Below are 108983 nucleotides of genomic sequence, written 5' to 3' on the forward strand. Positions count from 1 at the left end.
TTCCTCAAGCAAAAAGAGGAAGATTGGCAATAGATGTTAGCTCAAGGCAAGTCTTCCTCACCAAAAAAAAAAAAAAGGTAACATGCAGAAAATGAAATAGACGTCTTGAGAAATAAAAATATAAGAGCATAAATAAAATGCTCACTAGAAGAGTTGGAAGATAAAAGTTAAGAAAATCAGAGAACCAGTCCAGAAAGGCCAATATCTAAATAATGAGTTCGAGAAAAAGAACAGAAAAAACAGAGGAGAGGAATAATCACAGAAAACTTCCCAGAACTGAAGTACAAGGGTTTTCAGATTGAAAGGGCACACCAACTGCTCAGCATAATGGATAAAAATGGGTTCACAGCATCATGAAATTTCAGAACACTGGGGAGACAGAGGAAATTCTACAACTCTCAAAGAAAAGAACAGATCTCTCAAAATAGGTCAGGACAGAATGGCTTCAAACCTTGTAAGAGACACACTGGAAGGTGGATGACAACGGGGCAAAGGCTTCAAAAATCTGAAGGAAAAATATTTCCAGCCTAGACTTCAGCAACGAGCCAAACTCTCAGTCAAGTGAGAGGGTGAAATGAAGATGTTTTCAGACATGTAAGGTCTCAAAAAATTTCTGTTCTGAGTACCTTTTCTCAGGAAGCTACTAGAGGATGTGCTCCATCAAAAAAAGGGAATAAACCATGAAAGAGAAACACCTGGGATTTAGAAAACCCAGGAGAGGGGTGAACGGAACCCCCAGGATGGATGCAGGGGAAGGGAGATTCCAGGAGGACAGCTGGGCCCCAGATGTAGAAGGCCACCAGTTAGTCTGGATCTGCACCGAAGGCTTTGGGAGTGATGTTACCAAGAACCTGAAATTGATAGTATATCCGATGTGTGTAAATATTTTGAGAAGAGATTGAAATGGTGGAGAACTTGTGGCTGAATTAGTGAATAAGAACCTAGAAAACTAAACAAACTAAAAACAAAAAGCGTTAACAACTTAGAGAAAGCAAAATGTTATGCATAAAAGGAAAAGAAATCATGGCTCAGATGTGACTGATATGTGGATATTAATACAACAGAAATTACAATGTAATTCTATTGGGATGATGGGAATTTGGGGAACAGTAAGTCTGTGAGGCTCAGTTGGCCAGAGGAAAGAGTGAAATGTATTCCATAGGTTTCCATCAATAGATAATGCCTAAAACTAAATAAGTCAAGAAGTAGCAGAAAAGCATGTTGCTTAGAGATGTGGCGGTCAATCACTAGAAATTAGTTAACATAGTTTGAATGTTGAAATGTTGTCTCTGGAGCAGGAATAGAGAGAATTGGGAACTGGGACCACTGTTTTTCATTAAAACTTCGTAGAATTCTGCTTCTTTAAACCATGTGCATATGTGACTTAAACAACAAAACTCAGATGCACAGAGTTACCATAATCCTTGGTTCTTAATTTACTTTCATCATTGGTCCACACATGACCCTCTTTAATTTACATTTATAAGTATGTAATCAACACCCACATAGCTACCACCCCAACCATTCCCATCAATTTATGCTTTCCTATGTTCCCCTCCCCGTCAGGTCCCCCATCTCCCCCCAACCTAGGTATCCACTGTCCTGAACCTGTCTCTCTCTATATATATTTTTTCCCACACCCATAGGGACTCCTGAAAATATATTGTTCAATTTTACCTGTTTCTAACTTTATCAAAAGGGCATCAAGCGGTAACGACTTACTTTTTCCACTCAATATTTTATTCCTTAGATTCATCCACATTGAACATGTCTGTTCTTTTTTTCTGTTTTAATAATATTCCTTTGTACGAATATACAACAATTTATCCATCCACTCTCCTGCCTATGGGCATTATGAGTTGTGTCTAGGTGTCCACTGTTAGGAACAAACCCCTGATGCTCTTTCTTCTCCATGTCCCCTGGTGCACACATACCATGGCTTCTCTTGTGTACACACTTAGGAGTGGAAATAATGGGTCATAGGGTACATCCAAGTTAGACCTTAAAACTTGCTGCCAAACTGGTTTCTAAAGCAATGTAGGAGTGACTCTGTCCACAACCTTCCAACATCTGGACTGTTGGACTTGTTAATTTTTCCCATCGAATGAGTATTCATGGTTTCTTACTGTGGTCTTGATCTGAGTTTTATTGATCACTAATGAGATTGACTGTCCCCTCACATGCGTATTGGCCATATGTATTTTTTTTTATATGAAACTCTTGTTCACATATTTTGCCCATTTTTCTATTGGGTTGTTTGTCTTTTCTTTATTGATTTATAAGTGTTCTTTATATAGGTGGTCTTGACATAATCTTATATTGGTTTGCATGTATACTTTGGGAAAAAAAAAAAAAACCCAAAAGATAAACAAGAAAGGGCAGAGAAAGGTAAATTTGGAGTGAGAAAACTAGAAACTTCCAAGCTGGAACACTGACGTCAGAGCAAGACCAGGGTGTGTCAGGGTGAGTGACAAGACTCAGGGCTAGAGACCAGACTAGTCATGGGCAGCCACCTGTCTTCTTCACCTTCAGACCTACTCCCCCCTCCGCAAGTTTGCCCAGGGCCTAGCACAGCGCGTAACCATGACTGAGGAATATATGTGGGGGTGAATGAATGAAGCCCCAAGTCCATAGGCAATGTGGTGATAGAAATGGCCTTTTAGTACCCCCGCTGCCATCTGTCCCCACAGAAGCCACCACAATCGGCCTCCTCCAGCAGGGCCAAACCTGCTGCCCAACTTTGCGGGGGAGGCTCTCTCTCCCCTGAAAGGGAGGGGCAGAGAGCCGGCAAGGGCGCAATCTTATCAGTCCAGAAAAGGGCTTTGACGCCTTCTCAGGGTGCGCCTCCCAGGCTCCTCTCCTCCCCAGAGCTCTGTCCCTGCTGCAACACCCTCAGTGGGAGACGGCTGGAGAGTGTGGTCAGACATGATCAGAGGCGCCGCAATTCTGTCAGCCCGACCCTGGCCGCAGACCTTACTCCCTTAAGTCCCAGGGATCAAGGGGAAGGCAGACAGACCTGGAGTTTGGAGCTGAAAAGAAAGGCGGGCTTCTGGTCCACCCTCAGTCGCCCCTGTCTGTAGGCAGAAAGGTTTCTTCCAGTGCTACTTGCCAGCAAACTCCTGCAAACAGTGTTGCTGTGAATGGCCCGTACCTTTTTCATTTTGCAAACTGGAGAGAAAAATGATGCAAGATCCTCAGCCCTGAATGAGATGAAATTGTGCAGTATTATTCACTACAGCATTGTTGATATTATCAAAAGAAAGGAAACAACTAAAATGCCCATCAACAGGGGACTGGTTAAATAATTGATGACGCAGACATACTGTGAACTCTGATGCAAGCATTAAAATGAATGGGGTGGATCTTCGTGGACTGATATGGAAAGAGTCCCAAGATATACTGTTAAGTAAAAGAAAGTGAAGTGCAGAACAGGCTATAGGGGATGCTATGATTTGTGTAAAGGAAATAGAGAGCTCTGCGTCTGCTTGAAAATTGTAGAGAGAATATCACTGGAAGAATACATACAAAATTGGTAATATTTTTGCCTCTAAGAAGAAGATTGGGGTGGCTGAGAGAGAGGGCTAACACAGGGACGACTTTTCACTAAATTATCTTCTTTACCTCCTAAATTTTGTAGCATATACATGTATTGATTACTTATACAAAAAAAATAAGCTGAATTTTTCTTTTTTGGTAGGGGAGGATTTGCCCTAAGCTAACATTGTTGTCAATCTTCTTCCTTTTTCTTCCTTTCCCTGCCCCCAAAGTCCCAGTACACAGTTATATATAGTTTTAAATTCTTCTGGTTCTTCTATGTGAGCCACCACCACAGCCTGGCTACTGACAGCTGAGTGGTATGGTTCCACGCCTGTGAACTGGGCCCTGGCTGCCAAAGCAGAGCTCGCTGAACTTTAACCACTAGGCCATCAGGGCTGACTCTAAGCTGAATTTTTTAAACAGCAATCTGGAACTCATGGGGATCTCGAAGTGCTCTGACCCGTTCCTGCTCTAGAGGGCTGACGGTCTCTCTCCTGAGGGCTAAGGAGCCGTTGCCATCACAGTTCTTGGAAGAGCGGAAAACAGACCCCAGGAACACAGCCACCTGGGAGCTGATGCAGCCCCTTCCACGTGCAGGGGCACATGTCCCTCAGCAGGGACCACTGCTATACCCTCTCCCTGACCTGGCAATTCCAGGCCCCTCCACTTCTGTGCTGCCACCAGATGAAGCTTCTAGAAGTTCACCTCTGCTCATGTTTCTCTCCTGCCCAAACCCTTTAATGGCTCCCACTGTCAACCAATTAAATGTAAACTCTGGGGAGTCTGGCCCAGGCATTAGTATTTTTTTTATTCTTCAAGTGACTCTATACAGCTCAAGAAGAAAGCCATTGTCTTGGAGCAGCGCTGTCCAACAGAACTTTCTGTGATAATGGAAATGTTCTATATCTGCACTGTCTGATACAGTAGCCACCAGCCACATGAGACTACCAAGCACTTGAAATGTGGATACTATGACTGAGGGACTGAATACTTAATTTTAATCAGTTTAAATTTAAATAGTCACATCCGTTGGACACTATAGCTTTAGAGAGTGGATCTAATGATTTTCACTTTTTTAAAATGGAACCCTCCTTTTTTTTTTTTTTTTTGGTGAGGAAGATTGACCTTGAGCTAACATCTGTTGCCAATCTTCCTCTTTTGCTTGAGAAAGATTGTCACTGAGCTAACATTGGTGCCCCTCTTCCTCTATTTTGTATGTAGGACGCCACCACAGCATGGCTGATGAGTGGTGTGTAGGTCCACGCCTGAGATCCAAACCTATGAACCCCAGGCTGCCAAAGCGGAGCACACAAACTTAACCACTAGATCACCAGTGTGGCCCAAAACCCTCTTTTTAAAAAATAATTTCTTTTATTATGAAAGATATTATACATACAGAAGAGTTGTAAACATAAACATTTTTAAGAAAAATAGCTAATATTATACTAACAGCTGACAGCTAACACATAGTAGCCAATAGTCCTACTATGTGCCAGGCAGTGTTCTAAGCACTTACATATATCATATATATTAACTGATTTATCAACATCCCCTTTTACTGATGAGAAAATTGAGGAACAGAAAGGTTGAGTAACTTGCGGCAGGTCACACGGTTGGTAAGTGGTGGAGCTGGGACTCCCAGGGAAGCTGGCTCCCAAGCCTGTGCTAACCACCCTCACCTACGGTACTAGTGCCAGCCTTCTCAGAGCAGAGGGCTGGAACCTTAGAAGCTCCCTGCAAAGGAATCCATTTTCTCAGACTAAATATTCCTCAAAATCTAATATAACAATACATACCGTGATAACCAATTTTATCAACCACTTACCATGATCCCAGCTCTGTTCAAGGCACTTTAAATACATTAATTCATTCAACCCTCATCCCAACCCCTTTTTACAGACATGGAAACTGAGACTCAGGGCAGGTAAGTAGCCTTCCTAAAGTGACACAGTGCATCAGTCGTGGAACAGGTACTCAGACCCTGTTTTCTCTGACTCTTAACCATTCTGACTCCTCCTTGTAAAATGCATAAAAACACAAGCATGGCTACTCTTTCATTTTGGGTAGGGGAGGGGGCATGGAGATGCAGTTTTGAAAACCACTTGTCTAAACTACCCATCCTCCTCTCCTCCATTTCCCAGAAAGGGTAACTGGGGCCAAGAGGTGGCGACGGGAGTAGGTCACACAGTGCTGACAGCTGGAGCCACAGCCAAACCCCTCACTCTTGGGAGTTAAAGGGAAGGAAGCTGACATTTCCTTAGAACCTAATGAGCAGGTGAGCTTTTCACACAGATGATTTCCTTTTCACTTCACAACAACCCCAGAAGGTAGCTGTTTGTATCTCATTTTTATAGTGGAAGAAATTTTTGTTTAGAAATTCTAGTGAAGTCATTTGCCAAAAGCCAGTAAGTAGCTAGCAAGTCTCAAACCTAGGTCCATTTGACACCCAAACCCAGTGGTTTTCCCTAAATTGCTCCTTCCTCCAGTGGTCTGAACTCCGTCCCTCCTGCTGCTGTGTCAACTGCTCCTTCCAGGTAGGGACAGAGTAAGGCCACCGCTATCTCTCCTGACCTGGCTCCTCCAGACACTCGCTTCAGAACCCTGGAGCCAGATCGTCATCCACACGTCTCCGCTCGGGGGCCCCAAGTCCCCCAAACTTCTGTCCTGATCTCCTTCCCCACACAAATGTGGACTCAAGCACCGGCATCAACGGAATCATGTCACTGAGACATCTGTGAATTGGCTCCAAGTGGGACTGGCAGTCTGGGGGCCTGTGACTCGTATATTTCAGACCCTCCCTACACAAATGGTGGTCTAAAGCAGCGGCAGCACCTTGGGGCTTGTTAGAAATGTGGATACACCAAACCCACTGAATTAGAATCTGCTTTTGAAGGGGATTCCCAGGTGATTCATTTGCACATTAAAGTCTGCAGAGCACTAAGTTAGACCTGAACCCCAGGGGAAGCAGGCTTATGTTGCCCGCCCGTGTAACTGACCCTCTGTGGCTCTTGGCTTGGTTGTTAGGGGCAGCTGTGATGGTTGATGATGTTATTGTAAGGAGAACTTGGATATTAAATTGCAACCAAGGCCTGGGAGATTATTGCAACAAAGGGAACCCTGGTTGTTTTATTGCAACCAGCATCTGCATGGTGGACTGAATGACAGGCCCAAGAGATTTGTCACAAAAAGAATTTAGAAGCCTTACTGCCACCTCCAAACAGGCTATTATGATGCAACAAAGTGGAGAAATGGATAGGACTCTTGGTTTTAACTAAATTGGGATGTGCTAAATTGGAAAATAGTTTAAAAACATTTGTTGCTCTGAAACTGTGCCTATTTATAATACCAGCCTGGACACTTAAAGGAAACTTATTGTGACACTGGACTTACTGAAACATCCTTAAAAATCTGTGACAAGATTCTTTCCCAACAACAATAAGAACAACAAAGAAAAGCATTAGCCTGACAGAATCGGGACTATAACACTGACTGCATTTCAAACTGGAATGCATCATAGAGTAAACACCAACTGGAATCTAGCTGCTCTGTTGCAACAAGTTTGGATTTGCTATTGAAACAAATCGACAAGTCTGGGGCTGAGGGTGTGTGTGGCTCTTTTATTGCAACAGGACCTTGCAGAGCGCCCCACTGTGCCAGCAGCCTTGGGCCTGGAGCACCCGTGCACAGGACCAGAGAGACTCTGATCGCAAGGGGAAATTATGCTGAGAGAACACACTGTTATAAAGGCAGAACTTGTGGTATGCATTGCCAGGGCCTTAAGGACAACGAACTGATATGCAGGAGTGTAGGGAACGACTACAGGCCCCAGCCAAGGATAAGCAGCCGTTCTACGCCTCTTACGTTGGCAGGACAGTAATGGTGTCCCATGTTACCGTTCAGGAAACTGAGGCTCAGAGAAGTTCAGAGGTTGGTCCAAGTTCTCATGACAGCAGGCGAACAGCAGGGTAGGATGTGGATGGGCCTTTGGGCCACTTCCTGCACTTCCTCCCAGGGAGACTTTGCATATGCTTTGAAGTGCGATCAGAAAACTTGTGGGAAGAAAAACATGCATATTTTACCTATTCAAACCCAGAATATTTTGTTCCAAAGTTTCAAGGATCTAGACGTGCTGTGAGGTAAGATCCAAATATCTAATTTCTAAGAGACCATAGGTGTCTGGAATTTGGGCAAATCCAAGACCAATACAGTGACAGCCGATCAAAGATGTCATTACAATAAAGTCTTGTTTGGCTCAATAGGAAGAGACCTGAGTTAAAGTTTTGGCTCGATCACTTTTTTTTTTTTTTTGAGGAAGATTAGCCCTGAGCATTAGCCAACCCTCCTCTTTTTGCTGAGGAAGACTGGCCCTGAGCTAACATCCGTGCCCATCTTCCTCTACTTTCTATGTGGGACGCCCACCACAGCACTGGCGACCCCCGGGCCTGCGAAGCGCTGCGCCACCAGCCGGCCCCCTGTATCACTTTTTAACATAGAACTGAGGCTAAAATAGAGTCCGTGGAATCCAACACAATCACCCATTTTTTAAGGCCCAGCTCAAAGGCACCAGCTTTGTGAAGCCTTCCCAGGTTCCTCCCCCCTCCCCAACCCCTCAAGAGAGATAGTGCCTGGCTCCTCGGTCTTCACGGTTCATTAAAGAGCAGAACTACCATACATCCAGCCATTCCACTTCTGGGTATTTATCCAACGAACACGAAAACACGAATGCCTAATAATGGTTTGGGATTTATTGATATTCTACGGTTTTTTCCCCACTAGAACGAAACTCATCTTTGCGGGCCTGTCGAGTCATACAGCCCAGATCTCTTTTGCCAGGAAATAGCATGAGAACCGAGATCGGGCTAAAGCACCCAGAAGGTGGCCACTTTGTGCCACAATCCCTCAGGCACCGCCTAGCTACCAAACTCGAGCCTTTCCTCAACAAAGGCCTTCGTAGGGCGCAAATCCCCGACGTTTCGGGGGCCACCCCACAGGCCGTAAGCAAGTCAAGGTCCAGGGTAGACGTCTACGCGCGCAGCGGTGCGGTGCCGTGCCCAGCCCTTGCCCCGGCGGCCAGCACGCCGCCGAGCACACATTCGTGGGTTGGGATGGAGCAGAGGGCAGGGAGACACTGCGCGTAGACGTCGACACTTGACTGCGCTGAGGCCGCAGTGTGAGCGCCCCACGGGGCCGGGGGAGGGGCGCCAGGCCGCTCCGTCCAGCCGGGCGCCAGCTCCTCCCGGGCGGGCGGGCACCCACCGACAGCGGGCACACAAAGCCTGCTCGGCGTGCTCGGCGATCGCCTCTTCACGCCTGTGTCGCCGCGCGCCGCCAGGCGGCTCCGGGTTGGGCGTCGGGCTGTGCCAGGCACGGGGCGTCAAGAAGCCGCACGCATCAAACCGCGGCGGGAGGGAGCGCCGAGGGGGGAGGAGGAGGAGGAGTGGGAAAGGGAGGAGGGAGGAGGAGGAGTAGGGACCGGGCGGGGGGTGGAGGAAGAGGCCTCGCGCAGAGGAGGGAGCAATTGAATTTCAAACACAAACAACTGCACGAGCGCGTACCCACCGCGCCGGAGCGTTGCCCCCGATCCGCGCCCGCCCCGTCCGTGCGGCGCGCGGGCGGAGACGCCGTGGCCGCGCCGGAGCTCGGGCCGGGGGCCACCATCGAGGCGGGGGCCGCGCGAGGGCCGGAGCGGAGCGGCGCCGCCACCGCCGCACGCGCAAACTTGGGCTCGCGCTTCCCGGCCCGGCGCGGAGCCCGGGGCGCCCGGAGCCCCGCCATGTCGCGATCCAACCGGCAGAAGGAGTACAAATGCGGGGACCTGGTGTTCGCCAAGATGAAGGGCTACCCACACTGGCCGGCCCGGGTGAGCAGCGCGGCCCGCCGCCCCCTATCCCCCTCCGGGCTTAGGTTGCATAACACCGGGGAGGGCACCAGCGCTTGGCGCGGAGGGGGTGGGGCGGGGGGCGTCTGAGTCCCAGACTCTCTCCCGAGTGCCTCCAAGCCCACCCGGCGGTTATATAATGGTGGAGGCGGGGGTGGGGGTGGCGGCGAACACCTGGCGAGTACGGCGTCCGCGCGTAGAGGCGTGTGCGCGGCGCGGGGATCCGAGGGCACCGGTCACTTCCCGGCCCCCGGCTCCGCGTGCTCAGTTCCGCCCCCAGCCCCCCATACTCCCAGCGGTTTCGGGCACGCTGCCTGGGTTTGGGCTAGCCGTCTAACTCCTCCCACCCACCCCCAAGTTGCCGCCGCCACCCCCTTCTGGGACCCCCTTGGAGACCCCCATTTTCTCCATTGATTGTTGCCCCCGGTTCAAACTCCTCTTCCTAGATTAAATGATTAAAGAAGGATCCTAGCCCAGAAAGGGGTAGATGGAGGCGGAGTTCGCTCTAGAAAACTTTGGTTTCGGGCGTCCGTAAGAGGTCTGAAGTTGGGAAGGTCGAGGAATGGTTGGGGGCGGCGTAAGGGGGGATCTCCCTGGCTCGGAAATTATCTGCCAGAACCCTTCACTGCTCAGCCGCACAAAAACATTCCTCCGTATGCTGCCAACTCAAGGGGCCTCGGGTGGCAGGGCCCTGTGAGGTTCGGAAGTCCAGTCCAGACTATCTCTTAGAGGAGGTGGGGGGAGCGCGAGTTGCTTTTCCTCCTCAGATGTGAGCCTCTCCCGCCAGAACGACCCAGTCAGTCGGCCATGTGGTTGATTCAGCCCGCCAATATGAGGGCCTGCCCCCTCCCCCTTCCAGCACCTGGCCAGGTGGGAGGGTGGGGCCCACAAGCCAAGCCTGGCGTGTTCATCACCTTTCCCCTAAGGACTGAGACAGGTGAAGTCAGGAGGGAGGGAGGTTGCCAGAGGGTGCTGGAGGAGGTTGGGGTCTGGTAACTTACTCCAAAGTTGGTGTGGAGAAGCCTTTGGTATTGGGTGAGGGCATGACTCAGTTCCCTAGAGTGTGGGACTCCAGTAGAGTGAAATAGAAGGGCAGAGAGGAGTGGAGGGAGGGAGTCTACTGGGGGAGGGGGCAAGAGCAGAACTGCATTATGACTTTGGATGGCTGTTCTCCACGTGAGTCTGGATCTCTTCTTCTGGCCCAGAGTCTGCTCTGAGCTTAGAAAGTTGCCCCAGCTTCCCCTGGGTGCTGTTCAGGGGGTCAGGCCAACTTTGGGGCCACTCTGAGAAAGCCCAGGAGACCCTTCCTCACCCTGTACCCTCTCCTGAGGAGTGTGCCTAATCCCATATGTCTTGAGCTCCTTGTTCCCCGAAACTTCTAGATGCCTGGCCTCTGGAATAGCAGTGAAGTACAAAGAGAAGTGGGACTCTTCTAGCTTCTAGGGCCTCCCAGGGGACTGGGGTAGAGGGAGGCAGTGTGAGGAAGCAGCCACAGGCAGCCTTGTGTGTGCATATATGTGTGTGGCGTGTGAACACTCATGTACTTTACCCTGCACCTTTGATCCATCTGCCTTCTTGGCCCAGACGCCAAGGCCCTGGTGGGCAGGGCAAGAACTGAACCCAGGTTTCTGCTGCTCCTACCTCCTGGGGGTGGGACAAAGTCCAGGGGCTGAGCTAAGCCCTGGGGAGGGGGCACAGCTGGAATGTGGGTTACAGGGAACCTCTCTGGATCAGGGGAGAGAGAAAAAGGAGGGGGGACACAGATGGGCCCACATTGGCCCCTGTGTGGAAGACCTTCGGGTTTCTGGGACCTTTGGACTGGGAATGCCATCCATTTCTCCTCTTCACCCTGGGCCTCCAGGACAGAAGGGTGGGATGGGGAGGCAGAGTCTCTTCCTCTGTGGAGGCCTGGACCTTTTAGATAAAGTTAGGGCTGAGGAAGGGAGATCAGACTGGATCCCAAAGAGATAGGGCCCCACCCTTTGCCTGTGCTCTGGCTCTTGCTTGTGACAGTTAGGGGGAGCAGTGACCCAAGCCTGTTATCTCCCAGACACATTCCCCTTGGATGCCAAAAGAACAGACACATCTGAGTCTCCATCCTTTGATGTTGTTTTAGTCCCTAGAGTGGCAGAGCCTGCAGGGGCCCAGCCCCTCCTGAGATGGAGGAGGAGTAGGGGGCCTTGCTTGCGCTGCATCTGATAGGCAGCCAGAATCCTCAGCCATGGTGAAAGCCACTGTGTGGACTTTCCTTCCTCAGCCCCTGCTTCTGGGGAGGATGGCTGACTGGGTGAGACTGGAACAGCCCAGTGCTTGGAGAGCCCAGCCACAGGGGCCCACGTGGTAGGCAAGACCTGCCTAGAAGGATGATATGACTCCATCTTAACCTTCTCTTTTCCTCTTCCTCCTGCCTGACTTCCTGGGGGATCTCCAAGCACTTAACAATTAATCTCCAAGACTCAGGGATTTTTTCCCCCCAGGTTCCTTCCTCCTCTCTCGGCTTCCTGTTTCACAATCCCAGCAAACCTAAGCAGGCGGAGGGCCTCACCCATCTTTCTCCCCTCAGCCCCTCCCCCACATCCAGGCACCACCTTCTCTTTTCTGCCTCTTGGGCTTGCCACACTTTCCTGGCCCCAACTGTCTCCTGCCCCAGATTTTCTGGTTCCTGGGTCCGGTTGGGCCTGGGCCCTGGGTGTGGTGGTCAGAACCCTGGCTGGCAGGCAGTGTGGCCTTAGCCTTCCCTGCTGCCTCCCTACGTGCTGGGCAGACGGCCCTGGGCCTGGATTTGGTCTGAGCCTTGGGCAGAGGTATTCAGTCCTCTCCCCCCACTCCTCACCTGGGAACTTCAGATTCCTCTTCAGACCTCAGAGGGTGTCCATGGGCTCTGGGAGGAAGGGATTTCATGTGCTCAGGCCTGTGTGTGGGAGCCAGGCAAATGCAGAGGAGAAGGGGGTGGGAGTGGATGGGTCTGGCCTGGGAGAAGTAACTTGCCTGGATTCCTGGAGTGGCTGAGGAGTAGCAGAGCCCCCTCCTCCGGTGACCAGAGGAAGGGGGTGCAGTGGGGTCCTCAGCATTCATCTGGCCCCACCCTGACCCACTTAGCCTTGACTCACTTGTTCTGAGTCATAGCCTGGATATAAAGGCACCGCCTGGGAGACATGTGTCTGTATTGGGGGTACAGGCCTCCCCTGAGACCTCACATCCTCTACGTCAAGGAAGAACCGCCCTTCACTTCCAAATGCAAGAAAAGACATTTCCTCTGCAGCTTGAAGGATGGAGGGTCTCTTACAGAAGGGATTTCTTCCCTGTTTGGGGGTGAAGGGTTGAGAATTTGATTAAGTGCAAAAAGCACACCTTTCCTGGCCCTTCCCCTACAGGTGCCTACACTCAAGGTGAGGCACGGGTGTGGGATGACCCTTTTTGGGTAGATGCCCATCCACCCAGGCCCCTGGCCTCCCTCTTTCCTCTAGATCCACCCTTTATTTGGCTAGAAGTCAGCAGGGCTGGTATATCTGGTGTGTCTCATTCTGTCTATTTTTAATTCCCATCCATTCTTTTGTTTCTCCCCCACCCCTGAGGCTGGGCAGCTGGTGGCCTCCTGGGTCCCCTGTCACAATGTTCGGCTGCCTCTCTCTGAGTTTGCTTTCTATGGGAAAGAGACTGATGGTCAGGGAGCTGCTCTGCCATGGCCGTGTTCCTTGAGAGAACTTCGTGTCTCATTTCTGACCCTTCACCCCGCCCACCCCCTTTCCTGAGCTTGGGTTTCTCCCCTTTCATCACACATTTCCTAGAGCATGTTAATGCCCTGGCTCAGGTGTGGGCACTAAAAATTCAGAGCTTGAAGTAGTTCCCTGCTGCGCTCCTAGCAGGAGACCCGTAGATCCCCACCCTGCCCGGCTTCCTGGTGCACAGAAATCCACCAGAAGAGGCCTAGGGAAGGGCTTTAGCTATTATTGTCCTGTGCCTGTCTCCTGGGATCTCTAAGCCCTGGAGGCTCTCATTTTGTTTTTTGCTTCCCCCTCTGAGAGGAGGGTGGGGAGCTAGCTAGTAACAGGACCCAGGTGTCCTGGCTCAGGACTGGCTCCTCCTCCACCCCCACCCCAGGTCTGGCTTCCTGAGAAGGGAACCGGCCCTCAGCCCTAGCTGTGGTTTCAAGCCACGCCGGGGACCCAGGTGGCAGACTCCAGGCTTGGGGGTGGGGTGTGTGTGTTGGTGTCCCCTCCTCCCCAATCCAGAGCGAGGGCCTGGGGGGAGGGGTGGTCACATTCCTGGTTGCTGAGTGGCCCCGGGGGCGGGGTCAGGTTGTCATAGTGATGGGGATCCTGTTTGGGGGGGTCACGGCAGCATGCCTTTCCACCCCCTGCTCACACATCCCAGAGTCTCCTAGTCCTGGGGAGGGCCCAGTTTGTGCTGGGCCTTCCTAGGGGGAGGGGCTGGACCTCTGTCCCCACAGGCCACAGGACAAGGGGGGAGGTGCCCAGGAGCCTGAAGACTCCATGTCGAACAAGATGCCCCTCACTTTCATGCCCAGGGCTCCACCCCCTCTCCTGGGTGTGTCTCAGCTTATTTCCATCCACCCACCCTCCCTGTCTCCCCAGGCCCCCAGACAGGCACTCTGCCCTAGTCTGTGTGTGTTAATCACTGCCTTGGCCTGTCTGTCTCTTCCCTATCTGCGCCTGGGGCCCCAGTCAACATGGCTACCTGGCCTCTGTCCGGCGGGAAGCCAGGCCGCTGGGGCTGCTGCAAGGGTTGCTGGGAGTTGTAGTCCTCCCCCCACCAGCTCAGCTTGGCCTGGGCTTTCAGGGCCTGATCTGGGAGAGGCTGTCTGGGCCACTGCGTCTTTCCTTTCCGCGACCTCAGACCTCTGCACAGTCTCCACCACAGCACCCTCATGCCCCCAGGACACTTCAGGCAGGGGATCAAGTTGGAGATCCAGCTCTGAGACCTAACCCTCACCAACTTGCTCTGTCATTTTGGGCAAGTCACTTTACTTTTCTGAGCCTCAGTTTCCTCATCTGTAAAATGAGAGAATTTGCGTACATCAGGTGGCTTTCAAAGTGTTCCCCAGAAACCTCTTAGGCAACTACTAAAGGGGGTGTTGAATATACAGCCCCTTGGCCTCACTCCTCTACTTGAACCAGAGCAGTCTGCTTTTATCTGTTTTGTAGAGTCATTCACCAAATTTTATTGTGCACCTACTGCGTGCTAGGCATTGTGCTGAGGGTAAAAACAGACTTGTTCTCTGATCTTGGAGCAGGTATAGAAGTCCACATAGACATTAATTAAAGGATAATATGAATAACTGGAAATTGTGAATTGTAAAATTGGAATTGTGAAAAGCACTGTGAAGGAGAAGTGCTAAGAATTTTATCTGAGAAGCTGCCTGGGTAGGGAGAGATGGGGAAACTTTCTGGAGGAAGTGATGATGGGGCTGAGGTTGGAAGGCTGATCAGGAATTAGTGAGTATAGGAGAGTGAAAAATCAGTGTGCTGGAGCAGAGAGCAGAGGTCAGCGCGCTGGGAGAGGATGCTGGTAGCAGGCACATATGTGGGATGTACTACGTGCCAGGTTGCAGTCATTTAATTCTTACAACCCTATGGCTTAAGAGCTATGACTACCTTCATTTTACAGATGAGGAAACTGAAGCAGAGAGAGGTTCCCTAAGTTGCCCAAGGTATACAAATATTGGTGGCAGTGTTGGGGTGCAGATCTTGATGTTATGGAGAAGAGGTGAATGGGTAGGCTCTAGAGGCACAAAAAGCCATTGAAAGGTTTCGAGCAGGGGGATGAAATACTCAGATCAACGCTTTGAAAGGCCCACTCTGGCTGCAGTGTGGAGAATGGGTTGTCGGGGGACAAGAATGGAGACAGAGAAGAGACAGAGGCTGTGGTTTTAGTCCAGGCAAGAGGTGACAGTGGTTGGACCAGGATGATGGCAACAACAGGGAGCTTTAACAGAATCCGAACGTGTTGGGAGGCAGAACAGATGCTGGTGGGTTTGTGAAGTGGGGGGTGACTCCAGGGTTTCCATTGGGCTTTTCGTGTCTTGCTTCTTTTGAACGAAGTTCACTCCTAAAATGGTTCAGAAGCCCCCTTGGTGATCTCCTGAGTCCCTCTCAGTCTGATTTTACACAAATGCGTCTTAGAGGTCAGCCCCCCACCCCCACCCCTGGCCTCAAATTCGAGAACTCAGGACTCCAGCTCATGCTCACTTCCCTCATCCTGCTCTTAGATTGACGAGATGCCTGAGGCTGCAGTGAAATCAACAGCCAACAAATACCAAGTGTTTTTTTTCGGGACCCACGAGACGTGAGTAAGGGGGCCCATGGGGAGGGCCGTGGGCAGTCTGCCTGGGGAGGGAAAGAGCGGTGGTGATGGTGCCCCTTCCCTATCGGGCTGCGCAGCTCAGAGGCAGTGAGGGGCTTGAGAGCACAGTCTCGCATCTCTCACCAGGGCATTCCTGGGCCCCAAAGACCTCTTCCCTTACGAGGAGTCCAAGGAGAAGTTTGGCAAGCCCAACAAGAGGAAAGGGTTCAGCGAGGGGCTGTGGGAGATCGAGAACAACCCTACTGTCAAGGCTTCTGGCTACCAGGTGAGCTGTCATCTGTCCCAGAGACCCCCTGGAAAGCAGGTGTGGCCACAGGCTTCCTCCAGGGCCCACACATGATACTTGGCCTTCAAGAATGGGGCTCAGAAAGCCAGGGCTTTCAGAGTAGGAGCTCATGGGGTGGGGGGCGGGGGAGGCTTCCTGCAGGAGGTGCTGGGGTTGTGGGTGTGTGGTGTAGTTGTGGTGAGGGGCAACTGTTAGACAGCGGCCTGGGGGGGCAAGAACAGGATGGAGGCGGTAAGTGGGGACAGGCCCGTGTTGGGCCCAGCCAGAGTATAGGACATGGCCTCAACTCTTTCTGCAAAGGCTTCCAGGAGGAGGTGCTTGTGAGCCGGGCAGGATGAGGCGGGAGGGTGGGGGGCGGGGGTTGGCGGGGAAAGGGTCCCAGCTCCCTTTGGGAGAAGTTGACCCGAGGTTTTGCCTCCTGCTCCAGCCCTCCCCCCTCCTGCACAGAGCCCTGCCTGCCCGGCCAGTGGGTTTACCCCGGGGCTAATCCGACAGAGGTGGGTCTCAAATCACTCGTGAGACTGGGCACCTGGGTGGGGGCGGGGGAGAGGTGGGAGAAGGAAGGAGTGAGTGGCCGAGGGAGGGGTCTGGGAAGGGGGTCCAGCATGGCAGCCGCTGGTGCCACTCAGCCTCTGCTGTCTCTGCCACAGTCCTCCCAGAAAAAGAGCTCTGTGGAAGAGCCCGAACCCGAGCCGGAAGCCACAGAGGGTGACGGTGACAAGAAGGGGAATGCCGAGGGTAGCAGTGATGAGGAAGGGAAGCTGGTCATTGATGAGCCAACCAAGGAGAAGAATGAGAAGGGGGCGCTGAAGAGGAGAGCAGGGGACCTGCTGGAGGTAAGGGCCCAGGCGCAGGCCTCCCAGTCTGAAAGATAGCTGCTGCTTCTTCAGGGAGTCCCCAGTCTGAGGTTCTGGGGAGTCCCTCGCTCAGAAGATGAGACACAGAAGACTTTTCAGCTAGCAGAGGGCTGGAGAGGGGTTGTGTGTATCCCCAGGAAGGAGCCTCTGAGGAAAGGAGGGGGAGGCAGGTGGCTGGCGTCCTCCCTCTCCAGCCTCAGCCCACTGTGTCTCTGCCAATCCTGCCTAGGACTCCCCTAAACGTCCCAAGGAGGCAGAAGACCCCGAAGGGGAGGAGAAAGAGGCGGCCACCTTGGAGAGTGAGAGGCCCCTCCCTGTGGAGGTGGAGAAGAACAGCACCCGCTCTGAGCCTGGCTCTGGCCGGGGGCCTCCTCAGGAGGAAGAAGAGGAGGAAGAGGAGGAAGAGGCTGCCAAGGAAGATGCTGAAGCCCCAGGCATCAGAGATCATGAGAGGTGAGTGAGCCCCCTGCCCCAGAGCAGCTGGGCTGGGAGGGCCCAGTCACTGCGGAGAGGAGGAGGGCCCGCAGCAGTCAGCCTCTCGGGAGGCAGGGTGGGCTTTCCCAGGAGACCGGCACTGACTGGGGCAAGGCCAGGCCAAGGCCACACCATTAACCCTTCTCCCCTCCAACCCTCCCCCGCAGCCTGTAGCCACCAATGTTTCAAGAGGAGCCCCCGCCCCGTTCCTGCTGCTGTCTGGGTGCTACTGGGGAAACTGGCCATGGCCTGCAAACTGGGAACCCCTTCCTCACCCCAGCCCGCTCTCCTCTTCCACTCACTCACTCCTCTCCAAGCCCAGCCCCTGGAGATTGACCTGGATGGGGCAGGCCACCTGGCCCTCACCGCCATGTCCCCACACCCCTGTGATCTGAATCAGGGCCATGTCTTCTGCTTTGTGGGATGAGATGAGGCAGCTGTTTTTCCACCTCCTGACACACCTCTCCCTCGCCCCAGGCTTTCTGGACCTCTGGGTTGGTTGGGAAGAGGGTAGGAGTGGAGGGATGGAGGATAAACAGCAGGAGGGGTTTCTAGGGTCTGGGAGAGGCAATCCTCAGATTGGGGTCGGGGGGCTGGCAGGAGGATGGTATCTTCTTGAGCTCCTGTCCCTTCCTCCCACACCTATTATCCCAGCTGTCTAGATTCAGGGAAAGTGGGACAGCTTGTGGGGGAGGGGCTCCCTTCCATAAGTCCTTGATGGTTGGCAACACCCATTCTTCCTTTTCTGACCCCAGGAGTTCTGGGAGTTGTAGTTTATCATCAAAAGATTTTGGGGCTTCCAGGTTGTTTGGGCCAAGGACCTGGGATCTGAAGGGTTGATTTCACCCAGCTTGGGTGGGAGTGTTGAGGAGTTCTGTCACCCTTTAGATCTTGGGCCAGAGATGGGATGCCCTGGGGAGATCCCTAGTTGCCCCTTTCCCTCTCCCCACAATGCTCAAGGCCAGCCTGCAGTCACATGTCACCCAGACATAAAGGAAAAGACACATTTTTTAGGAAATGTTTTTAATAAAAGAAAATTACAAAAAAAATTTTAAAGATCCCTATCCCTTTGTGTGCCCCCCACTCTGCTCCTTTCTTCCCCACTGTTGCCCCCCTTTCTGAGGTGCACTGGGAGGCTCCCCTTCTGTTTGGGGCTTGATGACTTTTCTTTTTGTAGCTGGGGCTTTGGTGTTCCTTCTGGTGTCATTTCCCATCCGCATACTCCCACCTGGTCCCCTCAGTGTTGACACCAGATCCGATTTGTTAACCCACTGAGAGGACAGAGGGAAATGAGTGCCCTCTCCCAACCTCTTTCTACTGGTCTCTGCCTCTCTTCCGTCTCTTGTCTCTTTTCACCCTTGCCCCTCTCTTTGGGCTCTGATGAAAAATTGCTGACTGTAGCTTTGGAAGTTTAGCTCTGAGAACCGTAGACAATTTCAGTTCTAGGAAAATAAAACCCATTGATTACTACATTGGATTCTGACTGATTCTTTGGCGTGTATTGGTTAACTAAAGAAGGGGAGTGGGGAAAGGGAATGCAAATGATTCCCAAATCACCTTCTTAGATTGAGATTAGGGGTGCCAGCTTCTCCCCCATTCTCAGGCTGTTAGAAATATCCAAGACTTCTACATGAGGGCAAAGTCACAGAATAAACTACACTATTCATTCTGCTTCTGCCCAGGCACTGTTTAACACAGAGGCCCCCATAAGCACCTGGGAAGGTTAAAAAAAAAAAAAAAGCTTGCACAAGAAGTAGGATGTGAGAAGGTGCCAATGTCAGCTGCAGCCCCCGATCGCCATGGAAGCAGGGATATTTGGGTTGGTTGTAGAAACAACTTTGACCCCGCAAAGGTCAAAGCTGGGGGTGCCTGCCACCCTTAACTGGTGATGAGGGGCGAGGAGGTTGACAGGGTGGAATCCTCCCAGTACTCCCTGAGTTAAGTAGAATGGCTGGATTAGGTCATCTCCAAGGTTCTTTGCAGATCTGACATTTTGTGACTAGATCATCATCCACTGGCGGCACTGGGTGGGCCCACGATTCATCCTTTCCTTTAAAAGGCCTATGACAGTTTTGTAATTTGCCCTAAGGGCAAGCGGGGAGAGTATTGGCTGTAGGCTTACCTAGAAAGGATGGCCCTCTGCTTTGAAGAGAAAGCCCCAATCACCTAGAAAATGGAGCCATCGTCTCTAGAAACTACAATTCCCAGGGGCCTCCACTCGGAGCATGTGCAAGAATGTGCCAGGCACGGCAGCCTATCCTGCTTTGCCTTCAGCACCCGACGTGCTTCACGGTGTGCTTACGCTTTCTTGATTTCCTACCCGACCAAATTTCCTGTTTCCAGCCTGCTTGGTAGCGGCGGACTCCAACTCCCAGCATGCAGAGAGGCTAGATTCGTTGTTGAGCTTCTGCTCTACAATTAGACTACATTTCCCAGAGAGCCGAGGGACGGGGACGGGAGGGGCTTAGGGCCCATGTGCAGAGGTAACTGACTGAGGCTCCGTGGCGCAGCGGCAAGTGGCGGTGAGGGTCGAGCCGTCCGAGCTCTTGGTGGTTCTGGGCTGGTCCGGGAGGCGGATGCGGGAAGGCCCTTTTTTTTCCCCCTCTGTGGCTCAGTCTTCTCGCCCTGGGTTTCCCTGCACCGGAAGCTTGGAGCGGGTGGTTGCTGAAGAGTGCTGGGTACTGGGCGTCTGCGCTTGGGATGGGGCTGGCCGGGGAAGTCTTTGGAGCCGGGGCCTGCGCGGCAGACACGCCGCCTCGCTATCTCGCTCGGCGCCTCCATAGCACGCTGTGAAAGCCCCACTGCGGAAGAGGCACCAGCCTTTCCAGAGTTTGGAGGGAAAGAAGGAAAAGATCTAGGGAGCTGGCTTCTGGGATTTCCTCCCAGAGCTTCAGATCTAGAATGGTTGAGGTTGAGGGACTTCTTGCGGCCATCACGCAGGAGTCTTTCATAAGGTTGGCTCTGCTCCTATGAAGCTGTATGAATTAGGGCAAGTCCCTTCAGCTCTCAGGGCCTTGGTTTCCTTGTCTCCTGTCAGCCTTCCTCACAGGTCATGTGAAGATCAAACACCAGAAATAGTGAAGTTCCCAGCATTAGATTTGTCACATGGTCGTGCTCCCTAAGCATTTGTTGAATCTGAATGAGAACACTGAGGCCCTTACGTTCAACCAGCATTAACTAAAAACGTTAGGCCTTTTCTTTTTCATATTGAGAAGTATAAAGAAAAATGACACAATATCCCCCTGTTCAGATAAACTGGTTGATATATTTTTTTAATGCACATGGGTTAAAAAATACAAACGTTATGGAAAAGAATGAGACAGAAAGGAACAGCCCTCCCAAACATTTCCTCACCCCCAAAACAAGTACTTTAGTTGTTCCCTGTTTCCTGCCCATAAATATATGTGCCCAAATATGTATTTTTTAATTTTTCCAAAAGGGATGATTAACTATTCACATTACTCTGTACCTTTTAAAAATTTGTATTAAAATTTTGTTAAAATTATTTATTAAGTAAAATAAAAGTTAAATAAAAATATTTATCAAAAATTTATTTAAAATAGGGGCTGGCCCCGTGGCAAAGTGGTTAAGTTTGCACGCTCTGCTGCAGGCGGCCCAGTGTTTCACTGGTTCGAATCCTGGGCGCGGACATGGCACTGCTCATCAAACCACGCTGAGGCAGTGTCCCACATGCCACAACTAGAAGGACCCACAACAAAGAATATACAATTGTGTACCGGGGGGCTTTGGGGAGAAAAAGGAAAAAAATAAAATCTTAAAAAAAGAAAATTTATTTAAAATAATGACACCAACAACCCTGTAAAGGTTTTATTTATTTATTTATTTATTTATTTATTTATTTATTTGCTGAGGAAGATTCACTCTGAGCTAACATCTGTGCCAATCTTCCTCTATTTTGTATACTGGGCAGGACCGGCTTACATACATACAAAACTGGTTTTGTATACTGGTTGTTTGTAAACTCCCCCCCGCTCAACTTAACCACTGGGCCAGCCCCTAACCCTCTAAAGATTTATGGATGATGAAACTGAAGCTCAGAAGTCTAGTTGCCTCTGGTTACACAATAAGATGATGGTGGAGCAGGGACTAAACCCAGGTGGTCTGACTCCAGTCTAGAGCTCTTTATGCCATTATAGTGCACTTTATTTGTACTTTGAAGTTAGGCTTTATTCTTAGCTATAAAACAAGATTAATGGTACCTCCATCATTTAAGCCTCCTTGGGCTTAAATGAAATGATCCAGGAAAACACTTAGCATGGCACTTGGCAGGTAAAGTGCTCAATAAATTGACACACGTATTATTTTTTCCTTCGGTTCTCTCACCACCATGTTTATTTAGTCCATCATCCCAAATTGGGAGGCTTAGAGTCCATACTTAGTTGGGAAATTTAGGACCCAGTAATCCTAGAGTCTGGCTCTGGGTCCTGTAGGAAAGAAGCTGTCTTAGGAGGAGTGGTTAGTGGTTATTTCCTGACTGCGGATAGGATTGTGAGTGGTGTAGGAACATTTCAGTCCCAGTTTTCCTCTCTACTACCTGTCTGTTTTACTTTATAACTGCCTGTCTTTTGGCCTTATGCCACTGTTTTCTTCCTATCCTACTGTTTGTGCACTTATTTAGTAACTATTTATTGAGTACCTACTCTGTGCCAAGCCCTACTGGGATCTGCTGGATTCAGGGGTGAGCTAGATAACAAGGTCTCTAGCCTCAATGAGACTTTGAAGACTTTGAGACTTTGAAGTCAGATACAGGTGGGTTTGAATGCCGATTCTCCTGCATAGTAGCTTTATGACCATGGGCAAGTCACTTAACCTCTCTGAGTCTATTTCCTCATCTGTAAAGTGAAGATAATATCTTGTGAGGATTTAATGAGATGAGGTCCACTAAGCAATGGACCAAGTGCCTAAAAAAATGTTCCTTCTCTTGCTTCTTGGCCCCCTTTCTATCTGTCTACTCCAGAGTTGACTAGGAAGGTTTCTGGGTCTTTCGCTGGCCAGAGGACTTCTCACAGCCTCCAGCCATGCGTCTCTCTGCCCTGCTGGCCTTGGCATCCAAGGTCACTCTACCTCCCAACTACCGCTACGGGATGAGCCGCCCAGGCTCCCTGTCAGACAAGAGGAAGAATCCTCCAGGGACCAGGCGGCGCCGGGTGGCTGTGGAACCCATCTCTGATGAAGACTGGCATCTGTTCTGTGGGGACAGGGTGAGAACCTCAGACAGGGTAAGTGGTGGGAGGGGCTCCTGGACAAGGATCTCCCTCTCATCCCTCATGTCTTCCCACAGGTGGAGGTCCTAGAAGGCAAGGATGCTGGGAAGCAAGGCAAAGTGGTTCAAGTTATCCGGCAGCGAAACTGGGTGGTCCTGGAGGGGCTGAATACAGTAAGTGAAGAGTGAGGATGGGGATACTCAGAAAGCCTGTCTCATCTGTCCCTCCCCATTAAGCAGCACAGGGAGGCAGGAGACTGGCTGAGGGAGTGGTGAGACGACTGAACCTTCTACTTTTCAACTTGGGCTGAATGCTCTGAGCTGCGGTAGGCAAGCCCCCTTTACACCCCTCTTTTGATTACCCCCCCTCTTTTGGACAGCATTACCGCTATATTGGCAAGACCAAGGATTACCGGGGAACCATGATCCCTAGCGAAGCACCCTTGCTCCACCACCAGGTTAAACTTGTGGATCCTGTGGACAGGCAAGCACATGGGGGCTCTGGTCAGAGGGTTTCCCACCCTCTGAGTCCACGTAGCTGTTGACCACATTTATCCAATGGGAATGGTGGGTTGGATGCTCTGGAAATTGAGGGGGGCCATCTCATGAACATGACCCCCTGTTCATGTTCATGGACAACCCCAATACAGAGGTAGCAGAGGAACAAGATGGTGACCTTAGTGTTTTCAGCCATTGACTTTTGGGTTGGAGGGTGGCAGGGAGACCTGACTCCCAGGCCAGGCTCACCTCTTCTATCCACTAGGAAACCCACTGAGGTGGAGTGGAGATTCACTGAAGCAGGAGAGCGGGTACGAGTCTCTACAAGATCAGGAAGAATTATCCCCAAACCTGAATTTCCCAGAGCTGATGGCATCGTCCCTGAAACATGGACTGGTGAGGCTGGGTGAGGGGCAGGAAGATGGGGGTAGGTGTGGTAGGAATGGGAACAAGAAATGTTAAGAGGGGCCAGCCTGGTGGTACAGTGGTTAAGTGCACATGTTCCACTTTGGTGGCCTGGGGTTCGCCGGTTCGAATCCCGGGTGCAGACATGGTACCACTTGGCAAGCCATGCTGTGGTAGGCATCCCACATATAAAGAAGAGGAAGACGGGCACGGATGTTAGCTCAGGGCCAGTCTTCCTCAGCAAAAAGAGGAGGGTTGGTAGCAGATGTTAACTCAGGGCTAATCTTCCTCAAAATAAATAAATTAATTAATTAAATAAAAATAAATAAAATTAAAGTCTATCAAATTTTAAAAAAAAACTACCTGTTAAAAAAAAAAAAGAAAAAAGAAATGTTAAGAAGCCCTCCCATCCATCTTCTTTCCTTTGGTTCAATAGATGGCCCCAAAGACACATCAGTGGAAGATGCTCTAGAAAGAACCTATGTGCCCCGTCTAAAGACACTGGAGGAGGAGGTGATGGAGGCGATGGGGATCCAGGAGACTCGGAGACACAAGAAAGTCTATTGGTATTGAACCTGGGGAGAGCAGCTTCTCCTCTCCTTGTCTTAGCCTTGAAGGTTGTGGCCACCTCTTCTTCAGACACCAATAAAGAGCCATGAGTCGTCCTCTGTGTGCAGCTGCTTATCTTCTGCAGACCAGCACTCCAACTCCAATGCACCTGGTTCAGGGACTGAAGGGAGGAAGCATCTGTTCTGATGTTACCACCGAACCTGGATGGAGGTCAGCTAGCCATAAGGCGGCCCTCCGAAGGGGCAGGGCCTGCAGAATCTGGAATGGAGACCAGAGGGGGAGAGAGGTTCCCTCCAATGGAGACCTCTGAGTAACAGAAGACGCTGCCTGTTATGGAGGACAGTGGGGATTGGGGGTGTGGGTCTGAATTGTAGCTCCTCTGCAGGATCTCAGTAGGGAGGGTGTACATCTGTCCTTTTCTATATTTAATAAAAATAGGTGGGAAATAAAGACTTCAACTTTTTAATAAATTAAAAATAAATTTTTACATAATATTACATAACACATGGAGGGAGAGAAAGGATACGAAGCTGAAGGTTTGTGGGGAATCAGGATTCCAGGGAAGATGCAGGATGCTGGTTCTCTGGGTGAGGAGGTGCAGACCGCCACCCACTGTGGCACCTGGGTGGTTTCAGATGGGGTCCAAGATGTGCTGTGTCAGCTGTCTTCAGTCTCCAGCACAGAGAAGGCCTGACCCAGCGGCCTCTTGGTGGCCACCAGAACCAGGTTTCTGGGAGAGAGTTCAGGGCTGAAGATGGGCAGCAGCTCAGCATGGAAGCCTGGGAGAAAGACAGCGCTACTCAGAAGGGGAGGAGTGAAGCAAACCCTCAGCCCCACTTCCTGCCCAGTCTGTAGGCACGGCTCCTTTTCCCCCTTAGGGAAGCTCCAGGGGGGTTAAGGAGCCCCAGTTCTCTACCAGGAAGATGACTAGGAGGAGGCAGTCCTTTGCACACTGTAGGTTCTCAGTGCCTGAGATGCTGGCTTAAAATGCACTCAAGGATGCACTGCCAGAGGCTGACTCAGTAGGAATTTGCATTAACAAGTACCCCACCCCCACTCCACTGGTGACTCTGAAGCAGGTGGTCCAAGAATCACCACAGTGAGGAACCTAGTCCCAGCAGATATCAGGCTGGGACCTGAAGGAGGAGCCCCAGAACTCCAGCCCCTCTGGCCCTGGGGTCCCTGCTGTAGGCCACCCTCACCCTGCTCCTGAAGGTAGAGCAGCCGGTCCAGCAGAATCAGTGTCTCCACCAGTGGGGCCAGCAGCAGGGCCAGGCTGAAGAAAGTCACCACACGGTTCTCCTGGGCCTGGTGGGCCCGAAGGGCAGCCAGATTCAGCGGCAGCTGGGGGTCCAACCCTACCCGCTGTAGCCCCCGCTGCACATACCTGTGGGATCAGCCACAGACAACACTCAGTTTGGTTTTAGGAATCTCCATCTCCCACTTACACTGTCCATTCCTAATTCAATTCCAACTTTGCTTGATTTGCTACTCTAATATGCATTTTGAAACATTTTTCTGGCTGTAAGCTGTCTGTCCAATAGCAAATTGATCCAAAAATTGATTTTCAGCCACATCTGTCCCAATTATTTAGCTATATTTTTAGCATTAAAAAAACATGACTGTCTCCTGATAAAACAGTGACAACTCCCTTTTTAAGAAATTCTGAGAAGCTGCCCCAGCGAGAGAACTCAAAATCACCCCCCTGGGCACATGTAGGTTTTCTTTAGGATGCGCTAACAAGTGAGGGTGGGAGGGTTATTAGACCTCCAGCTGGCCATGCCCCCTCCCCACACACCCACCTCCCCCAGCCTCACTCTTCAATCTTGAGCTCGTGGACCCTGGGGATCCCCTGCACGCCTGGCCGACGGAGCGTGGGCTGGGCACAACGGATAACTGTCTCCAGTGCTGCCCGATAGCAGTGGGTTCGGAGGCCAGGGCCTGCTTTCTGTAGCCGCTCAGCATATTCCTCCAGGGCATGGCAGGCTCCCTCCCGAAGCCTGTACGGCAGTTCGTAGCCAGGCAGCCCAGCCACCCACTGACTCAGTGGGTAGCCACCAGGATCACTCAGCTTCATGTAGCAACAGCCCACTGAGGCCAGGGCCACCACCTCAGGGCAGCAGGAGAAGTGCCTCAGCAAGGCGACGCTCAGATCCCCACAGGCATGGAGGCCTGTGAGCAGCAAGCGGGCCCCACCCTGAGGTGAGTTCTCCAGTGGAAGCAGAAGCTCCTCACACAGGGCCGTAGGGTCTACCCATCTAACCACGTGGTGTGGGGAGTGGCGAGGGCCAGTTTGGACCACCTGTGGAGGCAGGAAGGGATGAAGGCAGATGGGAAGTCTGTTTGCTGTCCCCATGATGCCACCTCAGACCGCAGGAAGGGATCTGTCCTCTATGTTCCTTCCCAAGGAGGAAGATGGGAGAGAAGCTGGGCTGTAGGAGAGAGCTGGACCTTGAATCAGGAGGTGGGATGAATTCTGGGTCTATCATATCACTATTAATTGCAAATCTTTTCAGCTCTGAGTCCCAGTTTCCTCACCTGTAATGAATCTAATACCTGACTGGCCACTTCACAAGTTGTTGTGAGAAGAACACATCAGTACGGAAAGCACTTTGTAACTAGAAAGTGCCTTTTAGATGTGAGGCGGCTTTGGCGAAGAGGGGACCCGGGGAAAGGGGGAGTGGAATGTAGGGCCCATACCATCTCATGCTGAGCAATCTAAAAGAGGGAATTGAGCCTTGGTGCCCAGTTCCAGCCAAGGAGAGCCTGCTCCTGCAGTCCTGGCTGCAGGAAGGGTTGGCCTACCTGTGCGTTCCTCTTCTCTTCTTTCTCCAGAGCCTGCAGGAGCTCCTGGTCCAGGCGCTGGGCCCTCTCCACCAGTCTCTGATCTCCTTCAATGCTCTTCACCATCAGCCCCAGCCCCAGGGACATGAAGCGGGAGAGATGGCCCTGGAGTCATGAAAGGGAGGGTGGAGACACTCCTGATCAGTGTCCTATCTCCTGTCACCCTCCCTATCACAGGCCTGGACACCTGGGTCCCAGGCCCTCAGAAGGCTTAAATTCTGCCCTGCCTGCTTCTACCACTCCTTGACACCTGCCTCCCTGGTACTGTGACCTGATAGCCTGTGTTCCAACTGTTCTATCCTAGGTCAAAAAAACCAGAATGTTAGGTGTCTGGCTCACCTGGCCTGAGCCTACATCCACAACCTGGGTGCAGCCTGTGAGGTCACTCAGCTTCTTCACCAACTGAAAGAGAAAGGAAAAAGGTCTCCTGGCCATCGGTTCTTGACCCCTGGGGCAAACACCCATAATGAGGGTGGAGGAGCTGAAGATGGCTGAGGAAGATGGGTAGAGGGTGCCAAGGAAGAGACAAGATATGGAAATCAAAATGGAGGGTGCTGACCCCAGGTTCAGGCCACTCTCCTTGCTCCTTTTAGGTCAGTGATTCAACCTCCCCCAAAGAACAAGGAGGAGAGGCCCATGGGAAGCCATGAGCAGATTGTGGAGGTGTGAGAACAGGAATAAGACAGTGATTCAGACATAACCACCAACCAACCCAGCAAAAGGATGAAAAACCCACAAAACTCCAGCATCAAGATATGGTTATAGTATGCCTGCTGAGGTAGAGCTCTTCTAGGGCCTCCAGTCCTGCAGGTGATATAAGGTGCCCACATCTTTGTAACCCACCAGCTTAAGAAGTTCTCAGACTTCCAAACACCACCTATACCCCAGCCCTCTCCTCACCTCTCCCAGCCTCCGGATCTCATGCTGCTTCTTGGGCCTGACATGTTTCCGGAATGGAGCTGTCAGTCGGGAGCTCTGGCTGGGGTTCTCCAGGAACTCTGAGGGGCTCTGAAACCCAGGCGTCCGGGTAAAGGCCAGGGCATAAGCTGTGGACTTCAGGGCCAGCAGGGTGAGTGGCCACACCGACCTGTACCTGAGATAGCCCGGCCCAGGCCCCCAGTGAATAGTCCCATCGCGTCCTGAGTGCACCAGTTTGCAACCCAGGGAGCCCTTGTGAGACTGAGCAATGGCTTGCTGCAGGGCTCAGCGCCGGGTCCTCCAGCACAGTGCCCCCTTGCCCATACCTGACCACTTCCCCTTCCCTAGGCATCCCCAGCAGCAGTGTGGCCAGCTGCGGCGGGCTCAGTCCATCCAATGCTTCCTGCCATGAGCAAGGGAGAGTGCCCCACAGGTTGTCTGTGAAAAATTCCTGCAGGAGAAGGGGAGAAGCAATCAACAGGCTACTACCCTCCCCTTTCTTCCCTACCCAACTCTCATCGCAGGGCCACTGGCTACAACCAGCAGGCACTTCCTACTCATCCAAGTCACCTCTTCTCTGAAGCCTGCTCCAGCCTCCCCTTTCTCTCCTCAGATCCCAGACTGCATTCTGTACATACTCTCTTTTTAGCAGTTTCCCCACTTATGTGTGTTTTCTCTACTTAGCTGAATTTAAAGGCAGGGATGGTGTATTCTTCACATCTCCATCCCCAACACCACAGTGACTGACACGCAGTGTGTTACCATTTAGTAACCTACCATTATATATGCCAGACATTATGTACGCCAGAATGTAGTTTTATTCATTCATTTGTTCAACACAAATTCTGAAGCCTTGGTTAGGCACCAAGCTCTATTCTAGGCTAGGGATACAACAATGAACCAGACAGACAAGATTCTTGCTCTTGCAGAGTTTACATTAAAAAAATAATTTCAGATAACATTAAATGTCACACAAACAATAAAACACAAACGAAACAGTAACATAATGGAGAGTTTGAGAGAGTATTGCTTCAGATAGAGAAATGAGAGAAGACTTGTCTGAGGAGATGACACCATAGCTGAGACTTGAATGAACAGGAAATAGACATGTAAAAAAAAATTCAGGTGACAGCAAACACTTATAAAATACTTTAATATGCCAGGCACTGTTCTAAACATTTTACATGTGTTAATGCATTTAATCCTCAAAACAACCCTAGAAGTAGGTACTATTCTTATCCCCCATTTTACAGAAAAGGAAATTGGTGCACAGCGATTAAGTAACTTGCCCAAGTCATAAAGCTAGCAAGAAGCAGAGCTGGGATTTGAAACCAATTTGACTCTAGAGCTATTGCTCTTAACCATTCTACTCTATTGCCTTTCTGTGGAGGAAAAACATTCCAGGCAGCTCAGTAAGCGCAACGGCCCAGATGCCTGCAATATTTGTGGAACAGAAGTCAGCCCAGTATAGGTGCAGTACAGTCAATGTGGGAGAAAACAAAATGTGGTGGGGTTCAGGAGGCAGCAGGGGACAGATCCTGTAGGGCATTATGGGTAACGGTAAGGAATGAGGACTTCATCAAAACACCTAGGAAGCAGGAAGTGTCATGATCAGATTTACATTTTAAAGAGATCAATCTGGCTGCTTTGTGAAGAAGTGGTTACGGAGGAACAGAAGCAAACACAGAGGTCAGTTAGGAAGTGGTCCAGGAGAGAGAGGATGGTGGCTAGGCCCAGGATGGTAGCAATGGAGATGGAAACAAATGGATGAATTTGGTATTTATTCTGGTGGCAGAGCCAACAGAACTTGTTGAAGGATTGGACTGTGGATCAGTGAAGGAAAGGGTGAATCAAGAATGGCTTCCTGGTTTGGGGGCTGACCAATTCAGTGGATGGTTGTGCCATTCACACATTATCTCATTTATTCTCTACAATGATCCTCCAGACAGATCCATTTTACAGCTGAGAAACCAAGACTAGGAGAAATTTTTTTTCTTTAATACTTAAGGTTAACACAGTAGGGGAGGCAGGATTCTAGTGCAAGCCTGTCTGACTCCAAAGTTGGAACTGTCCATTACAGTGCAAAACCAGGAATTTATTCAAATTCCGACAGATGTGTGTTCTTGGAACATCTCACATGTTCCTAGGAGAGTTCAACGTAGGTGTAGCATGGCTCAAATGTCCCTGCGTCTTATTACTTCGGATTTGGGAAGGTTAGAAAAACAACCTAGATATTAGAAATATTAATATTTATGGCAACTGAAAAAAAGGATCGCCCTAGTTTCAACCCCTTCTTGTACAGACAACAAACTGAAATTCATAGAATAAAAGAGATCAGAAGCTAACTCCCCAGATTCTCTCCCTGTCGTGGGCACCTAGCCAACCACACTCCGGGAGCACCCCGCCCACATCCCTGTGGCCTCACGATGATGTAGGCGTCCAGGATGGAACGGTAGAGCGCCAGGACACGGGTGAGGTTCACAGCTAGCTGCCTCCTCTCCTCGTAAGAGAGGCCCCGGGCGGAGACGCCCGGCATCCCCGGGTCCAGCCGGTGGCGAGAACGCGGTGAGGAAGGAACCAGGGTCAGTCCCACGCGGGTCCAGGACCCGGGCCGGGCTCAGCTCTGCAGGCGGCACGGGAAAAAAGCGCTCTGAATCCGGTCCCCGACGCTGTCTTTCCGGGACTCCAGGCTGCGATTGAAGACCTGAGGCGCCCTCCTGACGTCACAGGTAGCGACGTCCCACAGCGCGAAGGTGTCAGCGTCAGAGACAAGAGCGACGGTGCCACGGGCAGTGACGCCACAGAGCGGTGCGCGGGCCCCAGCTTCACAGGAGAGGCGGGCCAAGTACCAGGTCCCGCCCCTTCCGGCACGCTTTCCCCCTCTCACGGAAGTAAGGCCCGGGGTTCCCGGCGCGCTGCAGTTGGCGTGTGTCGCGGCCTCCGCACACCTTCGAGTTGTACCTCCACGGGGCTAGAGGGGCCGGGGAGCGTATCCCGCCCCCGCCCCCGCCCCCCCCGACACCGCCCCCGCCGCCGCCGCCGCTGCCGCTGCTCACGCACTCCGAGTCCCTGGCCTCGCTCCCCGAGGCCGGGGCGCTGCGGGCGCGCGCCCGCCGGCCGCCGGCGCGCTCCAACCCGCGCGCCTGCCGTCCCGGGCCTCGTCGGCGGGCGCCAGTTTCCGTCTCCGGCTCCGGGCGCTTCCGGTCCTAGACCTGCAGGTCTATGCGGTAAGTGTGTGGGGATCGGTTTCCCTGGTGGGGACAGCCAAAGTGTGCTCGCCGAGGTAGGTTGGCCCCAGCCTCGGTTTCCCCTCTGCTGATATGTGCCGTCAAAGGTTCTTTCTTGGGAGAAGGGCTTGGATGAGATGCATGTGGTCATTCCCTCCACCTGGAGGCGAGGGAAAGGGGTGCCTGGAGTTAGTGACTCTGTTCGTGGGACCCGCGTGGGGGATGCTTGGGTAATCTAGAGCTCATCTATCCCATACCCGTCACACCCTTGAGCATGCTTAGACGTTCCCTCCCTGGGCAGATGGTAGAGCTCACTTCTTCTGGCTTTCCAGACTCACAGAGTTCGAGCTGGTTGGCCCTCCAGTCCCCTCAGTTTACAAATGAGACTGAGATCTAGAGAGGGGAAATGACCTTCGTAAGACCATACAGCTGGTGAATTGTGGGACTTCGGTAGAATCCAGGCGTCCTGGCACAGACAGTGTTCCTTCCATCATGGCGCATTACAGATTTCATTCTCCCTCTGTCTGGGAGGGGGCTCTGATGTATTTCCTCCCTTAAGTCCTACGGTGATGGACCTGATCTTAGTGTTCTCCCAGGCCTATGGGCTCCGTTATCAGGATCACTTTCTTCCCCAGGGTATACTACAAACCTCCAGATGTTTATCTGTGGGATTCCGCAGAGAATGAGTCTTCCATCCTCTTTTCATTGGTAAGCCACTCTTCCCAACTGCTCTCCCACCATCTACTGTCGTCATGTCTACCTTACTCCTCAATCTGGATTTTGGCGAACCTCCCCCAAAAAAGGCATTAGAGGGGAATGCCAAGCACCGACAATTTGTTAAGAAGCGGCGGCTCTTGGAACGGAAAGGTTTTCTGAATAAGAAGAAGCAGCCCCCTAGCAAGGTGCCTAAGTTGCACTCAGAACCTCCAAAGAAAGGGGAAACTCCTAGGGTGGAGGACGCTTGGAAGGCCCCTCCCCTTCCAAAAAAGAAGAGGACAGTGGCCTCCAGCAGTGGGTCAGAGCAGTCCCTGGACAAGAAGGCTGCAGTGCCTTGGCTGACCCCTGCTCCTTCACAGAAGGCTGGTTCTGTTGTAGCTAAAGTAGATTTGCTGGGGGAGTTCCAGAGTGCCCTTCCAAAGATTAAGAGCCACCCACCTCGCCCCCAGAAGAAGGGCCCCCAGAAGAATCCTCCCCAGAAGAAGGCCCCCCAGAACTCCACCCAAGCTCATTTAGAGAATAAATGCTCTAGAGCATCCCAGAAGATGCCAAAAAAGATGGTGGCAATTGACTGTGAGATGGTGGGCACAGGACCCAAGGGGCATGTCAGTTCCTTGGCTCGATGTAGCATTGTCAACTACAACGGAGATGTGCTTTATGATGAGTACATCCTTCCTCCCTGCCACATTGTGGACTACCGGACTAGATGGAGTGGTATCCGGAAGCAGCATATGGTGAATGCTACACCCTTCAAGATTGCTCGGAGCCAGGTGAGAGGCATGGGGCGTGATGGTAGCAAAGAAATGGGTGAGGAGAGGTCTCAGTCGTTTTTCAGCAAAGGATATCATCCAGAGAAGGCGCCCAAGAATTGTGGAGGGAGAGTGGGAGGGAGTGGAATATCAGATGAAGAAGGCTTCCTCTGGGGGTAAGAAGTGGTGAAATGAAAGTCCAGAAAGTTACAATTAGCTGGTGTAACAAACTTCATTGGCAAAGACCTATTTTAGATTTCAAGTGGAATCCTGATCTGGTGAACTGGGAACCTCCATAGAGAAATAACAGCCAGTGATAGAGCAGCAGGCATGAGTGCCAGGGGAAAAGGGCTCAACTGGGGGATGCCGCGTAGTGTTGGAGCCTAGGGTTGAGAACAGAGAGGTGGAAAGCGCTTCCCAAGCGAGAAGTAGCCTGTGGAAAGTGTTAGTGGGAGGAGAGGGCAGGATGTTGACAGAAGGAACTGGGGCATGTTTGTGTAACTAGGATAGGTAGCCTGCAGTGAAGGGGCTAGAAGACACAGGCCTGGGATGTTGGGGTTCTCATCTCAGGGAACAAACCTATTCATTGTAGCCCTATGCTGAATACTGGGAGCACAAGTGAACCGGAAGGAGAGTGAGCAGTAGAGGGGAGGGGAGGAAGTGAAGGAGAGGGAGAGGGACCTGCTTGTCTTGAGAGGCCTCCAGAGGGCGCCCTTGGTTTACATCTTTGTAATTTTAGCTCCACATTCTTTGCCTTCTCCCAATACACTCTATTCCAGTAATTCCTTATATTCCAGAACAGTCAGCTGGAAGAGATGAAGTGGCTGGTTTTTAGAAAGAACTTGAAGAGTTGAAGAACATCCTGTGCACCATGGGCACAGTGAGCAAAGGCTTGGGAGAGGCAGAAGATGGAGTGGGTCTTAGACGGCTATGTATTGAGGTTAATGCAGAGTAAAGGGGTGATTGGCCAGTAAACCACAGGTGAAGTCAGGAGCAGCTAAATACCCAGTTGATTGGCCTTCGTCTGGTTTTCATCTTGAATCACTTCCCCAGCACCCGAGCTGGGGTATGAGACTAAGGTACATCCAGAAGAGCCTGCCCCTTCTGAGGGGTCCTGTTGAGAGGCCATGCACTCATTCCAGGACTATTGCTCTTGTTCCCAACCTTTTTGGAACCTGATTTTAGGAATGGCCTTCAGAGCCCCTGGCAGATTCTTTGGTTGTCTTCAGTGGTAGTATGTCCTCATGCTTTAAGATCCTGAAATGGTGAGAGGTTATTTGGTGCTAAGCCTAGTGTGAATAAGGTTGCTGCTTAGTTGGTAAATACCCTCTGGTTATGAGCAGGAGGAGCTATAAAGCAGCAGGACTGACTTTGTATTAAGGCAGCACAAGCGTGGCTCACCTGATCACTTCCCTCTGCAGCCTTAGTCTGTAAGCGATTCTTACCTTTTATGGCTTGTAGGCCTTTTGAGAATCTGATGAAAGCTATAGACTCCCCCCCCCCCCCAAAAAAGCTCATATACATATCTACTTGCATATAATTTTGGGCAGCTTACATTACCTCCCTGGAGCCCATCTTTGACTCGGGTGTCCTAGCCTTGTGTCTAAGTCCAGCAAAATGATAATGGTTAAAGGACTTCAAGTAGCAAGCTAGAACTGAACTAGATAGTTACATGAACATCTCAAATGCCGTGTGATTTGGGACTGAAGGCAAATTAATGTGTCTTTGGGGTGGAACTTAATGAGAAGGTAAAGAACCCCTGGTGTGTAAGTCTGAACAGGGTTATACCATGGGAAATACCTACTTTGAGCTCAGGGAGAGGAGTTGGATTTCAAATCAAAGAAAACTTGTGGGAAAAGGCGTTTCAAGGATGAGGCGGGTGGGCAGTTAGTGAGAAGAACCTAGAAGGATGTGTGGCCATGTCAGGCTTTTAGGATGCAGGGCGCCACCTGTGAGTCCTCCTCACCACCTCCTCTCCCACGCCTATTTCAGATCCTGAAGATACTCACAGGGAAGATAGTGGTGGGGCATGCCATCCACAATGACTTCAAAGCCCTTCAGTACTTTCATCCCAAGTCCCTCACCCGTGACACCTCCCATATCCCTCCCCTCAACCGGAAGGCTGACTGCCCGGAGAATGCCACCATGTCTCTGAAGCGTCTCACCAAGAAGTTGCTGAACCGGGACATCCAGGTAGCGTCTCCCCAAATGCTGCCGGGCTCTGGCATGTCCACTGTGGAGGCTCTCCTTGCTGCCTCTCTTCAGGCTCTGCCCCCAGAATGCCTCTGGTTGTGGAGAGATCCACGTGGGCTTCTCTGAGGGGAAGAGCTTTAGGCTAAAGGGCACAACAGTCTCTGTATGTAGGGATAACAATTCCTTTTCTCTACTGCACGGTGTTCCAGAAAAAAGCCTTGAAGTGCCTGTAAACCCTAAGAATAGAAGAAAGCAGGTAGTGATGGTAGTGTAAAAGACCACATAGTGGATGCCAGGACCTCTGATGTATTTCGCATGTTTGGCACTCAAAGAAGGGATGGCCTGCCTGGCAGGAGGCTGTGGACACATGTCATATGGAGAGCAGTTAAGGAACTGGGCAAGATGAAGCACTCAGAAGGCCTGTCTATGATCTGGTATGTCCTGTCTCTACAGAATATAGAGCAATATGACGTACGTATGTTGCCACAGAAAGGATTGAGGCAGACAGTAGCATAGGAGTTGAACCCCTGAAATTAGTTAAGGAGTAGGGCCCCACCAGAGTTCCACCTTTGCAGCCCACTAACTACAGAAGCAACAGCGTGTATGGGGTTTGGGGGCAGCCAGTTGGGAAGGGAAGAAACAGTCTCTTGTATCTTCATGTTCCTCTCTTCCTCCCTCATTCAGGTTGGGAAAAGCGGACATTCCTCTGTGGAAGATGCTCAGGCCACCATGGAGCTGTACAAGTTGGTTGAAGTTGAGTGGGAACAGCACCTGGCCCAGAATCCCCCAAACGACTAGCGGCAGTGGGGACACTGGTGATGTGGGGAGGCAGAGGCAGCATGGCACCTAGGAGAAACAGCAGTGGACCAATGGACAGCTCTAACAGTTCCACACCTTTGGAAGCTAGAGTTGTTGGGGAGAGGGAGGCCCCACCCCAGACATAATAGCCATTGAAATTTCACCTCAGCTGCTGTGTTCTGTGTCTGGTTAAGTGTCCCATGGAAGGAGGAAGCCTCCATGTCAGAACCCAGCCCTATACTGTTTACCTCTTAAATGGTGCTAACCGCTAGTCCCAGGGTGCTTTGACCCAGTTGAGCCTTTTGACTTTCGAGGGGCAGGGCATACTGGGAAATGTAGTTTCCCAAACTGCCTTATCACCAGGGTGGCCATGTGTCCCATTTTATGCCTTTTGTTCTCAAGAAATTAACAGCATCTTCTTTCACACTCACAAGTATTCTGGTTGGATGATAAACATGGTGATGTTATGTATCACACACTCTGCTGTTGGCTTAGTGTCTACATCTAGTTGTGTCAGGATGTCACCTGTTCTTCCCACCTTGACTTGCAGAGGAGCCATCCCTGGTGAGGTTTAGTTCTCCTTAGGGTTATAAGGTGGTAGAGGTGAGAGAGTGTGGCTTGGAAATCAACTTTTCTGATTAGGAAAGCAGTCTCTTTCCTAAAGTAATAGAAGATTTATTTAATTTAGAGCCCACTTGGTAGGATAAAAAAGGATTTAAAGTGTTTTAATGGTTTTTAATCTACTTTGCTAAACCAAGCCTCTGAAAACTCAAATTATTCCCTTGATAAATTTTTATAATGAAAGAACAATTGTGTGGTGTTTTCTTTTTAACTTCATGTTGAATAGCTTTGTCACAAGGTCTTGTAGGGCAGCGATTCTGTAAAGGGGGTCCCACGGTCCCTGTGGATGGCGCTAACTGGGCCCTTGTTTGCTGGAAGTCATCAAGAAGCGCTGACCAAGCCTTTGTGAGTAGCCTCTGTGCTCTGGTGCCCTGTCCTCGTCCCCACTACGAATCACCTAAAATGACACCCAAGACATGTGAATACCCTCACACAGAGGGTATGTGCCCAGGAGAGTGAGGCAGAGAGTGGGCATGCAGGAGAGACAGAGCTGGAGAGAAGGAGTGCTTGGTGATGCCAGCCTGGTCGCTCCTGCCAGCTCTTCCTTGGGAAGGTGAGTCACACAGGTCTGACCTTGTGCTGGGGTCACTGCAGTCTGTCTTGAGAGAATGCAGACTCTGTGTATATACCAGGACGTGTGCCCTCTTGAGTGGTTGGTTTGGGTCCAGGGGCCAGAGTCATAGTCATGAGTGCCTATAGAAGGGAATTTCCTGCAGCCAAACCAGACGTGGTCTTGCTATTGTGTCCTGCGCTGCAGGATCTGCTTGCACAGGCAGCTGTCGAGCTCTAAGCAAGTTGGGACCTGTTGAGCCCAGCATATGTAATGTCCGTGACACTTCACAAAGAGTTGCCAGACACCTTTTCACAACCCTAGGTGGGAATAATCTGGGAAGGCCACACCAAAAACTGGGAATACACATGAAAGCCAATCTTAATTACACTGTGATCAGTAATCTAGAAGATAACTGGAAAATTCTCATTTGAGTTCAGTTTTTAGGGTAGCTGTTGGCTGAAACAAACCTGGCTTTGTGTGTGTCTTGGTAAAGTAGCAGGTTGCTTTTATGTTCCCATACCCTCAACCCCCACTCCCCGTCCAAAAGCACCTAGTCTCAGTCCAGTGTTGGAAAGAGCTCAGTCTTACTTTCGCTCACCAGGAAGAACCTGGGGACCAGAGGACCTTGCAGCCATTTCCTTACTGTTTCCTCTCATCACACTTCTGGTCAGAGCCCAGCTTGCCCTGCAAGGGTGCCTGGGAATCCCCTGTACTTCAATCCCCTTCCTACTCTGCCCCTCTTCCCCTCTGTCCCCAGGGTCCTGGCTTCATCCAAATGATGGCTGACGAGTCCCATTGCAGATTGCTGCCCGAATCCCAATCAGCAAGTCCTGTTTTGCCTTAAATCTAAGGTCCTTCAGAGTGGAGCATATGCGTGACAAAACAAGCTCTTCTAATAATATTCATTCTTTTCATAGCATAATGCTGTTTTCTAATGCTAAGAGACCCCCTGCTGCAGGTGAGAATGGGAAAGGGCAAGGAGTGTGAGAACTGTATCCTGCCAAACAGACTCTTGATGGTCTAAAACTTCGTTTAACAAAGTGCTTCTTGAAAGGGGAAGAGGGAGTGTGTTTTGAGATTTCAGGTGATAACGCTGCTTCTCTCTCCACCCTTAAGAACCACATGTCTAGTGAAAGCTCCAAGGAGGAATCATTTGACTCCTAGTTTAACAGATAATTACAGCTGACAATAGGAAAGATCAACAGTACTGTAATTATGAACATGCCCCAAGGCACATTAGCCCAAGTCTAAGTTTAGAGAGACAAATGCCCATGTCTGCGATACGCCAGGTGCATCTATGAATATCCTACGTCTACAGTCTGTGTATTGTTCACAAAGCGCCTCCACTTAACCCTGTATAGAGCAAGTCCGCCAAACAGCTGACAGCATAACAGCAACTTACTGGGTTTCAAGTCTGATGTTTCCACTTAACTAAATTTGTGACAGTAAATTATTTTGCTGCTTGGAGCCTGGATGGTTCTAGTATCAAAATCCTGAAATTCATTTCTTTTTGGTGAGAAAGGCCCTAAGCTAACATCTGTTGCCAATCTTCCTCTTTTTACTTCAGGAAGATTGTTCCTGAGCTAACATCTGTGCCAATCTTTCTCTACTTTTTTGTATTTGGGATGCCACCACAGCTTGGCTTGATGAGCAGTGTGTAGGTCCGCCCCAGGATCCGAACCTGCGAACCCCTGGCTGCCAAAGCAGAGTGTGCGAACTTAACCACTACACCACCAGGCCTGCCCCCTGAGATTCTTTTCTAACCTTGATGTTTAATTGATGGTTGCTGTCATTAATAATAACAATGACGACCATTCATTGAGCACTTTTCTGTGCCAGGCATTGTGCTAAGCTCTTTCTGTTCATTGTCCCATTCTCTGTAAGGTAGGTAGTGGTATTCTAACTTAACAGTTGAGGAAACAGAGGCTCACCAAGGGTAAGAAATCTTCCCCAGGCCATGTAGCTGGAGGTTGGCAGTGCTGGCACTCAGACCTCCCAAGTCTGCCTGTCTGAAGCCTCTGCTCTTAACCGCTACCCTACTCTGCTGTTAATACAGCCAAGTGGCATCTGGTGAGACTTGGAATTCTTCCACTCAAATATGTATTAAGCACCTGTCATGTGCCAGGCATTGTGCTAGGCATTGGGGAAATGACACTGCCTCTGCTTCCCGCTTGCTTACAGTAACCTGAAGAAGAAAAACCAGTAAACTAATTTCACTGCGCTGTGGCAAGTGCTGTCCAGAGTCACTGAAGGATTTAAAGCACCGGAGTGATGTGATCAGATTGGTGTTTTAGGAAGACAGTGCTGGCAGCCAAATGGGAGCTGGATTGGAGAAGGGCCAGAAGATGAGTTCTTCTGTTTGAATAATTTGGATGAGCAACGATGGAGGCTGAATCAATGAAGTAGGAAGATGTGTATGAGCATCACTGAGGAGGTAGAATCAGTAAGACTCTGAGATGAGAGCAAGAGGATTAAAGCTCATCTTAACATTTCTGAATTACAGTGAATAGACAGCAGGGGCGCCATTTACCAAGATAGAGAATATGGTTGGCAGAAGAGCAGGTTTTTGAGGAAGATGACTTAGGTATTGATTGGGTGGACTTTGAGCTGCCTGAAGATACCCAAATGGAGATGTCCAGCTGGCGGCTAGATATAGGAGACTGGAACTTAGCAGAGTACAAGAAATCTGGGGCTGGGAGCTAAGGCTTAGAGACAACAGTGCAGCAGTGGGAATGGAAGCCTTGGTCTGGGATGAGGCCTTTATATAAAAGTATATAAAGAAGAGCGGAAGGTCAAGATCAGAGTCTCGGGAAATACCCATACTTACAAGCTGCTGGAGGAAGAGAGGCCTAAGAAAGGGCTATCAGACAGGTAAGAGGACAACCAAGGAGACTTCCCAGGAGGGAGGAGATAGTATCAAACACCAGGGAGATGGCCAGTAAGATGAGAGCAAAGAAAAGGATCTGTTTGTGGCAGCAATTTGGTGCCCTTCTTCCAAGCAATGCCTGTGGTGGGGGTGGGGAGGGTGGCAGAAGCTCCACTGAGATGGGTTGGAGAATAAATTGGAGGTGAGGAAGGAGAGAAGTGGTTGTGGATGGCTCTTCCTTGGCTCTGAAGAGAAGCAGATAAGGGTCAAGTGAGAGGTCTGAAGATGCTGATGGACAAAGCCGGTAGAGCATAAGGTGGCTGAGGAGCGGGCAGGTGAATGCTACAGTGGATCCTGAAAGAGAAGGGGATGGGAGCCTGAGCTTAGCTTAGCCAGCAATGGGGACACCTTGTCTTCTGGAAGAGAAAGAGGAAAGGGTAGGGCAGATGGATATGTTCCTGGCTGGCGGTGGAATAAAGTTAACATCTGGTGACCTTGATTGCTCATTAAATCGGAGGCAGAATGCTCTGCTGAGTATGAGGGGGAAGCCACGGAGACAGAAACTTGGAAAAAATAGGGACAGTTTGGAGCAGCCACTGTCTCTCACTGGAGAAAATGGGAGAGTGACCTGACTAAGAACACAAGGAAGGGCCTCTGAGGTCAGAACCTGAATTTGCAGGGGCACTGCAAGCTGGTTGTCATGTTTTTTTCTAGCATGATTGTCAGCCCAAATATAGAAGCAGAGAGTTTAATGGTTGGGATTGCATGGGCTGCAATGGGAGGACGGTGTGATCCTGGAGGCGAGGGTCTGAAATGAGATGAAGACGAAGTTGTTGGACCCCTTGGAGTCAAGGACCTGAGAGGCTAAGCTGTTGAGTAGGCGTTGGAGGCCTAGGGTGGCAGGCTGCAGGATTAGAAACAGGAAGATTGGGAGCCTGAGAGATAGATGCAGCAAATAAGAAGGAGAAGATGCAATAAGCACATGGCATGAGCAGTAAAGAGCTGAAGGCAGGGGATTTCTAAGAGCATGGCTGAGGCATCACTGAGGTACGTGAATAGCTCTGAGAAATCCTAACCAGCGGTCATGACCTCAGCCCCAGCTGTGTTAGTCTTTTTCAGACCTGATTTTTGTCAAAGTCCCTCTTTCATGCACTTATCAAGGACAGTTAAATAAATGATTAAATCAAGAACAAGAGCACTAATGAAAGACACAATCTAGTATTTCTTTCAGCCTTAGTAGGCATTGATTTTGGTTGAAGTCATTCACGCTTCATTCATTTGTTCGAGAAATATTTATTGAGCCCCAACCAAGTGCCTGACACTTGGGTGCCACCCAGCAAAGTCGACATGGACTTCCCTTACAGTGTGCGGGGGGTGATAGTGATATGAAGGAAAATGAGGGGATAAGGCAGGTGTACATGTACATGAGATTTTAGATGGGCTCTTCAGGGAAGATTTCTGAGGAGGTGACATGTGAGCAGAGACCTGAAAGAAAAGAGGAAGCAAGTCATGTAAATATCTAGGGGAAGAACATTCCAGAGAAAGTGATAGGTGCAAAGACCCTGAGGCAGAAGTTTGCTTGATGTATTCAAGGAGCAGCAAGGAGGCTGGCATGGCTAGAACAGAGTAAGCCAAGGGGAAAGTGGTAGGAGATAGGTCCAGTGAACAGGGGGAGATGTAGGCAGATACTATAGAGTCTTATGGGCCATTGTAAGGACTTGGCCTTATATCTGCACAAAACAGGGAGCCATTGCAGGGTTCTGAGCAGAGGAGTGGTGTGAACTGACTTATGTTTAAAGGACTCCCCCTGCTGCTGTGAGAGGGAGAGAATGGGCACACAGAGAACCAAAGTGGAGGCTTTGGCTGTAACCTAGGCAAGAGATGACAGGAGCTGAGGCAGTGGAGGTGGTAAGTGGCCTAATTTGGGACAGATTAACTTTACACACACGGATGATCTTTGATGTGGTTGATCCTGAATAAATGATTAAATCAAGGCCCACACCTTCGGTCTTTCAACTCTCCTCGGAGCTTCTGTACACAGCGGCCCACCAAAGAGTGCTCAGGGAGTGCATGTGCCCTCTGAAGTGGGGGGCCCACGTGTGGACAGCATGGAGGTTTCTGCAGACTCTGGGCAGACAGTCGGCATCGTGATCTCTTTCAGGCAGTGACTAAACGGGTGACATCTAGTGGCACTACTGAGGGGGGGTCACGGTGAGCTGGGCCTCTCCCCCCACCAGCCCCCACTGCCCCAGCCCCTGGCCTTTGTGCACTGCCGCACAGGTCTTTGTTCCACTCTCCTCTCTGCCCTCCCCTCGCTGAGCTGGGCTGACTTACTGGTTTTGTTTCCTTCTTTAGTAGGTATGCTTCTAACTTTATTTAGGGACACTATCAACCCTATGCTTTCTTTGAAAGGATGTATATAATGCATAGGATTTTGAGAGAGGCGGGGGTGGGGGGACAGGCAGAGAGAGAGTGTATTTTTAAAAATTTGGCATGGAAAGACAAGCACACCTTACTCCTCTTCCAGGCTCAACCAAATTCCATTCTGAAGAGTTTAAGAGCAAAGCTTTGGAATCAGACAGACCCAAGACAGCACATGGAAAGCTCTTGCACATGGCGGGTGCTGTCATGCCACTCCTCTCCCAGGCCTGGGCACTGAGGGCGGGGCCCTGTGTCTGTGACCCTGACCCCTGTGTCACAGTGCAGAGTGACACCAGGAACCTACGTTGTCTGGCATCCTAGGCCAGAGGCGGCTTCCGTAAGGCTGGGCCCTTTACTCCCTTCCACCCTGTGGAATCCTGCCCGGTCGCTTCTTTGGAAAGATTCCATGAGAGGAATCCAAACCATAAGCGAAGGAGGAAGGAGGCACACTGCCCCTGCCCTGAGAGCTGGGGAGGCAGAGGGAGCCCACGCCCAGGACTGACAAGGAGGCAGAGGCAGATAATCCAGCCTGGCAGCTCGAGACCTGAGGTTGGGGCTGGGTGTCCCGGCTGGGCTGGCGGAGTGGGTAGATCTGGGAAGCTTTCCCGAAGGGTGGGAGGCTGGAGCTGGGGTCTGAGCAAAAGGGCCCAGGCTGAGGAAAGGGCAGAGTGTTCTGGGGGCTTTCTTCTAGGCTATAAACCCCCTCACCCCCTCCATACACACTCTCCACTCCAAGGCAGGGACTACCTCCTCCCAGCTTTGGAATCATTTCTCTGGGGTTCCTGGGAGCAGAGCACCAGGGGGTCAGGGAGCTTATAAGAGGAGACTTGGCCTACAGAGACTGCAATGCCCACAAGCAGCGAGAAAGTTCCCATGAGTGTTCTGGACTTGGGATGGCTCCCACTCTAGGCCAGTTACTGTGAGCTCAATGGGAAGACTGACTAACCAGAAACCCAGATCATCGGGAAACCTGGAAACCCGCCACTAACAGTCACAGAGCTCTGGGATTTAGGAAGGCATGAGACTGTGGTGAGGAGGATGGCAGCTGCGAAATCCAGGAGCTACCGGCTTCTTTGATCCCCAGGGACAGGTCCCTGTGGACCCCCAAGTGCCAAAGCTCCTCTTGGATGTCTTTGCCAGGTTGGTGGAGGAGACACAGGCAGGGGAGGAGGGGGCTTTGTCAGGGCAGTGCGCCCTCAGCCTGGCCAACTGTCATTCACAGGCGCTAGCCCAGTGCCCTCTGGGAACCCGGGCAGGCTGGGGGGCCCTGGTGGGTGGAATGGGGTAGGGGTCCAGGGCAGGGGGAGGCGGGGAGACTGTTCTGTCTCTTTTTTTGACAGCTAACATTTTCCAGAGCTGGCGCCTGTGGGGGAAGGAAATCAGAGCTTCCCACCTCACACATCTTTTTCCCATTTTGTTTGCTCTGCCCAGGGAAAGCCATTAGGGCTAGGTCAGTCTGGGCCTCCCCCACCCGCCCATCTCTCCAGCCCTGCTATAAGGAGGGATGGGGGTGGGGGTGGGGGTCATTGGAAGGACAAGGCCCTAGCCTGGCTAAGGGGCCAGACTCTGAACTCTTGTACCCCTTCTTAATTCCCTGCCCGCTCTAGATGGGAGAGTGGGGGCAGGGACCAGGAATCTGGGCTCCCAGGGCCCTCCCTTACTCTGCTCAAATCCCCCTGCACCTCTGATTCTGTCTCCAGGAAGTCTGTTCCACTGGCCCCAAGGAAAGCTGAGCCTGGTCTGGTCTGCAGCCGGAAGGGCCCTGGGGTTGGGAAGCTGGTCCTTATTACCCAACTCCTAGGGCTCCAGCCTGCTCCCTGGAGTCACTAGCACAGCAGGTTTCCATAGGCCCCTAGGAGCCAGGCTGGGGCCAAACTACTGGGTCCCACTGTCTAGAGACAGTAGCTGCATTTGGGGGCTGGAGAGAGGAGGGAAATGAGAACACTAAGGAGCCTCGAGGAGGCACTGTCCCCAGGGTGGCTGACCTCCTTCCTGAGGTTGACCCATCAGTCCTTACCCTGCCCCCTCAGGGACAGCAAGTCCAATATACTCTTTCTGTCCCCATCCAGGACCTCAAAGCCCAGACCTGGGCCCCCTCAGTCTCTTCTCTGGGACCTCGCCTTCTCCCCTCCTTTCTGCCTCTTTCTTCTTCAATCCCAGAGTCTGGTTGTCTGGCCCAGTGCCCACCTTCTGCAGTTCAGGCCAGAGGAGGAACATAGCACCACCCAGTCTGCAGCCTTGCTGATTTCTTTCTTCTTCCAGAAACTCCAGATCATCTCAATGGGCAGAGGGATTCTCCAGGCCCCTAGCTCTGCTTCTATTTCCCATCCTCAATAGGTGGGAGAGGAGGCATCTGGGAGATGACTTGGGCTCCCCAGAACCTGTCTTGGGCTAGACTGCAGGCTGTTCATCTTTTCCAGGGCTAGCCACTGTCCCCAGGCACCATGCAAACCCAGCTATTCAGCCTGCCAAACTTGTCACAGCTACAGCCTTCCTTTCCTGCTGTGGGCTGCCAGGGGTTAAGGGGCCAGAGCAGGGCAGGGGTCAGGAATGGCAGAGGGGTCTGGCCCTAGTCACTGGATCATAAAAGCCAAGAGGAGTTTAACTGTGGGTCATGGTGCTGACTGACTTCTCCATCCATAATGCTGCCCTGGGGGCTTCCTTTGGGAGGGGGAAAAGGGGGCCACAGCAGGCCAGGGTCAGGCCCAGGCCCGTCCTGCTTCACATGTTGGCTGCTGCCCCCAACAGTCCTGGTCACACGGGATCCTCCCCTCAACCTGGAGGTTCTCCGAGAAGCAGGGCAGTTCCAGAGGAAGACGAGCTGAACTTTGGTGCCTTTCAAAGAGAGAAAACCGAGCAGCATCCTGAGTGGGGAAAGAGATGACCTGCCATGCCAAGAAGCACCAGTCTGGGAGGTGGAGCCAGAGCAGAGGGTCAGAGGAGCAAAGACCCAAGGCTCAGAGAACAAGATCAGTGTGCTGGCTGCCAGCCCCTGTGTGGGGTCTCCAGGCTCTTCGATGGCTGCCCACCCTCTGTGTGGCTCCCCTGAAGAGGCAAGCAGAACCAGGGGCCTCTCTCGGGTGACAGAGATTCAGTTCCGACACGTCCTCAGCCAGTGCATCCCCACCTCCTTCCTTTCCCCTCCCTTGGCTCAGCACAGCCGCCCGCCCGGCCCAGCCCCGAGGAGAGCGTCGGCAGTGGGAGCTGGGAACCAGGTAGCAGAGCCAAAAATAACACAGGAGCCGCCTGGCTGCCTGGGTGCTGCGCACATCCTCTCCCGGTCTAACTGTAATCCCTCCTTTACAGTCAGCCCCCTCCTCCCACCCTACGGTTCTGACCCTCCTGGGCCACACCTGCCTCCTTTTGCCAGGGCCGAGGTAGCCCTGGAGGTCACGGTCACCCCTCCCTTTGAGTCCAGCTGCCCTTTTCCCCAGGTCACTCAGGATTCTCTGCCCACACCTTCCCTAGTTCTCAGGGTCTCTCCCCTGCGCCTAACTATTCCTGGGAAGTGAGTCACCCCCTTTCTAGATCTCTAACCCTGTCTCCCAGCTTGCACTTCAACTTGCTGGAAGCTCTTTTTTTGGTCTAACTCCCATCCATCCTGCTGCAATGGCAATTTTAGTTGTGGAGAATCAGAGTGGGGCCTTAAGGGATTTGAAAAGGGCTGGGTCCCTGAACCCAGGGTGACAGACGACAATGGAACATTCTCCTCTGTACTGAGGATCAGGACAGACTAGGAGGCAGGATCCTTGAGTTTACACTCCGTGTTGAGTAGAATACTGAGGGCTCAGGGAGGCAGGGGACACAACTGTCTGGCCCCAGCCGCTCTCAACTCCTTTCTTCTACTCTCAGACCTCTTCACCCTCTGTAGAAGTCCTGCCTTCTTTGCTGCCCCTACACTGAGTGGCAGAGACCCAGGTGTCCAGCCCCACCTGGGTTTAATTTCTACATGACTCCCAGCCAACAAACTCTCTGACCCAGCAGATGCAATAACACTGCTCAGGGTGAGGCTCTCCTGCAAGTGCTGGATTTGGCCAGAGAATCTCCTTGGTCCCGGCTGGGGGTGAGGGCCGGGGGTTCACGATTCTCCCACTCTACCCATCCCCATTGGCTGGGGTGGGTGGTCCCTCCTCCCCCACTCAGCCTCGAGAGTGATGGAAAGGGAGTGATGGAGAGGGCTGAAGGCATCTTCTTTCCCAAGCCCCCAGACCCCTGAACCGTGCACACATCCACCCCACTTACACTCCTCCAACCGTCCAGAAGCCTACCCATCTCCATTCCTTCTGCTGCAAAACCAGCCACTTTCCTCTTAGCCACACTGCAATGGGAACAAAGCCCCAGAATGTTCTTTTCCTAACTCTCTCAAGCCTGTTTCCTCCCCACCCCACCCCACCCCCATCTTGCCACTGCTCCCCCAGCTTTTCTCACCAGCTTTGCACCCTCCCCCCACTAGAGTCTCCAAATTCCTGGGGGAGCCCCAGGAGGGGCGTGACCAAGGTTCTTAGAGAGAACAGTTGCCCCCGGCAGATCTGCAGCAGATTTGGTCATAATTAAAAGGCAAGGGACACTGGGAAATTCCTTCTTATTGATCCCGGCGGGAAATTAAAGCCAGTTGTTTGTGAGTGAGTGACTGATGCTGGCTAAGCTCCTCCCTGTTGGTTGCCTGGTTCCAGGACCCTAGCCCCTTGCCCCTAGACTCCCCCATCCTCCTCTGTTAGCCCCCATTCCCCATCCCCCCAGACCTCCATCCCATACTCCCCCCCATCCCCGCCGTGTCCCCCAATCCCCTTCCCCAGCATCTTCCCTAAGCACCTCCCACATGCCTGTATGCTCTAATGGGGTAACAGGGCTGCTGGAGGCTGAGACCTCCAGCCGAGCAGCTCAGCTGCCTGCTCCGGACCCTCTACCCACCTCCCTCAGCGAGGGTTGGGGTGCAGGGGCTGGAGCTCAGGCCCAGAGCTGCCAAACCACAAACACTCACATCTGGAAAAAATTCCCCTCCCAGCCCGACTTCCCTTTGTCTTACTTCTGTCTCTTTGGAAATTCTGGCCGCCAGGCCAACGGGGGGAGTGAGGAAGTGAAGGGAGGGGAGTGGGCCCAGGCCTCCCTACCCCCACCCCAGGGAGCCCCCCTCCAGCCTCCTCAGTATCCTCTGCCAGACCACATCCCTCCTCCATGCTCCTGTAGGTCTAGGCTCCTGGTGACCATCTTTTGGGGAGGTTTTAACATCCTCTGTCATCAGGCTTGTGGGGCAGAGGGCCTGCAGTGGCCCTTCTCTCCTGCCATGGGGGGGTGCCCATGGAGCAGGAGACTGGCCTCTTCTGGCTCGGGGTTCAAGAGGGCTGGAGTGGAGTGGGGTGGAGATGCACATGGCGACCTGAGAGGAAGAGGTAGGGGGCAGTGAGGGGGAAGGAGCAGCAGCAGGAGTCTGGTTTCCACCATGTTCCCCCCTCCAGCCTCTCCTCATCCCTTTGGCTGGGAGCCTGATTTCACTGTCAGAACCTAATCCCCCTCCCTTTACCTACAGCACTGCTGGAGCCGCCGGGTGGGGGAGGAGCACAGGCAGCGCCAGCAACCCTAGGTCTTAAGCACCCCCCAGGGACCAGCCCCTCCTCTCCACCACCTCTGCTTTTGTCTGTGCTTCCTCAGAGAGCTCCTCGACCTGCTGCCCTCTTACTTCCAGAAACCCAGGCCACCTCTACCACCAAATCAGCTCTCCCACACAAAGCCTGGACCCTTAAAACCGGGCTGAAGCATCTAGCTCCCTTCTTCAAATCTGACAGTTTACTGGTTACTGCTTGATGGGGCCCCATCAACAAGTCCTTTCTAGGGCTGGCCCTGAGGTCGAGCGGTTAAGTTGGCGCCTTCTGCTTTGCGGCCCAGGGTTTCACTGGTTGGGATCCTGGGCGCCATCTAGCACCGTTCATCAGGCCATGCTGAGGCGGCGTCCCACATAGAACTAAAAGGACCTACAACTATGTACTGGGGGGCTTTGGGGAGAAGAAGAAAAAAAAAAAAAGGATTGGCAACAGATGTTCGCTCAGGGCCAATCTCAAAAAGAAAAGCCCGTTTTACAGTCTAGTCTCCATGCCTCCTGCTCCAGAGTCATCCAAGCTGCTTCATTTTTTCTACACATCCATTATTCACAGATTTCCCTCTTTACAGCACAGAGGCTCGACCCCCAGTACAGTCTCCAGCCTTCTGTTCTCCACACGGCAGGAAATCCTCCAGCCCCTCTCTTTGGCTCTATTCCTGCGGACCACTCGCCAGCTAAGGCCCCCAACTCCCTAGACCGTTCGTGGGCCCTAAGGCAAAGGGCTCAGAATCTCAAAGAGTCTGTCCTCTGTTCCACCCACGGCCATGCTGGCAGGGAGGGGCCAGGGCAGGGACGCAGGGTTGGGACCAGATGTGGGGATTTTCCTCCCTGCCTAGGAAGGAGCTGGGAGGGGAGTCCTGAGAGGGTGGCGGGATGGGGGTGGGGTACAGGCAGCGGGGCCACGTGCGCCCATTAGCCGAGGGCAGCTGGGCCGCCGCGTCCCTCAGAGCTGGCCAGGCCCGGACGGTTCGGCCCGTGCAGGGCACCGCACCCCGCCGGGCTCTGCTCCTCTGCGGCTTGCGGCCTCGGGTCTCCCGGCCTGTCTCCGAGGCTCCCCGCCCGACGTCCATTTCTGTTTCTCTGTCTCCTGCCCTCTCCACTGGGGTCTCTGCGGGGAGCCGTTCCCTATTCCCGCCCCCCCCCCGCCCCCGCCACCCCCACGCCCCCGCCTTTGATCTACATCAAAGCCGCTCGCAGAGGGCTCGCCGCTCCTTCCGCCCGTTTTACTGCTCAGAATGGTGACACCTGAGACCCTGCTCCGCCCCTTCCCCGGGCACCTAGCCTCCCTCCAACCCAGGTGGCAGCGCGGCGCGCCGAGGCTCCGCGCCTCTGTCTCCCCCTCCCCTCCCTGCCGCCTACAGCGATCCCCTCGGGGGTCTGGGGAGCCAAGCGACAGAGAAAGCTCCTTAATAAAAAACTCGTGTCAAGTGATTGGCTATGACCTCTGCCCTCCTCAGCCTCGCGCCCGGGGCTCCTACTTAACCCTTAGATGCCCGCCCAACGCTTGTAAGAGAAATGAGTCTCCCTCGCCAACTTCCAGCGTCCCCAGGCACTACCGGAGCCCGAAACCCAGTGGGGAGTCGGGGGTGGGGGTGGGGTGAGGCCCCCTCCCAGCCTCTTCGAGTCGTTCCGGCAGGGGGCGCTATTGCTCCACTTAGGGGCCTGGCCCCAGGACCCCAGAGCTTCCCAGCCGGTCTCTGAGTTTGGAGCGGTCCCACCGGATCCAGTTCAGGCTTCAGTGGAGCCGGAGCTCGGCCGCCCATTCTCTTCCCCAAGCTCCGGCTCGCGAACACTGGTTCACCTGCAGGGGGTGTCCCAGGGTGTCCGGCGCCAAGGAGTCGAGTGCACCGAGTCAGGTTGGGAAGGGGTGGGGAACAGGCGAGACATGACCCTGTGCCTCGGACTGCAAGACGTGAGACCCGAGCATCTCCGCCCCCTCCTCTCGGCTGAGAGCCTAATTCAAGCGCTCTCCCTCGGTCTGCCTTCCCACTCACCCACTGGGCCCCTCAGTGAACCCTGGACCCGCCCAAGGGGCTAGATCCAGAAGCCCAGGGATGGGGGAGGGGGGTTGGTGATAATGCAGGGCAGGGGCTCAGGGCCCCCCAGGTGGGGTGGGGGGCGGAGCAGGAGGCGGGGCCACCTCATTCTTGGGCAGGGGCGGGTCCCGCGCAGGGTATAAAAGCTACCCGCGCGGGAGCCCAGGCCAGCTTTGGGGTTGTCCTGGGACGTGTCCTGGTTCCTGAGTCTCACGATCCAGCGAAGGCGGCGACGACATCTCTTTCGACTAAAAGACTCAGCGTCCAGTGCTCCAGTCGAAGGGTCTAAAGGGACCAACACCGGCACTGCCACCATGCCCAACTTCTCTGGCAACTGGAAGATCATCCGATCGGAAAACTTTGAGGATTTGCTCAAAGTGCTGGGTAAGGAGATTTTAGAGCGCCCGGGAGAGGAGAGGGGCGCAGGAGTTCTCCAAGGTGGATAAGAGAGAGGAAGCGGGGCTGGAATCAGGGCATGGGAGGCTGGGCTCCTGCATCCCTAAGAAAATGGGCCAGACGCCTGGGTCCCGGGGCATTGGGCCCGGACGCCTAAATCCTGCTTTCTCCGGCTGGGCGCCCACCGATGCCAGCTCCTGTGGTGACTCAGCCTGTGAATCAAGTAGAAACCAGAAGCACGAGGTCGGTATCCCTTGGGTGGGGTGGGTGGGCTCTCTGCAGTTCGGGAGCTGCAAACCCTGCATCCAGGCTTGGATCCCTACCCAACTGAGACCCTTGGAGACATTCCAATCTCCTTCCCCTTGCCCCCCGCCCCCACGTGCTGGTCTCCACCCACCAAGTGATCCACCACCCCAGGCCCCCTCATCCTCCTTCCTTTCTCCTTCAGTGCTTTCCACTCTGCTCCCCCCAGTCCCCATCTGTGAGACAGATATTTTCCTACAGCGAGCAGCTCCAGAGTCCTAAAATCGCTCTGGATAATTATCACTTTCTTAGATTTCAACAAATGGCTTCGCATGAAATCCCAACACTCCCCCTCCGTTTCCAAAAATCCGAGAGTTCTTTTCTCCCTCCTTCCCTGGAGACAGCTGCAGCCCAGCTGGGTGTGTTGGCTAAAGGTGGGGAAAGTTGAACCTACCCAGACTGCCCTTCTCAACTCCTGTGTGCCCTCCCCTGTCTGGGTCAGGGGAGGAAGCCAGTACTGGCTGGGGAGAGTGCTCTGGGAAGAGATGGAGCTTAGTTAAGGGCCCCAGCCACTGGGAAGCCACCTGGGAGCCCTGGAACCTAAGGGTAAGCATACCCTCAATTCTGGCCTGAACAGAGAGGCTCCAATTGCCCTGGGTTGGGGGGCGCCCTGTGTAGGGCGAGGAGCTGTAGGAGTGAGTCTGGACCTAGGAAGGGTCTGGAATGCTATGTGGAAAGCAGGGATTTCCATCATTCCTTGCTGTTAGTTCTTTTTGCAATCTAACCACAGTATTTCTTGTAGTCATGTCGGTCTTTCTTGCTCTGCCCTTGATGAAATTAGACACAAAGGATGGACGTTTTCCCTTCAGAAAGCCTAGTCGCCATTCCCTCCCCCATCTTCTCTGGATTCTGGCCCCTCTCCCCACTGGATGAGGCAGTGGCCTGGCACACCCCCAGGCCCCAGCTGGAGAATAAGATCCAAAGCCCAACCCTGTTTGTCTGTCTTCAGTCTGTCCTCCCTGCAGGGTCCCTCAGAGCCACGTGCCCTCCTTAGGCCCTGCTGGGGGGCAGATTGAAAACAGACCCGTTAGACAAACACAGTCCTGACTCAGCCAAGGTTGACGGAGCCCGGCCCCAGCTCCACAGGCATCAGGGCTGGCTGGAGGGGTGTCTCCTCTGAACCCAGCCTTGCCTCCACGGGAACCTCGGTCCCTTCTTAGCCGCCTTTGCCCTATTCAAGGGTCTCTCTCCTGGAGAGGGATGCTCAGGTATTTGGGGGACACCTGTCCCATCCAGTATGATGGTCATGGCACATGGTTAGCAGGTTCTGTCCCTATAACAGGAAAGATGGATGTTAGAGAGCAGGATGAACTTCCCAGGTAGCAGTAGAGAGTGAAGTAGACTTTTTGTCCAAGAAGATGGAGTGGGATGTGTCTCCTCCACCAAGTCACTCGGACCAGGGAACCTCTGGCATTTCTCCCTGGACCCAAGAGATCAGCAGGCAAGAAGCGGTTCCTGGGGCTCCTGAGGGACAGGGCTTCCTCCCTCCCTCTCCCTTCTGTCTGGAATAGAGTGGGTCTGTTCTGGTGCCACGGGGAAAGAGGATTTGTTTCTCTAAGAACCCAGGTCTGTAGGAGGACCAGGGAATCCGGGCTGCATCAGGGGTAGGGGAATCTCGCTGGCCTGGCCCACCCCAGCTTGGCTTCCTCATCCCCACCCATTGCTTCCCTGAAGGGCTCTGCTCCAGTTCAGAATGCAAAGCCAGGTGAATGGTGTGGAGTTTGGACCTGGGCCCTGCCAGAGGGCCTCCCTGCCTGCTCCTCTTCCTGTCAGAGGGGTGCTTTCTCCTGGCTCCCCCACCCGTCTTAATAACTGGGGAGCAGAGAAAAGGGATCCAGTCTGGGAAAAGATATGGGGGACAGGCACAGAGACTCTGAATCCACATGAGCTGAATGAAAAGACCTGACTAACTGAGGTGGGGTGGGTGATCCTGGCGTCACGGGCCCATCAAGGGCAGGGAGGAGTGTCCCTCTCTGTCCCTTGCAGGGAGAGGGACATGGGAGCCTTCTAGGAGGGCAGGTGAAGAGGAGTCTGATGCAGGGAACTTTGAGCACCAGCTCTGGCTTTTTCTTTGCCTTCCTTTTATCAGTAAAATAAAGCAACAATAAGAATAGTGACTGTTTCCTGAAAACTCAAAGGTGTGCCTGGCATAGTGTATGCTAGCTCCTAAATACGTATCATCCCATTTGCTAGGCTTTTGAAGAAGCCTAAGGAGGAAGTGAAGAATCTAAGGCTCAGAGAGGTTAAGCCATTTGCCCAGGGTCACCCAGTCTGCAAGGGAGGCTGAGCCAGGTGGAAATCAGGGCCTAATGGGTCTTATTCTAGAGCCTTTGGCTTCTCCAGGCTCCTGGCCATTCTGTAGAGGGAAGCAGCTGCCTCACTCCTTTCCCTGCTGAGAATACCACCTCTTTCTCATTCTGGGGAAGGACAGAGATTGAGCAAATAAAGGCCCACCAGATGGGGGAGGTGGGTAGGGCAGAGAGGGAAGTTGCCTCTACTTCCAGGACATGCGTAGTGAGGCCTGGCTGGGGAGAGTCTGCCCTGTGCATGGGCAGGGGGGAAGACACAGTGGCTCTCATGAGCCCACCCCACCAGATGGTCTTCAGCAGGGTGGATAAAGGGCCAAAAGGGAGGTGAAAAGAGCCAAGGTAAGCCTGCTGCAAGATGCATGCTGGGGAACGAGAATGAGGAGAAGCTGCCTCAGGAACTCGGAGAGTGAAGAGGTGAGACTCGGAGAGCCTGACCCAGGCCTGCTGACTCATCAAGGTGGAGCTGCAGCCAGAGCAGGACTCCCAGGGGCAGAGCACTGCCTCTCTGCCCCTCCTCCCTACACCCTGCCATCGCCATCGGGCAGGGCTGACCACCTGCCCTCCGCCAGCCACTCCGAGTTGAGCCTGCTCCAGCTGCCCCACTGGGAGGGTGCGAGACTGGTGCCTGGAGCGCCCCTAAAGGTGAACCTCTCCCCTCTCCCTGCAGGGGTGAATGTGATGCTGAGGAAGATTGCCGTGGCTGCAGCGTCCAAGCCAGCTGTGGAGATCAAACAAGAGGGAGACACTTTCTACATCAAAACCTCCACCACCGTGCGTACCACGGAGATTAACTTCAAGATCGGAGAAGAGTTCGAGGAGCAGACTGTGGACGGGAGACCCTGCAAGGTGAGTGACAAGAAGAATCCCTAAGGGTCCTCTGGTCTACTGCCCTGCCTCTCAACATGCCACTTTCCAGTCTTTTCCTAGATTCTTTTCTCCATTTCTAGTGGAGAAAGCCCTGAGGTAGTGGTGGTGGGTCAAAGGGGGCCCGTCCCCATCCCTCTCACTGCATCGTCCCTGCTGTGGGCTCAGCGCATTTGGTCACCTCTTTCTTGCAGAGCCTGGTGAAATGGGAAAGTGAGAACAAAATGGTCTGCGAGCAGAGGCTTTTGAAGGGAGAGGGTCCCAAAACCTCCTGGACCAGAGAGCTAACCAATGATGGGGAGCTGATCCTGGTAAGGCCTGCTTCCTCCCAGCCAAGAGCAAGCCTGTGCTACCTTTGGAGATTTTTCCGGGGCACTCCAGGGTGCAGGAGGCTCAAGGATAACCATGGCTGGTCTCTCACTTCCTTATGGGGCTGCTGGGGAAGGACCAAGCTGTCCCTTGTCCCATATGGTGCCCTTGTGTGAATGCAAAATGGTGTCCCTTCTGTGGGGAGCAAAGGACATGCACTGAGAGGCCCCAGCAGCTCTTCAGGGGAGATCTTCCTGGCTTGGAGAGGAGGATGTAGGACAGACCCCTGGGGCTCTATTGCCATCCTCCCTGCCATGATGCCTGGGCATTTGGGGACCTGCTGTTGCCTGATGGTTCTGAGCCAAGTAGCAGGTTTGAACCTGAAGGCCGAGCAGAGTACCTCCATTCAACCTTTCTCCCCTCAAGCCACAGGAACCAAGGCCTCCCAGGCTAACAACTTCTGTCATTCCAGACTATGACAGCGGACGACATTGTGTGCACCAGGGTCTACGTACGAGAGTGAGTGGCTGTGGGTCCGAGAGCTGCCGGCCCACCGCCAGTCCATGCTCCCTGCTTCGCCACCCTGTGGGCCGCCCCTGCTCCCCATCCCTTGCTTCTAGACTAGCTCTCCCCTTGCCCTGGTCACTTCTGGGGATCCTGGGATGCCTCCTGCAGGGCCTCTGCCTTTTCGGCCCCTCCTCCCCTTCTCTACACCAACAAAGAGGATTGCAGGAGCCCAGATCACCCATTCCTGAATCACTCCCCCCACCCAAATCAGCAGTCCCAGCCCCAAACCAGCCCAGAACACAGTCTATTTCTGTGCGGGCAGCTGAGGGCCCAAGTGGGAAAGACTGGCCCTCTGGCTTCCACTCTTTGTCCCTGTAGCCTATACCCTGTAGAATATTTATTGGTTAACTTTATTAAAATGTTTTTAAAAACAAAACCTGTCTCTGGCTCATTGGGAAGTGGGTAGGCAAGTCGCTTGAGTTCTGCCTTGCCTCTGAAATGCAGCGAGAGCGCTGAGGTTTCAGCACACGGATGTGAATTACACAGCACCCTTCTCACCACCACCCCTTCATTTGCTGCTGAATCCATGCGCATCACCTCCTCTTCCCCTCCTCCAGCCTCCTTGGTCCCCTGTTCTGACTTCCAAGGTCTCCAGGGCCTGTCCTCCTGACCTCTCAGTGAGGGTGCTGGGCACTGAGGAGCTGATTCCCACGTTCTCCTCCCACATTTCCCATGATGATGACACAGCTTCCTCCTCCTCCTGCAATTGTTCCTTCTTTCTCCTCTAACCTCAATCTGTGGGCGACTCCAGGCCAGGGATTGGCCTCACATGGTTCCAGATGAGCTCATTGATGCCCACAGGCTAGCCTTGCTCCTGCCCAGGTCTCTTGACAAGAGGTCTCGTCCTTCCTGTCAGCCCTCTGTGCCTGAACCGAGCCCATCTTTGCCCTGAGACCACACACCCTTCTGCCCCGGTTTCTAGATCTTCCAGGCCCCCTGGATCTTCCATCCATCTCCCTGAGCCTCCACACTCAGGTCTACACCATGTCTTCCCAGATTCCATCATGATCTCTTTCATGGCCCTCCTTCCCCCCAGGCCACCACCCTAGACCACATCTTCTCATTGCTCACCTGGTTTTATACAGCAGCAGCTTCTAACTAGTTTGCCCGTTTGGCTCTTTCCATCATCACAGCATCATAGAGGGAAATAAGCACAAGTGCTGGAATAAGAGAGGTTCGAATCAAATCCCGATTCTGCCGCTTGCTAAATATCTTGCTCAGACAAGTTATTTAGTTTTTATGAGGCTTAGTTTTTGTTTTGTTTTGTTTTTTAACACAAAATAACGTAATTTAATGGCTTATGTCCCGGGAAGTTTCAGCTGGGTCTGGCTTCAGGTGCAGTTGAATCCAGGGCCTCCAACAAGGTCATCAACCTCCCTCTGCATCCATTCTGCTCATCTCTGTTTCTTTGGTGCGTTGGCCACATTCAATCCTGTTACAGAGGTTTTCTCTAAGTCATGGGAAACCAGCTTCAGATTCCCCAAACTGGCGTGGTTATAGCTTGAGATCCAAAATGAAGAGGAACTCTCTCCCACGGTCCATATCTTTAACATCCCAGAAGGACTCAGTTTGGTTCTGCTTGGATCACAGGACCACTCCTTGGATGCCTTGCTGTTGGCAGGGCAAAGGGCCCAACGATTGGACCTCACGCCACACCCATGGCCAGGGACTAGGTGGGACACTGTGATTGACAATTTCACCAGAATCCCATGGGCTGGGAAGGAGCACTCTTCCAATGAAGAGGGTTGCTATGAGGCACAGGTTTCTAATATATAAAATAGCAATTACATATAACCATTACCTCATAAGGATGTTGTAATAGTTAAATAAAACGTCTCATTAAGTACATAGCACTTAGCAATAGTAAGTTCTCAAAAAATGATGATCCTACCTCTCTGATCCACCGGCCGTGAAGCCGCCCGGGGGGATCCTCCAAACCATAAATTTTATTATGTCAGGGCCCTGTTTAAAAAAAACAATGAGGAGGGCCGGCCCAGTGGCACATCGCTTAAGTACCCACGTTCTGCTTTGGCAGCCCGGGGTTCGCCGGTTCGGATCCCAGGTGCGGCCATGGTACCACTTGGCACGCCATGCTGTGGTAGGCATCCCACAAATAAAGAAGAGGAAGACAGGCACGGATGTTAGCTCAGGGCCAGTCTTCCTCAGCAAAAAGAGGAGGATTGGCAGCAGTTAGCTGAGGGCTAATATTCCTCAAAAAAAAAAAAAAATTAAAAAAAAAAATGAGGGGCTGGCCCCGTGGCCGAGTAGTTAAGTTCATGCGCTCTGCTTTGGCGGCCCAGGGTTTCGCCAGTTCATATCCTGGGTGTGGGCATGTCACCACTCATCAGGCCATGCTGAGGCAGCAGCCCACATGCCACAACTAGAAGGACCCACAACTAAAAATATACAACTATGTACGGGGGGGCTTTGGGGAGAAGAAGGGAAAAATAAAATCTGTAAAAAAAAAAAAACAAGAAACAAAACAAAAACCTTAGTTGTAGCCCTTCTTTTTGTTCAGAATAAAATCCAAACTGGAATCAGAGGCCCTACCCCTTCCTGTACTGCTCTTCCAGGCAGGCCTCTGCTCCAGCCTCCCCACCCGGTCTGCCATCCTCCTGCCCCTTGGCACCCAGTGCTTCTCCAAAGCTGAGCTCCTTGCCTAGCCTGGAGCGGCCTCTTCCTCCATCAGTGCTGACAGTCAGTGGTCACGCTTTGCAGCCACCGTGTCAGCGGGTGAGCCTCCTCTCCTTGCAAGATTAAGGTGCCCTGGGGCCAGGGCCTCTGCTCCTGCCCAATGAGAGGCCACACGCTGCAGCTGAGGGTCAGGGCCAGGGAGTGGGGAGACAGTGTCCAGAGTCCCTGCGCAAGTGAGTTCCCTCTCTGAGCATGGGGTGGGGAAGGTGAGGGGCTCTTTCACTTAGTCATCCAACTATTCTTTTCTTTTCTTTTGGTGAGGAAGATTGTCACTGAGCTAACATCTGTGCAAGTCTTCCCCTACTTTGTACGTGGGATGCCACCACAGCATGGCTCCATGCATGGTGTAGGTCTATGCTTGGGATCTGAACCCATGAACCCTGGGCCACCAAAGCAGAGCGTGCGAACTTAACCACTACGCCACCAGGCTGGCCCCCAACCATTGTTTTCTGAGAGCCCCCTAGGAGCTGGGCACCCTGCTAGGTGCTGGGATCACAGAAAGGAATAAAACAGACAAGACTGCCCTCATGGAGCCTGTGGTGAGCCGGGGGTGGGGGACAGAATTTTTGTGGGGAAAGACTGATGATTGCAAAATAAATGCACCAATAAATACATAGCTGCATATCATGCAGGTGCTATGAAGGAAAAGGGGAGCAGAGGGAAAGAGCGGGATAGAGAAGACTGCATTTGGATTGGAGGTGAGCAGCAGTGTCGGTGTCGGTGTCGGTGTCGGGAGGGGAGATGTTCTGGAGGACAAAGCACTTGGGTGGGGCCTGAAGGACTTAATGGGGGAGAGCAGAGGAGAAGGTGCTCCAGGGAGCGAGAACCACAGGGTAAAGCTCTGAGGACAGTCTGGGCTATCCAATGTCCCATGGCCAGTGCAGGACAGCTTGAGGCTGGATCGTGCAGAACCTGAAGGCCACACTAAGTATTTCTTATTCTATTCTAAGAGCAATGAGAAGCCACTGAAGGATTTTAAAAAGGGGGTGCCATCCCATTTGTGTTTTTAGGAGTTCCCTCTGGCTGCTAGGTGGAGATGGATCGAAGAAAAGAGGGAGCGAAGGAAGAGCCAGCAGGAGGCTGTTGAGATGCTCGGGCAGAGAGTGGAGAGAAATTCAATGGAGGGTGCAGACTCTGTGATGTATTAGAAGGGATGTGGGGGTGGGGTGAGGGAAAGGGAGGTGCCAAGAATGGCTCTCTGGCTTTGGTCACCAGGTGGCTGGTGGTACTGTTTTCAGAAATGGAAAAATGAATCAGGCTGGGCTTTCTGGATGTCAGTTTTTGTTTGTTTCAATCCAGAAGAACCCTAACTTCTCAGCCTGAGCCCTCGCTTCATCTCCTTTCTGCATCATCTCTTGCCCTCTCTCCCTACCCTTGACTCCAGCTCCGTGTGACCCCGTCCAGGCTGCTGGCTCCCCAACCTGCCCTTCCCACTTTAACCTGACTCCCCACTCTCATCCTGGAGCAATGCCCTCCCTGCCCCCTTTCCAGGCCCTGGTGGCTGGGGTGTTGTCTGTCAGTTTGTTCTCAAAGCATCTGCCTAGTGTATTTCTTCCTGGAAAAAATTGTTGAGAAGGGTAGAGAGAAGAGGCTTATTTCTTTTTCAGGAGGTCCCTGAGGGCAGGGACTGGGTCTCGCTCATCAGATTGGGGGCTCCCTAAAGGCAGTGGCTGTGTGCCCCCTGAGACTGGAGCTTCCTGTGGGCGAGGGGAGGGCCCTTCCCCCTGGCTCTGCTTCTCCAGGACTTCCCTGCCTGCTGGCCAGCCTGAGGTGAGAGGGAAGTTACAGTCCCGAGCCCAGAGATTGGATCAGTGAGGGGCCACCTCACCCAGCTTCCCCTTCACCCTGAAGGCCTTCTTGGGCTTCTTCTCCGTTACCTGGGCCTTTATCACTCAGCAGTGCGTGTGGGAGAAAATGCACAGGAGCCCCTCTTCCCTCCTGCATCCTGAAAATTCTGTGAGATCTCTGCTCTGTGGACACTCTTCTCTGAAATCCAAGCTTCTCAGACCCCAAGCACAGGAGAAGGCGAAAGAGAGGCCTGGACCGCTTGGCCCCCAGTCCTGTGAGGGCAGGAGCACGGAGGGCCAGAGAGGGAAGGAGGGCAAAGACGAGGCAGGAGGCATGCGTGATTCTCCTCTAGGGTTGGGGGCTGACAAACAAGGCAGGGATTCTAACAGGCACTATGAGAGTCTGTGCCAACATCTTAGGGAAACCGAGGCATGCACACACATCTACCCAGGAGACAGGAGAATGAAGCTGAAAGAAAGGCCCAGCAATGTTAAAAGCAAGAGATTCATGGGGCTGGCCCTGTGGCCAAGTGGTTAAATTGGCGCACTCCGCTTCGGCGGCCCGGGGTTTCACCGGTTTGGATCCTGGGCACGGACATGGCACCGCTCATCAGGCCATGCTGAGGCGGCATCCCACATAGCACAACCAAAGGCACTCACAACTGGTATATACAACTATGTACTGGGGGGCTTTGGGGAGAAGAAGAAGAAAAAAAAAAGAAGATTGGAAACAGTTGTTAGCTCAGGTGCCGATCTTTGAAAAAAAAGAGAGAGATTCAGGGCACAGCTGAGACAAGAGGGGAGAAAGCCCAGGGTCGGGGGGTGAAGCCCAGGGCCCAGGGGGGCTCACTCAGAGGTCCCCAGAACCCAAGGGTAACTCCATGCCTATGTGTGGCAGGAAGAGCTGAGTTACAGGAATCCGCATGGGACGGACTGGCAGAGTGGGGCCAGAGACAGGAAGCCCTGAGAGAGAGAGAGAGAGAATGAGAGCGAGAGAGAGAGAGAGAGAGAGAGAGAGAGAGAGAGAGAGAGAGAGAGAGAGAGAGAGGGGAGAGAGAGAGAGAGAGAAACTGGGCTGGGCTGGGAGGGGAGGGGAGGAAAGGGAGGAGACTGCGGGAGGGGGACGCAGAAGAAAAAGGGGACAGGGAAGGAGAGGAGAGCTCGACAGAAGAAGGAAGACTGGGATACTCAGGAGGAGAGGAGGAGGGGGAAGAAAGAGCCCCAGGGTTGGAGGTCAGAGGAGAGGGGGCTTGCTGGTCAGGCCCTCTCACCCCAGGTCCTGACAAAAGGCAGCCTAAGGACTGCCACAGGCACAAGATGGATGGGCCTGGGGCCGCCAGGCCTTTTGTGTCGGGGGATGAAAGGGAGCAGGCTCTGAGGAGAGTCCGCCAGGGTCCCCCACCTCTTGTTGGCTTCCCTGCCTCTCCCCACACTGACCTCAGGAGCCTTCAAACGTTGGTGGGGGGCCAGGCGGCGGTAGGGGAGAGACTAGGGGGGCGGAGAGGAGGAGCTAAGTCCAACCAGGGATTTCTCCTGGCTGGGCCAGTCATACCTGAGAAAGATAGGGGACAGGGTAAGGGACGGGGGTTGGGGGGGACGGAACGAGGGGGTCCTTCAGTCTATGTAGAAAGTGAATCAGTCATATGCAAATAAGATGCAAACGCAATGCCCAGGAGGCCCAGCAGAGGTAGTTGAGATTTGTTGTTCTAGTGAGGGTCAGGGGTCCCCTGGTCGGGTCCTCCCTCCTCTCCTTCAGGCCTGCCCCTGCCCTCCTGACCTCTTGGCTTCTTCCTGCCCCTATACTCGTTGGCGCTGCCAGTCGAGAAACCAGTTCTGTTCCTGCCCTGGATAAGGATCTCTGGGCTGGGCTCTTCCCAGGCAGTGGCAGAAACCTGGCAGGCTGACAGCACCCCTGCCCCCTGCCTGGGCTGCCAAGATCTCCCCCCTCCAGGAACCCTTCCCCCAGGCGGCCCAGCCCCTTCCTCACCATCTCTCCCACGGTCCAGTACCACCTTCCTTCGGCCCCTAGCCAGAACCCCGTGCGTGCTGTCTGGTCTTCGTCTCCCTTGCTTCAGGGTAAGCTTTGTAGCTCTTACAGAAGGAGGGCACCTGGAGGAGCCCCCTTCCTCTCCATTTAGCTCCAGGCCCCAGGGAGTGCCTGCTATGTCTAACCCTCTTCTCTTCCAATGACACCGGGACCCTCTAGAGGGCGTTGCCCAGCCCTACTCCCACTGGAAGACAAGTTCTCAGAATAGCCTGCAGGAGGCAGGGTCCCTCCTTTGGCTTTTTCCCTGGGTGTCCCAGAAGCCAAGCCCTCTCCTCCCAGCCCCACTCCTGCTTCCCATCAGATGGGCGTTTGCCTGAACCACCTCTGCCCCTCCCCCCAGGCTCCCCACAGGGCTGACAATGGCTCACCCGCAGCAGGGTCAGCCCCTTGCCCAGGCACTGGCACGGAAGGGGGTAGGGTGAGATGGGGTTAACCCCACTTAACCCCGGCCCCTGGTCTCCTCTTGTACCATCATTCATTTCCCATGACATTCTGGTCCCTTTCCCATCCCTTGGAGCTGCAGCCCCCCACTCCTCCAACTAGAAGGGACTTTAAAAGGTCATCTCCTCCATTCTTCTGCCTCCCCATCAAATGACTGCCTGAGTTCTGCCCCTGCCCAGCGCCCGGAAACCTCAGACTGCTCCTTGTTCCTGTCCCAGCCCGCCACAGGGTTGGCCAGCTTCTCCCAACTTCGCCCAGAGATCCAGACACTTGGTGGGGACATGGACAAAGCAGAGAGGTGGGCAGTTCTGGCAGCCATCAGGGGAGATCTGGAGGAGACGGGACTTGGGCCTCAACTCCCACCCCCAGCCCCTGAGGTGACCAGGTGTGTCAGGCCAGCCCGGGATTCAAGCCTGTGACCAGGCTGCAGCAGCCTGACAGCTGCATAGTCCTGAGCAACAGCCCTCCCTTCGGGTGCCCCGAAGTGGAATCTTAGAAGCTGGGAATTCTAGAACCAGAGAACAGGGTCCCAGAAGGAAGGGCCCTCAGGGATCACACCTCTCCTTTGTTTGAGAGGAAACTGAGGACCAGAAAGGGGTGTGGCCCACTTGGGGGGGGTCACTCAGGCAGCAAGGAAATCACTGGTAACATAAGGGGGCTGCTTGGGTTCAGTACAAACCAGCGTGGTCCCAACAGGTGTCAGCCGGACCCCTCCACATCCTCTTTCTCTCTGGCGAGGGGAGTGGGCTCTTCACTGTGTGGAGAAATGTCAGTCTTCCCCATCGTTTGTCTTCCATCTCACATCCTGGAGTGGGACAAGTCCGTGCCCCTCACTGGGCCTCTCTCCTCTCCTTCTGGGCTGCAGATTATGATGCCAGGACAGGTGTGCGGCCCTTCAGGCTCAGGTGGGGGATTATGGGCTAAGGTTTCAGCAGGAGCTTAAAGGCAGGGGGATCCTGGGCTCAGCCCAGAGCTGCCTAGGGAAGGAGAGCCACCCTCCCCTGACCCCACCTGGAGGAGGGACACCAGAGCTTCCAGAGGCCTGAGCCAGTGCCAATCCACCTCAGCCCGCGTGGGGATGTGCCTGAATATAAGAAAACCCAAGGCCGGGTCATCCCCGACGTGGGTCTCACGGGGCACAGACATCGTCACTGTTTTCAGGGGTACCTACAAAGGCAGGACCCAGGCCCAGGCCCAGCTTAGGTCATATTGGCAGCATTTATTCCCTCGACGAACATTTACAGAGTGTCAACTATGTGCCAACACTGTGGTGAGCAGGACCAGTGCCATCCCTGACACAAGAGCTGTCACCCGTCCTCCGTCCACCAGCCATTGAGGAAATAGTCCCAGAGCTCCCACTATGTGCCGAGCCCCTCATTCCCGCCCCTCCCCCTCAGTTCCAGCACCAGGGCTGGACCTCCACAGCAAGCTCTGGGGGCCCGAGGTATTGAGGAGCGACCTCTCTCGCGGCGCTGGCCTCCGCCATCCTCAGCCCGCCCGGGGCCTCAGCTCTAGCCCTTTTCCTTGCTGCTGTGTGTAGAGGCTAAATCTTTTAGTGAAACTTTCCTGTAATTGTCCTCCTGTCTTCACAGCCCCTGACTCAGAAATCAGCCAAGGAACTGCGGAAACACAGAGGCAGAAAGGTGATGTCATCCTGTTCAGCAGCCTGTCTCAGGGCAAGAACGTGTGCCACAACCCAGCTGAGCCCCAGGACTTAACAGAAGGAGAGATTCCACCCTTCCACAACCCTCTCTGGCTCACTCCTTCCCATGGCCCGCATTTCTCCAGGGAAGTCCTTCCTGAGGGCTAACTTAAGTGTCTCCTGCTGTAGCTTCAGCTCCTCACAGGGATGGAACCCAGAGGACACACTAGGTGTGTCCTCAGGGACTGGTAGGGGAGTAGTGTGGGTGCAACCAGGTGGGGCCACTTTCTCCACATCTCTCATCTTTCTTTTCTTTTTCTCTTCTCCACCCCTCATTCTCTTCCTTTCCCTCCTCTCTCTTCAGTCCCCCACTCCAGCTCCTGGCTGGGAGCCAGCATTGTTCCTGCCTGGCTGCGGGCTCCCCTTCTCCTTCCCTCCCTGCCCTCTCCAGCCAGCCCAAGGGGCACCAGCCTGCCCAGTCCCTGCTAAGCAGTAGCCCCAGGCTGGGATGGAAGGAGACCTTTCTGCTCCCATCCTCTGCTTCCACATCATTCTGCCCTTCCAGTCCCCACTGATGGCCTCCACCCTGACATAGAAGGCCAAGGAGCTTGGGTTACTCAGGGCCCTTGGTTATTTTTAATGCCACCAGCTCAGAAGATAAATATACCTCCACCTGCCCCCAGCTGCCCCAGACAGACCGACACCCCCTCCAGATCCCCTCCTTCCCCACCATTCATCCAGTCTCCTCAGTCTTGACTGGTCTCTAATGCCTTCTCTTCACATTCCCTCTTAGTGGGTCCCCCTCCACACAGGACTCCCAGCAGGAAGACAGCTTGACCCCCAAGTCCCATAGAAGAGGTGGGAGGTGTCCTGGTGTCCTGGCTCAGGTGAGAGCGGTTCCCCTGCAGATGGCAGGGGCTGGGGCAGGACTCAGAAGGTCCTGAGGGGGAGGCGCTGGACCAGCTCCTGCAGGTTGATCTGCCTTCTTGACCCCCGTCTGGGCCCTGGGGCCCCCCTCCTGCTTGGCCAGAGGAGGAGCTGGTGGTCAAGAGCCCACTGCCTCCTCCTCTCCCTTATCCCACTCCACTTCTGTTGGATCCCATCATGCAGGCAAGTTCTTCCTGGAATTAACTTCCAGGCCTCTTGCTTTGGCCCAAAGAATCCCCTGGCAATCATTCAGGGCGGGAACTGCAGCTCTCCAGGGAAGACAGAAGAAGGACTCGGAGATCAAGATGGGTTGTTGTTCATTCCTAGATTGTTGGAGTCCCCGGGGTTGAAGAAGCCACCAGGGTCCTCTAGGACAGATCCCAGAACGAATCACCCTACAGTGGGTTAGCTAGTCTGTGCACCGACAACAGGACGCTCGCTCCCTCTGGTGGCCACCTGCTCCAGTACAGTCACAAACCTTGTGACCATCTCCTTTGTCTGGGCTGCCTCTGGGCCCTATGGCTTCCACCCATCAGGCCTAGTTCTGCTTCCTGGATCCACACAAGAAAAGTCTGAGCCCTTTTACCCAACAGCCCTTCAGACACTTAAGATGACCCCACCCTCGGTATTTATTTTGAAATTTTTCATGTGCTCTGTCAGTAAAGAATTCTGTTACACACAGTGGTGTACCTCTCCAGCCCTCTTGCGTCTCCTTCCTTCTCTCCAGAGGGAACCACTATCCTTTCCTTTATCTTTATCACTATTTTGCCTTCAAAAATATTTTTACTACATATGCAGGTATCTTCAAATAACATATTGTTTTGCAGGGATTGAACCTCTAAAGAATTGGAATCTGCAGGTTGCTTTTCCTTCTGAACATGATCTTCGTGAGGTTCATCCACGTTGATGCGTTTCCACAGTTGTATTGAATGAACACACCTCACGGTTGTGAGAAATTTAAAAACCTGACCCAACCAAGACGATGTGGAACAATGGGAACTCTGTGCACTGTGGAGAGTAAACTGATATGCCCGCTTTAAAAAAATGATGTGGCCATATCCAGTGGCTGTGAAGATGTGCATGCCCTCTCACCAGCGATTCCCTCCCAGATGGCGCCGGAGAGAAAGGCACACACCTGTGCACCAGGAGCCCCGGGTACGACTATTCACGGTGGCCTGGGTGGTCACGGCCCAAACACCTCTACATCATTCACTCATTTATTCATTTCACAAACATTCACTGAGCTCCTGTTGAGGACCAGGCACTGGGAATTTGGACCGGACAGACTGGGTCCCTGCCCTCACAGACATGAGCTCTCCATGCTCAGGTGGGGCGAGTATGATTGTCCCCATCTTATAGGTAAGGAAGCTGAGAGTCAGAGAGGTTAAGAGTCTCTCCAGGACACAAACTCGGGTCTGGCTCCAGAGCCTGTGCTCACAACAGCCTTGCCACACTGCCTCCAGGTGCCTGGTCTGTCAATGGGCACACTACAATGTGTCTGTGCCCTCTTTCCATGGGGTGTGGTCAGACCAGCGTGGGGTTAGACAGTCAGTCAGCAAACACCTGATGGAAGCTCAGTGTGGCGAGGGTCTCGAGGTATTGCCAAACACAGACCTCCCCTCCAGCTTCCTCCCTGATATTCCTGCCCAGCCCAACTCTAGCCCCCTAATCCCAGCTCCAGTCCAGCCCAAGCTGGCCTTCCTCTGTCCACTTCTCCCCAAAACTGGATGGGTGGGTGGTGGAAGGATAGAAAGACTTGACTTTACCCAAAGGAGAGGGTTTGAGCCCAGTGGTCATCTCCTGGCTCCGTGTAGCCTAAGATGTCCCTGAGTTAGATGCTAGGAGAAGCATGAGGGACAGTATCGATTAAAGACTTCCCTCCCAGGTCTTTAATCTCTGACTCATCCTCTGACTACCCCCCATCATCACCTTCTTTCTCAGAGAGAAAGAGGTGCAGGCTGAGTCAGAACTCTGAATTCAAGTTCTAGCTGTGTGATCTTGGATAGGTTACTTAACCTCTCTGAGTCATTTCCTTAGGTGGAAAACCATGGATGATAATGAGCTAATATTATCTGCCTCACTGTGTAAATCTTAGTTTTAAAAATCTAGTTTCCTGGGGAATAAAGCCTTTCTTGAGGAAATAGCAGCCCCTGGTGGCTGTGTCCTAAGGCAACCCCCTTCTATTTTCTGCAGAGCATGGACCTGAACTGAGTCAGGAGGTGGGCAGGTTGCCTCTTTGCAAGTTGCTCATCAAAACCACAGACCCAGAGGGCCAGAGATAGAAGGGAACAGCTCATCGGTCTGTGCCCATACCCTCCCTCACTGAACGACCTCCTCCATGCTTCACCTCCTCCCTTATCGACCTCACCCGTGCATCATGCTTCTAAATCTGACCCCAACCCTGCACATGTTCCCATGCCACCATCCCTCCCCGTCCCTAAGGCCAAGCCACACATGTGAGTCTTCCCCGTCCACACCCTCCACCCCTGGAACTGATACCTCCTAAATATTCTCACATCTCTTCCCTCCTCTCCACCCCTAGATTTGAGTCTTATCACCTTGAACCCTGATGGTGGCCACTGCCTCCTTACTGGCCATCCTGCCTGTCCCCCACCCCACCCCAGTCCTCCTCAGTGATCTTTCTAAGCTGCAGATCTGTCCAGGTTACCCTTCCATTGAGGTGAAATCCCTTCCACGGTTCCTCACGGGAAAGGCCCGAACATACCCACTCTGCCGCTCCCTTTGGCCCCTGCCCTGTTCATCACGCCTCTCTACCTGGATCACACGCTATGGCTCCCATGTCTGTCCTCCAACATGCCCATCCTTGAGGATGGGGCTCCATATTACTCATCTTTGATTCCTTCAAAACATTTATTTGGTGCCTACTGTGAACCTGGCAGTCACGAGGTGCTTTAAAAGTAATATTTGAATAAATTAATGAGGAAACCAAGACCCAGAGAGGTGAATTGACTAGTCCACGGTTGCAGAGAGATGGGGCTCTTTGTGCAACGCTTTCCCACCCCACTGTGCCGTTCTTCAACCCCTCCACCCAGGATGGAGCATGGGGAGGCCATCTGCCCTGCTGTGCACGCGAGGGAAAGGAGGAGGCAGCAAAGGCAGCCCCATTACCCCTCCAGCTGGGAAAGGAGAAAATGAAGAGACAGGGAGCATTTCTGCTGCCCAGCCCCAGACCAGCTCCAAGCCTCCCTCGTGTGGATGGCGAAAAGCAGGAGGGGAAAGCAGAGGCCAGCCAGTACCCAAAGCTCTGAGGCCAAGGCCGGACTTCCCAGGAGGGGTGCCTGGGCCCCCCGTCTGCTCTGCTGATCACTTCCTTGGCACCAGCTGCCTCCCTCTCTCTGCTTCACCAGATCTCTTCGCACAGAGCTTCCCAGAGTTGTTGTCCCTCCTACCATCTGGTCTCCATGCTGCCTACTTCCCTCTTCCCATCTCTTTTCTTGTTGTCACAAGGCTTGTGACTCCTTGCTGACTTTTCCCTTTGCACACATGTCCAGCAGGACCCATCTAGCTGGGGAGTGGAGGGCAAGAGAAAAGGGGAACAGGGAGATGAACATAGGGGCTAAGTTAGGGATGGAGTGACGAGACAAGAGTGACCTCCGAGCCCCTCCCTGAACCCCTGCATTATGAGGCAGTGAAAGTGGGGGATAGGGGAGGTAACAAAAATGGAAGGTTTAGGTCTCTCTGCCCGCCACCCACAATACCGTTCTGTGCATCTCCCTCCCCTGTCCCTTAAGGACATTTTGGCAGGTCCCTTCTGAGGCTGCTTTCTCCTCTGCAGGAGGCAGGAGGAAACAGGAGTGCATGCCACTCACCTGGTGCCACAGTCAGCCTCCATCAGATGCGGATCTCCCTTGGGGGTGGTGATGCCTGAAGCCTGCTGCCCCATGGGGCTCCTTTCACGGAGTCCTCTTGGCCCACAGAACCTCCCCTGTCCTTCTCTGTGGCCCCTTCTATTCCTGGTATCTCTCTCCAGGGTCTGTTTCCCCTGCTGAGTCAGGCCCAGAGGGCAGACGAGCAGGCCCCCTGCTCTAAAGGACAGCTGCCTAGGAGTGGACACCAGTGGGTCCTTCAGGCAGACCCCAACCTTGGGAAGTCGTTCCCTAGGAAGCCCACACCCACTCGCCTTGGTGGGCATCGACCTTCCCTCTGAGCAGAGGAGGGGGAAGCCACAGCCTGCCCTCAAGGGCTGGCCGCCCCGCGCTCCAGTGCGCCGCACACTCCCTCTTCACACTCGGCCTGCCTTCTCTCAAGCAGACTGGGGCAGGGGTAAGACCTGCGGAGGGGGTCTGCCAACTTTCTTTAGGATGTGTGTGGTACTTAGAGGCTATTATTTTTAATTTTGGAGCTTAGCCTCAATCTTGAGACATGAGTTGATTCAGAAAGTCTTCATCAAACATTATTCCAAGCCCTCTTACCCTCTGGTCATCTTCCTCTGGGATCAACTCCAAACCATCAGTGTCTCTCTTAAAATACAGTGTCCTCCAGGTGTGGAGGGCAATGGGAATGTCACCACCTCTGATCTGGACACCTTCTATCTACTAACCACTTACCTCCTTTTTCCTTTTCTAGGCTGCCACTTCACTGTGTTGGTTTGTAACAAGCTTGTGGTCCGCTAAAACTCCCAGGTTTTCTTCACTAGATATGCTCTATTCTTCACTCTTCCATTTTTATGCTGTTGGGTTTTTTTTTTAAAGATTGGCACCTGAGCTAACATCTGTTGCCAATCTTCTTTTTTTCTTCTTCTTCTTCGTCTTCTTGTCTTCCCAAACCCCTCCAGTACATAGTTGTATATTCCAGTTGTGAGTGCCTCTGGTTGTGCTATGTGGGACGCCGCCTCAGCATGGCCTGACAAGCGGTGCCATGTCTGCGCCCAGGATCCGAACCTGTGAAACCCCAGGCTGCCAAAGCAGAGCGTGCGAACTTAACCACTCAGCCACAGGGTCATCACCGTTGGGTTTTTTTTAAACCAAAAGCAGAATTTTACATTTATGCCTTTAAATGTCATCTTCTTCTATTCCGTTGAAATCTAACCCTCAGTTCTTGCATAATCTCTAGATTTGATAATACGGTTTCCACATTTTCATTTAGGTCTTTAATAAAAACTTGTAGTAGTCAGGACGGAGGACAGAACCCCACCGGGCAGCCCCCAGGGCCCTCCTCAGCTCACTCAAAGACATCTCTGGGGACGGCTACTGGACTGTGTATCCACCACTGTAGTCTCACATGGCCCACGTGTCCTGGGCCCAGGGACACAAGAAGTGCAGCCAAAGGCCTCATAAAAATCCCAGTAATCCAGTGCAAGCCCCAGGGGGAGGAGAGGAGGCCACTTGGCCCACCGTGTGCCCATTGAGGGCCTGCTGGCCTCCATGGAGGGCCTCAGTTTCCTCAGTTTTTCATTGCTTCAAAAGTCAGTTATCTTTTCAGAATCTGCTGGTCATTAATGTTGCTCCGCCAGGTTGTGGTTGCTAGAACCCACTTTCTCCTGCCTTAGGAAAATCAGGACCATACTCTTCCACATTCTAGATCATCTGTGCTCCCCATGACCCTCAAATCTCACCGCGACTGGTTCACAGGAGGAGAGTTTGCTCCAGCTTCATGACGTTCATGGTGATCGTCCTCAGAAAGCCTCTGTACAAAGACTTCCCCTACCTGGTCTTGCTTGATCCTTAGGACAAGCTTATGGGGATGGGTAAGTATTAACTCTCTTCACCAAACAGGTAAACTGAGGCTCACTTAGAGAAATTATGTGACTTGCTGAAGGTCATTCGGCTAGAAAGTGCCAAAGTCAGACTCAGTGCTCTTTGCATGAAACACAGTTACAAATGGCTGCCCTCTGGGTGAGAGAGAGGGGTCCAGCAGAGAAATTCCCCTCCCCAATGCCACCCCACCTCTCCAGGGGACCCCCTCAAGGATCCAAGAGGATCTCAAGTATTCAGCATCCCTCTCCCCACAGCCAGGAAGTGAAAGAGGAGGGAGAGAGCCCAAGTCAGCTCTCCTGGACACAATTCTTGGGAACCCCCAGCCCAAACCAAACAGCAGGACTTGTGAGGTAATGTGAGGATGGAGAGGACTCAGCCTCTGGTCTGCACTAGCTCGCGGTCAATCCCCCCCTCCACATCCGCCGGCCCCTCCTTGGCCTCCATTCCAAATATTGAGAGTGAATTCCAAAGTCCAGTTGGCCTGGGGACCGAGGCCTGGGTGGACAGATGACCCCACCGGGTCATTATAGATATAAAACCCTCTCCATTCCCTGTGCTCCCCAGCTCTCTGTGGACACCTCGGGAGATAAGTATTGTTGTAATCTTCTTGTGTCTGCTTCACCACCAGACTGTGCGTGCCCATCACTGTTGCCCTCACCTCACCAAGCTCTGAGCTCCTCCGGGGCTGGGACAGAGTGCTGACACATAGTAGGTGCTCAATTCACACTTAGAGAGCTAAATTGGATTTACATGAGCAGAAATTCCTTCCCCAAGGAGCCCCTTGGCCTCGTTATCCCTGACTCTCTCAGTCTGGCCCGGCCTCCCCTTCACTCTACATACCCCAAATGTTGCCTGTTCGTCACTACCCAACTGAAGGACCACCCCCCACCCCCAACCAGGCTTCCCAACTACTCCCACCCTCAGTGAGCTCTTCTCTTCATGAACTGTAGAACCTTCAAACGATGTTTTGAACATTCAATCAGATAATGCAAGTAAAATGTGAGAACGTCATCTGACGCATCACAAAGGCTCAATAACTTGGGGCTGGTCGTGATGAAGCAAACAGCAGCCTCTTCTTTCTGCTTCCTCTTACTGTCTAGGTCTGTAAGCCACCAGGGGGCGCCCTCTGACCAAAAATTCTTGATACCGAAGGCAGGATGGGGCGCACTTCCCTGAGAACTGGGTGAGGCCCTCCACTACTAAAGTGGGTGTGTGAACCTCAGGTAGGAAGAGCTGTAGGAAGGATGGAGGGGAATGGTGGGGAAAACATCCTTTCACCTGATCTCTCCGTTTTCTGATGGAGACAGGCAATGGGGGGAGGGGAGAGGGGCGGGGTGGGGGAGCGGCATGTTCGTGTCTTCCAATATGATGTATTTGTTCTTGTTTTCGGGGCAGTGCCGCTAAGCTTTTCTTCTAGTATTTCAGGAAGGTGAGTATTTGCTATTTACAAAAATCATGGCCACATCTACCTTTTCAGCAATCCGTGAGACGTCCATCGTTGCTCCCATCTTACGGATGAAGAAACTGAGTCTTAGAGGAATTCAGTGAGCGATTCCTCTCTTGGGTGTGCTGAGTGACTCAAACTCGCACCCCCTCCCAGGTCTGAATCCGCCGGCGCCCAGTCCACAGGCTCAGCTCTGTGCATAACCTGCTTTTATCAGGGGTTGTGACCCTCACGGCGTCCTCCCTCAGAAAGCCACCTCCATCACATCGGATTCTCCACGCTTGGCTTCTCCTTTGGTTCCACTCGCCAGCACACCGTGGCGCAGGGACAGAGGCTGCCGCCGTTTCTCTGAACTCTAAGGGGTTAAGGCCTGGGTCCCGCCCCTTTTCCCGCCAGGCTGGCGGGAGTATGAATAGCGTCGCTCCCACTCCAGACTCTCAGTCGCTCGGGCTGCGCCTCGCCCCGCCCCGTCATTGTCCCAATCGGTCTCCTTTTCTTTTTCGTCCTAAAAGCTTTGAGAGCCGCTGGCTTGTCCCAGTGCCCCGCGTCTCTCCACCTTCGGTGGGTCAGACGAGCAGGATGGAGGGCTGCCTGGGGGAGGAATCTTTTCAGATGTGGGAGCTTAATCGGCGCCTGGAGGCCTACTTGGCCCGGGTCAAGGCGCTCGAGGAGCAGAATGAGCTGCTCAGCGCGGAGCTCGGGGGTCTCCGGGCACAGTCCGGCGACACCTCCTGGCGGGCCCGTGCCGACGACGAGCTGGCAGCCCTGCGGGCCCTCGTCGACCAGCGCTGGCGGGAGAAGCACGCGGCCGAGGTGGCGCGCGACAACCTGGTGGAAGAGGTGGAGGGCGTGGCCGGCCGATGCCAGCAGCAGCGGCTGGCCCGGGAGCGGATGGCGGAGGAGGTGGCCCGCAGCCGGCGCGCGGTCGAGGCCGAGAAGTGCGCCCAGGCCTGGCTGAGCAACCAGGCGGCGGAGCTGGAGCGCGAGCTGGAGGCTCTGCGTGTGGCGCACGAGGAGGAGCGGGCCGGCCTGCATGCGCAGGCCGCCTGTGCCCCCCGCTGCCCCGCGCCGCCCCGCGGGCCCCCAGCGCCGGCCCCTGAGGTGGAGGAGCTGGCGCGGCGGCTGGGCGAGGCGTGGCGCGGGGCAGTGCGCGGCTACCAGGAGCGCGTGGCCCAAATGGAGACGTCGCTGGGCCAGGCCCGTGAGCGGCTGGGCCGTGCGGTGCAGGGCGCTCGCGAGGGTCGTCTGGAGCTGCAGCAGCTCCAGGCCGAGCGCGGTGGCCTCCACGAGCGCAGGGCCGCGCTGGAGCAGAGGTTGGAGGGGCGCTGGCAGGAGCGTCTGCGGGCCACTGAGAAGTTCCAGGTGAGGAGGTCGGAGGGCCTGGGCAGACAAGGCCTGGGGAAGTCCCTATGGGGCTTGGAGACCTTCTTGGGAAGTGAATGGGAAGTGGGGGGTGGGGATGGCTGTCGAGTCAGGGGCCAGTTCTCAGAAAACCCATACCTGGTGCCAGAGGCCCTAAACTGTCTAGGCTCCGTCTAGGGTAGGGTGGGAATGGTGGAGGTTCAGAGCCCTCTCAAAGCACACCCCTGGAAGGGCAGGCGGGCCCAACACCATTGCAGCAGCCTCCTCCCTTTCTGGATGGCACCTTTTCCCTGTGATGGCACCTGGGCCCCTCCCTAGGCTCTGCTCTCACACAGGAGATGCCCAGGACTTTCCCTCTTTGAGGTGAGTCTGATGGTCTGCCCGCTCAGCTCAGCCTCTCCAAGTTCCTAACAGGCCTCCTCCCCCAGACAGGAGGGGGTGAGGGGCCCTGGATTAGTGGCTACCAGCCCTTCTTTCATGGTATGGCTTCTCAGCTCCCCGAGCACATTCCAGACGCCTGGGACAGCTGCTCCCCCTCTCACTGTGCAGAAGTGACCAGCAGCTGAGAAAACAGCCTCCTGCCTGGGCCAGACAGAGGTCTCACCATGGCTGCCCCCCCACCCCGCCTCTCAGAAGAGAAAGATTCCAGAACATGTGGGAAGTGGAGGGGGTGGGGGCCTGGTGTGAGGAGCAAGAGGCAGCGATCCGGACCGGGACTGTTTGGTTTCCAGTCCTTCAAGATCCAAGCCTCTTGATTAATCGTTTTTCCTTCTGCTTCCACTTTTTCCCCCTCCTTCTCTCTGTAACCCATCTCCTCACCTCCCCTTTCCTGTGGGAGCTGAATTCTGAGCAGCATGTGCTACCATTTAATCAGCATCCTCAGAAGAGGAGCCAGGCCGTGGGAGAGGGCTGAGGGGCCACTGTGCTTCTCTGGGAGGCTCCAGAGGGGGCTCTCTGGGCAGGGAGGGAGGTCGGGGAGGCAGGAATCTGCTCTACCCAGAGTCAGTCAGGGAGCAGAAGATGCTGCTGCAGCAGCCAAGGGAGATGCAGGTTAGATAGCAGGAAGGACCCCGCCCCTTCCCTCACCGCCTCTGGCTTGCTCTGCAGCTGGCCGTGGAGGCTCTGGAGCAGGAGAAACAGGGCCTGCAGAGCCAGATCGCCCAGGTCCTGGAAGGTCGGCAGCAGTTGGCACACCTCAAGATGTCCCTCAGCCTGGAGGTGGCCACATACAGGTATGGGTTGAACCCTACCCCCAGGCACACAGATGCACACTTACATGTTGGGGTAGAGACTCCTCAGCTGAAGGGGCCCAGAGCCACAGGTGGAAGCAGCTCTGCCACCACTAGGTTCTGTGACTGTAGGCTGATCCCTTCCACACCAGGACATTTCCCCCCTGAGCCCCTGCTGCTCCCCCATGGGCTCAGGACCAGAGAAGCATCCCATACCCAGGAAATCCCCCAAAGAGAGGTGACATTGCTGAGTGGGAGGGCCTCAGGAGAGTGGGCTGGACACGTGTGGGACATCTGCATCCATGCCAAGGGCCTGAAAAGCCTAGTCTCTGTGTGTGTGTGCTGACACCGAGGGCATGATGCCCTTGAGAAGCCTCAGAAAAGAGGAATTGCAGATGTGGGTTGGTGGCACGGACTTGCACTGACAAGTCTCCTTGTCTGGAGAATGGGAGATGGTCTGGGTGACGTCCAGACCCCTGAACATCATGGACCCTGACTCCTCTCAAACCCTAGTGCCCTCGGCCCCGCCCAGCCCTTCTGCCAACCGAATTGTCTGTTGAGTCAGGAGAGGCTGAGACCGAGGAGGTGCTGCTTCTCTGGCTCTGTGGCCTTGCGCAAACTCATAGCCTCTTCCCGGAAACTGGCCTGGTTGGCTGAGGATCCAGTGACAGAGCCTGAGGAAGGGGCTTTGCCAGTGTGAAGGGCTGTGTACCCCAAATCCACAGGGTGGGGGCCAGAGGCGGACAGGCTATGAGGACAGTGCCTGTAGAATCCACAGGCAAACAAAGGCAGGGGCCGTGGGACAGGTTCAGGGTGGGAGAGGAGGCAGGGCCCAGAGAGGGAAGGTCAGTGGGGATCCAGGGGTGAGGACGAGAGTACCTCTACCTTCACGGAGCACAGAGCTCAGAAGGCATGACCCTGCACTGGGAAGGACACAGGTGCGACCACAGAAAATACTAACCAGACTCCGAGAGCATGCAGAGGAACAGAGTAGATGTTCAGCATAACGTGTTGAATTGATTGGCCCTCCCCTCCCCTATTGGTCCCCTCCTCTTCAGTCCCCATGGGGAACTGGGGCAGGAGCATGGACACAAAGACCTCCATTGCCCTGAGAGGCTGGGGATCCAGAGTACTTAGAGATCCCAAGATGAAGGCCTTGACCCCCAGTCAAACCACCAAGGGGAAGGGGCTGGGCAGGCTCAACCGCTGGTTTTTGAGGCGTGAAAAGGATTTGGAGAGAGGGAGCTGAATTCATTTGCTTTTGTCTGTGACCAGCTCTGGGGGCCCCAGGAGAGGAGGAGGGAGCCTATCCCATGGGAACGGCCTGAGAATTCCCACTTCCCCTGGGAAGCCCCCCACTCAGACCCTCCAGATGGCTGCGTGGACAAAGGCAGCAATTAGCATGAGAATTGGCCCCCCACACGGAGGATGAGGTCACTGGGCTGGGAGGTGGGGAGAAGGAGACTAGTCTAAGCCTACGTGGGTGTGTGTACACTGTCTCGACTGTGTGGGAATCTGCTTGTGTATTTGTGAGTCCAGCTGTGTGTTCCAAATAAGTGCGTGATGCTGTGTGACCAAGTGTGTGATATCTGTGGGTATGTGACCAAGTAATGTCATGTGCACAGCCAAGCGTAACCCTGCGTGTGGCTTTTGTGTGATGGTGGTGAACGTGAGGAAGACGCCTGCTGTGCCAGGACATGCAAGCGCAGCTGTGGGTTTTTGCCGGCTAGCTTACCCACTGGCCTCTGGGCGGAGGGCTTACCCAGCTTTTCCTCCCTCATCCCCAGGACCCTTCTAGAGGCTGAGAACTCCCGGCTGCAGACACCCAGCAGTGGTTCCAAAGCTGCCCTCAGCTTGCAGGGTAAGAGGAGGGGCCAGGCCCCTGCCCCCTCAAACTCTATTCTTCTTTGCTCTTCATATCCCAGGGTGATTTCTTTTCTGAGAGGCACCAATCTAAATCTTGACTCCTTGGCCCCAACAGCAGCGGGTGCACTGTCAGCCCAGCCAGAGGGAGGTGGGGACAGGGCCCATGGGCACTCTTGCCGGAAATGGTCACTGCTCTGTGGCTTCCCGCTCTGCCCTGCCAGCACCTTCTGACACTGTCTCTTCCCCTCTGGCTTTCCAGACCCGAAGCTGGAGCTACATTTCCCTGGGACCCCAGAGGGCCGGCGCCTGGGACCTTTGCTTTCTGTCCTGAGCCCAACTCCCCTCTCCTCATCCTTGCCTGATACTCTCGAGACACCTGTGCCAAACTTTCTGAAGAGACAGGAATTCCTCCAGGCCCGTACCCCCACCTTGGCCAGCACCCCCATCCCACCCACACCTCAGCCTCTCCGCTCTGCTACAGATGCAGAGGTCAGAGTTCAGGATGCCCCTCTCTCCCTGCTCCAGCCAAAGGTTGAGAGGCAACAGGTTCCAGAGGCCATGTGGGCTGAAGCCAAGGTGGCTATCCCTGCCAGTGTCCTGCCAGGACCAGAGGAGCCTGGGGGCAAGCTGCAAGAGGCCGGTACAGGCCAGTCCCCTGAGGATCATGCCTCCTTGGCCCCACCCCTCAGCCCTGACCACCCCAGTTTAGAGGCCAAAGATGCAGAACCCAGTGGATCTAGAGTGTCCAGCAGGTTCCAGGAGGAAGGTGAAGGGCAAGTCTTGGGGCTGGCAGAGAAAGAAACAGCCGTAGAAGTCAAAGGGGTGAGCAGCTTGCAGCAGGAAACACAGCAAGAAGAAGGGGATCTGGACATGAAGGAAATCCAGGACTCCCAGGGTCCTTTGGAAAAAGAAACTCTGAAGGCTCTGGAAGAGGAGATTCAAGAGCCACTGATGTCTCTGGGAAAACAAAGCCATGAGACACTGAGCTCTCTCGAGAAAGAGAATCAAGAGTCTCTGAGGTCTTTAGAAGAAGAGAACTTAGAAACACTAAAAAGTCCAGAAAAGGAGAATCAAGAGCTATTGAAATCTTTAAAAGGAAAGGACATGGAGGTAGTGAGACCTCTGGAAAAAGAGACTGTAGAACTACTTAAGCCTATAGGAAAAGACCCACAGACATTGCAATCTCTAGAAAAGGAGAATCAAGAACTAATGACATCTCTTGAAGATAATCTAGAGACATTTTCATATCCAGGAGAGGAAAATCAAGAATTAGTGAGGTCTCTAGAAGAGGAGAACTTTGAGTCATTGAGAGCTCTAGAAAGGGAGAATCAAGAGCCACTGACATCTCAAGAAATAGAGAACCAAGAGACATCAAGACCTCTAGCAAAAGAGAATCAAGAGCTACCGAGGTCTCTAGAAGAAGAGGATCAGGAGACATCAAGACCTCTAGAAAAAGAGCATCCTGAGTCCCTGAAGTCTTTAGAAGATGAGAATCAAGAGACCTTGAGGGCTCCAGAAAAAGAGGACCAGGAGTCCCTTAGGTCTCTAGAAGATAAGAATCATGAGACCTTGAGACTGCTAGAAAAGGAGAACCAGGAGCCATTGAAGTCGCTAGAAGATGAGAACCAGGAGATAATGAGACCTTTAGAAAAAGAGAACCAAGAGCCACTGAGGTCTCTAGAAGAAGACCAAGAGACAATGAGACCTCTAGAAAAAGAGAACCAGGAGCCACTGAGGTCTCTAGAAGAAGAAGACCAAGAGACAATGAGAACTCTAGAAAAAGAGAACCAGGAGCCACTGAGGTCTCTAGAAGAAGACCAAGAGACAATGAGACCTCTAGAAAAAGAGAACCAGGAGCCACTGAGGTCTCCAGAAGAAGACGACCAAGAGACAATGAGACCTCTAGAAAAAGAGAATCAGATGACATTGGGACCTCTAGAAAAGGTGGAACCAGAGCCACTGAAGTTTCTTGGAAAAGACCAGGAGATATTGAGACCTCTTGAAAAAGAGAATCAAGAGTTATTAAGGTCCCTAAAAGAAGAGAGTGTAGAGGCAATGAGATCTTTAGAAACAGAGAATCTAGAACCACTAAAGTCTACAGGAGAAGATCTGGAAATATTGAAATCTCTAGAAACCCAAGAGCCACTCTGGTCTCTAGAAGAAATGAATCAGGGGACAATGAAACCACCAGAAAAGGAAATTCAAGAACCACTAGTGTCTGTGGAAGAGAATCAAGAGACATTGAGACCCCTAGAAAAGGAGAATCAAGAATCACTGAGATCTCTAGGAGAAAGGAACCTGGAGAATTTGAGATCTCCAGAAGAGGTAGACAAGGAAAGTCAAAGGTACCTGGAAGAGGAAGAGAACGTGGACAAGGGGGAGAATCAAGAGTCCCCGAGGCCTCTGGAAGAGGAGGGACAGGAGCTGCCGCTGTCTGCGGATCGGCAGAGGAGGGAAGATATGGTGGTGGGGGACCAAGAATTGGATCAGGAAATGCCCCCTGGGAGGGCTGGAATGGACAGCGAGGGTGAGGCAGAGCTCGACCCGAGGGCACAGGATGGCTTGGCTGGGGAGGAGGAGTCTATAGAGGAGGGGGAGCCGCAGCTGACTGCCGCAGGGGAGGGGTGCCCAGGGAGCCCTGAGCCCAAAGAGCACAGGATCCCAGCTGAGGGAGCCAGCGGGGAGGGAGGTGCTAAGGGCCTCCAAGACCCCGAAGGGCATCCGGAGCAGGTGGGGGCCCCAGGCCTCGGAGCTCCCTGGGGAATGTCAGAGGTGATAGAAGCAGTGTTGAAAGAGGAGGAGGAGGCCCCGAGGGATGGCCGAGCCTCCCCTGAGGTCACCTCAGGGTTAGAGACAGCTGTGGGTGTGGGCGAGGCTGCTATGGAAACTGAGCAGGGGCCTGGGCAGGAGGCCCTAGAGCTGGAGGACCCAGGCCTCCTGGCTAGAGAGGAGGTGATGGAGCCACTCCTGGGCGAGGAAGGTTTGGAGGCAAAGAGGGTACAGGGCTTGGAAGGGCCTGGAAAGGACCTAGAGGAGGCAGCTGCCCTGGAGCCAGAGCTCTCCACACTGCCTGGGAAGAGCAGAGACCCCCCGGAGCCTCCCAGGGGCTGGGAGGAGTCAGAGCCTGAGGCCCCCTGGGGAGCAGAGCAGGTGTTCCCTGCTGAGAACATGTGCCATGATGGAAGTGATACCCCTCAACCCAGGCCCCTGGGGTCAGAGGAAGCAGTGGAGGATGCAAAACCAGTCCTGGGGACCCCCAGCCCAAGGCCTGTTGAGCCCCGGTCACCCACCCCAATCTGTGAAGATGCCCCTGGGCCCCAGCCCCTGGCTGAGGGGAGCCAGGAGGCTGGCTGGGAGCTGGAGGGCAAGGCTGAGGCCCTGGAGAAGGTGGAGAGTGAGCAGGAGGAGTTGGGTTCTGGGGGGATCCCTGAGGGCCTCCAGGAGGAGGGGGAGGAGAGCAGAGAAGAGAGTGAGGCTGATGAGCTGGGGGAGACTCTTCCCGACTCCACTCCCTTGGGCCTCTACCTCAGGTCCCCTGCTTCCCCCAAGTGGGACCTGGCTGGGGAGCAGAGGCCCTCCCCTCAAGGGGAGACCAGAAAGGAAGGCTGGGATCCTGTGGTCCTGGCCTCTGAGGGCCTCAGGCCCCACCCCTACCCCTCAGAGGAGAGGGAGGGAGATGAGGAGGAGGAATGCGGCCGGGACTCTGACTTGTCAGAGGAATTTGAGGATCTGGGGACCGAGGCTTCTCTCCTTCCTGGGGTCCCTGGGGAGGCAGCAGAACCTCTGGGCCAGGTACCCCAGCTGCTTCTAGAGCCTGCAGCCTGGGATCGGGATGGGGAGTCTGATGGGTTTGCAGACGAGGAAGAGAGTGGGGAGGAGGGAGAGGAAGAAGATGAAGAGGAAGAGGAGGGGAGGGAGCCAGGGGCTGGGCGGTGGGGCCCGGGGTCCTCTGTTGGCAGCCTCCCTGCCCTGAGTGGCCCTCAGACAGGAAAGCTCCCAGAGTCTGAGACCATGGATGTCACCGTGCCCTGGGATGATGGCTTGAGGGGTGTGGTGGGTGATGCCCCCGTGACTGCCTTGGGGACTGTGTCCCAGGACAGCACTGAGCCCTCAGGCTCAGAAGAGGAGTCTAACCCTGCTCCCTTGGAGAGGGAGGACCAAGTCCCTGGCCCTCTGGAGACCCTCAGTGGGGAGGAGGACACAGGCCCGGGGGTAGGGGACACGCTTGGTGTCAATGGCCAGGGCCCCAGCTTGAAGGAAGAGTTGGAGCATGTGAATGGGGGGGTGGTGAACGGACTGGAGCAGTCTGAGGGAGTAGAGCAGGGGAAACTGGGGGCCCCCGAGGGGGACAGAGGGAGCCCCCTGGAGGGGGCGGAGGAGGGTGCCCTGAAGACCACTTGGGCAGGGGCTCCGCTTCAGCTGGGCCCCGGCCAGTTCCTGAAGTTCAGTCAGAGGGAAGGAGATGGAGATTCCTGGTCCTCGGGGGAGGACTAGAGAAAGAGCTCCTCTTCCTGCACTGAGGATGGGGGGGGCGGGGGAGATGTCCCTAAGGACCCTCCCTTCTCACCCTAACTTGTGTTCTCTTGACCCGTGGTTTCTGTCCGAGAGGCCTAGCTGGCCAAGGTGAAATGGGGTGTGGCAGAGGGACCTGTTCCAAGTATGGAGGCTCCAGGAGTAAAAAACATCCTGCCCGCACTGCCCCGTCAGGCTCAAGCCAGCTGAATCCCTGTGGATGAGGCTCCCTTTCCTGCACCTGCTTCCCTCCCCATCTCATCAGCTCCTCCCAGGGGAGAGGGCTCGCCAGCCCTGCCCCTCCTCACTGCACCCTCATGGGGTGTCTGGCCACCGGGGGAGGGGGAAGAGTGTTCCTATGTCCTGACCCCCCTATTCCTGCCATGCTGTGGCCCTGCCTGGCTCACCCCTGCCTCAATAAAGTAAAGCCTCTGCCTACAAATTCTGGACTCTTCTTTTCCCAGTTCAGGGGGCACCTCAGGGCCGGGGGAGGAGCAGAAGAGACAGTGGAGAGTTGGGGGGAGATGGGGACAGGAAGCCTGAGATGCTCGTATTGGGGAGGGGCTGCCTTCTGAGGAGAGGAGGACCTGGAAGTCCTCACAGGGGAGACAAGACAGACTAAGGCTGCAGGCAGCAGTGGTGGGGACCCGGGGAGGGCTGCGGGGTGCTGCTTTGCTGGGGGGGCCAGTCCAGGTGACCTCAGCGCCTGCGGAAGCCAGGCCCATCATCATCTCTGCCCACAACGCTGATTACAGGGACTAGGCCTTGGGGCCACCCCCACCCTTGCATGTCCTCCCCACTGGCCCCTCAGTGCCGCCAGCATAATAAGCCCCCTTGCCCCCTAAATCCAAACAATTGTCTGGCCTGTGATGTCTGCTCCAACTGGCTGGGTCAGAGCAGGGGGAGGGGAAGAGGGAGGCCTGTCCCGCCTTAGTCTGGCTGTGTGGCCTCCGGTCAGCATTTAACCTCTCTGAACATCAGACTCAGCCACACAATAAGGGGCACTGGGCTGGGTGACTTGGGAGCCTCCTGGGGCAGGGAGAGCAGGAGGAGGGTGGGGGAAGCTGGAGGGCTGCAGCTTAGATCTTAAGTAGGACTTTCCTCACGTGCTGATGCAGGAGACAGGGAAGACGAACGTGGAGGTGAGGAGAGAGATAAACTGAAGCTGTCAGGTGTGTGCTGATCATTGTGCTGTGCTGATAACTGGGGTTAGACTGGGGCGCACCCCGGCACAGCTTCTCCTCACCCGGACCCCTCTTCCCAGGAGTTCTCTGGGCCCCTGCATAGAGCAGGGAGGGAGCAGGGGTTTCTGGATTAGGCTCTGACAGCCTTGAAGTCAGGATACCCAAATAGAAACCAGTCCCCAGCTCAGCTATGCGGAAGGAAGGCCTCTGAATACCTCGGGTGTGGGGACACAAGGGCTGCCAAACAAGGGTTCCCCATTTGGAGACGATCTCAAATCTGGGAGCAGGCTCTTCCTCTCCTCAGGCCCAAGGCCGAGGGCGGGGGAAGATGAGCGGATGGAGCCCCAGCCCCTGGACCTTCCTCAGGTCCTCTGCCAAGGAGGGGAGGACAGGGTGCCCGACAGTATCTCACTGTCCGCTTCTCTGCCCATGCCTTTCTCCTGCCCTATCTAGGAGTCTGTCATGGGCATCCTGGCCCCACTTCACACACACCCCAGCCCTTGGGGTTCAGGATCCTGTCTCTCCCCACCCTTCTGGCAACGAGACCTCCACTCTCTTCCTGTACCCCTGCTAATAGGGCCCTGTCTGACCCTGCCAGGCTGCCAGGCTGGGGAGCCAGCACACTGGCCTCGAAGCAAGGAAGGCCCACTCCCTGCCCCTCGAATTGGGACAAAGAAATCTCGTCCTTGATCTCTCCATGCCCTTGGGCACCTCCGCCTGGGCAAGGGACCAAGGACAGAGGCCAAGCCAAGCAGTTTTTCCCTGGGACTGCCCCCAGGGTCCCTGGTCCCCTACAGTTACCCAAACCAGCCGCTTCTGCTGACAATCTCAGACAGCAGGAGGGATCTGACTTAGACAGAAGCGAGGACTTTCCTAAGGGAGGTATGTGGTGGGAGGCGTGTCCTCTTTGGCAATGGTAGTCTGTCTCTGCAGCAAGAGAAATGAGGGTTGGGTAGTAACATGGACATTGCTGGTGGTGATACTAGGAGTGAGTGTCATTTTTCAACAAATATTTATTGAGCGGCTATTGTGTGCCATGTGCTACGCCGGCGCTGGAGGTCCAGGATTCCCTGCTCAGGGAGCTTTACCTTGTAACTGAACAAGAGCTTCAGAGTGGAAGCCATACCTGAAAACAGAGAAGCGTGGGAGGTCATGGGAGCATAGGGCAGGGGAACTCACCTGATCTGGGCTGGAGGAGTAGGAGAGGAGGGAGTCAGGGAAGGCTGCCCTGAGAACCTGAAAGAGGAGCAAGAGCCCCCCAGTGTGGGGATGAGGAGGGCAGAGGGCGAGGAAAAGGATTCTAGTCAGAGGGAACAGCATGTGCAAAATCCTGGGGCAAGAAGAGAGAGCTTGGGCACTTGAGGAGCAGAAAAAAGCTTTGTGTAGCCCAAAGGTGGAGAATGAGGGTGGAGAAGGTTCATAGTGAGACTAAAGAGGAGGTCAGGGGTCAGTGGGCAGAGGCCTCGCCAGGCAGCCAGGAAATACGAACTCCTTCCTAAGGGATATGAGGAGACTCTGAAGGGTTTTAAGTAGTGAGGTGACATAACCAGGTTTGCCCTTTAAATAAAACCTCCAGGCTGCTGTGTGCGAATGGACTGGATGGGCCGGAGAGCTTCAGGGGGGTACCGCAGCGGTCCGCGCAGGGGCTGATGGCGGCAGAGGGGATGAGAGGAGAGATGCAAGGGAAGCAGAGTCTCGGGACTCGGTGAGCCATCGTGGGAGACGGAGGGGGATGCGGCAGCAGAGGCTCCCAGGTGTTTAGCCTGGGCAGCTGGGAGAAGGTGGTCCCATCCTCTGAGCTGGAGAATCCGGTAGGAAATGGTGACCTCCAAGAGGAGCTGCCCTGGGGGAGGGTGGCTACGTGGAGCTCAGGAAAGAGGACCAGGTTAGGACAAGAATTGGAGGGTCGTGGGTCTAGAGGTCACCCAGAGTGACCCCAGGACGCAGCTCCCAGGGGACTCCTGCAGAGAGGAGCCACAAGGAGTGGCCAGAGGGTAGGAGGCCCAGAGCACTGTGGCGCCTGGGAAGACCCTGTCGTTGTAGAAGCTCCAGGAAGGCAAAGCCTTTGTCCAGCACAGCGCCTGGGGGCCTGAGGGTGCTCAGTGAACACGTAGTGGATAAATGAACAAATGGATAAATGAACAAATGAGTGAAGGAACAACTATGATGAGCTCGGACAACAGGAAGCACTTTGGAGGGTGGAGTCCCCAGAGGAGGGAATGAGGAGGCAGAACCAGCCGCCTGCCTCCCCCCCTGGTCCCCCCCCTCGCCCCCCAGCACGAGGACAAGTGGGAGGTTATTCTGGGGCCTCCTCTGGGTAAATATAGCCTCTGAGCAGGGTGGGGGGCCGGAGGTGGCTTCCTCGGTTTGTTTGGGGCACTTCCTTATAAGGCCGCGCAGGCTGAGGCGCCTCGGAGGGTGAGGTCAGGGGCTGCGCTCTCCATTCAGCCAGCCTGATGCTGTCCCTGCTGCCACCGCCGGCTGCCAGAGTCGCCGAGGAAATCAAAGTCCTCAGCTTTGGGCTCCGGCCAAGAGAGCTCAGAGTGGCCTCTTAAAGGGCCCCCTCAGCCTCCTGTCTGATGTGGGAGCCAGTCCAGGGTGAGGGAGAGGGTGTCCTTCTGGGGTCCTCTCAGAAGGTGATGCTGGGGGCCTTGGTTTTCTGTCTGTACAGTCCTGGGTGGACCAGATCATTCCCCGAGGCTCCAGGCAGCTCTGGCACCCTGTGGTCTAACCTTTACCCCTCCCACTGCAGGGTGGGAGGCCTCTTGAAATCAAAGACTCAGAGTTCATTCATTGCTTCCAAAGGCCCTGGTCCCTCAGCTCCCCGCAGCTCCCCGCTTCTCAGCCCCTCCCTGGGGGACCAGCTGCTGCCACTTGACCCTGTGGTGTCGCAGCTGCTGTCAGCAATGCCATCCTTGTCAGGCAGAGAAGGAGGAATGTGATTTAATTTCAGCTGGAATGTGCCCTCCGGAGCTGCCCATGGAAAGGGGAGGGAATGGGGACCAAGCCTACCCCAGCCCAGGAAACCCGAGAGGACTCAGGCTTGGGCACAGGCCCCTGGGTCCCTCTGGGCCCCCATCCCCACCCCACGGAGGAGGCTAAGTTCCAGAACAGGTCTAGCAGCAGGATGGATGGAAGTTAGACTTGAGGGTCTTCCTGAGAAGGGGAAAAAGAGGAAGTTTCTTGTGAACGCAGTTCAAGTGGGTAAAGAAGGGACGTAGGTCGTCCCCCCCCGCCCCCCCCCCCCCCCCCCCCCCCCCCCCCCCCCGTTCCTGAGTCTGAAGGCCCACCTTCGAAAGACAAAGAGGAGCATCTCAAGTGACAGCACCAGGGAAGGGGCTGCTTGGCTCGGGGACAGGAGGAGGGACCGAATGGCCTCGGGTGAGGGCCTGCAGAGTCTGTGATCTGAAGCAGAGGAAAAGATGGTCGTTTCTGATTCTCCTCTCCCCGTCCTAAGATCCCAATCCACCCTTCTCCTCTCTCCCCTCTCTTTCTAACTCAGCACCCCCACCTGCAGATCAGGTTTCTCTCTTCTCCCACTTTCCAGGAGCAGTAGACTCTGCCTCTGCTCCCCTACCCCTTCCCCAAGCCCCATTATTCCAGGGGCTCCCATGTGGACGTCCCTCCTGTAACCTAACTCGTGTTCCTCATGCTGTAGCATCTGTCCATCTTGCCCCACAAGGATGGACCCTGGGCCCCAGAGTCCCAGGTCCTAGAGGCCTCTTTCCCCCTTCAGCCTTCTCCTTTTCCAGTCACAAACTACCTCCCCCCGCAACCCTGGCCCCATTCACTCCCCCCACCCCCATGACTCAGCTGTGGCTCCAGAAATAAACCAAGGCAGGTGCCAGGGGGCCACTGTCGAGGAACCATCTCCCAGCAGCTGTGGGCTCAGCAGCTGACAGGCTGGGGCCCCAGGGTCCCAAGAAGGGTGACTGGGAGACTTCAGGGGTGGGGAGATGCCCCCCTGGCTCTGGCCCCTCCTGGGTCCTCTGGGACTCCATCCTCCCTGCTGAGGACAGACACCCCTTGCTGTCACCCTCCCTCAGCACCCTCGGACCCCCTCCCTTCCCCGTCTCCCCCTCCTCACCTCTCCTCCATCTTCCTCCTCCTTTTCTCCCTCCTCCCTGGCCCCTTCCCAACTTCTGAATCCCTTGGGCTCTCCTGGATTCTTTCCTTTTCTATTCAACTCATTTGCCAGGAACTTATATGTCAGCAGGAACTTCAGCTCACCTTGAGGGGGAAACTGAGGCACAGAGACGTCCCTTGCCAATGATACTAGAGTTCCTAGGTGCTGCTTGGGGTCCATAGAACATGGGCCAGGGGGCTGGGGGCTGCTCCCCTTATGTTCCAGTCCAAAGCGGTCAACAGCCTTCCCTCTGTCAACAAGCTATCTAAAGACTAAGGAAGAACCGCGGGGAAATAAACACAGAGGCCGCAAGATCCACCCACTCAGACAATTAACTGGAGTCCAGAGTCTCTCGGTGGGGGGGAGTTTCCTCACATCCTTCTCCTTTCTCCCTCTTTTCTTTTCTCTCCCCTCCTTCCCAAATCCTTCCTCATGCTCTGCCCCTGAATCTTTCCATTCTCCCTTCCCAGGAGGGAGTAGACTGCTTGCAGCCGGCAGAGTGGAAGTTAGATCTCAGGAAGGACCTCCAGTCTGGGGAATGGAGGAAACTGATCAGCTGGGGGGGAGGGTACGTGGGTCCTCCCTCCAGGCAGGGCTCTGACTGCAGCCCCCAGAGAAAGCCCTCGCACCCATGGGTTTTGACAGGCAGAGCATTTTTGGAAGTCTTTGGGAGCTGCTGTGTCCCGGCAGGCAGCCAGAACAATGGGGCCCTTTCTCTCCCTGTGCAGGAGACAGGCCCACAGACAGGGCCTCCGGGCCGGGACAAAGGCCCCAGTGAGGTCAGGGCAGTGATCTGGGAGTTGGGGGTGGGGAGTTGGGGGGAGCAGTGGGGAGGCGGGGTGTGAGTCAGAGCAGCCTGGGAGGGAAGCTGGGGACCCTGGTAGACGGACGACCTCGGGAAGGCCCACTCCCTGGGCTAGCCAGGCAGCCCCTGACTCTCGCCCAGCCTGGACCTCCCTTCCCCACTTACACCCAAACACTCTCTGACCTCCCTCCTCCCCAGAGGACAGGGAACCCTGTGGGGCGACCCCCTTGTGGACACATGGGAAAGAGGCTGAGAGCTTAACCACATATCCAGAGGCTGGCCAGGGCTGGGCTCGTGGTCAGGTGTGTGCTGTGCCCGGAGGCAGAGGCAGACACAGGTGGACCCCTACTCTAGCTCACAAAGAGATGGGCTGACCCACCGTGAGGGGCCAGTTCCCCTCCCCAGGCCAAGACAGGCCCCATCCCCAACCACCACCACAACACACACTGGGCCAGGGGTTAGATTCTGTGCAGGGTGCTGAGTCATCTCTGGACCAGTTCCCCCTTCCCCAGGAAGCCCAACAAAGCCAGGAGAAGGCTTCCGTTTCCGGCGGCCCTGCCGAAGCAGCCCAGCAGGTGCTGGGGAGCAGGGAAAGGATTCTAGTTCCAGCCCTATATCAACCCCTGGAATTCTCCTCATCCACGGATCTGAGAAGATGGTGGACCCCTGCCTACTGCTGTGGGGAGATTTAGTGAGAAACACTGATGACAGGACCGGGAAACCAAGGCCCCTTCCAGCTCGCCACCAGAGTCTCTCTGGGAAATTCAACCTGCCATCCAAACTCCATCTCTGTGAGGGTATGTTTCTCAGAGAACCTTCCTTAAGAACCCGAGGACAGACACTGCCCCCTCCTCAGCCTTCTCCTCTTCAGGCCTTCCCTTGAAAGGCCTACCTTGGTCTTGCCCCACTTAGAATTCCAGCTAAATGTTCCGACATCCCTAAAAGTGCAACAAGTGGGCAATCGCAGGGTAATACAGGATAAAGCCGGGGTCTTCTCTGGCCCCAGGATCATCCTCTTCCTATAGCTCCTTAAGAAACAGTCCCGCTCCCGAGCCACGCTGTCTGGGTTATGTGGGGAGGACAGAGGTGGGACAGGTGAACCCTGAGGTGAGGAGAGAAATGGTGGTGGTAGGTGGTAAGTGGGTCTGGGAGGTCAGTGCTGGTATCTCAGAGACAAGTTGGTTTGGGGTTTACATACAGGGTGGAGAAGGGCCAGGAGCTGGGCAGGGGTGGCCTGAGAAAGCCCCTCTCCCTGTCTTCCCCCCTGTCTCTGGGTTTCTCCCTGTCACTCTCAGCCTTTTGCTCCTCTGGATCTGTCTCCCTGTCTCTCAGATTTACCAGGTTTTACCGGCTTCTAGGGGAAAAAAGTAAGAATCGCCCATGTGGCTGAAAGTGGTCTAACAGTGGGCACAGTCAGGAGTGTGTACATATGACAATGTGCACATGTGTGTGCATGTGTGTGACCCAGTGTGGTTAAGTGTGAGCATCTGCAGCAATAAGATTCACCCTCCATCATGAAGACAGATGACATCTCGACACACACTTTTCCCATAAGGCACAATAAGGCACAATCTGTGCACTGCGATGAGGTACACACACACACACACACACACCCCTCCCTCCCCAGTCATTCTCTCTCCAGTTTTCAGTGACCTCATCATCTCAACCTCCGCTGACTCACAGCCCCCTGGGCCAGCTCAGCCTGGCCGGAAATCTTACCCTCCCCTCGACAGCCAGCCACCCCGCCTTCCCCGCCCCGGGAACTCGGCAAGAAAGACCGCGGCGCCCCCTGGCGGTATCCTGGAACTCCTCCCGCTCCTTCCGCCGGTCCCCACTCACGCACGCGCACACGGCACTCTCAGGCCATCGTGCCTGTGTGAGCAGCGCCCTCTGCTGGCCACAGCCTATGAGACTCACAGGTCGCTCCCAGCCCACGGCAGGGCTGGGGACCTCTCCCCTGCCCTTCTCTTGTTTGCCCATTCCCGCACCTCTGCCTTCTGCTGGAAGTAAGCCCTCCTCCAGTCTAACTCGCAGACCTGCCTTCCCTTCACCCTCACCCTCACCCCTTAAGAGAAAACCCCCTTGGGAGCCTCACAACCAGGATACCAAGGCAGCCACCTCTCTGCCTTCCTCCCTGGGTCCTCCGCCTCCTCCCTCCCCAGACTGAACTGGTCTAAGTCTGCTTGACTGGGCGCTCCGAGCACTCCAGCTCCCCCTTCCAAACAGCCTGATGCTGTTCCCCAACCCCCATGGGCTCCTTCGTTGATGCTTATTGGGCAGCTGTTCTGTGCCAGGCACTGTTCTGTCCACTGACATCTTGGGGACTTCTCTGACCTTCAGAAGCTAATAAACACAGAAGGCCTATTTATCCTGTGAGGCCTGGCCCAACCCCACTTTTCACTCTCTTTCAAACACAGAAGCATCAGACTTGCTTGGGCTCAAATGCAGCTTTATTTCCTGCTGGCTTTACAGGTCCTCCATCCTGCGAACCCATTCCCTTGGAAAACTGAGGATGAGTGGGCACAGCGCCCCCCAGGGGAATGGAAAGGACAGGATGGCTGGCAAGGAGAGGGCAGTAGAGGCACTTAGGGACTTTCTTGAGGCCCTGAGGGAAAAACCTGATGCCCAGGGGAGGGGTGAGAGGGCCTAGGCGGGGCTGGAGCTGCCCAGTCATTTCCCAAAAGCCCCTCCAGGCACTACCACCTGGACTTCTGCTCCACCCCTCTCATGGTGTCACTTCCTGTGGTGGGAAGAGCACAGGTTTGAGGGAGGGTTGTGGGGAGAGGGCAGTGCTGGGGGCAGCAGTGGTCAAGGCCTTGCCCCTTAGGGACCTGGAGCAGGACTGGAAGGGGGAGTCAACAGCGCCTTCCAGTGCCCCAGTAGCCTCCCCTGATGTCCTTCTGGGGCCTTCACTGGGCGCAGAGCTCGAGCCTGGGGAAGACACACACACTCACTCTCCAGCCTTGGCTCCTGCTCCTTGTCTCTCTTCTCAGAGGCTGCCCTCTGGTGTTCTTGCTCCTTGACCCCTGACCTCATCAAAACACTTGCCCTGGCTCAGCCCTTAAGAGCCCAGTTCTCAGATATCAGCACTGAAGGGGACATCAGAGCATCCAGTCCACCTCCTTCTCTTTGCCCCAGAAAGGGGCAGTGATTACTCCAAGGTCACACAGCCAGTGACTGGCAGAGTTAGGATTGGAGTCCAGGGCTACATTGGCTAGTCCCACCCCCCCCACCCCTGCCTCCTCCTGGTACTCACAGGCCTGCGGGGCACACAGGAGATCTGGGGGGGCTCCCAGAGACCATTTTCCTGGCAGCGGATCAGTGGCAGGTTTCGCTGGGCCAGCCCCTCCCGGCACCGGTAACGGAGCACCGTGTCCACCTCATAGCGCAGCCGTGGGCGGCCAAACACTTGAGCCAGGGGCAGTTCCGGTGGAGGCCCACAGGACACTGCAGGGGGGACACAGTCAGGAACTGGGAGCCTGGCTCTGTGGGTGACAGTTCCCAGAATCCGGATGAGGCGAGGAGTGGGCCACAACTTGACACAAAAACGTGCTCCGAGTGGACCCACCTAATTTGTTATCCCTCCCATGCCCAAGGCCTAGGATGCATTTCTGACTCCTCTGTGCAGCTTTGCATCCTCCTTCTATACACGTGCCCTTTCCTGGGTCCCCCATGTCCCTGCCTCCTCCCCCTTGCCCGCCCTCACCCAGCCCCATCTTGCAGGTGTAGGACAGGTGGTAGTTGCAGGGCACATCACTCCATTGTCCCTGATCATGCCACACCATGACCACGCAGTTCTCTCCGGACAGGAAGTAGCTGTCAGGCTGCCCAGGGTTCCAGTTCTCATATAGCTGGGGGGCGGGGGCAGAGGAGGTGGTCAGGAGCTCCAGCACCAGGAGAACTGGGAGGAACCCACCTAGAGGACCTGAGGAGGAGGAGGGGTACCAGGAGAAAGAAGGCTAGGGGAGTGGGGAGTGGGGCCCCCCTTCTGGGAAAGGGAAAGGAGAGGTCAGGGGCTTTGGGGGAGAGATAATGGGAACCAGGGAGAAGAGGGAAAGGCGTGGGAAAGGGAAGGGGCCAGAAACAGGAAGAGAGGAAGGGATGGGGTCCCTGGAGGGGGAGGCAGCAGTGCTTCCAAGAAGCGACCTCAACAGCGTGAGGGGCAGCTGGGGCTTCTCACCAGGGGGACGCCGTCTGACCACAGGAAATCGCCTTCGATGGTCCTGTCGTTGAGTCCGATCCACTGGTACTCCCGGTATCGATCTGGGGAAGAACGGCAAGGGAGACGGAGGTTGCAATGAGCTCCACTGCCAGCAGATGGCGGCCATTCCCTGTCTGGGGGTGACGGCCGGGGAAGTCCTGCCGCAAGCCAAACCTGCGCTTCCCGGTATTCTTATCCCTCCCTCCAACCCTTGCACACGAGCCGGGTGGAAGGCATGGGCGTGGGGGGTGAGGGAAGAAGAAAAATATCACCAGGGCTAGAAAAGGGAGACTCTGGAAAAAGAGTAAAAACTTTGAACGAGGCCAGAGTCAGGGAAAGCAGATGGAGGTCGGAGGCGGCGAGGAACTGAAGTGGGACCCCTGAGCAACCGCGGCCTGATGCAGGTGCATTTCCTGAGCGAACCTCAGCCCTCCGCTGCCAGAAGCCCCGCTACGCACGTGTGGAGCGGGAAGGAGGGAGAGAGAAAGGAAAAGTGAATGAATGAGGTAAACCAAGTAAGGACTACCTGAATTAATAAGGGAGTTAATTAACACACTCATTCGTTAATTGATTGAGTAATTGATTGAGTGAGTGCGTGAGAGAGAGCAGATGACAGGAGTCCCCTCCCTCCCGGTCCCCAGCCCACTGTTGATGAAGTCCTGTTCCTCGGGCGTGCTGATGCTGGTGAGGTGCGCGCCGTACATCCGGCACTGGGTCTCTGCCTCCTCCCAGCTCCTTCGTGTAGAAAAATGCTTGTAGCAGGCGCCCTGGAAGGCGTCCCAGCCGGGGCTGCAGAAGCGGAGGCCTGGGGCAAGGAAGGGCGGGCAACTTAGGCGGGAGGCCGGGAACCCAGAGGCCCGGTTCCCTGGTAGGGACTGGGCTCCTCCCACCATCGAAGCCCCAGGGGCCGGGCTAAGGGCAGGAGGACGGTCCCAAAGAGCTACTAAGCAATGAGGGGCCAGGAGGAGCCTGGAGGAGCCCTGGAGGAGCCCTGGTGCAGGGCCTGATGCCTTCCTTCCCTGAGCGACAGGGACCTAGGTGAGGGCTGGCAGGCCTGCCTGGGTCTCTGCATTCCTCTATCCTAAAGAAGAGCTGTACCCTCCTCTCTTCCCAAGAGAATGGAAACTGGCATGAACTGCCTGCCTGTCAGATGCTAGGAGAATGCTAAGCACTCCTTTCATACGGACCGCCTGAGAGAGGCATTTTCAGTTCCACTTAAGAGATGAGGAAATTGAGGCTAGGGCTCAGAGAGGTTATATGATTTGCCTAAAAAGGGGATTCACTAATGACAAGGCCAAAACCAGCGCCCCTCCTCCCCCCTCCGGAATTAGTATGTTGTGGTTGGGTCCAGGCTTCAGATCCCCCCCCTCCCCCGCCGCCTCGCAGCACACTCACCAACATCGCACAGGTCCCCCCCATAGCCAGGCAAACATAGGCAGCGGACCCCTTCCTCCTCCTCCACGCATGTCCCCCCATTGTGGCATGGGCTGGGGACACAGTCACCTGAGATGGGGAGAGAAGTGAGGTGGGGGGTGGCAGGGGAGCCTGAGTCCTCCAGGAGAAGAGAGGGTTCAGAGAGTCCCTGGCCCTGACCCCCTTGTCCTGGGAGCCGTCATAGCACCCTAAAAGTTCACCCTGGGGCCTGCCTCTGGTCAGAGCCCAGCCCTGAGCTCTGAGTTTCTGCTCCCTCCCCATCCCCCCCAGCATTGGCTCAGCCCATGCTGGCCATCTTCATGCCCACCATCGTGGGCCTAGTCTAACGGGCTGGGGGGAAGTGGCCAGGAAGGCCCTCAGGACACAACCCTACCAAGGGGAAAGAAACTGCCTTGTCAGTCATGAGACCTGGATTTTCATCTGGCTCCTGGCTCTGCTGGGTGATGTCAGGCAGGTCACTTTACCTCTCTAGGAGTGTAGTCCCCCACCCCCTTGTCTTTGTGCCAGGTCCCAGCAGTTCCATACAGTCTGGGTGTGCTGCGTGTAAGTGGAGGAGGGGAGAGTCAGCACAGCACAGTGAGGTGTGGCCTGCCCTTTACTGCTCCGGGACCGATGTTGGGGGGCTTTTAGTGGGGGCTGACCATTCCTCCTGCTGTCCACTGGGCAGAGTCAGCCCCAGAGGCTGTTAGTGTAGACCAACGCACTTCCCTCCCTTTATGCCCTACCCTCTCCCCTGGCTCAGGAATAAAGCTGCAGTGGCTCCCACTGTCCTGCAGTGCTGGCCCCACACACTCTCTCAATATCATCCAATCTCCTTTCTCCCCTTCTTATCTCCCTAGACTCTTCCCCTTTACCAGGCTCCCCTTTCCCCCTCTGCTTCAGGCCTTCTGCAGGTTGGCCAGCCTAGAAACCCCTCTGATCCATCTCACTCCCTCTTTCTGGCTCCTCCTCCTCCAGGCAGTCTTCTTAGACTAACATGCTACCCTGAAGGCCTGCAATCTGCTGTCTGGATCCAGGTCTGGCCAGGCCAGCTGCCTTCTCTGGACTCTCTCTAGATCCCGAGGTGGGAGATGGCTGCTTTGGCTGGGCCTGGGTGCTGGAGGGTCTGTCAGATTCTACTCCTTTCCAGTCCAGATGACCCAGAGAAAGATGGTCCCAGAGACTGATGGCACAGGTCAGGGCACTCAGCCCGGGGCAGTAAACCAGCCCTGGGCAGGACCCTTCTGACCGCACCATCCACCCCTAGCAGCCAAGGCCAAGGCCCGCAGTGCTTCCCTCTGGCCAGAGATCCTACTGCGTGGTGGGGAGCAGAGCAGAGGTGGGGGGAGGAGAAGCTGGAGTTGATTCAAAGAATTTTGCTGGGATGACCTAGCTGTTTTGGGTAAAATGAATCAGCTGTTTCAGCACCACATCCCCTGTCATCTCCCCTCCTGCCAGTAGTTTCTTTGGGGCTGGTAGTGCTACCCCCCAAGGCAAAGTGGGGAGGAGAGTATTTTATTTAACCCTTTAAGCACCAGGCCCCACAGAGGGTAGGAGTCCTGAAGCCCCCTCCCATTCTTCATGCTTTCCTGCTCCTCCTGAAGTCCTCTCTGTTCCTCTCTCCAACCCTCCAACGCTGGGCGACAAAGACTCTCAAACTTGGTCGCTGGTTCCCCACCCAGGCCATAGGCGCCTCCCCCTGGCTGTGGGTGGCAGAACCTGAACCAGGACAGGCAGAGTAGGGGAAGGAACGCCTCTTGTGACTTTCTGGTCTTTCTCCCTCCCCGTCTTTGGGGCAACTACCATATACAACCAGAGAGTTTTTCTTCCCCTCCTACTGCAGTAGCAGGCCAGAGGACCTCCCCTCATCCTCCAGGTGGGTAACTAAGATGCTGCAGATACTTCCAATGATGCTCCACGCCCCACGCAGTGCTGAACTCCAAAGCCAGCTGGGCAGGGAGCCAAGAGTTGAAATGAGTGAGCCTGATCGTGATGCGGGGGCCCCTAGCCCACCCTGGACCATCTAGAGGAGGGGGTCCTGGGCCTGGGAGGATCCCAGCCTTCTCTAGAGGCCTCCACTGGGGAAGCTCAACTTTCCAGGAGTAGGCAGGGCTTCTCTCAGACCCCACAACCTAACTCCCCACTCCCCTCCCTCCACTTTCCCTCTCCATCCTTGCCTCCTGATTTGTGTCTTCTCCAGCACTAGGGACTTGGAGATTCTTTGAGAGCCTTTGGGTTCAGGGAGGATGAAACCATTCTTCTTAGAGGGTGGGGGTGGTCAGTAGTGCAGGGGTTAGTGGAGGAGGGGGAGGCTGCAGGCAGTGGGATAAAAGTTAGAGAGATCCCCCTGCTGAGATGCAGGGGCAGGGCAGAGCCTGAGGTACCTAGATGCCAGGGAATGGCCTTTATGTGAAGAGGGACTTTCTTGGTCGCTGTTCTGTATGTGTGGCTCTATGTGGGAGCCATCAAGACGGATCAGGAATGAATACAAACGCACACACAAGCATGCCCAGGCTGCGCAGGTTTCTCCCCATCAGGAGTGAGGGAATACAACTCCCAGCCCTCCAGCAGACTGACAGACAATGACTTCCCTGGGGTAACGTGTACAGTCAGACTTGGGATCTCAGCAGTCAGGAAGGAGAGTGGAGACAGGCTTGAGGAGGAGAGGATGAGGGAACAGCAAGGGGCTGTTAGACAGCTAGGACAGGAAAGGGTGCCAGCTGGAGATGACAGAGGAAGAGGCAAAGAGAGAGAGAGAGAGAGGGAGAGACAGTGCCAAAGAGAAGCATCAAAGAGCTACCCATGACACAAATCCATGGAATGAAAGGGCAGACAGCTGGGATGGAGACAGAGGGTGCCAGAGTTTTGGTTATAAAGCAGTTTAATAGAGATTTATTTCCAAGGTTTGTTTTCCATGAAACAGTCAAAAAAAATACTTCACAGAAGTAGTTGCTTAAGGCTCTGTGGGGATAAGGACTCTCCTGGACCCCAGAGGTCGAGGGGCAGGGATGGAATTCCAGGCTCCCCTGATGTCAGCAGGAGGCCTCTGAAGGGGATGGATGGCACACAGGAGGGGGGAAGGGAGCAGTGGAAGAGGGGCCTGGGCCCTGAAGAGTGCCATAGGCGACAAGGGCACCCTATTGCCCAGGTATGAGGGTGCTCTGTGAGGCCAGTGAGATGAGTCACAGGTGGAGAGCCCTCCCCTCCAGCTCCCACCTCCTAGCCCGAGGGTAGGAAAGAGTCCCAGGTGGTCAGTGGTGGGGCTGGGGTCACAGGGGGGAGGGTTTCAGAAACAGGGAGAGGGTCACAGGCTGGGAGTCATGGAATTGGGGGTCACAGGGTGAGGAATCAGAGAGCTGGGATGGAAGTCACAAGGTAGGGTATCCAAGATTGGAGACCCACAGGTAGCGGTGGGCAGGAGAATGAAGGCAAACGACAGGAGAGGCTGGGGCAATGGTGGGTTAAAGGGCTACAGGTCAGGTGGTCCAGAGCTGCAGGGGGAGCAAAAGGAGGAGGAGAAAGAGGGAAGTTGAGCCTTGTGCGAAGTTACCTGATGAGGGGGCCACGGCCACTCCACCGCGGCTGGCGCTGTCAGTGGGCAGCACTGGCTGGGCCTGCACTGAGGTCCCCGCTGGGACAGTTCTTCCAGAATTCTCTTCGGAGGGGGCCTCCAGCTCCCTGGTACCCTCAGGGGCTTGTGTGGCTGGAAGCAGGGCAGGGGCATCCTCGGAGCTCCCTGTCTCCTCACTCTCTCCTCGAGGGACCCCAGACAGCTCGAGACCCCCAGTCTCCTCCCCCACCTCTCTCGCCCCATCTGGAGTGGAAGGCGGTGCAGATGCCAGGTTCCCCTCCCTGGGAGTGAGCAGAGTCTCAGCGGGTGGTCCAAGGACACCTGGAGGCCTGGAAGCCTCTGGCTCTCCATCAGGAGGTGGTGATGCACCAGGCTGTAGGACCGCCCTCGCTGGCGGGGATGCCTGGGAGACGGACTCCTCTAGGGCCAGCTCAGTGGTGAGAGAGGCCTCTGGTTCTGGGCTACTGAGCTCGTTGGGCCAGGCCCACAGGGCGTCATCCTCCACCTCCTCCTCTTCTTCCTCCTGGTCTTTGTCTTCTTCATCCTTGTATTTCTCTTCTTCCTCCAACGCCTCACTTTCCTCTTCTGAGGACCCCAGCGGAGGTACCATGGATTGGGTTTCAAATTCTAGGCAAAGCACAGATGGTTCAGCACCAGGGACAGCACTCACCAGAGGATAGGCAGAAGGAAGGGGAAGGGGAGGAAGACAGGGCTGGGGACAGTGAGGCCCTCCCCAGGGGGAGGCAAGAGCCTGCCCTGGGGAGAGGTTGTCTTTGCTCCACATCAAAAGAACTTCAACTTGAGCTACAATGTTGATGCAACATTTGGGAAGGCTCAGTGAGCTCTCACTAGCCCAGGAATACACGGTCTTGCATCTCTCTCTCCTAGTCTGTTAAAATGCTCTAGTCTATTTTAGGTAGGTGAGGGGGAAGAGGGACCAAAGAAAGGAAGACCCTCCTTCCCTGGGGCAGCTCCTTAGTCCAAGCATCTCCAGATCCAGAGAGTTGGGAGTGGAATTTGCTGGAAAGGCAAAGGGTGGGAAAGGGGCAGGAGAGATGCCCTGTACCACCGAGCTGCTGAGAAAGGATAGGGCAGAGTCATGCTGGCCATAACCCCAGCATCAACCTGGGCTTACACCTTCTGCCCCCAGTTTCTCTCAGGTTGAGACATCCCCAGGATAATGGATTCGAGTTACCTAGGAGGGTCCTAGGAGCCTCTGCTGGGTCTTCTGGAGTGGAGCTTCCACCTCCTCCATCCTCCACGATGGGAATGGAGTAGATGGCTCCACGGGACTCGCTCTCCACAGCTTCCTGAGGCAGCTGCAGTTCCTCCAGAGTCTCTGTCACTGTCACAATGGCCTCCAGCCGATCAGAGGCTGGGTCAGAGACTGGGTTGTAGTCCTCAGGGATGGCAGAGGGCTGGGCAGAGTCTGTGGGGGAAGGAAAGTGCCAGGGGGAGGTTAAATCGGTGGCCCTGCCCTCCCAGGTCACAGCCTGCATGTGAAGGCTCTGGGTTAGGCTCAGAGATCAAAGAATCCTCTCCATTCTCTCACGCCTTCCCTGTGGAGCACCCAACGGGCCCAGGAAGCACCCCAGGACATCGTCACTCATTCCTCAAGCATTAATCAAGTGCCTACTATGTGCCATGCCAAGCATTCTCCTGGACACTGAGGATATAGTGGAGAGCAAAACAGCAAGCTTCCTGCCCTCAAGGGAATTTATATTTTAGATAAAGGTAATAAACAAACATATTATCTTGTTACCATAGAAAGAAAAATTAAGCAGAGTAAGGAGAGAGGATGGGAAGTACTACTTTAGATAGAGTGGTCAGGAAAGGCTCAGGGCAGAGATATTCTTTGAGTAAGGGAATAAAGACAGAAGGATGCACAGAATGGCCTCAGCACTTTGAGACCCTAAGCTTGGGGCAAGGGATGAGGGGTCCCAGTCATCCTAAAACTTTAGAAACGGAAGGGGACAGGCTGCCATCACCAGAGGAGAGCTGAAGGGCAGAGCACAGGAAGAGCTTTCAACAGCTCCCACCTGAGGATCTAAGGAAGGGGCCACCCATCCTTCCGGGTTCTGCTTCCTTCAAATAACCAGTTTTAGAATGGATTACCTTGTCTCTCGGGAAGTGAACCAAGAGCAGAAAACCAATGAAGTGAAGGCGAAATTGGGCTAAGAAAAGCCTTGAGGGCCGTCTGTGCTCAGCCAGCCGAGCCAGGACAGCACGTCCTGCCCTCATCACCTGCTCCAAGAGCCTTGTCATCCCAGAAAAGCAAGCCTGCGCCCTTGCTGCCTCTGTCTCCACCTGCACACTCCACAGTCATCCTCTCCTCTCCCACTCCTCTTTGTTCAGTTCCTCCTTCCATTTCTTCCCAGAACAGTGCTTGGCACATAATTATAATCAGTGCATAGAAGTGTTAGCTATTACAATCATCATCATCATCATTATCTCTGTTCCAGTTAGCCTTTCCAGATGGACCTGTTTTCCTACAGACTTCACTTCCCCACCCCTCCCAGTCCTAGGCCACAGATATCTGGAAATCTCAGTGGAAGTAATGCTTTTCTCTCGGTCTTTCCTCATGCTGGGAGTGAGGCGTCTTGTCCTCCCTCAGATGAGGGCTCCCATGGCAGAAGCTGTGTCTTCTGCCTTCAAGTAGGGGCTCCCTGAGGGCAGAAGCTGTCTTCTCCTCCCATTTCTGCCTCCAGCCCTTGTTCCAGTAATGCAGGCTCACAACTGGGGCAAGGACCCAGACACTCCAAGGCAATGCCTCCCTGAGTGTCAGTCACCCTTGACCTGGGCCCTGTGCCTCTGGGGGTCCCAGGCACTTCCTCCCCTCCAGCTCCCAATATAAGATATGGGCAGGAAGCCATTTCTACACCCAACTGTCCTTGCAGACCTGATCCCTGTGGAGCAAATTGTGTCTGTCCTTCAACTTTTGGTGGTTAAAGATCTGACACCTTCAAGCTGAAGGTTCTGGAAACCCCTCTGAGGGTTCTTTAGGGCATTTGGTTAACTGGAGCAAATCATTCACTGGATTCAGAAAATGCCAGTCACCTCTGCTCTGCTAATGAGCTAACCAGAAATAGAAACATATTTGGCGGCCCAATATGGGAGAGGCAGCTTTGAAACTGGAAGAGACAAGTCGTGGACTACTGATGTGGAGTAGTGGAGGCAGGCGAGGAAATGCAGAGAAGTGAGCACTCCTTGAGGCCACATAGCCCAAGCCCGAGGGCATGACCGGAATTAGAACCCTCGGTGACAAGCTGAGCATCACCCAAGACTCCTTCAGGCAAATGGCAAAGACTTGAGAGAAATTGGTCAGACCTGGGGTGGGACTTCAGGGCTGGGCTCTCCCTCTCTGAGGGGTCTCAGCCTCTGCGGGCAGGTGGGCTCACCTCGGAAGCAGTAGACATTGAAGCGGCTGTGCTTGTTGGGAAAGCCCGTCTGGTTGGGGAAGAGGAAGAGAGTCTTGACACCAGGGAGGCCCCCACCACAGCGCTGGCTGGGTGTGACGATGGGGTAGCGCACACTGCCATCGGCTAGCCAGCCTGGGCTGCAGCGGTCCAGGCCACCATCCCAGGCTGCATACAGCTGGCCCGTCGTGGCAATCTCTGCACCCCGCTCCCGGCAGTATGCCCGTGCCTCCTCCAACGTCAGCTTGTCTGGAGGAGCACCCAGGAACAGCTCTCCTGGTGGGGAAGAGGAGGCCGGGTTACCAAGAAGTTGGTAGCCCCTTCCAGCCTGGGTTCTCATAGGGACCCTGGGCAAGCTTCTCTAGCCTCAGTCTCCTCATCCATGACATGGAGTCAACTACCCTATTTCAGAGGATCAAAGTGTTGATAGAACCTCGGGATGGAGACAATTGCTCAGAGGAACCTGGCCCGACTTCCTCATTCTGCAAAGAAGGAAACTGAGGCCCAGAGATGCTAAGAAGTAGAGAGATGCACAGCACGCAGCAGCAGAGTCAAAACACAAACTCATTCTACCAACTGTCTGAGGCTTTGGCCACGAACTTGGCTCTGTGACAGGGTTTGGAGGGAGGGACGCTGATTGTTTCTTTATCCCTGGCTGACCACTTAAACACATGAGGCATGATAAGGTCCAGCAGAGGCCCCAGGAGGACTGGTGGGCAGCAGTGGAGAGGGGTTCTCCCCCTGGGAACCTCTCACCCCCAATCACCATTGAGGTCTTCAGCATAACAGTAGACATCATAGAGGTCATCCGGGTCCACCACTCCGTAGTTCCGGACACCAGGGAAGCCATCCATGTCTCCGTAACAGGCTTCTCGTGGCGTCTGGATGGGGTACCTGGGGAGGGAGGACAGATGCCTTCACCAGGGAGCCTTGTCATGGTGACCCTCCTGAACCACATGGCCTTTCGATGCAGCCAACTCTCCTCCCAGCTCTGCAGGGACACCCCTCCCCCCAGAGCAGGGCCCTCACCCCCCTCTGGCAGACCAACCTCATTTCTAGAGGCAGGGAGCCCTGTGTGGCCAGCCTGAGGCAGCAGGCAGCCCCTGGCAGAACCCGAGGCCACAGCCACCTCAGAGACAACTAGAAGCCCCTGGTCCACAGTCCCAGCCCACCTCACGGTCTGGTCAGACAACCAGCCAGCATCACATTGCTCATAGCCCCCGAGGTAGGCGGCGTAGAGCTGCTCGGGGGTGGCGATACGGGCTCCGATGCGGGCACAGGCCTCCTGTGCCCCAGCGAAGGAGAAGGCATAGCGGGCAGAGCCCTCGCGGTAGAGAAAGACGACCCCTGAGGGGCAGAGAGGATCCTGAGGCCTGATCGCCCAGCACACTGCCCTCCCCTCCCCCTCCTCGTCACTCCCTGGTACACAAAGGGTAAAGTCCAAATTGCGCTCACTCTACAGCATGAGGGGCTTAAGTTAGACTGTGGGTAGAATTTCCTCCACCTGAAGAGAGAAAGGAGGTAACAAAGGCCTGTATCTATTCACTCCTTTTGCAATTCAGTCTGTGCCTTCCAGGAGTGTCTGCTTCCCCCTCAGGCTGTGGGCTCCCTGAGGACAGGAGTCCTCCCCTCCCTCTCTCTGAGACTCTCTCTCCATCCCTGCCCTCTCACCTTTGACCTTGACCTCCACGGCGTCGCTGCTGTCATCTATGCCGTGCTGGACCTCGCAGCGGTAGATGCCCGAATCGTTGGGCCGCAGCTCGCTCAGTGCCAGGGAGACATCCGTGAGCGACGCCGGGTAGGCAGGCAGCGCCACGCGGAACCGGTAGGCCTCGCTCACCTTGACGCGCAGCCCCCGGGCCACCAGCACCTCGGCCTCCCGGCCCCCGGACAGGAAGGTCCACTTGACCCGCGGAGAGCCCAGCACGGCGCGGCGGCTCGGCGGCGGCCGCAGGTAGTGCACGTGGCACGGGATGGTGAGCGCGCCGCCCAGCACGCCCTGCAGTGGCGCGTCGCCCGCGATGCGCACGCGGAAGGCCCGGTCCTCTGTGGGCGGGCGGGGCGCGCTGGAACCTGGCGCAGCGGACCCGCCGAGACCCACCCCGGGCTTCCAAACCCCGCCCCAGGATCCCTCGGCCACGCCCTTGGATTTTCCTAACCCCGCCCCCAGGAAGTTGGGCGCCTAGCCAACCTACCAGGGTCCTGCAAGCCCACACCCGGGTCCCCCAGGCGCACCTCCTAAGGTCTCCAGACCCATCCCCGAAGTCTCCCAGTCAATTCCGCCCCCAGAATCTCCCAGTACCACCCAAGGATTCCTGGGCCTCATTCCAGGGTCTTCAACTCCGCCCCCTGGGTCCTCCAGCCCTCAGGACTTCTCCCAGCTCCACCCCTGTTCTGCCTTCCAGCCCCATTCATCCTGTCCCCAGGCTGCCCTCCCCCTCATCGTTCACCTAGAGAATGGCAGCCCAGCACCCAGTGCCCCTCCCCATCCCTACCCCCAAGTTTCTGCGACCCTACTAGAGACCCACAACTCATCCCTTACTTCCGAGTGTCCCAGCCCAGACTCTTGCCCACAGTCCTCCCGATTCTGTCTCCTCCCTGGGTCCCCCAAGGCTGGATGGGGTTGGTTAGGGCCAAACAAGAGGCCAGCCCCTACCATAGAGGAGATGCAGGAGACAGACACAGCGACCTGGAGTTGGGTTGCTTACCTGAGCTGTCCGTTTCCAGGGCATCAGCGAAGGCTGCAGGGACCCGGGCCAGCGCTAGGGCTGCCAGCAGGCATAGGAATAGTGGGGCCATGCTGCAGGTTGATGGAAGGACTTGAGGAGGAAAGATGGGGTTAGACCTTAGGATGGACTTCCCCTGACTCCCTGCATCCATGTGGGCTCACACATATCCTGACCCCAGAAGCCCACTGCCTGGACCTCATCATTAACTCCCTGTTTCTGATCCTTGTCTCCCTGCCAAGGGATTCTTCTTCAGAGCTAAGACTTGGATCCTAGTCAACTTGCTGTGTGACTTAAGGCAAGTTACTTACCCTCTCTGAGCCTTTGTTCTATTACTTGTAAAAGAGCCCCATTACTGCCATCTCACAGGTTGTGATGAGGCTATGGGCTTTCAGAGTGCTTTATATCCTAAAAACCCTGTAAAAAATGCACAGCACCAGGCATACAGTAGGAACTCAATAAATGCTTATAGCATGAACAATGGGTGCTATTATACTCAGTGCCAGACTCCTTCCTTGAACCCAGAGATGACTCCTCCCACATACCCCTCAAACCTTCCCTTCCTGTCTTTCCCTCCCTGAGTACCATATCCACCTGGCCTCCTGGAGGCCACCTGGCCCCTAGGAGGGCCTCCTAGACTGAACCTGGGCAATGCACAACTTCGCTCCAGCCCAGCCCCTCCTCGACCCCTCCTCCCCAACATTACTTATAAGGAGACTTTTCTCTTTACTTCCCAGCATCCTTCCCCCCGCTCCCCAACTTGGCTGCCTCCTCCCTTCTTCTTCCCAGCCTTTCCTTTCTGCCTGGCACAAGCTTTCCCACCGGATCTCCTGGCTCAGAAACCAGCTGTGACAAAGCCCCTGTCTCTGCCAGTCTGGCCTCCATCCAGCCTAGGCTGAGGAGTGGGTTAAGGATGGGGGGTGAGAATACATAGGAGGGGCCATCTCCCTCCTACCCTTGGCTATCAGAAGCCCTGAGAACCCAGAATATTCCCCTTGAAGATCTCAAAACACACTGTCATAATGGAGGGGTGGGGGTGTCACACTGAGAAATGGGGGCCCAGAGAGGGATAGGGCTGACCCTGGGTCCCCAGCAAAGCCAAGTCAGGCACCAGGCCAAAGTCTCCAGGAGTGGAGGCTATAGAGCTGTGTTCAATGTCATGTTTAAGGGTCGGGCTAGACTTAGAAGAGTGTGGAGACCCAGGTCTCCCACGGGCTAGGCCAGCGCAGCAGGAGAGATGAAGGTTAGGCTGCAGGTGAGACTTCCTAGAGACAGGCCTATTCTCTCTGGCTACTCACTCCCACTTCAGGCCCATTGTTCAGCCTCCACCTTTCCTTCCCTCTCAGGCTCTGCCCTCATGTCCCCCCTTTCCTGAGCCTGAGTGATGGAAGATTTCTCTCTTCTCCCCGATCCTCCTCGGAAAGCCTCCTCACCGCGGTAACCTCCATTACCCCACTGGTGGCGTCATTTCCTCAGGGGCACAGTTGGGGGAGAGGGGCAGGAGCCAGATGCCCAGGGCCTCTCCCTGCCCTTTAAGAGGGAGGAGATTCTCGATGCGGCCAGATCTGAGGGTGCTGAGACCAGCTCCAGGCAAGGGGCCCTGGAGGCCTGTTTTCTGGGGTGGGAGCAGCCCATGCGCAGTGCTGGGGAGACTGTTGGCCATGCATTTGAGCTGTGCCAGGTCCTGGGCCAGGCCCCTTCCTGGCACCCTCCCTCCCTTCTCTCTGGGCTGGGGCTGGAGCTGCTCACAGACCTGGCTCCCAGCTCTCCGACAGGCGCCCAGAAACCCATATAGTTGGAGCCACTCTGGGACCAACATCTTGGACCCCCTTTCACCTCTGTTTTGAATGTGGGGGAATGAGAGCAGAAGGTCTGAGGCTGATGAGACCTGACTGCGCTGGCACATGGAGGGTATCCCACCTCCAGCTCCAGGAATGGGAGCCACTGACCAGAGAGGCCAAGACATGGCCCTGATTGTATGGTTCTCACAATCAGAGAGCTCTGTCCTGCACCCCCCTCTCCAGCCCCCTGGCCAATCACACCAAGCTTGGGCCTCAGTCCCTTCCTGGTATAGCTGGGGGTCCTGAGAAAACTTGGGCGTCCCCTCATCCAGCACCAGACTCAGAAGGGATCCAGGCCTTGGCCTTTTCCATCCCACACACACCTGCCTCCACTCCATCTTCTCGTCCTCCAGAGCAGGACATGCCACTCCATCTCTGACCTCGAGAGCTCAGCAGTCATCCTGTCCCTTCCCCTGATGCCTCTCCCTCCCTCTCTCCAGCTCTCTCTTTCCTGCTCCAGCTCCTGAATTTCTGCCCTTGTCTTGAGTTTCCTGAGCTGTTCAGGAAGCTTCCCTTTTGTTAGGTTATCTTTCCTGTCTGAGTATGGACGTTCGTCTCCCTCACAGGCTTCAGAGACCCAATCCACAGCGAATCAAGACCAGGCTGCGTGTGCATGTGTGCGTGCATGAGTGCACATGTGTACATACACCCAACACCCACTATCTCCATGCTGAATGCCCACCAGCTGGCAGTCCAAGGTCTGCCCCTTGGGAACCAAGCTCCAGCACTCAGCAGGGTCAGCAGGGATGCGCAGGAGGCCAGAATTTCAGTCACAGCAGGAGGGAAGCTCTCGCTATCCTCTTAGTGGCTGTGGGAGGAGCAACATCAACCTACACAGTATCAGCGAGGCCTCAGCAGGGCCTGCAGAAGTAATTGCAGTAATCATACAAATAGTCCTATTTATCAGAAGCACAACTAATAACACTATTAGCAACATCACCAACTGAGCTATTATAGCACCTAGTATAAAATCTGAACTGTGGATGCTGCTGCTATCAATGGCCAAGTTAGCCATCACACACAGGCACAGGTAACACCGTGGGTGGGTCTACCCATAACAGCGTCCCTTGCTCTTACTGGTATTATCTGGAATGGAAGTAATGCAGATAATAACAGTGCTAACAAAATTGATGGCAACTCTCGTGGTCCTGGTAGAACCATGTGGGCAGAGCTATTCTGGAGGAGGTACTAGGGAGCAGGGGGTTCTGTGCCCACTAGAGTGCCAGGAAGGACAGTAGGACTGGTACCCAGAATGCCAGCTAACAGTTACTGTCTGACCCAGGCCTCTCACTAAACGCTTCCCATGTACAACCTCAACTTTGAGAAAAATACTGTTTATGTGTTCGTCATTACACCGATGAGGAGCCCGAGGTTCAGGGAGGTCAACTAACTTGACCAAGGTCACACAGCAAGTAGCAGAGTTGGGATTCCAGCTCCCCTCGGGACCACCCGCTACAGCGGCTCCTGTCGGCTGTCCTGCGGGCCACGGGGAGGCGCACCCCCCCACCTCCCCCAGAAGGCTCGCTCGCCGCGGCTCCTCCTGCGGTGCTGCCCGCACGGCAGGTGCAGAGTCGGGGGCTGACTCGGACCGCCGTCGTCCCGTTCAGGACAAGGTCGAAATCTCGGCAGTGGGCTGGGACCGGACCACGCAGCGGGGAGGACCAAGGAGGCGTTCCCATTAGCCCCGCAGACTCAAGGGGGCTGCTGGTCAGACTGCAAGCAGCAGTGGGGGTGCCGACGGCAGAGCCGGGCAGCAGAGCTGGAGATGGCAGCAGGGGCCGGCGGCTCTCCCGGTGGCCCACGGCGGACCACGCCGAGGTGTCAGGGATCGGAGGGTGGGTGCGCCCGAGCCTCGGGAGCCAACGGCTTCGGGGTGGGGGGCGCGGACCCCAGGACGGCGGGTGGGCGCTCCCTTCTCTCTCTCTCTCCCAGGTCCCGGCGGCCAGGCTGCGGTCGCACTCACCTACCGGCAGGCGACCGGGGCCGGGATGGGGGTGCGGCGCCGCGAAGTTTGCCCCCTCCTCCGGGGGTCTCCTCCGGTGCACGGCTCTGTCCTGCAGCTGCAGCCGAGACTGCAGCGGGGACTGCGCGGGCGCGAGGAGAGCCTGGGCCCGCAGGACGCTCGGAAGAGGGCGGCGGGCCGCCGGGCGCCGCACAAAACCCCCTTTCTTCCCCCCGCCTCCTCCCCGCCCTTACCCAGGGCCGCCCCCGCCCCTTGGCCGGGAACGCGGGGGGCTCGGGAAGGTCACGGGATCCGCTGCCGTCTCTGCGTCGGTTCCCGGCGGCGGCTGCGAGAGCAAGGACGAGCGAAGTAGGACATCGTTCTGGGGATGAGAAGCTGAGGACTTGGAGTCGGGAGGGAGGGCAGGAGGGGCGGGCAGGGAGGGCTCGCCGAGCTAGATGATGATGTTGCAGCTGGAGGGATGGGAGTTAGACAGCCGGAGGGACTTCCCATTGGTCCAGGGGAGAGGAGGAGGGACTCAGACTTAGACAGTAGGGAAAAGGATGGAGGGGGAACGGGAGGCTTTGGTCCTGGAGAGAGACTCCACACACACACACACACAAACATGGGGGAGGGGAGCTCTTTTTTGGAGGCCTGATGAGGTGCAAATGACCTCTAGCCACCTCCCAGGAGGAAGCTCTGATTGGATTTGTCTCCTGTGGTGCTCCCACTCCCTGCACAGAGGAGGAGCTGACTTTGCAGCTGGAGGGGTGGAGGTTAGACAGCAGATTCATGGGTTAAGCAAAGCGAGTCAGGAACTCTCTAGACATGGGGGAGGTGGGGGGCACAGAGTTGCACTGTGAACGGACATCACTGGTCATGCAAACCAATGTGCAAAATGCAGGCGTTGCTGGGAGCCCAGAAGGCCCAGTGACCAGGGCCCAGATGAATGTGCAGCCGGGTGCCAGGGGGTGGGCCTTGAGTGCTGTCCAGCCTTTGGGGACTCCTCAGTGTCCAGAATACCAATGACACCCCTCCCCAGCTCCAGGGCTTCCACTTCCCTCTGCTTTCCCAGGCTCTCTTTCCCGCCTCCCTCCTCCTTCTTCCCTCCTCCCTCCTGGGACTCCAGGCAAAGCCCCTGGCACAGACTGTGGGCGGGACAGCCAGACGCCTGGATTCTCTCCCCTGGATACCAGTGGTGGCACCAAGGATAGCTTGTTGGAGCCTTTGATCTCCATAGTCCCCAGCAGCACCCCCAAACATCCCTAGTAGAGGAGAGTGCCTGAAATGCAAATGCAGCCTCAGGGCAGGTCCCTGTCATTCCATGGAGCCTGAGCCTGCACTGAGTCCTTTCCGTACTGGAATTCCAAACAGCCCTCTCCTGGATGCCCCAGCTGCCCCACTCGCCACTGCTGGGCTTCCACTCCTAGGGCTGTGCACTCGGTTCCAAAGGGTTTGAGAAGCTCACAAAAAGACTCCTTATCACAACCTTGTGGATCTAAGGGCAGAATTCTGGCCCCTCCCCCAGAGACCCATCTACTGTAGAGACAGGACAAAAAGACTTGTGGGTGATGGGCAGGATGGTCCCTCAGTGAGAGAAATGCCCCAGGAAGGGATGCGAGACTGAAGGGGACAGAGCAAGGTGCTGGGAGAGTCTGGGGAGGAAGAGACCTCGGTTTATTCATTTTACTAAATAAATATTAGCTGAATGTCTACTATAGGCCAGGTACTCTTTTAGGCCTTAGGAATGCTGTCCCAAGTCCTCTAGTGGAGAGGGGGTAGCTGGGAAGGCCTTTGGAGACAGATCTGGGCAGTGTCTGGGTAGCCCTAGGACCTTCCTTTGCTCCTCAGACCTTGCCTCTCTGAGCTGAAAGAGACCACCCCCCCCCCCCACCCCCGGCCCAGGACAGTCTCAGCATGGGTGCCTGCATCTAGCCTGCCCCCACACGAGGGCTCAGCTCGTCTCCACATGGGCTCCACCTGGCTTGACAGCCAGGCGGGGCCAGGCAACCAGGAGGCTGAAATTCAATCCCAGTGGTGGCTCACATGTAACCACAGTTCTTGCCTTGGGGAAACCTGGCTGTGACCGGAGAAAGAGAAAGTGACCTTCCTCACCACCCCACCTCATGACTAGAAGTGTGGGCACACATTTTGGTGCCCTAGAGGAGGCCAACCTTGGCGGAGACCAGCAGCACCTGGGTCTGGACAAGGGCTGGTACCAGACAGTCTGTTCCAAGAGGCAGACCCCTGGTGGGAAACCAGACACGGTGAGAGAGCAGACAGCTGCTGCTGTGAAGATCTTGGTGAGAGCCAGGATTCTGGAATCGTGGGCACTGAGGTCAAAATCCTGTTTTGCCATTTGCAGTGGCCAAACCTTGGGAAGGTCTTAGTTTCTCTGAAACTGTTTCCTCTTCTGTACGTGGGCTGAACTGTATCTACTGCCCTGGGTAATATCTGCTGCACTTGGGCTCCAGCAAGGAAGCCCCTGGCCCATGGCTTGGGCTCAGGAAAATTCTTTTCCTTTGCTAGTCACACACACACATGCACCCCCTAGTCTGCACCAGATGTCCTGCCCAGGAGATCAGTGGGCCAGTCCCCTGTGATGGGACAGAGGGCTCATTATCTGAGAAAGGAGTCTTTTCCTGAGGATTCTTCAAGGGAGGAAAAGAGCACCTCCCCAAGACTTTTTCAAAATTTCTAGCTGTGAAAGTTCATACTGAAGTCTAACCTGCATTTTGAACTGTCAGTGGCTGGTCAAAGACTCTCCTTATTGTCTTCACTTGCATCTTGACCTATGCCCGTGTGACACCACCACCCCCCCGCCCCCTGCCCCATTTCTATTCCTTTTCTGAGCAGAGGCAAGAACCAAGACCGTCCCCTCTGTGTCTCGGAATGGGATCCTCAGGAACTGGCTGGAAGCAAATGGTATCAATGGAAGCATGAAGAATGAAAGTCAGATTTCAAGTAGGACCTCCTCCCCTGGTAACAGGAGGAGAATGTCTCAGGGAACCTTAGGTATCTTCTGCACAAGGAAACTGAGACCCAAAGAGGCAAAGTGACTATCTAGTGTCACACAGCATGTAATTGACTGACCGTGACCAAAAAGCAAGTTTCCTGACTCCCAGGCCAGGGTTCTTGCTAGGGCCCCCAGCTGTCTCTCTCAGGGGAGAGAAAGTGGGGGAGGAGGAGAGAAGAAAGAGAGAAGGAGGGAGAGTGGGGGCAGCTCCCCGTCCTCTTCCACGTGCAGCCCAGCTGGCTCGTCCCCCAGCCCCCTGCATGGGAGCAATCAATCTCTGGCCGCCCCCCCCAATCCAGGCCAAAGCTGAGGCCATGACCCGAGTTGAGGAAACAGAATCTCCCCATAAGTTCTAGCATCCCCAGCTCCCTCCACCTCCAGTGTTAACCCTGGGCCTTCCTCGCTGGATTCCCACCCACAGTGGCCACGGCGAAAGCCTGTCCTTCCAGCCCCTTGAACACCTGCCCCCACTTCCCCAGACTTTGGGATGGGGGCCCAGGCAGCTTAGCTCCTCTCTGAGGCCCAGCGCATCACACAGACACCTGGGTCCTATGCCACGGGGACGTGGGAGTGGGGCTGAAGAGGGGGGATGGATGGGGCACTGAACACTGGGACAGCTGTGTTCATAGAATGGGGGCTTTGATAGCTTCTGAAAGGGGCCAGGAAGCACGGGACCCTGGCCCAGGCGGTGAGGGGGGGGGGCGCCCCGGCCCAGGCCAGGGAACGGCTGGGTA

The 108983-nt window shown here is 54.7% G+C and overlaps 7 protein-coding genes and 4 long non-coding RNA genes across 20 annotated transcripts; 7 read left to right on the top strand and 4 right to left on the bottom strand.

Moving 5' to 3' along the window:
• Positions 1-9004: 9004 nt before the first annotated feature.
• On the top strand, positions 9005-18826 carry HDGF (heparin binding growth factor). The gene is made up of 6 exons (XM_023640981.2): positions 9005-9397; positions 15645-15721; positions 15866-16004; positions 16676-16861; positions 17112-17335; positions 17524-18826. The coding sequence occupies exons 1-6, from the start codon at positions 9311-9313 to the stop codon at positions 17528-17530; spliced, it is 720 nt and encodes a 239-aa protein (XP_023496749.1). The 5' UTR covers positions 9005-9310; the 3' UTR covers positions 17531-18826.
• An 848-nt stretch (positions 18827-19674) lies between these two features.
• On the top strand, positions 19675-24503 carry MRPL24 (mitochondrial ribosomal protein L24). The gene is made up of 6 exons (XM_001500466.5): positions 19675-19878; positions 22335-22578; positions 22659-22754; positions 22961-23064; positions 23344-23474; positions 23920-24503. The coding sequence occupies exons 2-6, from the start codon at positions 22396-22398 to the stop codon at positions 24054-24056; spliced, it is 651 nt and encodes a 216-aa protein (XP_001500516.1). The 5' UTR covers positions 19675-19878; positions 22335-22395; the 3' UTR covers positions 24057-24503.
• METTL25B (methyltransferase like 25B) lies at positions 24500-30372 on the bottom strand. 2 transcript variants are annotated; one of them, XM_001500458.6, is made up of 8 exons: positions 30241-30372; positions 28142-28266; positions 27798-27990; positions 27237-27299; positions 26859-27002; positions 25871-26355; positions 25256-25440; positions 24500-24832 (listed from the first exon to the last, which is right to left on the bottom strand). In XM_001500458.6, exons 1-8 carry the CDS (start codon positions 30349-30351, stop codon positions 24711-24713), a joined length of 1428 nt encoding a protein of 475 aa, XP_001500508.1. In that variant the 5' UTR covers positions 30352-30372; the 3' UTR covers positions 24500-24710. The 2 variants fall into 2 exon arrangements, with proteins under 2 accessions (XP_001500508.1, XP_005610071.1); XM_005610014.4 differs by lacking the exon at positions 25871-26355.
• ISG20L2 (interferon stimulated exonuclease gene 20 like 2) lies at positions 30283-36303 on the top strand. 3 transcript variants are annotated; one of them, XM_023640982.2, is made up of 4 exons: positions 30283-31042; positions 31678-32529; positions 34501-34701; positions 35386-36303. In XM_023640982.2, the coding sequence occupies exons 2-4, from the start codon at positions 31795-31797 to the stop codon at positions 35497-35499; spliced, it is 1050 nt and encodes a 349-aa protein (XP_023496750.1). In that variant the 5' UTR covers positions 30283-31042; positions 31678-31794; the 3' UTR covers positions 35500-36303. The 3 variants fall into 3 exon arrangements, with proteins under 3 accessions (XP_023496750.1, XP_023496751.1, XP_070123121.1); XM_023640983.2 differs by having other exon boundaries at positions 30616-31042; positions 31375-32529; XM_070267020.1 differs by having other exon boundaries at positions 31018-31098; positions 31375-32529.
• A 5976-nt stretch (positions 36304-42279) lies between these two features.
• On the top strand, positions 42280-44565 carry LOC111773508 (uncharacterized). Of its 2 annotated transcripts, none has more exons than XR_011438681.1 (4): positions 42280-42509; positions 42870-43100; positions 43301-43410; positions 43661-44565. It is a non-coding gene; the product is annotated as an uncharacterized lncRNA (long non-coding RNA). The 2 variants fall into 2 exon arrangements; XR_011438682.1 differs by having other exon boundaries at positions 42285-42509; positions 42973-43100.
• Positions 44566-49200: 4635 nt separating this feature from the next.
• On the top strand, positions 49201-54716 carry CRABP2 (cellular retinoic acid binding protein 2). The gene is made up of 4 exons (XM_001500415.5): positions 49201-49976; positions 53268-53446; positions 53659-53775; positions 54246-54716. Exons 1-4 carry the CDS (start codon positions 49907-49909, stop codon positions 54294-54296), a joined length of 417 nt encoding a protein of 138 aa, XP_001500465.1. The 5' UTR covers positions 49201-49906; the 3' UTR covers positions 54297-54716.
• Positions 54717-55337: 621 nt separating this feature from the next.
• Positions 55338-60338, bottom strand: LOC138924076 (uncharacterized). The gene is made up of 3 exons (XR_011438683.1): positions 60259-60338; positions 56232-56302; positions 55338-55772 (listed from the first exon to the last, which is right to left on the bottom strand). It is a non-coding gene; the product is annotated as an uncharacterized lncRNA (long non-coding RNA).
• Positions 60339-62899: 2561 nt separating this feature from the next.
• On the top strand, positions 62900-64557 carry LOC111773509 (uncharacterized). Its single transcript, XR_002808015.2, has 3 exons — positions 62900-62952; positions 63745-63838; positions 64206-64557. It is a non-coding gene; the product is annotated as an uncharacterized lncRNA (long non-coding RNA).
• Positions 64558-70676: 6119 nt separating this feature from the next.
• NES (nestin) lies at positions 70677-80450 on the top strand. The gene is made up of 5 exons (XM_023640985.2): positions 70677-70818; positions 71073-72401; positions 73509-73633; positions 75418-75491; positions 75756-80450. The coding sequence occupies exons 2-5, from the start codon at positions 71448-71450 to the stop codon at positions 79988-79990; spliced, it is 5388 nt and encodes a 1795-aa protein (XP_023496753.1). The 5' UTR covers positions 70677-70818; positions 71073-71447; the 3' UTR covers positions 79991-80450.
• A 1737-nt stretch (positions 80451-82187) lies between these two features.
• LOC138924077 (uncharacterized) lies at positions 82188-87876 on the bottom strand. Its single transcript, XR_011438684.1, has 3 exons — positions 85423-87876; positions 84483-84597; positions 82188-82318 (listed from the first exon to the last, which is right to left on the bottom strand). It is a non-coding gene; the product is annotated as an uncharacterized lncRNA (long non-coding RNA).
• Positions 87877-88555: 679 nt separating this feature from the next.
• BCAN (brevican) lies at positions 88556-106128 on the bottom strand. Of its 6 annotated transcripts, XM_070267022.1 has the most exons (15): positions 105488-105615; positions 103974-104099; positions 101433-101543; positions 100396-100770; positions 99897-100071; positions 99491-99618; positions 98707-99000; positions 96504-96737; positions 95288-95935; positions 91720-91827; positions 90971-91129; positions 90304-90386; positions 89830-89974; positions 89380-89570; positions 88556-89054 (listed from the first exon to the last, which is right to left on the bottom strand). In XM_070267022.1, exons 3-15 carry the CDS (start codon positions 101521-101523, stop codon positions 88947-88949), a joined length of 2739 nt encoding a protein of 912 aa, XP_070123123.1. In that variant the 5' UTR covers positions 101524-101543; positions 103974-104099; positions 105488-105615; the 3' UTR covers positions 88556-88946. The 6 variants fall into 6 exon arrangements, 5 of the variants coding, with proteins under 5 accessions (XP_070123123.1, XP_001500413.3, XP_014595441.1 ...); XR_011438685.1 differs by lacking the exon at positions 103974-104099 and having other exon boundaries at positions 89830-90048; positions 105255-106128; XM_001500363.7 differs by lacking the exon at positions 103974-104099 and having other exon boundaries at positions 105255-106128.
• Between the last annotated feature and the right edge of the window lie 2855 nt (positions 106129-108983).

Source organism: Equus caballus, chromosome 5 (assembly GCF_041296265.1).
Source record: "Equus caballus isolate H_3958 breed thoroughbred chromosome 5, TB-T2T, whole genome shotgun sequence".
Taxonomy (NCBI): Eukaryota; Metazoa; Chordata; class Mammalia; order Perissodactyla; family Equidae; genus Equus; species Equus caballus.

Excerpts from the sequence above, each read along its gene's own strand:
- HDGF (XM_023640981.2), top strand. The coding sequence starts at position 9,311 with ATGTCGCGATCCAACCGGCAGAAGGAGTACAAATGCGGGGACCTGGTG. Across the intron at positions 9,398-15,644 it reads ACCCACACTGGCCGGCCCGG|ATTGACGAGATGCCTGAGGC; the intron begins GTGAGCAGCGCG and ends TCCTGCTCTTAG. Across the intron at positions 16,005-16,675 it reads TCAAGGCTTCTGGCTACCAG|TCCTCCCAGAAAAAGAGCTC; the intron begins GTGAGCTGTCAT and ends TCTCTGCCACAG.
- MRPL24 (XM_001500466.5), top strand. The coding sequence starts at position 22,396 with ATGCGTCTCTCTGCCCTGCTGGCCTTGGCATCCAAGGTCACTCTACCT. Across the intron at positions 22,755-22,960 it reads TCCTGGAGGGGCTGAATACA|CATTACCGCTATATTGGCAA; the intron begins GTAAGTGAAGAG and ends TCTTTTGGACAG. Across the intron at positions 23,065-23,343 it reads CTTGTGGATCCTGTGGACAG|GAAACCCACTGAGGTGGAGT; the intron begins GCAAGCACATGG and ends TCTATCCACTAG.
- METTL25B (XM_001500458.6), bottom strand. The coding sequence starts at position 30,351 with ATGCCGGGCGTCTCCGCCCGGGGCCTCTCTTACGAGGAGAGGAGGCAG. Across the intron at positions 27,991-28,141 it reads AGGGAAGGGGAAGTGGTCAG|GTACAGGTCGGTGTGGCCAC; the intron begins GTATGGGCAAGG and ends GGGCTATCTCAG. Across the intron at positions 26,356-26,858 it reads AAGAGAAGAGGAACGCACAG|GTGGTCCAAACTGGCCCTCG; the intron begins GTAGGCCAACCC and ends CTGCCTCCACAG.
- ISG20L2 (XM_023640982.2), top strand. The coding sequence starts at position 31,795 with ATGTCTACCTTACTCCTCAATCTGGATTTTGGCGAACCTCCCCCAAAA. Across the intron at positions 32,530-34,500 it reads TCAAGATTGCTCGGAGCCAG|ATCCTGAAGATACTCACAGG; the intron begins GTGAGAGGCATG and ends CGCCTATTTCAG. Across the intron at positions 34,702-35,385 it reads TGCTGAACCGGGACATCCAG|GTTGGGAAAAGCGGACATTC; the intron begins GTAGCGTCTCCC and ends TCCCTCATTCAG.
- CRABP2 (XM_001500415.5), top strand. The coding sequence starts at position 49,907 with ATGCCCAACTTCTCTGGCAACTGGAAGATCATCCGATCGGAAAACTTT. Across the intron at positions 53,447-53,658 it reads TGGACGGGAGACCCTGCAAG|AGCCTGGTGAAATGGGAAAG; the intron begins GTGAGTGACAAG and ends TCTTTCTTGCAG. Across the intron at positions 53,776-54,245 it reads ATGATGGGGAGCTGATCCTG|ACTATGACAGCGGACGACAT; the intron begins GTAAGGCCTGCT and ends CTGTCATTCCAG.
- NES (XM_023640985.2), top strand. The coding sequence starts at position 71,448 with ATGAATAGCGTCGCTCCCACTCCAGACTCTCAGTCGCTCGGGCTGCGC. Across the intron at positions 72,402-73,508 it reads GGGCCACTGAGAAGTTCCAG|CTGGCCGTGGAGGCTCTGGA; the intron begins GTGAGGAGGTCG and ends CTTGCTCTGCAG. Across the intron at positions 73,634-75,417 it reads CTGGAGGTGGCCACATACAG|GACCCTTCTAGAGGCTGAGA; the intron begins GTATGGGTTGAA and ends CCTCATCCCCAG.
- BCAN (XM_001500363.7), bottom strand. The coding sequence starts at position 101,523 with ATGGCCCCACTATTCCTATGCCTGCTGGCAGCCCTAGCGCTGGCCCGG. Across the intron at positions 91,828-95,287 it reads GGCCGTGGCCCCCTCATCAG|GTGACTGTGTCCCCAGCCCA; the intron begins GTAACTTCGCAC and ends TCCCCATCTCAG. Across the intron at positions 89,055-89,379 it reads CCTGTGTGCCCCGCAGGCCT|GCTCGAGCTCTGCGCCCAGT; the intron begins GTGAGTACCAGG and ends TGTCTTCCCCAG.